We start from the raw sequence: 144179 nt of genomic DNA, 5'->3' as shown, positions 1-144179 counted from the left end.
TGGCCTGACAAGCTGACAACAATGATAATGATTTTATCGTAAACATCAAAGCCATAATAGGTATACTAGGGATAACAGATGCATCATTGACGACTACCTAGAAAGTTCCGTAAACATTTCTATGACGTCACAAAATCATGTTCGTGCAATTGCCGGCTACCAACCAAAACAGCCACCGCCAGAAAACAGGACTGCGTGGTTGTAACGGTACACCTACTTTCTTTGATGGTATTAACAGACTCACTAACGACAAGTTAGCGCACTGATAACTATGATTTACTGACATCCCGTAATAAGGCACTCATGCCCCAACATCACAAGCGCCACAGTTAAAAGTTCTAATAGTTTTTACGTTTTTGCGTTTATAAAGCATCTTTCGTGTACAGAATGACGCTGAGGGAGTTTCAAGAGCCAGTTCATTAAAAGTGAACAAAGTTGCATTTGGTCTGAAATGGCCTTTTACAGCCTGGAAACTTTCTTTTCATTACGCTCCCCAGCCAAGAAACGTCAATATATATAAATCATACAACAAAAGCAGGAAAAGGTATCCGCTATGATTGTAGTCACGGAGGTAACCTATCTATATTATTTAGGAGTGGTTGGTAGATCCACCTCTAACACTTAACATGTGTCCGTCAGAGTGCAGTTAGGAAGGTCTGGTCGAAAGTAAGTTCGGGATAATTAACGCATGGTTAAGGAGAGGGTTTGTACGTTGTTCCGGCTGGAACCAACCCCAATCTAACACGAAATAGTACGAAGAAGCAAATGCTATCTATAGCGTACTATTGCGAAGCTGCACACTAAGACAGAGGTCTTATACAATACCGTGAGACCAGGTATCTATTGCCAGCCCTAACCCCCGTACTCTGAACACTAATTCCTTCGCTCCACCAGCCACGGAGATCCTTTAAACAAATTCGCATGCAAAGGAAGCGCGGTGTCCTTCACTCAGCCAACTTCAGAAAACACATTGGGTGTACGACAGAGAGAGAATACGGGCAATAATTTGAGCACATGCAGGACAAAAAAATAGGCACACTGTATAGGGGAAGTATGTCAGTCGTGGTTTTCATTTATTTTGGGACAAGAAATCCCGAACTATTCGTAGCAATAACGCTGAAGTGATCGACAAGAAGGGAGAATTATGCAGAAACAGCTCAACGGGAAACACTGCGATATACACAGCTATGTCGACACAGAAATTAGATTGCGGAGCATACGTGATCCTGCGTAGGCACTTTACAAGACCTAAAGATGTGAGTTCATGCCGGGGGTGGTGCTCTCGACCTGAGGACCGCTCCGGCACACAGAGTTTAATCAGTCAGAAGAGAATATCCGGAAAAACTTACAGCAGAAACGAAGCTTAAAGGGGTGATGAATGCAAAACACAACCTTGTTCAGTTTTGAAGGAACAGCCTTTAGTAACTAATTCAGCTTTATTCCAGCCACAAAAGACGCTTTTTTACCCTAAAAACTTAGAAAAAAATCAAAAACGTCGCCAATTTCTGCTGCACCATTTGCGATGCTGCGATATATGAAGCAGTTACGCAAGAGCGGCTATTGTAAAATCACGGTTAACCGTGTGTTAACTGCACATTACCACTAAACTGATATTGTCGCACGTAACTGCAGGCGTCACAGCAAATGCACTGTCCTTTTTCTTGGTGGTGGCCTTCGGCGGTGGCCGCCAGCCGCACGAATAAGATTCTGTTCAGCACAGAGGCTTTCTCCGCAAAGTCGAAAGGAAGGCGTGACTGATTAGTCTGTTTTTCCTAATATCTAGATTGTTTGTTTAAAGTTCGCGAAAAATTAGTATCATCACTATAGGGAGGTTCAGTCCTTTTAACGAGCTTAATTTGTATGTTGTCTGATTGCCTCTTGAAAAATTGTTATAGCGGAAGCTGTACTACGCTTCATATTTCAACTTCATTCATTGCGTCGCAAGTGGCCTTGAGCAGCAGGCGAGCGAGCTGTCTTTTCTGTTATCACCCCTCTCGCCCGGAGACTCGACACTGCGATAGGCGAGATTTTAACAGCTGCTTCAGCTGCGGTTGGTCCCTGAGTGTCGCCATCGATGGCGCGCCGGGTGGGTCGTCTCAATCATCCAGTTCATATAGCTAGACGGCAGGCTGCAAAATATCACGCAAAGGTGAAGCATTACATACATATTGTAATGAAGATATCACGGGCAGAAATTGCACTTCCTTAAATGGGTATCTACCGTACGCGTCTCAAGACAGACGACGTATGTGCGTGGTTTTGGGACAATCCACCACAAGTGAGTATGTGCTTAGATCTGTGCTAGGCAGCCCCATTGAGAGGGCTGCGTGCGGGAATGGTTCCCATACCAGAGAGCTCGCTTGGACGCGTTAGGACTGTGCGATAGCGAGGCCTTGCTAAAACGTCCTGCCAATAAACCACACTATAATATATTCTCTTTTTGTCCTCATAACGAGGTGTGGGAGTGTTAAACCTAACCCCTTTTTTCTTTTTAGATGCCGCAGAACATCCCTCTTCGCCGCAGCCAGCCGCAGCAGCACCAAGGAGAAGGCTGGCTGACTGGCTCCTACGTTTCTTTGACCGGCTCTCTCCCACCGGCCTGCTGCTCGCCGTGCTGAGCAGTGCACTTGTTCTCCTCCTGCTTATCGCGCACAAGTGGAAGCGTCAGAGTTTGGCCCGCCACCGCGCTTCTCGTCACGATAACTAAACGAGCTTATCGACCACGTACGGGGAATCATAAAGCATAGCAGACATTTTGGCACGTCTGTCACCTGCTGCTACAAACACTCGAAGTGGGAGTTCACCTGGTAAAGTTTAAGATGGAGACTGTAAGAAACATGTCAAAAACGAATAAACCAGAGCGCATATAAAAATTGTTTTAAACAACGTGACTTGGTATGTCTTATTTGCGTTTTAACCGCAGTTGTTGTTGCCCGGCCCTTTAGAGAATGCGGATTTAAGTAACCATTTGCTCAAAGAATTAGAGCCCGAAGTTAATTAGGCGCTGCCACACGCATATGTTTGTACGAATCTTCCCGGTGTTAGGCAGAAAGTATCCGTGAAATGTTCAACTGTGACTGGACGCGAAAAGCAGGAATGAATGAATGAATCAAATCTTTATTAGCAACAACAGGTGCAGTTGTTAGCGCACCCGCCCTGTGGAGGGGATCCCTAGTCCGGGATCCCCTGTCTGCGGCTGGGTGCGCGGGCCCTTTGCACCAGGTGAAGCTGGAATGTAGGGTCCTTGCTGGTCGACCGCGCCATCCACTGTTGTATGGAAGTGTTGGGATTGGTTGCAGGTCCGGTGTGTTTTGGCACTCCCACACCTGATAGTATAGGGTACCTGGCGCTGACATTAGACGTTGACATTAGGTCCTCTGTAAGAGTAAAATGGCGTTGCAATGTCCGAAATTTTATTTCCCTGTCCCTGAAATGTCCCTGCCATTTCAGTGAACGCAGTGTCTAGAGTGCCGTCCGACGGCACTCTAGCTCACCGCTGTTGGAGTGGCTTGGGTGCCTTACGGCGACATTCGAATATTGACGACAATGCTAGCACCGCCTAAACCATCTGTAGGAGTGGTGTAACTGGTCCGTCTTACCTTCATGTTACCAAGGACGGGGGTTCGAGACCGGCCCTTGGTGCTGTTTTTTCACCTTTAAAGTGAACTATAATTTTTAGGGCTTAGGTTAGTTTTTGATGTTTTAAATGATTCATTTGTGTTCGTTAGATAATTTTTTGTTAGTCTACATTAGGTTTCCTTGCCTTACGTCAGTTAGAATGGTGCAGTGCCAGACACGGCATTCTTTTTTACCAAACAATGGTGGACGTTGATATAGTGGACAGCTTATAGCACCGTCAGACGACACTCTAGACACATCCTTCGGTGAAATGGCAGTGAAATGTCTTTGAGGCGTTTCATACTAGAAGCTGTTCCATGCCATCCACCTAAGCTCGAAGTAGTGAAAGCTGACCGACCGCGCATGTCCAGCGCATAGGCTGTAAAGATGCGGGTCAGCGTCCAAGTGAGCGAACTCACTGGCAGATAAGTCTGCAATCGTCCTCATAGCGCCCAGTACAAGGCGGAAAGAAGGGCGAGCGTGATGTTGACATTCCGAAGCTATTCGAAACCTCAAAGCGCTAGCAGATCGCGAAGATAATTTTTTGAAGCGGCAATAGAATGAAGCCGTTCGGGCGGAGGCAGTGTCTGAGGGGTTCAACTGAACATCATTGATTTTTGATTCATGGTCCTAAAGAAGGGGGAAAACACAGCGCAAAGACGGGGACTAACGGACGAAAAGACAGTACAAGCGCTGTGGCCAGCATGTATGCTGGGAGTATGCCCCCAGAAGCCAGAAAGGTTTTCTGCCGTTCTCGTCCGTCCACACGAAGCTCGTTAAGCGAGGCATCGTGCGGGCAGCCCTGAAAAATTCTGTGCTTCGATCTTGTCACCACAGAATGTTCCAGAGTCTGCAGGCGCAGGCCGAAAGGCTTCTCGTCGCAGGCTACCCGCGGACTTTGCTGCTCACTGTCGCGGAGAGCGTGTTGAAGTCGATGACATCTAAGGAAGCACCTCAAACGCAGGCAACGAGGTGTGGGCGCATCAACGTCATCCCATATGTGCACAAAGTGTCGCACGGGCTCAAGAAGATAACACAAAAGGCTGGAATACGAACAGTGTTTTCCGCACCAAACAAGCTAGGGAGAATGTGCAAAGCCGTGAATGACACGACGCCACCTAAGGCGGACTGCAGCACTAATCATGCTACGCGCTTCGTCCCCTGCCGCACCAACGTGGTCTACGAGATTCCTCTAGAGTGCGACGCTGTGTACGTTGGACAGACGGGAAGATGCTTCAATGAACGCCTGCGCGAGCATGCGTATGCTCTACGTGTCGGCAGCGGGAGCCACCTTGTCTCGCATTGCAAGGCATGTGGGTGCATCCCATTTTTAGATAGAACCAGGGTTCTAAAGCGCTACACGGAATCACGCACACGCGAGATTTTCGAAGCCTACTCAATAGCGAAAAAAGGAAGAAAGAAATGTGTCAGTCAGGCTTCAGTCGCACTTCTTCAAAAAGAAATAGCGTATATCGACAGATAGCGCTTGTCAGGTTTTGAAAAACTCATTGTTCGCTCACAGTGCAAATCATTTCAGCGTGTTTTGTTTCTTTTCCTAGGGTTGTGACGTCACTTTTTCTTCGTGTATAAATTGCAGAACGCAATAAAGCACCCCCAGTTGTTAGTCAGCGCTTGTACTGTCTTTTCGTCCGTTAGTCCCCGTCTTTGCGCTGTTTTTTCCCCCTGAGATGTTAAACCAACTAGCCCAATCCCAAGCTTTAGTCCTAAAGAAGTCCATAGGTGTCCACGTTCTTTGTATCCCCCTCACGGCGGGCTCTATCAAGACGCCGCAAGCTGATCATCGCCAGCGCGAGTTTAGCGACGCAAGAAGGTTAGGACCCGAACCTGTGGCGAGGCTTGCTCCTCCGCAGATATTTTCTAGTTCCGAAATAATACGTTGTCGCAGGCGCACTCGGCCCAACAGCCAGCGATAACGTACAGTTTTTTTTTCTGTACGGTAGATGTGAAACAAAAAGTAAACAGAGCACGGGTTGGAGATTTTAAAGTATTTCTCCGCCATGTGCCTAGTCAGCAACCTCGAAGTGGCGTTTCGATTATAGTATTTTAATGCACCGACGCAACGCAGGCGATGAGGGGCGCGTAGTGGAGGGCTCTGGATTAATTTTGACCACCTGGGGATCTTTAACCTGCTCCGAAATCTAGTAAACACGGGCGTTTCTGCTTTTCGCCTCCATCAGAATAGGGGCCGCCGCGGCCGGGAATCGAACCCGCGACCTCGTACTCAGCAGCGCAACGCCTTAGCCCGAAGTGGGTTTTTAAGAAAGTCATTCTAAAATGGAATCTGGCCGCACATACTCTGTTTATGCTAGCAGCTGCATAAAATATTAATTATTCTAATTTCACGAAGAGTGCTCCGTTTACTTTTCGTTGTATCTGTGCGGTTTTACAGAAATGCCGCTGTCATGTCCGATAGAGATTTTTATTTTAAAGACGATAGTCTTTCTTGGGCTACTTAAACCCAGATATTTTGGTCTGTCTGTATATCTGTATGTCGGTCTGTCTGTCTGTCCGTCTGTCTGTCTGTGACTCGATTCAGCCACCCGCCAAAAGTAAAACAATGCCTGCGCAATAGTCTTATATAGTCACAGCTAAATGTGCCCGTCTAAGTCCGGTGTAATGTTCATACTTGTCAATATTGTTGAAGAACAACAAGACATTACGGATGTATAAGACAACAAATTAATACAGAAGTGATATTTGCAGCGTTGCTTTATAAAAATCGTACATGTTTGATTTTGGCGAGATTAAATACCTCATCAACTGAACACAAAAATATCACTCCGCCGTCGCCTGCTGTCGCCCGCGCCATATAGCTTCTGGAGGCATTTTAAGAAATCAAGTGGCAAGAGTTACGAAAGGTTCCACTAGATAGGTTCCACGTTCTGCTTGACACGAACGTGGAGTAAGGAAATGTGGTTCTATAAACGTTGAAGTAGGGCACCTCGACTAACGCGCGTATTCGCCGTACGGCAGCGTTCGCATCGAGACACCCGGTCTGGAGCAGTGGAACGCGGGAAATTTAAAATGATTAAAGCAAACATTTGGCGTCTTTACCTTGGGAGGAGCGCGACGCAAGAGGAACAACATGAGAGGTGAGCGGTAAAGCGAAGGGAGGCATTTACTTCGCAAAAGCCGATAAAGACTATCGTCTTTTGACGGCATTTGCAACAAAAGGAGCAGATAAGCGGCCAATTTTTTTTTCACAAGCAATTCACATAAGCTTCCTCTTCATTTGATAAGCCGAATCGGGTTTTATGTTAGGATGACGAAGTTGAAATTTGTCCTAGTCGTTGTTTTTTCTACGATCAACAAAATGGCCGGTGTTGTAAAAAGTAAGTAGCAAACACGCGTGGTCCGATGGGATTTACACCCGAGTCTCCACAGCAGCAGCGCTACCATTGCGCTATCTCTGTACGTTCCAGCGGAAGAAGAAAGGTTTCCGTTGAGTTATTGCTTCCTTCGTGGCCCGCACCCACACGGTACATTGTCCAGTAGCTTTGAAGGGCTACTGCGCCCGCCTCAAACAATTCGCAAAGCTGTGAATAGGATGCGGAAACTCCCTAGAAAAGCGCGTGCCGCTTAACACCTGAACGTGATGTCACATGATTACGACAGGGGCTTACCTGCCGAGCCTGATTCTAGGGAAGCTGTGGCGCGAAATAAACGCGAGAAAAGAGACGGAACCACGGGTAGGGGGAAACAAGATGGTCGAAATGATTTTTGTCAAAAGACAAAGAAACGAAACCGAAGAGGTTGATAAGTACCGCCAAGTTTTTGAGACCAAAGCACATTGGCAGACTGACGTGCTCGAGGAATTTTTCGTTTCACCAACGTTTTGTTTTACCAAAAAATGCCAAAGAAGGTGCAGGTCACGGGCGAATTTGGTGTGTCAGACAAAATCTGCAACTTCTCTGCTATTATCTGTACAGGCTATTTCGTCTTTCGGAGCATTTTGTAGTACGCAGTACTTTCACGTCCGGTACAGAAGTTGGGCGGTAACGGTGGTGGGGAAGGCAGTGATGTATACGTAACCGATCGAGCGAACGAGGCACCCCAGCCAGAAAGAAAATGGAGAAGCGCCTGGCCAAAGTGAGCGGCAGAGTGCGGCACGCCCTGCCGCAGCGACACCTCCCAGCTTGTCACCACGGCTAACTGTGTCTCACTGCCTCCCCCTTACACTTTCACCAGCAACAACAGGCTCGCAGGCGGCTAAAGACCGTAGAGCGCAGTAGGCAAGACAAAAGACGAAGGGGACACGGACGGGCGCTACAGAGGACAGCACGAACGGACGGTGTTTAGATGGAGTACTAACTAGCTCGTACCCATACGTCGCAGGCGGCAATGCGCTCCGAGCTAACGGCAGAGTTGCGCACACTGCGGTGCGTTCGCTGACCACGCGATCACGACCTAAGACGCAGCAGAAGTTCGCCGTAACCGAGAAGACTGGAGTTCGCGCTCCGTACAAATTTCCCATAAGGGTGCCCATACAAAAATGCCTTATGGACGTCTATAGAAAAATGTATGGTGAGCTATGGCCGCCAATGGGTCCCTATGGTCACCCATAAAAGTGCATAAATAAGGCTATAGCCAGCTATTGAAGTTTTTATGCATCCTGCACTAAAGAATTAAAATCATACAATTCTCTTTAGACGACTATAGAACATCCTAGTATGTTTAGTCTATAGAGTCACAGCCATTCAGGCTACTGTAGCCAGCTAAAGAAAAATCTATGGCTTTAGTTCTATAGACCAGCCGCGACAAACCTCTTTTGGCTGGCTATAGACCATTGTTTAGCTTTAATTCTACAGACTTGAAACCATTCATTTGTCTTTTGCCAGCTATTGAAAAGAGTTCGTCATAAAGCTAAAGAGAGAAAGCCATAAAAGCTCATTTGGCTGGCTATAGGCCGTTGTTTAGCTCTAATTCTACAGACTTAAAACCATTTAGCTGTCTTTTGCCAGCTATTGAAAAGAATTCGTCCTAAAGCTGAAGAGAGAAAGCCATAAAAGCTAATTTGGCTGGATATAGGCTGTGGTCTAGCTCTAAGTCTACATACTTGGAACCATTCAGCTGTCTTCTGCCAGCTATTGGAGAGAATTGGCCCTAAAGCTAAGGAGAGGCACCCATAAAAGCTTCTGCGGCTGGCTACAGCGCAACATATAACTGTAAACCTTTAGACGTGTGACAATTAGGCAACATTTAGCCGGAATTAGGAAAGCGTTTGGCGCAGAATTTACAGGCCTGCATCCATAAAAGCTTCCTCAGCTAAGTACATAGTGACAAGGCTCCAAGTCTCCAGCCGCTAATAAAAAAGTGTTAGCCTATAAAGGTATAATTCGAGCACCCACTAAATCCTATTCTGCTGGTTTCAGTATGACTTGTGGCGCGTAATTCATGATTTACCTAGCTACATCTACAACACAGACTGAATAACGATGATGAGGTTCATCGGCCGGTTATATGAAAGTGTTTGTTTAATAACGTTAGGTACTTATTATACCAACAATACCGGAAAAGTACAATTAAAGGCAGCTACAGACAGATTAACTCTCAAATTCAGGTTGCAACTTTGGATACTGTGCGTCGGCAAAGCTTGCAAATGAACGTCGGCCGAAAGAGGTATAAGTTCGGAGAATTCTTCCTCTGCGGCTCTTCGCTGCCGCGGTGAAGTAAAAAAGCGGGCTTCTCTTAAAACGGCCCTCTCAGCGTCGAAGCAAATTGGAAAGAACTTTCGCGGCCCACGGTACGTGCGGGCGCAGTCAGAAATATGGTGGCATCTGCGAACAACCGCATTCCTTCCCCGGCGGAGCCCACTTTGAAATTAGTCATTGAGAAAGGGGGAGAGCGACCAAAGCCGGACCGGACTGAAGGAGGCACGGAAAGGAAATTCTGGGAAGCGTTGAAAAGGTAGAGGGGACAACGACCGGCCGCGGAGGGGCGGCGTGAGTGCCGCGCGCGTCGACGCTGTAGCCGGGTCGTGCGAAGGGAAGTTTTCGTTCAAAAGAGGGTCAGAAGTTCCGTGCTGTGTTAGTATTCGTGCGTGCAGCAATGATAGTGACAGACAATTTTCCCTGGGTACTGATCACATATATAGTTTTTTCGGAGGAAGAAAACAAAACGTTAAGCGATGTTGTATTTGCCAAATGAAATAATTACCAGAAAAAAGTTAGAAAAAGGTCGAAAGATGGGCACGTATCTCCGCACTATTTGCTAGCGCGATGGACCTGCTTATACCAGGATGTACTCAGTCAGCCACATCTCGTCTCCTTGCTCATGTGCGCGGGCATGGCACGTGTTGCGTAATGCTGGGAATTTACGACTCGACTGCAATGTGTTCGTGTTGATGGTGTGACGCCAAGCAAATCTGCCGCTTTTCTGTCGGAAATTTCGGTGTTTACGGTGACAGTGTTACAATTAATTCAACATCAACTCGAAGTTATTCGAAAATGGATACCTGCGATAGCGCGACAGGAATTTCATCGTACGCAAAACACCAGGGTGAGTGATCTTACGAACTGAAGAGGCTGTATTGTGCGAGAAATGCAGGACTTTTTTTTGGTGTTCAAGAATACGTTTCCAAGCCACCCTGCACCACATGGGCATTGCAATGTACACAGAAGTGAAGATTTCGCCACGGTGATAAGACAAAGATAATTATTTTTTCGCAAACTGAGAAAACTTACAAGGAACTAATTGAACGGACTTGGAAAACGTTTTTTATTTTTGTAGTATGTGCGACCGTCTCCATTGTTTAATTATCTGTGCATTTCCATTTTAGCCACCATACTTGCAACTTTGTGCATTGAGTACTGAGTGAAATGAACGACTTCTGAGTGTTCTATTTTCTGTGCACTACCCAGCACCTGTAGGTATGTGTCTCGGTGGGCATTCGTGGAAAATGTGCCGCGTAGTGTGGTTGTAGAGCGAATGACGTAAGCGTGAGCCAGAGTGTTGGAATGCATGTGCTGTGTGTTTTGATCGGCGTATGTAAACAACAGTTTACTGGCGGCGAAGTAGCGTAGATAGTAGCCCTTTATATAATGAATGGGATGAATAAACCCCTTGGGTTTTGCTTTCCTTGTTTGCCTGTGTTTAAGCCTTTTGTGAATGAAAACTGGCGACGTGTTTGCAATCGGAACCTTGCACTCCCCTTATATCGCTGAAGTGTTCATGGAGCATATAAACACACAACCTAAGTTCCACAGAAGTTCTAGAGATCCGCAAGGCTATATGCTGGCATAGCCGCGTGTTAATAATTTCTCAGAGGCTGCTGCTGTCGCTGTGTTTTAAGTAGTGGGGATTCTCTTCTGGCTGCAGCCCATGCAAAAATATCATATGGTCGGCTATTGAAAATCCTTCTTATGCTTGTCTTTAGCTATTTGGTTAAATTATCTTTAGACGTTTCTATGGCTGTCTTTAGCTATTCCTATGGATATTCCTATGGGTGTCTTTAGCTTCTTCAATAGCCATAGCGATATCGAAAGAAGGCCTAAAGAAAGCCATAGAACCGGCTATAGAAGAAGCTAAAGACACCCATAGAAATGTCGATACGAATAGCTAAGAACAACCATAGAACCGGCTATAAAAGACGCTAAAGAAACCCATAGGAATAGCGATACAAATCGCTAAAGACAACCATAAAACCGGCTATAGAAGAAGCTAAAGATACCCATAGGAATGTCGATACGAATATATAAAGACAACCACAGAACTCGCTATAGAGAAGCCAAAGACACCCTTAGGAATGGCGATACGATTCGCTAAAGACACCCATAGAAACGTCTAAAGAATATTGGGCCAAATAGCTAAAGCCGACATTAAAAAGGATTTTCTATAGCCGACCATAGAACATTTTTGTATGGGTGTATGGTAATCGTCGGCGCATTTTAACGCGATAGCATTATTAGGCTCATTTCCCCGTGCTTCAAAGCACTTCGCTATCGGCAGGGCTCATCAGGCGTCTGCGGAAATACGTCATCGCTACCATCCGAAAAATATGACTGATACAGGTACATGCAAAGGCTGGCCTGAATCATGAATACGCACTGCACAAACTGAAAGGCCAAAAGAAAGGAAATGATAGTGCAGCCATGATGAAAGAAAAGTTATGCCAACTCATCAGGTGCTGCGCCTGCGCAGTCAAGTTCATTCTACGCTCGGTCGGTGGTAAAATATTCGGCCGACTGTCGCTACCCTTGCCCCCAGCCGTAGCCATCACACCAAATCCATCTCCCATGGTAACAAACGCTGCCACCGACATTGCGCCAAAGGACGAAGATAGGAGCGCAAGATTAGCGGCAGGGTCTCAATACCCAGGGAAGGCGTAGATTGTCTGCAGAAACGAGCTAAAATGGCCCCTATTAATAAATATAACCGAGTGTGTAGTGCCTAATTACAGTAATTTTAATTTGCTTTTGGAATTTCCCACCGGTCTCTTACCGATGCAAGGTGTGTAGTGCAAAGAAGTGATGGCACGATGCGAAGAAGATAAAAGAAAACAACCAAAGAAATTTCAGAATGTCGTCCCACTGAACAAAAAACTCGATAATCTTCGACATAGTTCTACTGCGAAGCACCAGGGCCATTCTCACAGTGGCAAAAATACAGAACACCTTAACGAATTATGCCACATTGAAAAACGCATAACCAGGGGAACAGCAGGAGTGACGTAAGAAACGGTAAAACATATGCAGGCATTTATTATGAGCCGGATGTCGTACAATTTGCCGTACCACAAAGTTACTCTTCCCGAAGAATGCCAAATAAACGCCTTCATCAGTACAGCATATAAGGCGGTCCTCACATTCCCAATTTTCACTGTCGCCCAAAAGATCCCGAAACCGGGTCTTTATAACGCCGTTGAAGACACTTAAGAAGCCACTCTTGCAGGCGCAAAGGAAGCGTCTATGAAAAAAAAAATCGAAACGCAATTTTCTCCCTGGACGCCATGATCGACATGTCAGCGATCAAGCGACTCCCTATAAAAACTCTTCCGGACCAATATCATTGGATCCAAACCTACACGAGGACTGGCCAGAAGCCAGGGCCTCATCCCTAGGATTTAAGTCCCGAAACCATGAAAACACAGTGTACGCCACCGCCGGATCCTATGCAATTACTACGACATAATAACCGCAGTTAACTACCCTGGAAATGTTTTGTGACTGCAGCATGATCCTTCCGCCCACACGGGAACGATAGAACCGAGGATTCTAGCCATCCTGTCTGCATTCCAACTAGGGAAATTACGAAATAGAAGCACAAATGTGATTAGTGACTGCCATGCCAGCATTACAAACAGAGAACCTAACACTTCGGAAATATTATCTGATCTGCAATGAAGGAAGTTAAAAAACGTGGACACCCGGACGCGAGGCTCGGGAAGGAATCGAGGTTGCTGGCATGGTAGCACGCGAACTCACGTACCATTCTCCTTGCGACAACGACTGCCACACTCCCCTACCCGAGATATATAGAGAACGTCTCTTCTTTTTTTATGCCTAGGAACACGACCGTTCGCGTGCCACAACAGACTCCAAGACTGCAGAATCACAAACTCTGCTCAGGATACAAAAAATTTATATATACACACATTCATATTGAGGAAGATCCTTGGTCGAAGACACCCGACTGAATTGAAAACTCTGCTAAATTCGGAAAACATGCACCACCTTCCACCCAAAATCAGCCATTTTCATGGGTGCGCTCAGAGGAAACAAACACAAGCATCAAACATTTCATTTAGGTCTATAAATAAGTAGAAGCTTCGACCAACCTGAGCAAAAGGAGCGTGAACTCAAGATCAGCCTGAACATAGTGAGAGGTCCAGGGCTGTGGAGTTCGGGTCGTCCATGCCACGCACTCCCTCTAATCCTACTGACTAAGGGTATACCTCCCTAAGAAAAATCCAAATGTTTATACCGGCCCCGACATGAAGGAATAAGCAGTGTGAACAACTGAAAGTGTTGCTTTTTGAAATTGACTGACACCAAGTAGCCGCAATCTTTCACTCATTTATCTTAAGCCACACAAGCTAAGGTGACGTATGTCTCTCATGTGCCCCGGCGTTTTAAAACCTACTTTCATGGTTAACGTACCGTTTAAAGTCCTGCTTTCATGGCTTACGTACCGTTCTTAAGAAGCAGAAACGGTAAACGCCGCCACTCTGTTCCACAACGATCCTTCAAAGTCGATGTAACGCTATCGCGCCGTACATCTTAAAGGGGCACTGAAGTGATTTGTAAAAATTGGGGGATTACTAGCGCAAATTGTAGTTCGGAGTCCGTAGGCATTGTTTCGGCCACTCTGGCCGCGTTTACGCGAATTTATTTAGTAGAAAAATCAATTCGAAAATGCTGTCCTCCTCTCTTTACGCTCGCCCATTTTCTGTAGCGTTTTCGTGTGACGTCAGCAGGAGATGAGCTGGAAAATGGCTGCGCTACTGCACGGTTCGCCGACCAGCCGACCTACCGATCGAGTCAGTCGGCCCAGCGTTTCGTCCGGCGGCCGCCGACGGGTCGTCGCTATTCGCTCGCTCAATTGAAACTGAGCCACAACACCTTTGTGAATGAAAGAATGAGCCTTTCTTTACTTTGTTAGTTTGTACACTATGTCAAACTCAGAGTCCGGGTCGCTCCACACAAGCGCTGCACAAGTGCACATGCGACGCTTCGCTGACTTTACGCTAGTAGGAAACTCTAAGGCCAATTGAAGGCGGGAGAAGAGTCAGCGAAGTCAATATAGGTACTAATAAAATAAAATCACCTGAAACGTTTACCGTACAGCGCAAAACTAGGGAGCAGGAAGTACTTTTTGCGCTGGGTAAACAAGCACAGCGGTCAGCAGCACGACCGCACATCTGCGAACGCTTTTCCGTCAAAGAAATGCAATTGCTAGACGTGAGATATTGTGGAAGTTTGGGGGACACTTACTGAAGGAGTGATATACAACAAATAGTCACATAACGTAGTTAAAATGCTTAAAATAAATAAAAGTGTAAACTGGTCATACATTATAAACCTTATATATCCAAACCGGCCAGCGCCGGCTCGTGGCCGAGCGGTCTGAGGCGCTGGGATTTGTTTTGAAAGTCGCAAGTTCGTATCCCGGAGGGTAGCTGTATTCTTTTTTCTAAGTTGGTTTTTTCGTATGCGGCTGATGTTTTCTGAACTGAGTTCACCATTTTTGGGCCGTAACGTTCACTGCTCCACCAGCGAGATCGCAGAACGCGCGCATACTGACAATGACGCGCTAGCGAGTTCTCGTTGGCGTGCTGTTGCCACAAGCACCGACTGCTTGCGGGCAGTGGGCCCAGGCCTGAATCAGCACACCCTTGGCCTGGTGCGAACTAGCTTTTTACGAACAGACATGAGTGAGGCAAGCTCCGAATATGCGGGAAAAGCGCATGGCATTTGAGAGTCTGCGGTGACGCGGAGGGCGTTCATCCACTGCGTAGGCCTCGTCTAGTGATTTCTACGATTCCAAGCCGCCCTGGGAGGTTTATCTTAGATATATGACAGCCGACAACATGGCAGAAGCGCGGTACGGCGAATTGAGAAATCGAGAATGCCCATCCAACAACGCCATCAGATGTCAAGCATGTTGTTTTACAGAACCGAAACCGAAACCGAAACTTTTGATTGCTAACCTTGGGCATCGTCCAATTACGGTGCCCCCCCTCCTGACGTCACAGCCTTTAGTTGGTGCGGCCGCCGCAAACCGCGCATAGTAGTTTTTCTTCTTTCGCGCTTTGTAAAATAATTACCGATTTGTCAACCGAATAAACGATGAATAGTGTGTTAATTTGAGCCAGTCTACACAGTGCAAGCAAAAACGGGAGCTTGACAAATTCACTTCAGTGTCCCTTTAAGACCTTAGCTTAGATGGCACTGCAACTCTTTTCTTGCAATACCGCCAAAATGCTAGGTGTTGCGGTGATCGTGACGAAATGGAGTCGAGTACAAATGAACAGTGTAGTATAATTCGAAATTGGCGCTGAGCGGGGGTGGGTGACGCACAAGTTCGTGAATCCAACGTTCCAGTTCGCCGCCGTGGCGTTCAACTAAGTGAATGGGGCATATCCTCAGTTGTCGCTTGTCGCTTGTAAGCTGACGGTTATCCGGAGGACATTGCTTTTATCCCGAAAACCACGGACGTGCAGATGGTGTTTCGAATGAGGTGAAAGCGACGAGAGCTTGATCCGGCATGACAGCAGAAGTCACATTTTTGGCTGGCTAATTCACTCGACCAAAAAATCTCAAGGACAATCGTGATAGTAATTGTAGCGTAACACAAGCGCCGCAATATAGCCTGTCGCTGTGAAATGAAATTGATGGAAAACCTTCGTACTGCACAATTTCGGATGTTTTAAGAGCACACGGATTTGCTTTTTACTGCAAAGCAGTGTATGTCTCACCCCTCCCTCCCCCCACACCATTTTCATTCCGGCAAAGCCGATTTACTCGGCGCTGCTCCGGGGCTCCTCCTGGCCACCGCTAACCCCTCTTTCCCGACGGTTATCATAACGGTTATTGGCGGTGAGATTGGCGGTGAGAGTGCCGCCCTCTGGCTCTGACGTCGGCTTAGGGTCTCGCACAGCTGTCGTCTGCTACACTCCGCTTGTGAGGGGCAGCAGGGCCTGTGTTAGAAATTGCCCGCTGTGATGCTTTCGTGCATTACAAAGTATTTCTAGTAATGCAGTTATTTATGCCAGCTTCTGACACATCTAAATAATTCCAGGCTCTATCCCCCAAACGTTAGCAACACATGAGGAGAGAGAGAACAACTTTCTTCAGGGCACCAGTGAGAAGATCATGTGTAACTCGCGAAGGTGAAGACTTCAACCCGATTACTATGTACGGAGAGGTATTGAAGTGCTTCCGGGACTCCCGAAGACGATACCCTGGGCCTAACCCGAACCTCTCTAGGCACGAGGCAGTACTGTTCAGACAATTGCTAGTGCGTGCTAAGTGGGCCCCTGTATGGGCGAAACACGTCCACCCCGAACTACAGCCGAGTGATGTGTGTGTGCTGTGAAGTGCTAGTCGCGCTACTATGGCGCACATGCTATGGACATGTGCTGTGACTCCGGAGCCAACAGACCTGCTTCCACCCCATCTTGCTCGTGCGGTGGGCAAGGAGGACTTAGTCTCTCAACGGGGAGCCGTCCAGTTCGCGATGGAAGCCCTCCAACGCCAGCAGTCATAGATGCTGCCTCCCCTACAGGAGGCTGATATCTGCGACTAATTTAGCCGGCCAATAAAGATGTTGTTCTCTCTCTCTCCTTTCTAGCTTATCCACGAGGCGCACCGCTCAGAGCTATTCGATAAGAATTTATAATGCGGTAGGCTCCCCTAAAGCACTTTTGAGATGCTCTTATGAAGAATCAACAGCCTAATGCTACGTACCAGGCAGCGGGCCCCTACACGCCCACCGCACAGCGGAAAATAAGGCGGCTGTGTACTATTTCTTTCGTTGTTATAGACTGGTATCAGATAGAATGTTTTCTTTTGTGCCCTGCGTATAATTATTTCTGCACCGTCACAAACGTCATATTAGTAGGTTTGGGGATGTTTAGGAGGCTCACAAAGATCGTGTGGTATTTTCTTCAGGTGTATGGCATATGTTCCCGTCTTCACAAATTTTCTTTCATTATGGCTGCGTGCAAGAAGGTCATATCTACAGCGTGCGTTCTTTATTTACATGCAAATACAATGAGAAGGTTCGTGCTACTCTACCGCGATCGCGCCACAGACAACGTTGTCCAGAGTACTTGAAGGCGGCTTTTGTGCTCCGAATGTCTATCGTAGCCATCCTTATCAGAACGAGCTGACTCTCAACCCGAATAATTATGACATGATTATGGTGTTGAAGGCTTGATATACTCGCCAACGAACGCAGTAAACAGTATACGCACATATATTACAAGAATCGAAACCGACGAACATTTCCAAGCAGCTGTTTGTTTTCCAATCCTTCCAGGCGTGAAGAACAAATCCTGGTCTACTCGGGATGGCGTTCTAAGAATTGAAGAAAATTATTCAGTCTCTTGTCCTGGAATGAAAACCTGCCCCACAAAGCAGCTCGATTTTAATGTTGAATAATCTTTTCTCCTCATTCTCTTACCCCTCCTCCTGAGTGGTGTTCTACTCTAACGCAGATTTGAATATCGGGAAGATATGGCTATGGGAAATGTACCGACATATCCCTCCAGTCTGAACAAATATCGACGAAAAGCAAACACGCCAGTGTGTACGAGATTTCAGCGCACGTTAAAGATCACCAGGTTGTCAAAATTAATCCGGAGCCCTCCACTGCGGCGCCCTCATATCTGCGTTGCGTCGGTGTGTTAAACCCCACAATCAATCAATCAATCAATCAATCAATCAATCAATCAATCAATCAATCAATAAGTCTGAACAAATATAGGGGTAGTGTGTCTTTACCACAGACGTGATTCGTTTTGCTCAATGAATCTCTATACTGGTTAGAAGCGTGGTATAAAACCAGCACGCGCGTATACACACAAGGGGTTATTTGGAACTCAACCTACAGTGTTTGCAGCCCATAGTGCATGTAGGCATACTTTTATGCCATGAAAACGTAAAGTGATGTGATACAATACTTTCGAGCGTTCGGCAAAGTTGCAAAACTGTTTTACTGAAAATACGGTTACCGGGAATCGAAATGCCTTCTGCCGAAGTCGACAGCCCCAAAGACCTGGAATTTTTCTTGGTGTTGTGTTTTCACTATTTTCGGGTACTAGCTGCTGGCTGTTCCCTTTGTTCGAAAGATTGCGCAAAACAGAAGCTGACGCCTAGCTCCGACTCTTCGCGCTCCGTACAAGACCGTTTTCGCAAGGAATGGGCCAACGCCGGCAATGTTTCTTAAGTAGCGGTATCCAAAACTATATTTTGACTCACCCCTTGAGCTAGTGTATGCGATTTTAAGTCTATTATTATGATGATAAGCTACGCACACGCCGCAAAATCTCGTGCGGACAAACATCATACGCCAACCGAGCGCAAAGACGTATACACAGCAGGGAGAGCGAGCCCAAGTGAAGCAGACGACCAATGCGAGAATCCCTAACCTGACGTCACACAGGCGCGCTTCGCAGCGCCGCCCGTGGTCGCGCTCACCGCCAATGCCTTTCGCAAGCACGAATGCCTCTATCACAAGTTCCGCAGTCGGCTGACAGCTGACATAGCTCCGTTATCTGATGATTGCGGAGAATCAACAGCAGCGCGAATAGGTATAAAAAATTTAGTGCTCTTCCACTCTGTGAAGAACGATGACCGGCAAAGCTACACATTCTCCACAGAGTGCACGAAACAAAACATGTTTGTTTGTAGATTGCGACTGAGCATTATTCCTAGCCAATTATCTGACTGAAATTTGGAAAGACCCGACCTTTGTCCTAGCGGACAAACGTAGAGCTGTCTCTTTTCCTCCTGCGTCGTAGGCTTCCTAAAGGTTGTGTAGCAAGCCTACCCAATCCACTCTACAACTGAGGACAACGGACTGTCGGCTGTTTGACATCCACATTTAAACCACACGCGCCAACACAGCGAACTTGTGATCAGTAAGGGCATGAAACCTAGAGCTTCGCGTGCCTGCGCCCCCCCCCCCCCCCCCACCTTCTCCACTCCGAAACTGTGCACGCTTAAACCGGCAACGGTTGAAAGCAACTCTCCCCATTGGAACGCTGGCGTGAGCACATAATTCTTCTCTAGATTGAAAGCCATTCAGAGAGACATTGTCGCGTCGGCGGCCCTCGTTGACCATTTGGTCATAGTTATTTTGGCGGAAGAATAATAATCAGTCTTGCCGAATATACACTCTTTCTTTCTTCTTTCGCCGGTGTAGTTAACGCCTAATTGTGCGCCATTGCCGGTTGCCTGTTCATGCTTGCACAGGTTGGGGCGGAGGGAGGCGGCATGCACGCACATCAGGACTTAAAGTTCCTGCAGACGACATACCCGTTGCCGTGGTGGGAGATTTAAAGGAGGGAGTCTTACGGCTCAATGAGCCCTGTGAGCTGTCCGCCACAATCGAGCGGTTTCAGTCTGGGTTGGTGTGTCGCACAGACAATAAGTTGCTTACGACTCGGCCGCGAAAGGCACACCCATGTGTGTGTCCGCTTCAATGAAGGTTGAGGCCTTCGAGGTGTTAACTCGCTATGGGACGGACGCACGTCATTCGCTTGGAGGAAGAACACAGAAACTCAAGAAGCGTCAGCCCGAGCAAAAGCTTGAATGGGCACGAGAACAACGAAATGCCGCTGTCGCGGCCGTTTCCGCCTCAAGTTCCAGCTCATCGAGTAGCCGTGAAACCTTCCCGGATTAACAGTAGCTTGCCCGCTTGGAACGCCAAAGTGGGCCAATTTTATCACTTGTTTACCGTAAAGCGCTCTCAGGTCGGGATGTTCGACCGTGTCTTTAACATCTAAGCACCCGTGCATGACGGGTTGCCGGTTTATGCATGCACGGGTTGGGAGTGAAAGGAGGGGGGGGGGGGGCGAGAACGCGCAGCTCTAGGTTTCATGCCCTTACTCACGGTAAGTTCGTTTTGTTGGCGTGGGATTTAAAAGCGGGCATCAAGCAGCCCAATGCGAACGGTCCGGTGTCCTCAGTGGTAGAGTGGATTTGGTTGGCTTGTTACACAAACAGTAAGAAGCCTACGACGCAGGAGGGAAAGAGACAGGCCTACGCTTGTCCGCTAGGACAAAGCTCTGGTCTTTTCCAATTTCAATCAACTAATTGGCTATAAATTACGCTCAGTCGTAAATTGCAAACAAACGTGTTTTGTTTTGTTCACTCCGTGGAGGGCGTGCAGGCTTGCAGGTCAGCCTTCTTCACAGAGTGGGAGGGCGCTAAGTTTTTATTGTTTACATTTTTTTGTTTCATCTACGGCAAAACAAACTACATTTGCGGCCGCATTTGATCAATTTGCCTCCTCATGGTGCCCTTGTTTTTTTGCTGGCCATCCACTGAGTAAGTGTACAGTGCACCTGAACAGCGGCGGCTTGTGGAAGCCGAAGAAGAACTTACCTACGGAGATGGATTCAACATGTCCAGCACCGTCACATCTGGCGGTGGCCTCTTGGTGCCCTCCTGGGCCCCGCAGCGTCGCTTCTGGGCGTCGGAGATCGAGCTCACCCTCTCATGTGCCAGCATCGGCGTTGGTCTAGTCAGTGCGTGGAGACTGCCCCGTCTACTCTATAACCATGGCGGAGGCAAGTTCCTGCGTGTCCAGGCTTAGAGTTGCTTGCAAATGAAGACATTATGTATAAATACAAACCGCGTGCTGCATAACATGACATTGCGAGAGGAATATCATTGTTTCGACTTCTGATCGTCTGAAAAAAAAAACGAAACTTGGTTTCCGCGAGAGAAATATGGCGCAAGTATTTTTCGGGTGATCATGACGTGTGGATCTTCTTTGCAGTAGAATCAAGTAATTGGTGGGTCCAGACCAAGCTTTTCATTAGAAGGAGGAACATGCAGTTTAAACGAAGGGTCCTTCCCGCATTTGGAGTCGAGGGATAATATCACAACAATAATTCTGAACGAGAGTGCAGAGTCATAATCCTCCCAAAGCAGTAGTGAATGCGTCACGGTAATATCTAGTGAACACTTTTCAGTGATTGGCGGGTTAGTTCTAAATACCTGTTCCTATAGTGAAGAAAATACATTTATAAGTGCCTCGTTCTAGCGAACAAGTTAAAGCCGTTCCACTCAATGTGACAGCTGTCGGAAGTGCAGAGCGGTGATTCCTCATATTGAGTGGTGGCGCCGTTTTCCGCTCACTGCAATCACCCATCACGCTCTTCGCCGCCCTGTCTCTACTTCTCTCTTGGTGAATAGGCAGTTCAAATTTCCCCCCTTCACTGCGCTCACGCGCCGCATGCCTAAAGATGCGTCACCGAGAGTTGGGTTCGTATGCTGGAACTGTTTTGTGGCATTTCGAACGCGTAATTTTTTTCATATGCGGCTGCAGCCTTTCCGCTAACTGTCAGAAACACCAACCTAAGGAGCAGTTCTAAATATATTAGCGCAGAACTGCCAGTTAAATACACAGATTTTTCCTGAAAAATACCTGCAGTTTTTTTTTTGCGCTAAACAACTTGGAGATGTATGACAACCGCCAGCGGTTCACTTGGTTCGAATGGTTAGGACTATTTAAACCTCGTGGTTTTCGAAGCCTCTGCGTGACTCCCTGACGATGGTACACCAGACTCTACTTGAGTTCGTTATCTCGGTGCGCCGCCTGATTCCGGCAGTCGCTTGACATCGATCGTTAGCGAACTACGACGACAAGGCGAGCCCATAAAGTGCTCTGCACTTTAAAAATTAAAGTCGTTCCCCTCAATGTGAAAGCCGTCGGAAGTGCAGAGCAGCGATTCGCCATTATGAGCGGTACCGCCGTTATCCGCTAACTGCTACCACCCCATGCAATTGAAATTTATGAAGGTGAAGATGTATGACAAGCGCCAGCGTTTTACTACTTTCGAACGCTTATGACTATATACACCGCTTGTTTTTCGAAGCCTCAGGGGTACGCCGCGAACAACAGCGGTACTTGTATTGGGTTTGATTGGATCGGCTACACCGGCCGAGGTAGACCTGTGTCGCGTAGCTCCTGGAGAGCCGTGCTGCGCAAGCGCGAGGATTGGATTGGATTGCATTGGATTGGATGGACCTGGATAGGTTTTCGATTGCATTAGATTGAATCGGGTTTGGATTACATGATAAGCAGCAGTGAGCATGATAATCGGCTAATCGTAAAAACCACGAAAACTAAGAATAACCAGCTGAACCTTAGGTCACCCTACGTATATCCTGGCATAGCCGCTTGGCTTTCGAAGCCTCTGGGTTCCGCGGCGGCGAACAGACCGGGACAGGCTAGACGATGACAGGCTACACCGTAACGCCGTGGCGATATGCTTGGTTCCAAGGAGCGAGCTAAGACAAGGCGAGCGCCTACAGTGCTCTGCACTTGAAAGCGGGGGTAAGTGGAGGGTGGTGATTAAACCGCCAACGGGCTGTGGTGCTGCTACCCGCGCATTGTTACCCGCGCGTTGTTACCGCCCCTCCAACTCTTTCCCTCTCAGTTACTTCCCTCTTGACGAATTGAAAAGAGGTTTTGTCCAATTCAATTCAACTTTACCTCCTTCGCCTCCTTCGCAGTGCTAGCGCGCTCCCTTCCTAGAACAGCACTTCAGGGTCGCGCCTTGTCGTCGTAGCGCGTTCGCAGTCACGATGTCTAGCCACCGCCGCAATCAGGTGAATTAGTAACATTACGGACCCAAAAATAGCCCCAATCCGTAACTGCGTTGCATAGAAGCTTCGAAAAACAAGCGGTTTATATAGTCATAACCGTTCGGAACTCCTGAACCTACCAGCCGAGGCTGGAGTCAACACCAGCGCTAGAACTGCTACGCGGTTAATAAAATCATCAGCTAGCTTGAGTGTAGAACACAATTTCGCTTTGCGGTCCACCTTTGTGTAAGCAGTTGAAGTGGCGTGTGGACAAAATAGGAGTTTGGTTCATTGAGAAGACTTATTTGACCCGATAACAACGATACTGACTATATCAAAAGTTGAAACACACGATCGAGATAATAACTAAGACATATGAACCAGTGGTGACTCCCCAGCTACTTTTTGGTGACTTCTTTATGACGTCACACAATCTCGTTTGTGCGATTCTCGGCCCCAGACCTCAGCCACCCACAAGAAGCATATCTGTGCGGCCATGTCACCTAAATGCTAACGTTGTATTAACACACTGACACCTGTGTTTCTAGTGCTGGCTCATATTACGTCACTCCTTCCCATATTACGCCACACTGGCGCGAAATTTCAATATCTTTCAATATTTTAGGGTTTTTTTTTGTTTCAAAAGAATCATTCGTGGCTGCAATGAAGCCTAGAGAGTTATCACAGGCTAGTTCTTTCAAATTGAAATTTGTTTTACTTTGTCTTCGTGGCTCCTTCAATACCATAAGTGTAGCAACGTTATCCTGTTCCTTGTTTCTTCGTCAGCAATATCCGATTCCGAACGTGCCTTGACATTCACCGCCCTCACCTGCAGGCTCCTTTCTGCTGGCCTACACCATACTGCTGCCGCTGCTGGGCTGCCCGCTGCTTTACTTGGAACTCATGCTGGGACACCACGCGCGCCTCGGACAAGCCGCACTCACAAAATGCCTGCCATGGGCCAGAGGTTTGCTATTCCACAGACGTCAAGTTCCTGTTTCCCAGATTACGCACTGTCGCCTACGCGAGCACTTTGCTAGTACACTGAAGTACAGTTGCTTCTATTGGTGCCTTGCTTTGGGAAAAGAATGGCTCAGGTCTGACCCTCATAAACCTAGTTATAACGAGCGCAAGCACGGGCGCAGTGTTTTTCGCATAGTGTTTTTCTATTCAGTGTTACTTTGCCCACATTGTTTTCGAAAGTTGGCCTTTGCTTGAGATTTCGCCGCATGCCGTCTGGCTTTCTCTTCTGGAGATTGGATTGGTCCTTTCTCTTGCGCTGAAGGGAACGCGCAGACAGCCCATCCACCGTGCTATGTGTGGCGAGACTGAGGAAACAAGTTCCGGCAAAGCAGTGCTTTTGTTGTCCTACCTCGTGTTTTTCTTGTAGTTTGCGTAAACTTAATCCGTGCAATGTTTTCGTTCAGAAGTAATTGCACCCTAGCCCAGTCACGTGGTTCGCTTCCACTGAACCGCACTTCAGACTGCAGCCGTTCACCGTCTCCTAGAGAGAACCGATAAGAAAAAAATTAAAGCCGTTCCACTCCATGTGAAACCTGTCGGAAGTACAGAGCAGTGATTCGCCATAATGCGCTGCAGCGCCGTTATCCGCTCAGTGCTGCCACCCGATGCATTTCCCGCGTCCGTAGTGCTCGTCTGCCCCCTTCCTGCAACTTTTTGTGCTTGCTTTAATTTTGTGTGCTGGAGCGGTTTGCGTCATTTCGAACGCGCCATTTTTTTCTTGCGTGGCTGGAGCCTTTCTGCGGCAGTTCAAGCGCCCCATTCTTTTCGTTCGCGGCTGGAACCTTCCTGCGTAGTTTCGAACTCACCATTTGTTCTTGCACGGCCGCTTTGTTCGCTTACTATCATAAAAACCAACCCAACGAGTGTTCCAAACTAAATAAACGCGGGGGCTGTCGGTTATAAAACACAGATTTTGTCTGAAATGTCCCTGCAGTTTTCTTTACGCTAAACAACGGGGAGATATATGACAAGCGCCAGCGCTTCACGATGTTCAAACGTCAGCGAATATTTAAACGATGTGGTGTTAAGAAGCCTCAGCGTGACTCCCTGACTCCGGTACAAAAGGCCCTACTTGGGTCCGTTATCTCGTTGCGCCGCCGGAATCCGGCAGTCGCATCTACCCTTAACGAGCTAAGGCAGCAGCTCTGCTCGCGCACCCGCGGCTGAAAGTTACTGCAGTGGGATGAATGACCTTCAAACATGTAGCGTAGTAGAGGTTTCGCCCTAAAAGTTCTCATTTGATAGTTGCGCTCCTGTCAGCGTGCTCTCCTTGCCGTGATCATAACATGTTGCTCGCTAACTTGGGTATAACCCGCTTTGCATCCATCTAGTGCTGTAAAGCAGGAAGCAACGAAAGGATGCCGCTCTTCGTGGGATACATTCCCGGACAAGCCGACAGTGGACTAGAATGACACGTTATTCATCTTTCAAGATGTTTGTTGCGGTCACTCTTATCCAGAGGGTACGGTGAATGGAGCTTATAGTGAGGAGTTAAACCATGGTCCGAGTTCTCCATAGGGACGTTGAGGCGTAACCTAGTCCTCGGTTCAGTGATTAACGCCTTCAAGAGAAGGGACACACCCAACACCCGTCACCGAAAAACTCTTTGTTGTGTGAGATATTGAACGTAGTTGAATAAGAATGTTTCACAGCAGTTTTTCATGGTAATGGACGTCATCGATAGTTCCCAGTCTATATCTCTCAGGTGGTGACATGAGGAGCATATATTTCCAAAAACTGGTAATTTTTTCCGCTTGTATACCATTCTACGGTCATCGAATATTACAACTGGAATGTTCAGCAACACGCGCAGAAGCAATAACTGTAATCCCTAAAAAGAATAGGGATAACATTTTTTTTCAATTTCCTGTAAACCATAAGGTGCAATAAAATATTCGGCTGAGATGAATTTGAAGTTTAGGTCGACCTCTTTGCAGTGCCTAACACTGGTCGCCGAGTATATATACAAGTGGAGTCGCCGAATAAAGGGCACGCAATGTTAACACGCATTCATGGGATAAATTAGTCGCAGTTAGCACAGGACCAGGGCAATTGGAGATCTATGGGAGAGGCCTTCGCCCTGCAGTGGGCGTTGACAGGCTATTGATGAACATAATACGAGATCAATCCTAATTGTAAGATACCCTTCGTCTGAAGAGACACCATAAATGCGAAGAAATGCAGGCACAACCAGAGAAGGGCAAACTACAACAAACACCCATAAACAAAAAAATGAAGGACCAAAAATAAAGGCGGGTGGCGGAATACGGCACCATGTCCTCGTCAGTGGCAGATGCCTTCGATTTGCAGTAAGAAATCACATATACGCAACAATTAAGATGAGAAAATTAGGTTTTTACATGAAGAATTGAAAGGATATAGGATATGTAAAGTCTTATGACGGCACCGATTGTCTTCTATCACTAACGAGCAGTACGTGGAATTTGTTCTATCCGAGATGCGCCCTTCAGCGCCAACACCAAAAAGTACGTAAGAAAAACAGTCCCAGGCTTATAACTACGCTATCGCAAGAACATATCGAACCGATAGTTACACCGTCGTCACCATTACTGCTCCAGCCTGATTTCGGGCCACTGTACACGCAATGAGATCGTTGCGAAAATCTGACGAGAAATCTTCAAAACTACACAAGAACAACCGATATAGCCGAGTCTCTCCTGGTTCAAGCGAGAATCCTATAGCTGAAGCTTCCACACCAAAGACCTCGATCCCTCTTGGGGATGCTACTGCGCGGGCATTATTTGTTATGTCACTTTTTCGTGAACCTCCTAGCAAGAGACGAGGAGGTTCAACGCAAGACTATGTATATGTGTGCGGTCCGTGACTCCACGCCAAATCAAACACACTGGGGTTGTTTTCATTAATACGAGGGCAAACATTTCTTAACAGCTTTGCTAAACCTCCATCCAGAGACATCGGTGCTGCTTCTAAACGTCGAATTACTTTCCGTGTAACGGAATCATCTAAGGAAAGATGTCTGCTATTGTTTCGATTGGGCATATACTTAAAACAATACCCTGTGCCCCAACGATAATTTTTCCACAGCGCTGTTTCCGTTGTAGCAATCTCTGCTCGTTTGTGCGGGTGCTGGCCGCGTTTACTAGGTTGGATGGTTTTTACCTCGGCGGTGAAAGTGCCTCGGCGTAAATGCTTTGCGTGTTTCTTGTCTCTCGAGTGCATGAAATCATCCCGCCCTGTATTTTTGCAGGCATCGAAGTGTGCATGGCGCTCCTGGTTGCTTACGTGGCTGCTTCGCTGGGCGCCGTCATGGCTCAGTCGGTCCAGCACCTCCTGATGGCATTCGTCCAGCTACCGCCACGCTCGGCCGGATGCTACGGCTTCTGGGAAGGCCAGGTGAAGGAGTCCTGCTTCGGACCTGACTCCAGGGTAAGCCACCATTCACGCAGAACGTTCACCAGCTACCCAATCAATCAATCAATCAATCAATCAATCAATCAATCAATCAATCAATCAATCAATCAATCAATCAATCAATCAATCAATCAATCAATCAATCAATCATTCAATCAATCGATCAATCAATCAGTCAATCAATCAATCAATCTATCTCTCAATCAATCAATCAATCTATCAATCAATCAATCAATCAATCACTTAATGAGTCATTGCCAGCGGCAGCCACGGCTGGAGCTTGGATTGTACACTGGAAAGTGCGTCGTAAACGCTGCACGATGCTCTCCTTAGGTTCTGTCTCAGCTACGCAACCGGATGTAAAAATCTGCCTAAACTCTGCATCTCTCTTGAAAATATGGGCTGGCTAAGCTGCAAGCTTGATACGAGCGTTGCGCAAACTATAAGTAATGTCTTTGTGGCTTCGTTGGTGCTTGACGTCCGTTGGTGCTTGAAATCTTTATTACAGCGGGATCTTTATTGATGTTTAGTTAGTTTTCGGGCAATTATTAGGAAAATGACGTAAAACCTCAATGTTGCAGCTCCGAGCATCGACGCAGAGCGCCGGCCTGGCGTTCTACCAAAGTAGGCCCTACAAAACCCGTTCGTTTTAAGCGAAGTATTTGCTCTGTATGAGCGCCATAAAATGCTGTTGCCTGAGTTACCGTCTGCGGAGATGCTGAATGGACATTGACGATGAATGCTGTACGAGGAACAATCACAGCTCTCTAAAAAGAGCTTCTGTCGAGCATCAACACAAAGCAGGCGCTGGTTACATACTGTAAACACCTAATAGTAGAATATAGTAACCTACGGCACCATACCAAATATTTAACAAAATGAGTGAAAACTTGTGATAGAACGTACTAGATCTTTTTTGAAGGCAGTGATTGACGTGGTACCCAGCATTGCGCAAGAACGCAAAAAAAATTATGTACTTTTGACAGTTACGACAGCACTTGTCGTGCTTTGATCTCGCTATCAAATTATATAGCCCTCCACCAACGGCCGACGTCTAGGGACGAAGGCAAGCCCTTTTACGCATGCTGCGCAAATAAATGTTCTTTCTCTCTCTCTCTTTCGTTCCATTTTTTTACAGATGGTGTGCTTCCCAGGAAACCCTACTCGTGGCTGTGTCAATGTATCAGAGAGCACGAACGAGCACTTCTAGTGAGTAACCAACGATCATTTGTCATGTCTACCGTCTGCCAAACCCTCCAAATGCGAGTAGCCTTTTTTGTTTCCCATCACAGGTACGCTGAAAAGGCGCAGTGTAGGTTCAACATTCAGCGATAAAGAAAAGAAAATGGCCAAACCAATAGCACTCGAGTGACCGGTTATATATTGAAAACCTGCATAAAAATGCAGTGACGATTACCATACTGCCTCATGCGAAATTTGTGTGCAGCGTGAGGTCACGGTGCAAATATCTGCTGCGTCTTAGGAAGCGATCACGTCATCAGCGAGCGCACGGCGGCGCGCGCTACTCTGCTGTTATCCCTAGGGTGCCTCGATGCACGCGTCCGCCGTACAGATTTTGGGTCACTTGCTCGCTGCCGAAAAAGTCATTGTATCAAAACAGCGCTAAAAGAATCGTAGCCACGAGGTTTGCTGTTTAATTTTCAATCATCTTATTTGTTTCGCGTTGCTGGTTCTTGTAAGAAACGAAAAGTACAACGCGTTGAGCAATTTGATCCCATAGCGGCCGCATGGGACCGTTCAAAGGGTGTCTTCACCCTGTATGGCCGCACTGGCGTCGAGACAGACAGACGGGCAAACGGACGGACGGATGGATGGACGAACGGACGGACAGACCGAAGGACAGACGGACGGACGGACAGACAGACAGACAGACAGACAGACAGACAGACAGACAGACAGACAGACAGACAGACAGACAGACAGACAGACAGACAGACAGAACGCCGCCTGCCAGCGTGCTGATGCAAATCATATTTGAACCTGCCGCGCAAATGTGTCATGGTTCGAAATAGCCATTCAAGGGGAGCAGGGAGCATGTTATTGCAAATAGTGTTTTAACCTCCCGCTCGAATGTCACGTGGTTTGCATTAGGGGAAAACGAAACAGTGTTTAACAAAAGTTGTTAGGGGGCTACTTGGCTCATGATTCTTAAAAAATTTTAGCGCAAAAACCAAAGACGGAACACAACAAAAAAGACAGGACAAGCGCTTGTCCTGTCTACTTTTTTGTGTGTTCCGTCTTTGGTTTTTGCGGTAAACATTTTTAAGAAACTGTGTTTGAGGAGGGGGACGGCTGAGAAGGCACTCCTGCGGCGATGCGTGAAACCAGAGTGAGGGGGAGCCAGCGAGAGAGCAATAGTAGCGCCTGCCGTCTTCCTCCTCACCCTACGCTAGACGCGCCTGGCTGTTTACTTTTTGCCGTCGTTGCTGCGTTCGGTGTCTCGATTTGAGGACGCCTGCCAAACGACTCAGTCCTAAAAACAAACAGTGAATATAATAATTTCAACCAGCCTTTTTGTTACATGTACCGGTTGACTGAATACGATTTTACCTTCCTTCATCGTAAATATTACACGAAAAGCTACTCAACCATTATACGATGAAGACGCCTCACAAGAAGGAAACCAGTTTTCACGATATGGGTTTATATGCAAAGCCATTTCACACTTCGGCTACCAAAAGAAATGTAAAGAAGTGCCTTCATCACGCGTAAAACCGTGCAGGACAGCATACGTAGCTAATAGAATACATTTTTTAACAGTATACAGATGTTTCCGAACATAAAATAGGCCCTCAAGGACAGTAAACACCAGACATGACGTTTTCGCAAACCATTCTGGTTTTAAAAGTTTGTTTCTGTTCTTCGCTAATGCTTCGACTGGCAGAACCATGCCCGCAAGGTGTAATGCTCTGTAAGGCTACGTTCAGACTATCGACGCAAAAGCAATATCGTGATCTATAGACGTAAAAAACGTCATGTCAAGCAGTTCGGTTGGCTGAGATGTGAAATGACGTCATTCTGCAAGTTATTAGGACAGTTGCAGCAACAGTCTGAACCCGGCCTAACGTGTGTAGATATTCAACTTTGGTCTTAAGGAATGAAAGTATAAAATTTGTAACACACAGGACAGCTTAACGTAGCTGCAGGCCGCCTGTAGTTATGTGGCAATAATACTCCACTGAAACCAACTGTTGGGCAAGTTGGTCCGTGCTCGTGTTAAAATAGAGCGCAATAAACAGGACAGAGAAGAACCACGACAGAACAAGCGCTCACTCTCAACTAAATATACTGAAAGCATCGTCACATTTAACTACAATCGCTTTTCGCGGGAGGCATGCACAGTTGGAAGTTCAGCAGGGTTCGGAAACAAAACAATATACTTGTTGCGCTGTTCCTTTTGTATGAGGGATTCTTCAAGCGATACGACACAGCCGCATTACAACTCGTAACATAGTATATACACTACACTACAGCTTAGCTTGATCGCGCCTAGCACGAGTGCCAGAGGCGTTCCCGCCTTACTAGAATAAACCAGCTCATACAATCGAGACCCCCCCCCCGTCCCAGCAAGGTAAAATAGTTAAAAAAAACAAGAAAACATTTATTCTAAATGTTTCGATTTCAAAAGTGCAAAATACGCAAAACACAGAGCGTAATTACACGCGATAATTCCACAAGGTAACAGCTGAATATAAACACACTAAATGATTACAAAAGGACATTACCTCAAAACGTGTATTGCGTTATTTCAGGCTTCTATTGCGTGTCTCCATGTTTGTTTAATTCTACATTGAATATCTGGGGAGTTGTTATCGTTGAATATTACCGATAATGATGATTGCGGTTGGAGTTGAATGCTGGCAGGTTACAAATTAATTTGTTGTTCTTTGTAATGTCAAACCTTCGAAAGTGAAATTTAAATCTACCGTACCAAGTTATACATTGCGAGGAGTGGACCAGATTTTTGTGTACATTTTTTTATCCACTGGAAACTGTAGCTTTTAGTTCCTCCTCCTTGTTGTCTTACAATATTCAAGTTTTTCATGCGTTAATTGCAACCTCTTTTTTAGCTAACATTCACAAACTCCGATTACACCAAAGTGAAAAGCAACCACCTATAAGTTCCAGCACTCAGTATTTATCGTTGTCCATCGCAGCCACACGACAATGGGCATATCGACAGGAGACATCACAGAACAAGTTGGCGTGCTCCCCGAGGTCGCCACGTGTCTGGCCATCGGGTGGGCCCTCGTCTGGTTCGCGTTACGCTGGCGCTCGCGAACGGTGGCTCAACTACTACCCGTTGCGTTGATAGCGTTCCTCGCCATGGGCACGGCGTGACTCATTGGCGCAGCCACAGGCCTCAAGTTTATGTTCGCGCCACGACTAGACACGCTGTTGAACCCGGCGCTGTGGGCCCGTGCCACTGAGCAAGTCCTCCTCGTCTTGGGGTTGGCACACGGGCCTGGGTTGGTGCACGGAAGCTACTGCCGTGAGCTCTCGGATGTGCACAAGTGAGAATTCATGACACTTCGCTGTTTGTCGTGGGTGCCGGTTCTCGTAATCAGCCTCGTAAATCATTCATAGAAGCTGCGTCATCGGGGTGGTCTCGTTCCAAAAACGTAGCCCGGGTACCGGGTTCCTTAGCTGAAAATGTCGCCTGGAGCGTAACACTTGTAGCCCAACACTCTTCCTCTAGCCCTCGTATCGCTCACGACCTTCTCTTGCCCCCCCCCCCCCCCGCTCCTTCCAATGATGAATGCCATAGAGGCTTGTACAATTCACTTTAATGATCCCGCGTTTGCACATCGCACGGGCCTTGTGTTCGGACCTCTCGTTGTTGTTTTTGGACCACCTCGGTTCGGCAGGTTTTGCTTTAGTGTTTACTTTACCTCCCCTTATTACGACACAGCTTTTATGCATTGTTTTCTTAATTTGCTATTGTAAAGACTAATCCGAAGTGTATTCTTAGTAAATATAACACGGGTACTTCCGATTATGCCATGATATTTGGCCTCAGTTGTGCTCAAGGATTCATTTGCGCGGGGTAATCTGGACGTGTCTACAACATGCCAGCACTTCTGGTGATTTCGATGAGCCTTGCGTATATATTCCGTTTTCAAACTTCCTTTAAACTATTTTTTGGTCGGGAAATTCAATACAGTCACGGATGGAGAGGAGGATGTACAAATAGACAGACATGCGGACTGCCAGACCAGCCGACGGACAGACAGACAGACAGACAGACAGACAGACAGACAGACAGACAGACAGACAGACAGACAGACGAACGGACGGACGGACGGACAGACGGACGGACGGACGAACGGACGGACGGACGGACGGACAGACAGACAGACAGACAGGCAGACAGACAGACAGACAGACAGACAGACAGACAGGCAGACAGATTAAAATCTTCGTGTATACGTAGCCCAAGAAGGAGTACCGGCTTTAAAACCACGGCTCGTTATTCTCCTGACATGCTCTCTTCCAGAACACTCATGATGCCATGATTGTGACAAAAACGCGCGAAAAAGATACAGAGCCCGTTAAAGTCGAGAACTCCAATTCAGCACTGCTAATACGAAAAAAAACTAACGATCCCTTGTCCATGACCGCGTGCCTGATGTGTTGGGTGCGCAGAGTCGTGGCGATGGTATTGGCGCTCAGCCTAGGAACTGGTGTCATCTACGCACTCATCGTGTTCTCCTCACTGGGGTCACTCTCGTGGGAGCTGGGGACTCCTGTCGATCGGGTCCTGCACGCAGGTAGGCTGACTGTTGTAGCTGTATTTTAAATGCGCGATAAGTCACTGCGGAATAGTTACTGAATTCCGAGACATTTCTTGCTAAAGTTCGGGGAACATTCACTGAGTGTCATAAAAGAGCTTTACTGACATTGTTCCACCGAGACCGAATATTAGTACACCTTCATATTGGCGTCCATTTTTGGACACCAGTCCAAGAACACTCATCATCTCCCCCAAGTACTTTGCCATAAAACTCTTTTTGAGAAAAAGAGCGAAAATGCATCATGGATAGTGTGCATTGGTCAATAATGATTGCGGTCGCTTGGATAAATAACTTGCGACCTTGTGAAAACGTGGGAGCAGTAAAACCTTTAAGTTAAAGCTTTGCATTGCGATTCAGGATCTGAGCTAGCCATTGGGAGGCGATGTTGCGGCAGTGTATTTGGAATAATTACCGTTGGGCTGGAACCAGCGGTTGGTAACCAGAGTTCAAAAACGTGTAACGCAGGAACACTATTTTTGAATTACCTTTGTCTGCAACATGTACTAAAATGCCAAGCCCATAGAAAGAAAGAGCCATTACATTCAACGCTTCAGGTGACAACCGATAACATCCCCCAGATCCCGCAGCGCCGTACCCTAGTGGGTGATACTTAAAGATCTTCCCACCTACAATCAAAATCCTACAAGCAGGCAAAACACACAGATCAGCAAAAGTGTGATATAGGAAAAAATACCTACCGTCACCGCCACAGCGCGAGAAAAATCAGGGGAGCAGCGGTGGCACAAACTGATTCCCGGTTGACGTACAGCTCACAGGAACACCAGACGCCGCAACCCGCCAGCGATCACAGGCGTCAGGTACTCTTAACAACGCAATCAAGCTTCCGTCCCACAACAGTCCAAACGAATAACGTCTGCCATGTGTTCAAATCATTCGTAAAAGTAAATAAACGATAGTCTCGATCACGGTGTAAGACTATTCTTACACCGTGGTCTCGATGCGCGCTGGCATAGGGAGTAAACATGGCGCATACAGATAACGCCGATACCAGCTGCATATGCAAATTGCCTGCAACCAGGGTGAACGGGCACAAGCGACAACAGTGAGTGCTGCTTTCTGGGAGGAGCGGCATAACACTCAGCAACGTTCCTTCCCATCGTTGTAAAAAACGTTTTCGCATGAAGCTTTCTGTAGTACAAAAAGTCTACGGTTCACTAGACACCCGCGGAAGCTGCGTTTCTGTTCCTGCAGTTTGAAGCCTCCACTGAGCCAAGAACTGCGATATATAGTCGAAGAATGGCACTCCACTTTTAAAGTTTCAAGTGAGAGGAGTGAAAATTCTGCGCAGGCACTAACTCTATGCGGCACGATTTTAGTCTCGCCCATCTAAATGATAGACACTTCCGATGGGTCATAATAGCAGTCTAGTCTCCGAAATGGGCTTTTGCACATGTGACGTCGCAATTTTTTAGCCTTCTCCTGATGCAGAGCAGTTGACTGGAAGCGTCTGCCGAAGTTGGGGCTTTCTTTAGATATTTTACCTTTCACAAGTTAGGCGCTATGGATGAGTGACTTTCGCAGTGTAGCTACAGGAAGCAAAGCGTTTTAATTCTCCTTGATCATGTTGCATCTATAGCTCTCTCGCCACTTCCCAAATGTATATTTAGCTGTACAGGTTAAAGTAATACGTGTTTCAAGCATCGCCCACATGGCCAGTAATCTATCGCCGCAGTATCAATGCTCAGTGCTTCGTATAGGCTTAAAAAGCCATCACTCGTATCTCCTTCAAGAGGTCCCTGAATAAAGTCCTATTTTCGTTGTCTTACGTTGGCCACCAGGCGACGAAGCTGCACCGGTGCGAGCTAGCTTTCAAGCTTGAAATTTGGCCTCTCTTACAAGGCAGAACTTTTTCTGGCCGCCTCCGTCCGCTTCAGTGCCGTTCGTTGCACTTTGGCGTCTTCCGATTCATCCTAACTCGATATAAATCCAAGGTCTGTCACAAGGGAGGGTGACAGCCTGGCTGCTGTGGGCATTTCCAGAAACTTCTGCAACAAGCTGTCGTCTTGCTCTTGTTCCTTTGAGTAGCTCTCGCCTAGGAAACGTGCCAGCTTGAGAACCATCCCTCGGGTATCTGCAATCAGTTCCCTGTACGTGACGAAAACCACGTTCGGCTCGTAACTCAGGGCGAAGCCCAAGGCTACGTGTTTGAAGTAATCCCCGTGCTCGCCGCAAGCTCCTTGTATAAACGACCTAAAGAAATCGTGAAAAGTTCCGTCTCTGAAGCAGGAATTCTTGAGCCTTGTCTGCATGTCGAAGAAAAAGACGCACAGGCCCCACGGCTTTCTAGCCAAGCATATCCACTTTCCTTCGGCGGTAATCGCAATTTTTGGCGGAGGCTGGTGCGCTGACGGTATTCGCCCTGGCAGACTCGGCAACTACTCTTTATATCTATGATCGCGAGGTAGCGCCTTTCGGCCGCGAACTCCTCATTGTTGCCAACAGGTTCCCCTCTCTTTAAAATGACGTACAAAAAGTGCAGAACCCAGTGCATAGCAGTGTTAGGGTATGAGAGCTGAAAGATGTCTCCATTCTTGACACGGAACTATAAGTATTACCTAAAAAGATCCTAGACTGAATGCGGGTCCGTCGTTAAGCCATCGATGACCGGACCAAGCGGCTCCCTCTTCGCCATAATAGAGTCGAGCGCCGCCCGGTGGCGCCGAGCACGGATGCGTGTTGTCTGTGCTCGAAGAGTTTTTACTGCAAGCAAAAGTTCCTTCGATGTGCCGACTGTCAAAATCGAGTGCATGTGAAGTGCGTCACCTGGCCAGATCAAGAGCTGACCATGCTGGTGTGTGGGGAGCGGCGGTTTTCCTTCAACAAGTGTCACTGTGCCGCCGCTTCTCTTGAGCCTACCCACGACATCGGCTAGAGCAACGGGCTGTCGGCGCATTACACAACCCTACAAGGCGCGACGACAGCGGCGCCTACTCCGACCCCTACGAAGGGAAAAGCGAAGCAACCGGTCGAGCAGGCTCCATCACGCGGCCTTCCCGGCGTTGCGCCCGAAGAGACCTCTACTGACACCAGCTCTTCGTTCATTTCTAGATCACCCCATCACCCTCAAAGCCCATTGACCGAACTCGATCTTAAATTACCAGGTTGAATGGCCGGCAAGTGACTCTTCTGCACATGACAATGACGATGACGACCGCTTTGGCCTGTGGGCTATACCAGTCCCGAAGTATCGCCTACCATACGCAAAGACGACACAGCCGGGAGCAACATCTGAAGAAATTCACCGGCGAAAGATTCCCAGCTACCTGATTACCCTGCGACCAATGACGCGTGTGGCTCTGGCGAGCGTATCCAACTGCTGTTTCACACGACGGTGATGGCAGCTGCCCTGTTGTCAGAATTTCAGCATCCCGTAGAAATTCGAGTGAACAGGGCATTGAATAGTGCGAAGATCGAAACCTATGACGCTCAACACGCCCAAGGCCTCTTGCGACTTACATCCATTCGAGTATCATCGACCGAAGTGATCCCGGTCACCGCGTACCAACCCCTGCGAAAGGCGTGTGCCGTGGTGTATCCTATGGAGTAGACCCGTCGCAGACAGCGGAATCCGTGCGGACAGCTCTTTTCTCAGAGAACCACCGCTTCACTGCTGTGCGTCTCATGGGAAAGCGAGGAGCCTGCCTTGGGGTGTTCGACGGAGCCAGACCACCACGGACGATCAGGTACTGGAGTGTACTCACGAGGGCTACAACATACAAAAACACGTAGTATGGTTTGCCACAGCAGTAAAGGTCTCGGACACAAGATATTTGTCCCCACCCAAGCACCTGTGCCAAATCCGAAATAGAGCGCGCTGCCGGTGTCGATTGTACGGACCAGATTCCCTACTGCCGAGACTGCAGGAAGGACGGACACATAGGTTCATACGCCGAGTGCCCCACGTGTCGCCGATATCAGGAACGGAGCAAGACGCGGGCAGAAAATCGCCGTTCACGTAGTCGCCATCACCGTAGAAGCCGGTGTCGCTCTTAAAGCCAGAACCACGGCAATCAGAAAATGCAGCCTTCCGAGAGAGCCTCGGGCGCAGCAGCAACCGCAGTATTTTGTCTTCGCTCTTTAGGACCCCCTCTTCGCTAATTACTACATCCTCAATCGGCCGCTGCAACAATGACGTAGAAAACTCGGACGAAATACTATATTCTCTAGCAAACACAGAAGCAAAATAGGAATTGAAATCATCAACACGTTGTTGATTAATTTCAGGTGGCTTCGGGGACCTCAACAGCGAGCACCAATTTTGTAAGGTCTTGAGGTCATTTTTGAGAAGGAACTAATCTTGTTTACTAGAAGTTTTTCTGTAGACAAAACAGTCATCTGCGAATAGGTATGGACCAAGAACTACTGCACGGTAAATAATAATTACAGAGGTAAATACTGCATGGTAAGTCATTATTACAGACGCAAAAATAAGACTGCCTTGGGGCACCCCGGAGGTTATTATAGTAGTGCGTGAATGAATTTCAGCAATGGTGGTGAACTGAGAGTAACCTGTTAAAACGCCTGCAATCCAGGATAATAACAGCGGACGCGGGCAGAGGCACGAAAGTTTATGAACTCGCGCAGGACATGGCTTTCGAGTACAACGTAGTGGAATGGTTTGGACATGTGTATAAACGTGGCATCTAATTGGAAAATAGATAAACATTAAGAACATAGTCCGTCGTTAGGATTCAGATAATTATAGGTTTAATATTAAGCTTAACATCTTATTTACGATTAGGATTACCATCTCTATTCAGCTGGAAAACTTGGCTCTCGATTAAAAGACGGCAGCGGAATATCTGCGGGTTTTGAAATAAGAAAATTTTATCCAAGTGAGCAGCGGGGTGGGAATTAATTATATGCCATAGTAGCTTCCACGCGATCCAGCTTATTAGGTCAGATCTGTTGATTTTGAATACTGGTACCTATTTCGCTCAGCTTCCAATCCTCCCGAATACTACCTTCGGGAATTGACTGATGAAAATTACTTGGAGAAGGCTGCCGAAAACCGTGTTTGTAGCCTTCAACATCTTGGATGGGATATTGCCCGGACCAGGACCACTAGATACCTGTAAATTAGTGTATGTGTATTTCATGTGTATGATCTTCCGTTAACTGAGCAACATGCATACGACCATTCAATTTCAGTTACTAACAATCGCCAGTCTTTATTTCAGTGACTTGTTACATTGTTACATTAGTGGGTTATTGTTAAGTTTCTTTCCACCGCTATATTACTCTATTGATGTAATACGTGGTACCCTACAAAAAATTTACAAAAACATACCAAACGTTGTAATACTGCTTGACTGAATTTACCATCTTTTGCATGCAGACAAAGAACATCATCTGAGAAAATCTCCTCATACCCCGCAAATGGTTATGCGCAGTGACGCTGGTTTTAAAAACAGCTAAAGTGGGTGCTTGTCATTATTTGTCGCACAAAACAATTCTGTGTGCCTAAAAATAGGGCTTAATCCAATTTTATACGTGAATATTTCGTTTTTTCTGTCATCAAAGAGTTAATTTTCCTAAACTTGATACTGTGAGGCTTTACCATACTTTTGTAATGAATGGCTAAAAACATGCGCCGTTCCTTCTCCCCATCGGAGAACGAAGACGCCGAGCGTCGTGAAAAGCCCTGCCACGAATGGGACTACGCAGACCGTGGCTCCTCGTGTGTAACCACGAATGGCTGTACAAGCTTTGTTTGTTGCTGTACATTATGGGCCTAGTGATATCCCTGCCATTCGTCGGTGTGCTTTCGGACAGTTTTGGCCGAAGGCCTGTCATCACCTTATCAATGGTCTCGACCTCTGCCTTCGGCAGCATGGTATCAGCCAAAGCGAAAACATTTCCCATGTTCCTTGCGGCGAGGGTCTTGGTCTCGACGTCTTCCCTTACGGCGACAAGTATCCTATTCATCCTTTTGTACAAGGTGACCTACAATGAGCATTGTGCCATCTATGGCTCCATCAGCGTAGGTGTCCCACTCACGCTAGGGCCCACCGCCGTTAATGTTATTTCGTGGCTGGAACCTCCTTGGTACCTCGCTCAGGGATTCCTTGTCGTGCCCACCATTCTGCTCGCCCTGTGGTGCTCACTGCTGCAAGAGTCTCCTGCCTGGCGGATTGCCACGTAAAATACGCTACAGGCTAAGCATGTAATGCTAACAGTAGCCAAGGCTAATGGAGTCGACCCTCTAAAAGCCAGGGTAACTTTCAGAGCACTGGAAGAACAGATGAAGTTACACGAAACGGCGATGCCATTGCCGCTACTAATGGGCATACCATCTCCACGGTCCCCCTTTCTCGGTGGAAGCGCCCTGTTTGTGGCCCGGGCATCGTTCCCATTGACAATAACAGTATGTGCGTAATTTGTACCATCTGGGCCAGTGGACTGAAATAGGGACCCATGTTGTGCTCCAGACATTGATCTACGCCGCAATGTCCGCATACACGCTGAGGAAAGGTTACTGTGATGCCCCTGGTTAAACCTCCTCCTGCTGCCCGCATTTTTGGCTCTCTTTAGCATGTGCTACTTCGACTATTACACCACGTTTATGGTCGCTTTCGAACATCTCGCTTAACTGGCTGCTCACTCTTCCATGACGATTAACCTTTGCTACACGGTCGAGGCCTTCTCAGCTGTGCTCCACTGCGCTCCACTGCAAGGAATTCTGTTTTTCACTCTTTGTGGGGAGGTTCGGAGCACTGTTTGCCATTCTGACGTCCGCTCGCCGCCAAAACGGCGGCCACCATCGTCAACTAACTCTGCTCCAAAATAAATGTGTTTCTTCTTCTTCCCTGAGCCATGGGAGAACGACCCTTATGGCTATCCATATGTTGTTAGCGGTCCTGGCCATTGCAACTGCGGTTTGCGTCCAGTGGCTGCCTGAAGGCGTACTGTTCAAGCAAAAGAAGAAAGAGATGTTGCTGCCAGTCCCTGAATAATTGAGCGAGAAAGAGAGGAAGGAAGCGATAAAGATTTCTCTATCGGCGCGAACAAGGTCCAGTAAAACGTAAACCAAGTCCGCTAGGTCTCAGCGCCCCAAATCCAGAGCAAGGTCATCCCAAGCCTACTCGTCCTTAGTTACCCAGAAAGAATTCCCAAATGATGCAGTGAGTTTACGGGTGTAACACGACACTCTACAGAATGATGTTTGTAAAGACGATAGTCTTTCTTGGGCTACTTTAACCCAGAAATTTTGGTCTGTCTGTCTGTCTGTGATTCGATCCATCCACCCGGCCAGAGTAAAATAGATATTGCGCAATAGTCTTATATACTCACAGCCAAATGTACACGTATATGTTTATATGTTTAAACGTTTATATGTTCATACTTGTCAACTTTGTTTAACAGGAACAAGACATTACCAAACATAAGGCAGAAAATTAGTACACAAATGATATATACAGTGTTTCCTTATTTTAAAAAATTCATGGATGCTCGGTTTTTTGATAGCGAATAATATTCTACATTTACTGCAGAAAACCGCCGCCTGCTGTGCCCCGCACCACCACCTGGTGGCATATAAAAAATCACGCGGCAACAGCCACGAAAGATTCCACTAGCTAGGTTCCGCGTTCTGCTTGGAGCTCACGTGGAGCACGGCCACGCGGTTCTATAAACCTTGAAGTCGGCCACCTCGATTCACACGCGTCTGCGCCGTACTGCAGCGCTGGCATCGAGGAACCCGGCCTGTAGCAGTGGAACGCGGTAAATTCAAATCGCCTTGAGAAAACCACTAGTGTGTTTTCCTTGGGATGAGCGCGACGGTACAGGAAAAGCACGACACGTGAGCGGGAAAGCAAAGCGTAGCATTTCCTTGGAAAATATCTACAAAGACTATCGTGTTTTGACGACATTTGCAACGAAAGGAGCAGATACGCGGCCAATTTCTTTTTTCATTGCACGCAACCACTCATTAATAATTAAAGTAACAAAATCGCTCCGTATTTAGGCATCGGGCGGTGTTATCGCACTTCGAATTGCGCAAGGGACTGGTATTGCTTGAAGTGTTAGTTCTGTTCCATATCCTTGTTTCATTGTACATATGCCCAGTAATATTCGAATGCAAACACGCGAACGCAGCGTTTGTTACCTATACGGTCTAAGCACTGTCGCTAGCAGAGCTGACCTCTCCAGCCCACAATTAAGAGTTCTCTCTCTCTCTCTCTATACGGTTTGTGTCTCATTTCTATGCTTTATGTGTCACCCATGTAGAAATGTTTATGGCTCGCAAAATGTAATGAAGGTTCTGAAGACTAAATGAGGGAAAATTAGGTCTTTTCAATTGCAACGGGGCATTCTTTGAGAATTTTTGCTCCTTATTCCGTAAATAAAATGCGAAAATACGTAGAGAACACGATCAGCAACGCATGCCGGAGTTGGTAATCTGATGGAAACAAAAAATCCAAATTCCTGGTTTCTTGGGGAAAAACTAGAAAATTTCGTTATGCAGAACGGAGGACCTGAAGATCTTAAGCCACCGAAGCAGCGACGTATGTCAGGGCGCCGAGAGATATCGCGGCTCTGAGCCCTTCTTCGAGAATATTAAGCGCAGTAATGTGTAGGTGCTGTGGTAGAAGAAAGCACGCGTGCAGACGCACGCCAATACACAAGATAGGTACGATATGAAATAAAATAAATCGTTGTGAACAAAACTTTCTAACGTAGGATCTACTCAGCGAGAATAGTAAGAAAAGCTTATAAATGGGTCACCCACGATGCTCAATTACATGAGTTCCAACTAGAGAGTATAATGTTGAATGAAATTCACAGCGCACTTAAAGTGGAATGTGAAGGCCAGAGCATTTGTCGCCAGTAGAAACTGCTCAAGACCGTTACTTTACCAATTACAACCGGGAATTATGACAAAGCAGTGTAAGGTCTTGGCCACAGGGGAAAAAATTGGCTCATTCCACGCTGTGAAGGTGGGGTGGAAAGCAAAGCTTTAACGAAACCCACAACTGCCGAAGCGAGGTCACTTGAATTCACACGCTTGGCTCTACACAGATTGAAACCCGACATTTTAAACCGCAGCAAAAGCTGGTTAAAATCTGATTCGAATCTGGTTCGAACCTGGTTCGAATCCGCGTACCGCCGGGCACCCACCGGTTTATTTAATGGCTACAGGCGTCCATAGTGGAGTTCCGACCCTTGAAAGGGTATTTTACGTCTTGAAAGCTGCCTATACCTTTGCGAGGGGCCCCTGACCCTTGTACATCTGGCGGGGCCCCCGGCCATCATGCCCCGTTGCGCCATAGCCCAGGGTGAAAGAGTCTGGCAGCATGACCTTCCACATGCGATTGCGAGTTGAACGTCCACGGTGGCTGTGGAAGGCACCATGTGCATTCGTCTGCCTTGGTGGTGCCGTGGACCTACCGGTAAAATTGGTGCAAGTGAATCCCCTGCCAGGCGCTCCGCCTTTTTGTGGAACTACAACGCTTGGATAGTTAACCCTGCTTGCACAGGAAGCGCAGCTATGGCTCAGACGTACAGCGCTCTCATCGTATGCGGAAGGTACCGGGTTCGAATCCGCACACAGCCCGGCACCAACCGGCTTCTTTAGTGGGTGCAGTGTGCCTGGTCGAATGGGGACCCTTAAAAGGGGAATTCATGGCCCCTACCCTTGTCTATCTGGCAGGACCCCCAGCCATCATGCTGCGTTCCAGCCATCATGCTGGGGGTCCCACACGCCGCGAAAAAACCGTTGGCTAGTAGAGGTAGAAAGCTTTGTTGTAAAACGTCGTGCCGTCAGAATATTAGCGCTGATGCCCATCGCACTGACCACCAGTGCTAGCCTGCGTATTTGGATGGATGCTTTTTATCTTCCTGATGAGATTTTTCCTTAGCAAGGTTCCCGCTCCTCGCCCATTACCCTAAACACAAAATGCATGCTACCTTCGGGATCAGCGGCGCAGTAATTTCGCAAGCCAATTTAGGCACAATATAAAAAGCCTGGACACATGTCTGGAGAAACGATGGCTTCACCGCCTTGATCCGGATGGTCATCCACTCCTTGAACCAATGTTTGAAGACCAGCCCTTCACAAAGCTGAACCGTTCGCTAACTATCCATAAGAATCAGTTTGCAACTTCCGGCATTAAACCGCTAGAAGGAGGGCGTGCAATGATCCGAAAAAATCCGCGCCAAACACTTTACAAGCACTGTATTTTTCGGGCGGGAGGCGGGATCATGCGCAAGCTTGGTTTCGGTTCTGACAGCGAGCGTCCAAACACCTCAAAGACGGTTTATGCCTTAGCTGTTCGCGGATTACTCAATCTTCATCTGTGTGATTGTTTACCAGAAGCTTTAAACAACCCAGGACATCGTCAAGCACATGATTGCGTAGGCCAGCGCCCTAACGATGGGCTGAAGAAATTTCAAAAGGTAACGAACATAATTCCAGCATGGATATCAAAAGCGGAGCAGTGTAGAACAAGATGGTCCGTGTTTGCTTCACACACAGCGTGACAAAAGGTACACGTTCAGGGGGCAGCGGTGCCAATGCCCTTCTTCCGGTTAGCAAGTGTCTGCCATTTATGAATTGTACGAGGTGTGGTGGCCATGTTGGCAAGTACTTTCTTGATAAATATTTCTTGCGATTAGCTGAGGGCTAAATCCTTAAAGATTTGCCAGCAACCATAAGTGCAATGACTAAAAACTGTTTTTGCAGCGGTCTTCCGAAGCCTCATCATTACAAGTGCTGAGAAGGTGATGATCATGATAGCCATGACGATAATGGCACGTACGGTAGGGGGTTATTTACCAGGGCAATATGACTTGGCGCTGCTCTGTTTGCAGCAGCCGTACTCCCCACATATCTTGCTCAATCAACTATGAGAATATCAGTGAAAAAATGCTTACACTTTCTGTTCCAGAAAAATCTCTGAGCACCACGAGACTACGCATTCTTCGACGTAGTCACTTAAATACCCTCCTTACTACTGCTCATTACTTTCTCTACCACATCGGACACAACCCAGCACGTCCGAATTGTCCAGAACCATATGCTAATATAGAATTTTGTATTTTCTCATGCCCCCTTGCAATTCAATCCCCACTTTTTCCACAGCGTCATCCTTCAACATGACGAATTTCCCTAGCGTCGAACTAGCTGGCGAAGCAGTTGGCGTGGGCGAAATTGCCCGGGACATTCTTGACGCTGAATGGTGCGTCTGATTAAAGTGTTTTCCTCCTACCATCGGATGGTGCCATACGTACAGAGAATGCTTAGCTCAAGAGGCGGTGGTCCAGTTTGCACGCGGTCATGTACAAGGTGATATTCCATTCTAATGTGTGTTCAAGCCTGCACTTCTGGCAGAAAGGCAATCGTACGCAAACATTACAATACAAAAAGTAACATGGGAAACCAGCAGTGAAAATCCCAGTGGAATCAACCGTCTTACGCCTGGGCTCACGCCTCCCATCGCCGAGTTCAGCACCCCGAAAAGGGTTATCCCCCCAGTAATGCCCGTAAATGTGGAAATTGTTAATTACCAGAAAGCACCCCGAATCGAACACCTACCCATCACCCAAATTGCAAAGATAGGATCAAACAGCACTCACCAACTTTTTTGAGACGAGCACCTTTCGCCCCTTTCCCCAATAGACAAACTTCAGCCAACACAATACTTAAAGCCATTTTTCAAGCCCCCTTCCCGCCCCCCTCCACGATACCGAAAGCAGGGTGCGACCAAATAAGCAAACTCCTCCAGCAGAGAAGCAGTCGAGCGATTTGCTGTCCACTGTCAAATTCTACGTAAATACCTCGCAATCGCCGCAGGCTCCAGTGTATGCTTTCCAGTTCCAGTGTAGGCCTTTAAGAACTACTTCAGCGTGACCTCAACCCACTTTCTCATCATCAATATCATCATCATCACCATGAACAACAACAGCCTATTTAGGTCCACTGCAGAACGAAGGCCTCCCCTCTTTGACCTCCACCAGTTTCTGTGCTGTGCTGCCAGAGTCAATTGCTTGCCTGCGAATTTTCTTAGGTCATCTCTCCATCGAGGTAATGGCCTTCCTATTGTAGTCCCGCCTCTGGGTGTCCATTCTGTTGTCCTTATGAGCCACCTGTTGTCCGTTCGTCGTACCACATGACCAGCCCAAGTCCATTTCTTTTTCTTAATCTGAACTATTATATCTATCGGAATTCGTTCCCCAGTTCAGGTGGCGCGTTTTCTCTTCGTAAGCGTTACTCCTAACATTATTCGCTCCATGTCACGTTGATCGGACCTAAGCTTGCTCTCTAACTGTTAAGTAAATCACCAAGTTTTCGCTCCGTATGTCATCACCGGCAGGACGCATTGGTTGGATACCTTTTGTTTAGGGATAGAGGTATCTTACTTTTCATTATTTGCGAGTGCTTGTTGACTGCACCTCATCCCAGTTCTATTCTGTGCCTCATTTCTTTCTCGTGGTTTGGGCCCGCACTAATTATCTGGCACAGGTAGTTAAATTCTTGTGGTTCTTGCAGTGTTTCGTCTCCTAGTCTGAAAAAGGTGCGTTCAGTATGTATATTTATCATCACTTTAGATTTAGTCATATTTATCTTTAGTCCCAGAGCGACGCTCTCGGATTGTAGTGTCTCAATCATGTTTAGAGTTGCTCTGCAAATTCACTGAGCAAGACTATGTCTTCTGCAAGCCTGAAGTGGCTCAAGTATTCGCCGTTTATCCGTAAGCCTAAGTTTTCCCAGTCAAGCCTCCTCAATACACCGTCCAGACATGTTGCGGACAATTTTGGTGATATGGTATCTCCTTTTCGCACTCCCCTTCAGATCGGGAATTTATCACTTTGCTCGTGAAGTGTAATTCTGCTGGTGAATTTCTAACATATGTCGTCCAGGAGTCACAGGTAGGTCTTCTCTATTCCTTGGTACTTTAAGGCGTCCGTTACTGCTGCGGTGCTTACTGAGTCAAACGCTTTTTCATAGTGTATAAATATCATATAAAGTTGTTTATTATACTCCACGAATTTTCTATTACTTGGTTGATGACATGGACGTGATCCACGTTCGTCCATGTTCATGGATGTGACGCAACTACCCAGCCTGTTCCTTGGGTTGTTGGAAGTCTAGGCTGGCGGTTATGCGGCTAACTACTATCTTGGTGAATATCTTTTATATAACCGACAGAAAGCTGATAGGTCTGTAGTTCTTAAGAACTTTCATATCTGCCTTCTGGTGAATTAAAACTGTGTTGCGGTTTTTACAGGCTTTTGGTACTTATAAAATCCTTAAATATACTGAGACCGGAACCCTGGTCACGCGGATGACATTGGACGTAGCGATGTCTCGTGTCGTCCGCGAGACGTAGCGACACGACACGTAGATCAAGTGATCAGGAAGCACCTTCACGAGCTGCGAGCCGAATTTGGCGCTTACCGCTGGAACCACGACCGGCGTTGCTCGAACGCGCAGCTGTGAACACTCACAAGCACGGAGAGGCCTAGGAGTGCGTGGTGTTTGCCAGGTCTGCTTTGCCGATTGCGCTTGTACTTCTCCTGGGAGTTATCGCGCCAACTTTCCTTTACATCATACCGCCGTAACGAGTGTCCTATCAGCTGAGAGGTGATGCGAAAAGCTTTGGTTTCGCTCGCGTGCACATTTGCATACGTTCGTCTTATTAATGCTCCCGCATAGTGGCACGTTGTACGTCCACAATTGTCGTGGTGACGTCTGTGTTACGTTGCTGGCCCTTTAAGTGCATTAGAAAACAAAAGGTGCAGAACCACTGATGTTGGGTGAGGGCGCAGAAAGAACGGATCATTTTCCCCCTCGCGTCGCAGGCAGTACGCGGTCTGGTTGATCAAGGACTGCTCAATCCGTGCGATAGGTATATATGAGTAACGAACGCTAAATTACGCCTGGGAGGTGAAAAGCTAAAATGACCAGAACCAAGAAAGCGCTGTGTGTTTTGTGAAATAAAATATAGGGCATGGATGTCGTACTCTGTCATCTCCACTTTTGCTCGGCGGCGGCACACAATTCTTCGAACGCAGTGTTAACTTCGACGGATCCCAAAGCTCAATAAATAAAGATGTTTTCTGTCTCTCCCGTCCGACCGCTTTCCCTGCACAATCAGCCCGCGGCGCGTTTCGGGTTGCAGGCAGCGCTGCGCGCAACGCCCGGACTGGGACTCGTCGCCGAAACCCGAATACCCGGACGGCCCGGAAACCGAACGGAACGACGCACGCATCGCGCGTGGGCGGGAGGGCGGCCGCATGAGGCGTAAAGAACTACCGCTTGCCTGTCACGTGAGGGGGCATCTCCCATCAGTTCTTCCTTTTTATTTTCTATGACTAGGGTTCACGATAGTCACGTGACGCTCCCCCCTAAACGTTTCTTTCCTCCATGTTCAACAAGAATGACTTTTTTTTCTTCGCAAATCATTCATTCTTGATAATCAAACATGTATCAACGACTTTACAGTCAAATGGTTATACTTGCGTCCTTTTATGTGAGTAATATTGGGTTAAAACAGCTGCAATATTAGGAACTATTCTTTTGTAACCGCGAAGCGTCAGGAAGCGGCGACACAACGCTTACGTTCGCAGTTTCTCCCGAGTTCTTAGCCAATCAACAACTAAAAGCCACGTCTTTTCCATTTCAAAATCACACTAACGGATTTAGAGCAACGTGCCGTTCCTTACATCTAAAGCAACCTACCACGTTTACGGCAATGTGCCGTTCTTTACATCTGTGTTGCGGATCGTCGAGCAGGCACTGTTCACCAAAGAGGTTGACCATTTAAGTGCAAATACCTTGGCTTACAATTTATAGCTCTAAAATATTTCACCTGTAATGTACTGCATACAAGCTGATCTGAAGGAATGTTGCTAACAAAACACCCTATTCAGTTGTTTAGATGAGTGCCAATATTTATTTTTTCCAAATGTTGGGCGAACAGACTGGTGCGGGGTTTCTTTTTTTGTGGCGGTTTTCTTGAGACGCGTGCCAATTAAGAGCTACCCTAACTGAAACGCAACAAGGTGATTACACATTTCTAAGAGAGAAGATCTATGTTGAACTGACACAGATTGATTATTCATATAAATTATTTGCATAAAGTAGGAGGCCCAGGTTTTAAGGCTTTGTCAAGCCCGAGCCTTCAAGCTCCAGTTTTCTCCATATGTGTACAAGCATCCAACAAGTATATAAACATGCTATCTAAAAACATTATCCTGTAAGGAAATCACCTGCAGCATCGAAAGCAGCATAGGGTAATTTTAACCGTATTATGCGTTAGCGATAAGGGCTTTATTCTTTAAAAAAGCGCCGTTGTTTGTTTGTTATTTTGTGTGGTTGTTAGCGTTGTTCTCCTGTCAAGAAAATGGTCGCCGCTGTAAGGAGTAAACGAATAAAAATTGCTCGCGGCACTTCAGTCTGCTTACCTCGATTGGAAGCGAAAGACTCGCGACATTTATTAACAACTTGTTTACTGCCAGATTTAATTTTGTTTCTTAGTTCTCTGGCACGAATTACTTCGACTCCTTTCTTTGCTGCTACATCGCTGTCGCGTCTGTTTATTCGCTTTCATTGCGTTGTCATACTGAGCAAATTACGTTAGACAGCAGACCGGCACAGTCCACAGCCTTCCTATAATGTTCTGCATGGCTGGTCTGCACCTGTTCTACTGACGCGCCATCACGTTCAGGTGTCACGCGGCGTGCACTAGTCACCAACGTCTGCGTTTAAAAATCACAGTTTTTTTAAAATTTCGTGAACGGGGAAAGCTCCTGATTCGGGGCCGGTCTCTCAAGTGGGCATGTCCTACGAATAAAAGAATAACAACAAGGACAACCTTTGTTCGACTGCTCGCAACGTAGTAAATAAAACAGATGGCGATATACCGGCACCGACCCCCCGTAAGGCCAGTTTTGCAAAGAGTGTCATGCGTATCTCTTATCCGACAAACAGGGAATACGTTTTTTTTAGGCTCCATTCATCAACACTGCCAGTGAAAATAACGTTCCGCGAAAAAGGGATGCCTATTCCTTGTTCGGACAATTGCCGATGAGATATACCTACTAAATCCATTGATCATTCTTTTCTTTTGTGCGGGGATGCTGTGTTTTTCCTGGACAATTTGGTACGAGCTGTTGGAAACATCATGGAAACATTCATTTCTCTCCTGTTGAAGATAATAATAGGCCGCTCGATATAGGTTGCGGAAGTTCCGCATGAATTACCGGCATGCATATTCTCGTCGCGCATTTTTGGGGAGCTGTCTTCGTTGGTGCTGACCCGTTATAAGGCGCACAGTAACCCACTACAGTGGCTGCATCTGTTGGATGCGTGTCTGCATGCCGGAGTTTTGGCGGCAGTGATGTGATAGAGGAGTCGGTAGGGCTCTCACGGGCTCTCCTAAGACTGAAGCTCTCTTAAGACTGAAATCCCAGCGAATCCCGCAGGTCTTTTTTATTTGTTTACCCTTTACAGCGGCGGCCATTCCACCCCCGCCCCCTCCCCACAACAACAACACTAAGTCACAACATGGGGCACTTAACGCTTTCACCTTAAAACACATGTGTGGTCCGGTGGTATTTGTGACCGGGTCTTTAGACTAGCATACCAGCAGTCTACCACTTGTGCTACCTGCGCTCGTAGTAAGCGTATAGCAACAGTTCTTCTTCTTCCTTTCTCGGTGGCACATGCACCCTTCGGTGATTGGCCAGAAGACGGGGGGTTTGAGGGGAACTGCCCCGGGTTCCCAAAATTCTGAAAAACAATGCAGTGGAAACGTGAAAGTTGTAAAATTCTGCGAATCGCGTTACACCTGAAGGTGTTGGTGCGTGAGTAGGACAGGTGCCCAACAGCCATGCAAAACCCAGAATTCAGATAGGCTGTGAAGTCTGCCAGTGTGCTTGTTGCCGTAATGCACGCCGTTAGACGAGGAAATGAAGCAAGAAAAAAGGCGCAAAGCCCGAAAACGAACACGGTGGTCATTGACAGACCATCCACAACCACAAGCCCAATGGATAACCGTGCGATACTTGGCCTCGACCTGAAGACTGCGTTTGACAACATCCACCACTCGGCAATCTTACAACAAGTATCGCGCCTCAACATGGGAGAACGCACGTTCCATTATATCAAAGACTTCCTAACCGACCGCACCACCACCATCGTGGCAGGGGATCTGGAACTGCCAACCAAGAAACTGGGGAGTACGGGCACACCGCAGGGGGCCGTGATCTCGCCGACACTGTTCAACCTGGTCATGATTGGAATGGCCGAACGCCTACGTGCCCTCCCGAAGGTCAAACACACCATATACGCAGACGATATCACTCTCTGGATGGCCGGGGGCACTGACGGCGAGATTGAGGCGTCCCTGCAACAAGCCATCGACGTGGTTGAAGAGCGCCTAGAAGACACGGGTCTCCAATGCTCTCCGGACAAGTCAGAGCTACTTCTGCTACTGCCGCGTCGCAAGTTCAGAGCCTCTCACATACCTGACATACAGCTCCGCACAAAGGACGGCACTACCATACCACGCGTCCACACGCTACGTGTTCTGGGTCTCCACATAGAGGAACTTCGTTACAACGGTCACACAGTAAAGCTGTTGGACTCCAAAGTCTCAAGAGCCATCAGTCTCATCAAGAAGATTTCAACTAAGTATGCCGGGATGAGAGAGCACAACCTGCTCAAGCTTGTCCAATCCTTTGCCATCAGCCATCTGGCCTATGTCGCGGCTTTCCATGATTGGACCGACCTAGAACGCAGAAAATTAGAGGCACTCATTCGCAAAGCGCACAAAGCTGCACTTGGTCTCTATAATCACACCAACACCGAGCGGCTACTAGGGTTAGGCGTGCACAATACACAAGGTGAGATCGTCGAAGCTCAACAGACAGCACAGCTCACGCGTCTCGCTCAAACTAGAACAGGCCGGGCAATACTGAAGAGGCTAGGGTATCAATGGAGGCTGCAGGAGGGTAGGGACTGGCTGCCGCTTCCGCGGGAGCTACTCCGACAGTTGCACGTCGCCCCCCTCCCCCCCCCCACATGAACCCAGAAGAGAATTACGAACGAAGGCTCGCCAGAGCCCGAGCGCTTACGGCCACTCATTCCATCGACACCGGGGCCTTCTACGTCGACGTGGCTAGGTACCCGGACCACAAGAACACCTACGCGACCGCCGTCATCGCCGCCACCACTGGCGAGCTCTATACGGCCGGCAGCATCGTGGCATCTACCACCGAGCAAGCAGAGGAGTTAGCCATAGCGCTGGCCCTCTCCAACCCAAACTGCACTACCATCCTCAGTGACTCGCGGACTGCAGTCCTGCGCTTCGCCGAGAACAAAGTACATCCGAGTGTAGTGAGGGTGTGCGGGGCCCTAAGACCATCATCGACGGGCGTGTGCATCAAATGGTTCCCAGCCCACATGGGTATGGTAGGACCCGAAGCGAACCGCAATGAGGACGCGGACCGGATGGCGCGTGCGCTCACTAGACGCAACGCCTGTCCTGCTCCCCTGCGGAAAACTACGACAGCGACGGTGAAGACTTCACCCCGATTAACACATACGGAGAGGTGCTGAGATAATTCAGAGAAACCAGAAGACAGTACCCAGGTCCCCACTCCAACCTCTCTAGGCAAGAGGCAGTGATCCTCAGACAGCTACAAGTGCGCGCGACGTGGACCCCGGTGGGGGCCAAACACGTGCATCCCGAACTACAACCCAGTGACGTGTGTGTGCTATGTGGTGTTACTCGCGCTACTATGGCGCACATGCTATGGACATGCTCAGTGACCCCGGAACCCACGGATGTGCTTCCTCCTCAGCTTGCTCGTGCGGTGTGCAAGGACGACTTTGACTCCAAACGAAGGGCCGTCCAGTTTGCTCTGGAGGCCCTCCAATGCCAGCAATCGAGGGCGCTGCCTCCCCTTCAGGAGGCTGGTACCCCTGATTAACTTCTAGCCGGCCAATAAAGATGTTGTTCTCTCTCTCTGGTAGCGGTACGCTTTCGGCTTATGCCCGACTTCAGAGTTCAAAGGTTAATTTCGTGGTTTTCTCACTGCGACGCGCGCCCTTTCTTTCTATACGTGATGTACAAATTCGGGAGCGAAAATTGAACTTTGTTCGTTGAAGTTTACTTGTAGCTGCATTAAGGTGCAGCACAATGTTTCAATGGCGAGCGTTTTAAAGTGGCGCACTTGGCGAAGGCGTTTATGACTTCAGGGAGGAAGAGAATTACGTTCCTTCACAAAATAGTGATGACTGTAATTCGCAGAAGCAAGTGACGAAGACCACAAAGGCGGTGGAGACAGCAGCTCTGCTGACACACGAGGAAACTGTGGGCGACTACGTGCTGCGGGCTGGAAGGTGTAGGCAGATATTTGGCCTTATTTCACTTGTTTCGAGGTTTCTATTGCCAATAGCCTTATTTTGAGGCCACACAACGGCAGTATCAAGGCGAGAAAGACAAGCGACAGTTGCAGTACCGCCGCAACCTCATCCAACAGCTGGTGGGTGACGTGGGGATCGAGCCAAAAATGGGGCCCCTCAGAATGTATGGAAGGAAAGGAAGGGTAGATAGGAAGAGTCAATTTATCTACGTGCTCCCAGACCAAAGCAGCGAGGCCTCTGCTGCTTCTGGCTGCAGAAAAACAATAAGAGGCAGGAGGAAAACACTGTTTTTCTGGGAACGCTGCTGTAACAACCCTGGCCTGCACCCAGGATAATGCTTCGAGCAGTTTCACAGGCTTCTCACGTTTGGTAAAGGAGTTACAAGCAGAATGCAAGAGACAAATAAACATCCTGTGAGTCTTTCTTGCATGGTGTGCGTTTTCTTGGCGGCGCCAGAAACTGGCAAAATAGTTCCTGACCAGGACGGTCGGAAAGGTGATAAAAGCTTCATACTGCAATGGTGTGGCATGTATCTCCAGGCGTTCGCCTTGAAAGCATATAGGGAGGCGTAGGTAAGTAGTCCGAGGAATGTTTTCGTGGAGCAGTCGAAATATTTCTTTAATCTAAAAGCTTATTTATTTTCTTTTTGTTTATTATAAAAATACCTTTATGTTACTAGCTTTTGAAATTCCAACTTCGGCAATCTTTACCATGGTTCAAGCCAAAACCATTTTTTTATTGAGGGAAAGAAAGCTTGCGACGTACGTATTTATGTGTACTTTAGGTTAGGAACCATGCTCGGTTGATTTTTTTATAACATGCCGGATCCATTGCTACACAGTGTTGAGTAGGTCGCCAACAGTACATGGTGGAGAAAGGAAGCACTTAAATAAACAGAAATTACATTACCATAATACGCAATCTCTCGTAAATAACTGTATACTGGAATTTATTAAAGACCATACCCTTAGATACTATCGCTCTCTTTGCTTCCCCTGCAAACGCATTGTCTGATAGCATCCCTTATGAATTATCTCCTCGGTCTTGCATCTCCTGCAGCAAAAGAACATCGCTCCGGCTGTGACAGAAATACCGGCAAGTAAAATTAGCAACGTCCGCAGAGAATAATGCACACCTGCCTACCGAGACTACTAGTGCACTCCAAGTTCTAGTGTTGCGTAACAGTGACTAAAATTTGCAAATATTGCCGTTCATTAGCTAGGTCGTCCACTTTATGAACAACCAGCGCGAGCGTGCGTGGTCCGAGCGGCATACAGTATAACTCCTAAGGTGGCAAACACGTTGTGGAAGTAAAACCAAGTGCGAAAAACAGGCACGAGAATATTTCACACAAAACCGTTTTCTTGTTTATGCATCTTCCGTACAGCCACAAAGAAGATTTCAAAAATTTTAGGGATATTTTACTTGTGCCACATATATTTCGGTATGCTTAGAGCTAGGTAGTAAATCCTGCCATACATATGTTTTGATCTCCGCTCAAGAAAACCTTAGGTAATATGCAGCACAGGCGAAGATAAAGACAAAATTATTTCGTATGTAATACCGACGCAGTTTGCTTACGCTTTTCGTGAATAGAGAAGGGCGGAAACAAATGCTCTGTGTGTCTTTATTTTGTACAGCTGTCAGAGGCACTGCGTTTCATTGTTACTAAACCTGTCAGACTAGCTGAGAGCATAATCCGAGCAACTGGGAAGATACAGAGGAACAGGAAGCAAAAACGAATTTGGGAAAGACAAACTACAAGTACACCTGGCACACAAAGCGCAGCGAGCATCAGGGGAAGAACATGCCCCACCCCGGAGAACAAAGGGCCGTAAATGTCAGCGCGTAGTAACCAAAAATAGGAAACTGCTTTCGGCAGCACAATTCCGCTTAGAGGAACCAACTGCAACAAAGACCCCTACGAATATCGAACGAGGAGAACAATAGGTTTTTCAAGTGTACACGAAGTACAACGACAATTTGGACAGGTCTCACGCAAACACAGGGCTACAATAACTTTGGCAATACCAGAAAATATTCTTAATGCTATGAAAAAATGAGCAATACAGCATTTTATTACTTTAGCCTAAAACTGATGCCCTTCACAAATTCTCCGCACGGAAATAAATACAACAGTGAAGGGTCCATAATTCTCAAATAAGCCCTTACGTTTAGGTTCCTCCGTTAAGTGTACTGGAATGTCACAGAAAAGACGTCGACAAGACGCTGCCAATAGTGCTCTTTTATATCTGTTCTAAACAGCGCTGGTATTTTGTTCATCCTTATTTGAGCATTGTAAAGAGCACGTTTTTATAAGAAACAAAATTTTGTTCCATGAGACCGTTTTTTTCCAGTACTGCCGATATGAAGATACAGCAAATTTATTCTATTCACGTGCCAGCCAGGTCGGTGAAAAAAAAACGTGCCCCCAGCATAGCTTTACATCATCTGCCTCCAATCGGGGATTGTTATATTAAATGGCGGCTACTGCCACTCGCTAAATTACACTTCCATAAAAAAGCATTGCTTGCGCATAAATGCTTTATGTTGAAGTACTTCAAAATTAGCTTACATTTTCCTGCGTCACTGTGTATTTTCTAAAAAAATGGGTAATTATGGAACCGCAAATATTTATATGCATAAAAAGTCAAGAGTGTTCAGTCGCTCAGCCCAAATTCATGTTCACACCTTTTCGCTTCATAGATTCCATCACATATCGCACCAAAGGGGCTGCGACAGATATCTGCAATCTAGCACAGCAAAAAAAAAGTTGGTCGCCATCCCGTTCTGCGAAAGTGGATGTCCAGCAAAGCTGTGGTAAACCGCGGCAAATAGGTGATGGGGGAGAATATGAAATATTTGTCGTCGTCTAGGCAGTCTTGTCGGTTAGTGTCGGTCTTGTTAGTGGCGGGCTTGTCGGTCTAGTGTCACTAGAGAAGAGTAGAGGATCGGCACTCTTTCCTACTATTGTTCTGTGCCGCCGCCATGATCATTAATCGTTTCCCTTTATGTGACATTTGTTTACACTGCGTCTGTCTGGGCAGCGCAGGTCTTAGGCTTCGCGTGACGACTGTACGACTGAATGTCTGATTTCCTCTTTAATAGAAGCCTCTACATGACACGAGCGGACGTTGAGACATCCCTCCATAACCTACCTCAAGGTGTCCCTCTGGGTGAGGTGGTAGCCCGGCTGTGTTTAATATTTCGATGATTGGCCTTGACAGATGTCTGCCGAAATCGGTTAAATTTTCCATGTACGATGATGATATTTGTATCTGGTGCTCGGACCGCAACAGGCGTGTGCTCCAGTCGAGGCTCCAGCGTGCAGTCAGCGCGACTAAAAAATTTCGCGCTACACGTGGCCTGGATATATCACTGGCCAAGTGCACCGCAATCGCCTTCACAAAGCGAGACGTCTGAAACTACCAGTTAACCGCCGCAGGCATACGGATTACTTATGTCAGCGATCACATTTTTTTGGGCGTTACCTTCGACCGCCATCTGACATCGACGCCGCACATCCTAAGCCTAATAGAAACGTTAACGTCATTCACGCACATTTCCGGCATGTTTTTCAACAGCACTGATGGATGTAGCGTCATCTCTCTTTTAAGGCCATGCGACGCCCTCTTCAAAGGCATACTTCGTCATAGCCTCCCAGCCCTGACTTCTCTACTCAAAGGGAATTACTAGAGGGGTTGCAGGCCCGAATACTGAGGATATGTATATGTGTTCCGAAGACTTCCACCACAGCGGGAACCATGATAGAGAGCAGGCGGCTTCCTCCCACTGCTTTGCAGGCAATGGAACAACTTCGGACGGCCACGCACGGGGCACCTTGAGTATTCATGGTGACGGTGAGCAGCGATACCGCGGGCCTCGAGCTGCCATACCTAAGTTGTATCCAACCATGGCGAGGTGTGGAAAGGTGAAGGGTAGAAGCCGAAAACGGTGGCCGTCGGAAGCCTGGTCAAGGTCCGGCTGATGGGCTCCCTGTCTGTCTACCAGGCAGGGAACTCCGGGACCTCATATACTACCAGGTTAAGGTCTGTAGTCAATGAACCCAGGATTGGCGTGAAAGTCACGAGTCAGTGGCCAGTGCGTGCGCGAGTAAACGTTGCTTTATGCATGACGCAAGAAGAAGCAGAACATAGCGCACTGAAGCAAGGACGCGAGACTAAATATATAAGCGTTAAAAAAGGCAAGAGGCTAACAGGAAAATGTCCGCAATAAAGAAAAGGAAACGTCCTACGGGGTATTGTCGCAGCCCCTCGGGGTGTTGAAGTCCCGACGCGTGCGGGGTCGATGGGGACGTCACGACGCGACTGGCCCGATGACTGGCTCTAGGCCACGTCGCATCCAGGCACGGGACGTCGGGAAGGCATCGTCGAACTTGCCGATGAGTCACGGCTCGATGGCGTAGCAGCGGGTGTGAGCGGAGGGTTCCATCCCCAGGTGAATCCGGACCCGCGCTCTCTCACCCAGCGCGTCACCAGCTCCAGCCACGGCCAGTCCACGGGTTGTCGTGATCAGCGGCGGACGGCTCACGGAGACAGCAGCGATTGCGACCCAGGATCTCGCACAAACACGATCGCAGGGCCACGCTCTCCAGCCCAGCGCGTCACAGGCGTCCACTGATCCCCGGCCCGATTCGATCTTCTGCACGCACTCGTTGCAGCTGCGCGCTCGGTCTCCTCTTTCTTGTCGTCCACCGGCACTTCATCACAAGGTCAGTGTAGAAAGAACCCCCGTCCCCTGCTTTATACTATGGCGCATGGTATTCCCAAAACCCCTTCATTCAAATGATCGGGCCCCAAAAAGGGCCCGCACTGAAGCAATTTTCAAGCCTATTTCAAACCTACTTTTCACTAATCTCGACAACTCCCATGCTTTCTAATAATGCAGGCAGCTGATAAGTCAGCGCCCATTACCAGCAGGTCTGTGTTCTTAGTAGCATAGTTTACTGAAACTCTCGTAGGCAAAAACTACTAAGCGAAAAAGGTAACCTCTGGAGACCTGCTTATCGACGTGAACAACAAGGACCAGTCAAGCACCCTTGTGAAGCAAACGAAGCAAAGTTAACCGACTTTGATATCACTGTAACTCCACACCGCACCCTCAACAGCTGCCAAGGTGTCATTTTCGAAGCAGAACTGATAAATGAAACTGACTCGTACCTCCTTAAAGGTTTACGCGAGCAGCGGGTAACTGCTGTTGTACGCATCACAATGAGACGTGACGGAAAGGAAATAAAGACAAACCACATCATATTAACCTTTGATCGTTGCACCCTGCCAGAGTCTGTCGACTCTGGCTTTATCCACCGCAAGACAAGAGTGTATATACCCAACCCTCGCCGTTGCTTTAAGTGCCAACGGTATGGGCACGGAACCAATATGGCCGAGTGAAACAAACGTTTGCTAAGTGCGCCGGACACGACCATCTGACTAACGAGTGCCAAACAACAAATTTCAAGTGCAGCAACTGTGATGGACCCCACGCAGCATATCCTCACTCTGACCAGAAATTCAAACAAGAAAAAGAGATAATCAACCCCAAAGTGACCCAAAAATTGTCATTCCCAGAAGTGCGTAAACGGTATGCAATGCTCCCTTCAGGGAGCTACGCCGACGCAGCCCGCCGGCGGGTAGGGCAGCGTCTGGTTTCCGCTGTTGCTCTGGTCACCGAAGCCGACTTGGTCCCGCCTGCGCCCCCCGAGGCGCTGCCTGTGGCAGCCCAAAACATTGTTGCAACTCCTGCTGCAGCTTCAGGTGTTGCACAAGAACAAAAAACGTTGGAACTACGCTTTTCGGTCGTCACCCCACACACTCCGGCAGCCGAAACACCGGCGGCGATGGATGTGGAAGCGCGAGCCCTTTCTTACACAGCCATGTCCAACATATCAAAAAAGTTGGTGGTCGGATCTCCTGCCGTTCCATCAAACACGTTGCGAGGTGGGCGTCGTAAAATCTCCATCTCGTCAACGCCTCAAAACTCCGATGACGACATGGATATTACGCCATCTCGGCCTGCATCCCAGTCGTCAAAAGAGCATCGCGGCAGTTTTGGCCGCGGGAAAACCCCCAAGCTCACCGAGTTACAGGCGCAGTGACGTAGGTAGCATCACCCAGAAAACCCCATACACAGCACCGTAATCCTCCTAGGCTTTTATGATAGCCCAAAGTATAATGCAATGAAACTGTAGAGGCCGAATGAAAAACCTTTGTGACATCTATGAAATCCCCCACAAACATCAGCCGAATGTCATGTCCCCACAAAAAAACATGAAACACAAACAAGCCAGCTTCCTCATTTATTACACAGTATAGTATTAAGGAAAGACAGACACAGCTGCACTCATTCCTCTGGGGGTGTAGCGATTGTCATGCAAAATCTGTCCCCTGTCAATTCATTCAGTTACTTACTCCTCTCGAAACAGTGGCTGTCCGAGCAATAATTTTAATAGTTTATTAACAGTCTGCTGCTTATACATTCCTCATGACTACTACCTATCAAGTGCAGATTTCGAGTCTCTAATAGAGGAGCTTCGAGCACCTTTATTGTTAGTAGCCGATATAAGGCTCATTGTGAACACTGGGTGTCAGAACGTACAGACACCCGGGGCCGCTTGCTGGAAAAGTTTCTTTTATCATCTGGAGCTTGCCTATTCAACAAAAAACAGCCAACATACTACACCCAAACACACCCCACATATTCGCACACTGATCTGGCTATTAGGTCTTCCATTCTTTTTTCGTCCATTGAATGGGAGGTCGACACTAACCCCTATGGAAGTGACCACTTCCCAGTTACCCTCATATGTCTAGAAAGAGGCCCCTGCAGTTCCATCTCACATGAAAAGTTCAGAGAATCCGGTGTGACTGGGAAAAGTTTAAGTAAAAATCAAAACTCTCTTACTAAACCATCAGCCACCTGGGCAACGATGAATCTTGTAGTTTTCTTACGTGTCATATCCTTGAGTCTGCACGAAGTGCCATTCCCCAAGCATCTTGTGGTACTTCCAATCTGAGGAGGCCTTGGTGGAATGAGGAATGCAGGCTTGGACGACAAACACAAAATAAGACCTAGGGTGTTCTTCGTAGATACCCCACTGCCCAGAATATCATAGCTTTTAAGCGCGCCAAAGCCATGGGAAAGCGCATCCGCAAAGAAGCCAAAACCAACAGTTGGAGGTTTTTTATATCATCTATTAATTCTTACATTGACACCGCCTAGGCATGGAATCAAATAAGGAAACTCAAAGGATACAAGACAAACAATTCACCCCTTGTCAGCACCACAGGTAACACGCTTGAGAACCAGGCGAACACGCTTGCAAAACACTTTAAACACGTATCAAGTTCGTCACATTACACGAGCACATTTATACAGTATAAAAAGTCCGCTGAGCACAAAACCATACTGGACAACAAGCCATCGAAGAGCTCTTACAACTACCTATTCTTGCTCCAGGAGCTTCAGGCTGCCCTGGCCACATGTAAAAATTCAGCACCTGGCCCAGACCAAATCTCATACGAAATGATACGAAACCTCCACGCAGACAGAATTGACGCTCTTCTTTCCCTGTATAATAAAATTTGGTTTCTTGGAAGCTTTCCACGGGTGTGGACGAAGTCAATAGGCGTACCAATTCTGAAGTAAGGCAAGGATCCTTCCTCTCCATCTAGTTATCGTCCCATCGCCCTTACCAGCTGACTAAGCAAATTGCTTGAAAAGATGATTGATAGACGACTTATGTACTTCTTATACTGGTACTCACCTACGGGACAGAAATCTGGAGGCTCACTAAGAGGGTCCAGCTTAAATTGAGAACGACTCAGCGGGCAATGGAGCGGAAGATTATAGGTGGAATATTCAGGGACAAGAAGAGATCGGAGTTGGTCAGGCAACAAATGCGTGTTGAGGACATACTAGTAGAAATGAAGAGGAAGAAATGGACGTGGGCAGGGCAGGTAAGGGGAAGGCAAAATAACCGTTGGTCATTAAGGGTAACAGAGTGGAACCCTGGAGAAGGCAAGCGTTGCAGGGGGCTGCCTGAAGTTAGATGGATAGATGAGATCAAGAAGTTTGCGGGGATAAATTGGTCGCAGTTACCACAGGACCGGGGTAATTGGAGATTAATGGGAGAGGCCTTTGCCCTGCAGTGGGCGTAGATCGGCTCGTGATGATGATGATAATGATGATGATTATAATATTATTATATTAATGATGGGGATGATAATGAATATGATCATGATAATGATTATTATTATTATTATGAAGATGATGATGTACTTCTTAGAATATCACGGAATCTTCGATAGCTGCCAGGCAGGATTTCGGTCCGGCCGATGCACGACTGACCAGTTGGTGGCCTTCGAGTCGAACGACAAGAATGCATTCGTTCACAGGCAGTACTGCATGTCTATTTCCTTCGATTTGGAAAAAGCGTATGACACTGCATGGCAGTACGGTATCCTGCGCGACGTGAACTTATACGGTGTTTCAGGAAGCATGCTGAACACACTAGAAAGCTACCTGTCTGAGCCTATCTTCCGAGTAAGAGTTGGTGCAGCACTTTTGGAAATACACACACAAGAAAACGGAGTTCCACAGGGCGAGGTACTGGAGGTACACAGCTGCACACTATTTATAATTCAGATGAGCACTCTTCGAAAGGCACTGCCGAGCACTATTTTTACTCCGTATATGTGGATGATATACATATCAATTTTAAATCCTGTAAACCTATCCATATCTAGCGGCAGCTCCAAAAGGTTGTGAACAGGTTGCCAAGTGGCCTGAAGAGAATGGCTTGAAGGTGAACCTCAAAAAAGTACCTGTGTTTTGTTCTCGAGGCAGCGTGGTATAAGGCCTGACGCTTATATTCTGAATGGTGCGGCCATTCTGGTAAAAAAGAAATATACATTCCTTGTTCTTGTGCTAGATGACAAGCTTATGTTTATTTCGCACAATAAACAACTAAAGAATAAATGCACCAGGGCATTGAACATACTGAAAATCTTGTCCCACCAGTCCTACGGGGCAGATAAAACGTGCCTTCTGCGTCTCTTAAACAGCTTGGTGAGGTCGCGCCTTGACTATGGCAGCGTCGTATATGCGTCCACCACTAAAACAGCCTTAAAAATGTTGGCTCCAGTCCTCCACCAAGGGTTTCGGCTTGCGTCCGGTGCCATTTGCACAAGTCCCATCCAAAGCCTATATGTTGAGTATAACCAATGATGCTTAGAGCACAAGCAGACGCATACAGCAGAAACGTATGCTCTCAAGATAGCATCGTTGACTTATCATCCCTGTAATTCTATCTTAACTGACACGTCGGCTAGCATTCCCTTTTCTAACCATCTATCTATAACCATGATATTCCCCTTCCGAACGGGAATGCAGCCACAGGAACTCCGGGTCTCATTTAATGACTTTTGCAAGACTGCTCCCGCCGACCTCGTTGCTCCTTGGGACGTGCGTCAAGTGTCTTGTGATGTATCTTTTAGACAAATCAGCAAAAGAAATGCAGCAGAAGAACTCATTTTAAAGCATTTTTACACTTGCAACAAACGTAGGTGTAAGGTCCACTTATGAGATTAGCGGCCAGGCGCCCGAGCTGCGCGTGATAACCCGCCGCTCTGTCTAGCGACGTAGCACTGCCAACACTGCGCTGCTGCCGTCGCTAATTCGTCATGGCGCGCACGGCAGACGGATCGTCTGGCCCACCGCATACCTCAAGGATAATCCCCGATTGAGAAAGCAAACAGCGCCACCGGATTCCAGGAACGTCTGCTCGACGCGCGAAGGTGGTGGGATTACCGGCGTGTCTCCATTGTTGTCGCGCCCTGGTCAGCATGACGCACTGTCACCGTCTTTCGCTTTCACCCCGCGGGGTCGCACGACCTGCTCGTTTACGAGCGTGCCGTTGACCCGAAGGTGGCGGCGCCTCAATGAATATTCCGTGGCGTGCTGAGTGACAGCTGTCTACGTGAATTCGGGCACTCCCATACGCGTGAACGAACACTACAGGGGCGTTCCCCAGAGAGGGTCATCTCGAGGTTTTATAAGGCTGAACTTGGCCGTTGGAAATGGTTCTTGTCCGAGCGCTGAGCTGGCAGTTCCCGGCGGGACAAGGAGTATCGACCGTTAACGCTAGGTTGGGAGTTGTGAGCCCCCTAGTCGAGGTTAAGATCGCGTCGGAGGTTCAGGGTGCAGCGCCGTACCGGGCAACTAGACGGACCTTGCGGCGAGACAGGGTCTCGGCCGTTGTTTCTCGAACGGTTTGTTTACGCTCTGAGAATAGGAGAGTTAGACGAAGTTGAGAAGCTCAAGTGATTTGTGCGCACTTGGAGCTAGCGTCTAGCTGCAGTTTGAAGTTTTTCTCTTTATTACTCATGTACCCAGTTATCCTACTGTAAAAAGCTGTATATAAACCTTCGTTTCATTTAATCAACCTCAACGCCTCGAGTTCGTCAATTCGACCGCCATCTCCAAGAACTTCAACACCATCGCCCTGCCAGCCTCCTGCCAAATCAACCGGAGCCCGGGCGATTGGGTTCCTGATCGACACCGGACTTCGGGGAAACGATCTTTACTGGCGCAGCCGACAGGATTTGGCAGAAGAAATCACCAGGCCGCAACCAGGGGCAGCAAGCAGACGCAAGCCCGCCTTCATAAGCGGCTGGCCGAGCTCCGCCCGGAGTGGAGCGCAGAGCCAAGCCAGCGCACGGGGCCAACGACGCAGCAGCCGACCACCGGAGGTGCGGGTGAGTGGGATTTCTTGCGCTTCGTTGTGGTGGTGTAGGCTGAGTCTGGGGTTGCATGGTAGTCACGCTGAGCATGCAGACGAGCATGGCGGAAGGAGACGAAAATTGTCAGACACATGAGGCGCCACTTCAAGAAGGAACGGCGGCAGGAGAGGTGGTCCAAGCGGAGTCTGAGGCAATAATTCTTAAACGAATGGAGTTGGAGTTTCAGGAGCGAGAGAGAAAAGAAGCGCGAGAGGCGGCGGAGCGAGAGAGAAAAGAAACGCGCGAAGCGGAGGAAAGAGCGCGAGAGGCGGCGGAGCGAGAGAGAAGAGAGGCGCAAGAATCGGAAGAACGCATACAAAAACTGAAGCTCGAATCCGATGAGCGGCTGCGAAGGTTGGAGCTGGAGACGAGGGCTGGCACGCAAACTCCTACGGGCTCGGACTCAGACGAGGGTAGACGGCCGGGCTTAGACCCGGTCACTCAGTGCGCAAAGGTCCTGAAAGGGCTTAAGCTGCCGTGTGATGCGGACATTGCGTTGTGGTTCGACGAAGTTGAAAGGCTGTTAGTGATGCACGGTGTGCCGGAGTCGAGTCGGGTCCATTTAGTTGTACCGGCGTTGTCGGAACGGGTGAGGTACATGTTACGTGGACTCGGGGACAGTGAGTGCAATGACTACGAAGTGGTAAAAAGGCTCTGTTGAAGGAGCTTAGGTTAAGCCCCGCAGAATTCCTCGACCGATTTGCAAAGGCACCGAAACGTAACGACGAAACCTGGTCGCAATTTGCCTCCCGCGTTGGCACCCAGTTTGACTACTACTTGGAATCGAGGAAGGTCGAAACAAAGGAGGAGGTAGTGGCCCTTATGGTGGCCAATAGAATTAAGAACCGCTTAGGCGCTGAGGGACTGGAGTACGTTCGCCTGCGCGAAGCAGAGACGTGGCTGAAGCCGCCAGAGATAGCTAACGTGCTGCAAACCTTCGAACAGGTCAAGGGAAGAGGTTGCGCTGTGGGGCGTAGAGATCAAGTATCCCCGCGCCATACCAACAGTGGCAAGCGTATGTGGATGTGTAGCGTCTGTAAGGGAGAGGGTCAACATTTCCGGCTGTGCCCGAAAATTGCTGAGAAGTCAGGAAACCCAGGGCGCAGCGCGCACGTGCAGAGAGTGATAGTAGAGGACGCAAGGTCAGTGCAGGCTCAGGATGCCGGCCTGACGAGCGGGGGGCAGCGAATTCTCCTGGCCGAGGTAAATGCGCTCGGAAGTATTGATGAGCTGAGAAAGTCTAGACTGCAGCACATGGAACTCGACTGTGCAGGCAAGACAGTTACCGCGACGGTCGACACGGGAAGCGAAGTTACGGTGGTGCGAGAAAGTCTAGTCCCACAGGACGCTATGCAGCCATCGGGCACCATCAGGCCAGTTCCAGCATTTGGCGAGTCGGTTAACGCGAGAGTGGTCAGCCTGCCTGTGAGTTTGAGGCAGGCCGTGTCGGTGCTCGGGGGCACCAAGGTGCAGCTAATCTGTGCTGTCACCAACAATCTCGCCGAGGGACTAGACTGTTTGCTTTCGAGAGAGGATTGGGAGCTGCTGACGAAATGTCACCCCAACCGGTAGTCGAACAGCACGGCTGAAACTTTCGCCTCCTCAAGTGGAGACCGCGAGGTCGGCACCGGGGCGATCTCGGAACCGGCGGCTGCCGTGTGTGAGATTACGGGAGAGACGGCACCCGAAGCTCCGGCCGAGGAGATTGATGAGGCAGTCGAAGTGGAAGGCCAAGGGCAAGGCTGCTGGCGTCTCAGCTGGCTGACGACAGCCTAAAGAAAGCTTGGGCCGACGCGAAAAGAGGGAAAGCCGGCATGTTTGTCTCTGACGGGTTGCTGTTTCATAGGGACACTATAGCCGGCGCTAAGGTAACGCAACTTGTGTTGCCCTGAGAGAGACGCGAGGAGGTACTCTTGCTGGCCCACGAGTCACTACGGGGAGGCCATTTAGGCCCCAAAAAGACGAAGGCTAGGATAAAATATAGCTTTTTCTGGCCCGGCCTAGAGGGAGACGTATCCAATCACTGCCAAACATGTCATGGCTGCCAAATCCGGGCAGATAGACGGCTCGGCGACCGGGTCCCTATTGTTCCCCTAACAAGGCCCGACCACCCATTCCAGGTAGTAAACGTGGACATCATCGGTCCCCTGGACGTACCGTCGGGTCGGGGCCACAAGTATGCGCTTTGTCTGGTGGACCTCTGCACACGCTGGCCCGAAGTCGTGTGCTTGCGGTCACTTACGGCGAAAGCAACTTGCGAGGCTCTCCTGACAATATTCAGCAGGACTGGCATCCCTGAGTTAATATGGTCTGATCAGAGTACTAACTTCACGTCCCAACTGACACAAAGCTTTTTGGAAAGGTTGGGCTTCCCGCCACGCTTCTCGACACCGGAACACCCGGAGAGCAATGGCACGATGGAGCGTTGGAATAGGGTACTTAAGAACATGCTGTTTCACGTCATCGAGAAGGATCCATGGAACTGGGATAGACTAGTACCGTTCCTGTTGTGGGCCTACCGAGAGGTACCGCACGACACAACCGGAGTCGCCCCGTTTGGCATGCTATATCGCAGGAACCCCACAGGACCGCTGGCGATCCTCCAGCAGAGTTGGACAGGGGAACTTCCCGTAACGAGCACATTAAAAGAGGAGCCAGCGAAATACCTAAGGCAGCTGCGGGAGCAGCTAGAGGTAGCGGCGGAAGTGGCGGGGCTTACGGCGAGCGCGCGCCAGGGCAGCTACGCGCAGGCGTACCATAGAACCGCGCGTAACAAAACGTTCAGCGTTGGCGAACAGGTCCTTTTGTTCGACACGGAGGGTAAACGTAAGACGGATCCCGAGATGGTTGGGCCCATTCACGGTTGTTGCACAGGAGAGGCAGCATTCATACCGTCTCGACATGGGGGAAAAGAGAACTTCGGTGGTGCAGGCGAACCGCCTGCGGCCTTACTACTGTCGCGTCAGTCACGTGGGGGTAGTGTTCGATGAAGATAGCGAGTTTGGGGACGTAGAGTGCGCCCCGCGCTTTATGCCGCCGTGTCTAAGTACCCTCCCCTTACCGATCGAGAAGTTGTCACACTTAAGTGAGCGAGAGGGCTCTGAGATTAAAAGCGTATTTGCAAAACACGTCGACCTGTTCGATGGAACGCCAGGACTCGCCGCGGTGGGGCAACACCGAATCGAGCTGCAGGGAAGTTATGAGCCAAAGAGGCTTTTTTCTTACCACGTTCCAGACCTGCTCAGGAAAGAAGGCACCCACCAGATAGACGAACTGTTAGAATTGGGCCTTATTTACCCAATGGAACGTGAGCATGCTCACCCGGTCGTTTGCGTCGGAAAGAAAGATGGGTCGTGGAGAATGTGTATTGACTACCGCAGACTAAATGCCGTGACTTGTGCTATATTCCTATGACACCACCGCAGGAGTTGATCTTGAAAGTAGGAAAGGCGAGTTTCATCATAGTTATAGACTTGCGGAGAGGCTACTGGCAGGTACCCGTAGCCTCTGAGAGCCAGCCCCTAACCGCCTTCGTCACGCACGACGGGCAGTACGCGTGGCGCGTCATGCCTTTTGGTTTGAAAAATGCGGCGGCGACATTTCAGAGGATGATGAATACGCTGCTCGCAAAGCACCGGGCTTACGCCATGACATCTGGATGACATCGCCATCTTTTCCTCTTCATGGGAAGAGCACCTTGGGCACGTGGACACCATCCTTGGCCTGTTACGCGGCGCGAAGCTGAATGCGAGCGTAGAGAAGTGCCAGGTGGCGCAAGGTCACATTAAGTACCTAGGCGATATAGTGGCTAGTGGAACGCACGGGCCTGACCCAGAGAAGCTGGCCGCGGCCTAGAACAACCCACGACTAAAAGAGAGCTTCGAAGTCTCCTCGGCCTTTGCGGTTCTTAACTATAGAGAATACGTCAGGGACTACGTCGAAATAGCCGAACCGCTCACGTCCATGACGAAGCGAAGTGTAACGAACCCGATCCCTTGGGGCAGCGATGCCGAGCGAGCATTCCAGCAGCTCAAGGAGTCACTTTGTTCAGCCACGGCGCCGCACACCCCTGACCCGCAGCAACCCTATTGGCTGTTTACCGACGCGTCTGAGATCGGAGCCGGAGCGTATCTGGCGCAAATCGAGAAAGAGGGCCGCGAAAAGCCCATTACGTTTGCCAGCCATCGTTTCACTCCAACCCTAACCCGCTGGTCAACCATCGAGTGTGAGGCGTTTGCCATCATTTGGGCGTTGAAAAAGTTTCATTATTGGGTTTTGGGGCAGAAGTCAATGTCTTGTCTGCGCATAACCCTCTGTCTTACCTGACGACCTGTACGCCTCATGGGGCTAAATTGTCAAGGTGGGCATTAGCCTTGCAACGCTACAACGTTGTGGTTTCTCACAGGAAGGAATCAAAGAACGCAAACGCTGACGCACTGTCGCGCCTTCACAATGTCGCTTGGGGGGGCCACCATTGAATCGCCTCCCAGCCTTAACACCGCCACGACGGACGTGAACATTCCCGTTCACCCGTCCTTTTTAATGCAGAGCATTTCTTAGCCTCGCCTGTTCCTGCGTCGGACGCTGTCAACAGTTCCGCGTCCGCAGCAGGTGAGCCTCTCCTTCCATCCTCTCTCTCAACAGCAGCTGGCGCGCGCATGCGTCGTAGTCAGCCCGTTCGCTCCGTCGCGGTCTCGGCGTAACAGGTGCGTGATAGCAGCGCGGTAGGGCGTGGAAGGGCGCGCGCTGCTCGCGCATGCACGCTCTCCCCGCCCGTACTGCTCTCCCTCTACTGCGCGCACTGCAAATATAGCGGCTAGCGGTCGCTCGTGTTTCAGTCACTGCGTTGCTCCTTCCGTCCTTGGTTGACGCTCGTGCCCACGTGTACTCGTGTCTGCTACTCCAGCATCACGGAAGAAACGATGGAAGCAACACTGCCGTCAATCAGTACTGAGGCCCCAATGCTCTGCATTTACTCGTGTTCCCCTCGCGGGAAGGCGCGGGAATTTTTTCGTTGGTGATGTGTGTGTGTGTGTGTGTGTGTGTGTGTGTGTGTGTGTGCGTGTGCGTGCGTGTGCGTGTGCGTGTGCGTGCGTGCGTGCGTGCGTGCGTGTGTGCGTGTGTGCGCGACGAGAGGCCTTGAGGGCTCGATCCGTGCACAGAATTGTCGATCCGCGCACTGAACTGAACTTTCTGTGCACCGCAAGTGAGCGACAGCACAGCCGAACATTCTTGAATGAACGTTATGAGGCTACGCCGTCAAGGAGGACATTTGCGCGCGTGCGCATAGTGGCAATGCAAACTTTCTTAACGTTTATTTTGTTCACTGCAAAATTGCCCGTGTTCTTTGCCAGTCCTTATTCCTTTTGTTCTTGTTGTCGACTGCCGGAATGATTATGCGTGTTTGCGGTTATAGCGGGCATCAGTGTTTTGGGTTGAGTTGTCTCGTTGTTCGTGGCGTTTACGCGCTCCGGAGACACTACCCAATTTCTTTTTACCCGCACTTAGTGTTTTTAGCATTTTTTCGTGTGTTTCCTGTTTGCTAGAGTATTCAGTCCCTGTTGACGGCTAGTGAATAGGTTGTGTTTGTAGTTTAGGCGAGAGAGAGTTCGGATCAGCTGCAGAAATAGAAGGGGGGTCATTTGTGGGTATACCTAGCTCCTTCCACGCGTTTATTTTGTTTGTTTGTTCCGCTGTTATTGCGGAAGGAGAGATGAAACAAGTGGCCCTTTTAAATTCTTTTCGGATTGACTGCACCAAGAGGTGCAGTAACCCACTTAAAGGGGGGAGTTGTAAGGTCCACTTATGAGATTAGCGGCCAGGCGCCCGAGCTGCGCGTGATAACCCGCCGCTCTGTCTAGCGACGTAGCACTGCCAACACTGCGCTGCTGCCGTCGCTCATTCGTCACGGCGCGCACGGGAGACGGATCGTTTGGCCCACCGCATACCTCAAGAATAATCCCCGATTGAGAAAGCCAACAGCGCCGCCGGATTCCGGGAACGTCTGCTCGACGCGCGGAGGTGGTGGGATTACCGGCGTGTCTCCATTGTTGTCGCGCCCTGGTCAGCATGATGCACTGTCGCCGTCTTTCGCTTTCACCCCGCGGGGTTGCGCGACCTGCTCGTTTGCGAGCGTGCCTTTGACCCTAAGATGGCGGCGCCTCATTGAATATTCCGTGGCATGCTGAGTGACAGCTGTCTACGTGAATTCGGGCACTCCCATACGCGTGTATGAACGCTGCATGGGCGTTCCCGAGAGAGGGTGATCTCGAGGTTTTATAAGGCCGAACTTGGCCGTTGGAAATGGTTCTTATCCGAGCGCTGAGCTGGCAGTTCCCGGCAGGACAAGGAGTCGCGACCGTTAACGCTAGGTTGGGAGTTGTGAGCCCCCTAGTCGAGGTTAAGATCGCGTCGGAGGTTCAGGGTGCAGCGCCGTACCGGGCAACTAGACGGATCTTGCGGCGAGACAGGGTCTCGGCCGTTGTTTCTCGAGCGGTTTGTGTACGCTCTGAGAATAGGAGAGTTAGACGAAGTTGAGAAGCTCAAGTGATTTGTGCACACTTGGAGCTAGCGTCTAGCTGCAGCTTGAAGTTTTTCTCTTTATTACTCATGTACCCAGTTATCCTACTGTAAATAGCTGCATATAAACCTTCGTTTCATTTAATCAACCTTTTTGCCTCGAGTTCGTCAGTTCGACCGCCATCTCCAAGAACTTCAACACCATCGCCCTGCCAGCCACCTGCCAAATCAACCTGAGCCCGGGCGATTCGGTTCCTGATCGACACCGGACTTCGGGGAAACGATCTTTACTGTAGTCCTACACTACTTTTTACACAGATGCTTCGAAATCCACTTCTGGTGTCTCAGGCGCTGCACATGGCCGTAACTTCACTAGTACAAAGACACTGAACGCAAACTGCAGCATTTTTACAGCAGAAGCATACGGAAGGTTATTTACGGTAGAGTACAACACAGAAACAAATATACAGCAGTCTGTTATCTCTACAAATTCTCTCAGTGTCGTGATGGCATTACATTTGGAAAAACCAAGTAAAAACCCTGTATTAAACAAGCTGATTATGAAGATAATGTTAGCTTATGCTTTAGATATGACGATAGTAGTGTGCTGGGTGCCGGGGCAGAGCAGGTTATGGGGGAACGAAATCGCCGACCTGTATGCTCCGGCAGCTGTCCTTCGCACTCGCATGGATGAACCTCTGGTTCCAGATCTGGACATGAAACGAGCTATGCGACGGAGACTTGGTGAAATGTGGCAGCAGGAATGCAACCAAAAATCCAACAACAAATTACACACAGTTAAACCTTACATAGGCAAGTATCTCACCGAGAAATAAGATAGATTCACAGAGGTATTCATTTGTAGACTGCGGATAGGCACACACATGCCACACGCGCATATCTTTTGAATGGTGCACTCCCACCAGTTTGTGGCAAGTGTGGGAAACGGCTCTTCCTTTCTCCACGTGTTAACTGAGTGTACGTCTATGAATGATGCCAAAAAACGACACTTCCCTAAACTCTACACACGCAATATTCCACTACACCCTGCACTAGTCTTAGGAGATGAACCAATGTTCTCTTACAAATGTCTGAACTTATCTTGCAGATGTCAATTTGTTAAAACTCGTTTCTACAGGGCGTGACTTCAGACCTCAGACTCTCTCCCATTTCAGGGAGGTTCTGAAGACTGTTTTGTGCGCACAGGGAGCCTGGCTGCGCAGCATGCTCTGAGGCTCTAGGCGCCCTAATGTGTCAACCATAGTTCCTCTCATCCGCATCATCATCATTTTTATGTTTTCGTCTACGAGCCCTCTACACCGATATATAATTTTTTAGGCAGTGGCATGCCCATGCTCATTTCATACACATTCTAAGTACAAACCTGACATAGAAGGACCACCTAACAGAGTCTTGGCGCTCTTTGGTCACAGATACCCTTGCGCCATAAACACAAACAAAAAATTACGCCCATCTTCTCGCGAGGGAACCCTGGTGTGATGCGACGCATCGGGGGGTTCAGTTGGTGTTTTTGTTGGGTTGATGCTCTAAATCGGGTGAAACGTGCTGTGACGCGATGTTGAACGAGAGCGAGCGCTGACTGAACCGCCGCAGCGCGCTACCCGCTTTATATTCACAGCGCCTGAAGGAGAGTAGACAGCGGAGGAGAGTCGGGCATGCGCGCACTTGCGCGACGGGAGCGGAGCGAAGCGAGCGAAGCGCGCGCACGCAGCTGTTGTTTATGATAATGAGACGGAGCGAGAATGTTGCGCACAGCTGTCGGAGAGAATAGCGGAGGAGAGTCGCGCATGCGCAGGTGGCGTGCGGACGCCGCCGACGCCGACGCAGGAGGGACATGCCTCAGAGAAAAAAACTTACTCCCACCTTCCCTCGCGGGAACCCCTGTGCAGATGCGACTCATAGGGGGTTCCGTTGTTTCCGTAAGGTTGATTCTCCAATCGCGTGAAACGTGCCGGGAACCCCCTGCCCCGGCTATCACGCAACGTGGCGCGGCTATGACGCAACACAATCCAACACAATCCACTTTATCCCAATCCAATCCAAATCGAATCCAAGCCAAACCAAGCCAATCCAATCGAATCCAATCCAATGCCCCTCGCGAGAGGGTGTTCGCTATCAGAGAGGAGAGGGGTGAGCGGCGGAGAGCGCAGCTCGCACAGCGAGGAGAATGCCGAAGGGGTGTGGACGGACAACGACGCCGTATGGAGGGACAAAACGAGTGAATGAGATGCAGTCGCACCTAAAACTTCGGACGCGCCTGCGCGTTGTGGCAAAACAACATGGACATCCCCTTGCTTCCGCCTCGGTCTCTGAAGTCCAGCACGATCTGTCTTCCCAGTATCAGCCATCAGCCTCTTCTCCTCACCCTCCGTGGCTCTTTCCTCTAAAGAAAATTGTCACCGCGGTGCCTAGATTTAAGCGGAAGGCGGATATACCAACCCCGGCTACGAAGTTCTTTGCCTTCAGATATACATTGATATAGGGCACGCACCGTGTATGCTCAGGTTAAAACTGAAACCAACCATGGAAATTCATCCGTGTCTTTCAGACACTGGCCACGATATAAACGGGAAACGCAGTGTTCTGTGCGACCGTGTCGAGAGTAGAGACGTCTTGCAAACATCTATCCAAGAGACACACGCTAACCGTGAAGATCGCGATGCCGCATGTAGTCGCCTGCCTCGCAAAATCAGTTGTAGCAGCGAAGAAGCAAGCTTTACTTTATTTCTATTAAACGACACGGCACCACATAGCCTAAGCGGAGAGCTTCGCGACATTAACCGTTATAGCACCATTCATCGCTGCTTCACGAGACACGCGAGTGGCAGGACGTACTGCGTTAGTTGATTCAATTGGCACCACGGTGTCAGGCTTTCAATCGCGGCGACACTATCTGAGGTGGTACCGACGATGTGATAAAACAACTGCCGCCATTTCCTTGCTGCCAAATAACCGTCTCGAAGGTTTTAATGAAATGAAGAGACACAGTTATAAATTCGACTGGTAATAAAAATGAAAAGAACCACCTAAAGCAATATCAGGCGCCTTAAAACATCAGGGTTGTCAGCTTTTATGAAAAATAATAATTGTGACCTGCTTATACATTCTTCAAAATGCTACTTTCAAAGTTATGCTACATTAAACTTTCACAGTCTTTACCATGAAAGGTAGCAGGCTGCCCTGAAGATATATTCCTCATGAGGCTCTTCAAACACTGTGGATGGACAAACTGTTCGATTCACAAGCGTTTGGTATCTTTGAAGCCATATGTCAAGCTTTCCTAGAAGCATTTTCATTTCTGATAATCCCCTGAAGCCAACAATATTCCACAAGGTACATTGCGCAGTGATGCGGAAGTCCGAGTGTCTCATATCCAACTGCAGTGAACGGCTGCATAGGCGCCTTCAATCGTTGCTGCACCTTTTCAGACCACTCTGCAGGCACAATATTACACGAAGACGAGCTCTATTCAACTCATTTAAAAACGCGCTACATGTCATGCAAGAATTTGATTCTTTAGTCCAGTCCTTCAACCTATCAGAGCACAGAACAGGGAAACGGCGATGAAAGGCTTAACTCTTGCCGCCTCTTGTTAAGGCGCCGTAAGCTGCTGCACAACAGTTTTCTATTCTCACTACACCTTTTCAGCCAGCAGTAGCGAAGTCGAACTCTGAAGGCCCGACTTTGAATCCATATGGATTTGCTGCACCAGCTAGTGTTTTTGTTTCCTAATGCTGCCTTAAAGCCAGAATCAGCTGAGTATACGTGAGAAGCAGTGAAATCACAACCTGAAGGCCTGGCATGCACCGTTCCAAAATATAAAATAATCGTCCTCACTTCTCACTATAGCTTTCAAGCCAGAAGCAACAGCCCAACCTTGCGAAGGAGTGATGTAGCACCTTGAAGCAGGGGCGTCAAAGCATTACAACCTGCTGAGCAAATGTTGCCATTTCTTTCTGCAGCTGGCCAGAAGCAAGAGTGTAATCGAAAACCTAAACCTTATGCACTGAATAATCGCAGTTAAGCCATTATGATATGCCCCAGCATTGTTTTCTATTACTGCATCTGGACGTCCAGAAGGAATAGTAGATGCTCGAGAAGCAGGGACATGGATATAGAAGGGCTGCTGTAACACATGTCTACCTGCAACCCAAGTTACAATAGTTACAGAAGCTCTTCAACCCAAACAGCCTTCAGATACTGTTTGATGCTTCAACAACAAATGCATCCAAGTGCGAAAAAGAGGTGTTGAATCTAAGTTAAAACTTCATGGGCAGTCGCTCAAACATGTGCCTCGCTCTGTAAAATAACAACAGTCTATCATGAGAGAGACGCTGGAATTCTGAATGTCTGGCAGTGACTGTTACAAACCCCTTTGTTGACACTTCAACGCAAACTGTTAAACTTTGTAAATTCTTCAGTGCACAAGCACTAAAATGCCATAATTATACTACAGCCATAAGTATGAAACACAACCGCAATAAAGAAATTTTTATTACTCATGAAGGCCACCGCAAACACTGCATAAAGATTAAGGGACCAGAAACAGGGCTTTCATTCCTTAGAAGTAGATTGAGCTATCCCAAAACAGTTTTAATAGCTGACGACACTTATAAAAAATTCCAACACTACAGACAAAACACAAGGCCGTTTTAGCTCAACCTACGCATAATAAGCTTCTCTAATACCACTTTGATTAGCAATGGGAGCATACGAACGAGTAGCGTAGCAGGCATAATCAAACACAGGAGTCATGTGAATTTTAAGCAATGCAGTAAAACTGCTGAAATGATGCCGCGGTGCTGCACACTTCAAACTTTTTACAATGACGGTGTTCGAAAATCCAAAATACTGCACTCCAAGTGCTTAGTTATCCCTTTTATATGTTTGAAAAAGGACTAAATGATTACGGCCAACCACAGTTCGCCGCAGTCGATAGAAAAAGCCACCGTATCTGATTACCTGAACGATATTCGCGCTCGTTCATACTGCCTTTTTAAGCTCCCCAGCCTCAGACGGTTGTGTACGAACGTTTCGTTCTTTGATTGTCTATCCAATATGGCTGTAATTATACCTGTTTACGCCAGCGGAAAAACGAAAGCAAGCCACATCATGAATCCACTAGTTTATGACCAGCCAGAGCAACCTGCGAAGCCGATGCGAATCAGTAAGGAAAGCTTCTTGCGTTATTGCAAGGTTTTCCAACACGCTTCATAACGCGTAAAGCCGTACTAGAGGCCGTAAGTGACTAAAAACCCGCAACACACCTTAGCACAATTCAGAACGCCGTCCGGCGAGACGGACACCAAATACGTAGGCCTAGCGCTTAATATCGGGCGCAGCCTTACGTTCTGACCAAGAAACGGGAACAATTCTTACTAGTTCTCACCGCTGCTCTCGTAAAAGAACGCCGCTCATATTATTCACTAGCAGAGGTCGCATCACTTGCCAAATTGTGCCGTGATAATGATTTCGTAAAGGTCATCTCGGTTCCACGATTATTTTCATAACGCTCAGCTAAACAAGATGCATTCTGTGCAAGTGGACTGGTTTCCGGGCAGCACAGTTGTGAGAAACCATTTGACAAATGTGTCGGTGAGCGACGAAGGAGGAGAAAGAGACAAATACAGGACTAAACGTTTATTGCTTCTGCTACTTCGTGTTGCTTTTTTTGTTGTTTTTCTTGTTTAACCTCTTCTACCCGTCGCACCCCGCTTGCTTTTCAAGACGTGTTATTGACTGGAGAGGTGGCTCAATTACCGCCAAGAAAAAATGGAGTGCAATGGTCTGAGCGTTAAACCACATTAACATCAGCACCTTCGATCAGACGCTTCGGCGGGGGCAACGTATATATACACATTACGTTAGCCACCGCTGGCCTAACTGCCACCGAGCTCCTGAAATGGCGAGCATACGTTGTCCGTCGATACCTATTAGTGGTATGAGCCCCAGAAACGGGCGACATACCGCCTTGAGCTGCTTTAACTTCACTTGCGGAACATACCCATGCGGGCTAATGGTGTCCCCGACATGAATCATATTCCGCCGATCGCCTAACCCTCCAGTCCTGGGTTTCGCCTTCCCAAGACAAGCCATTCACTCAACGGGGACGGTGATTTACCTGTAGGCGCTTTTTGTACGGACAGTATGAAGGTGAGGAGGCCGATCTGCCACGCCCTTTCATTAAATACTTTCCCTAGCCCCAACTGCGCCGTACGCCATCGAAATAAAAAGATTTACTAATGAATGTCAAATAGAAAAACATTTTGACCTTTTTTCTAGTAGCCAAACCTGCACGTACCTTAATTAAGAAAGAAGTACTCTAAGTAAAACATTCGAACCGAACATTGGCGTCAAGGATCCGCCCCCAACAAGGCCTATGGCATGTGCCATCAGGTAAACAGATGCGCGCCGTTGCCAGTTTGCGACAAAAAACAGCGGACAAGATACGCAGATTGCAGGAAAAATGTGGTCTACAAAATTCCCCCAAGGTGCGCGCGACCCCGCGGGGTGAGAGCGAAAGGCGGCGACGGCGCACTGTGCCGGCCGGGACGCGTTAACAATGGTGTTTCGCGCGGCGCGCGCCTCGACGCCAGTAATCCCACCACCTCCGCTCGTCACGTCGATGGTTCCCGGAATCCGGCGGCGCCGTCTGCTTTCTCAATGGGGGATTATCCCTGTGGTATGCGGTGGGCCAGACAATCCGTCTCCCGTGCGCGCCGTGACGATCTGGCGACGGCTGCAGCGTAGAGTCTACAGTGCTGAGCCACAAGACAGAGTGGCGGGTTCTCACGCGCCGCCCGGGCGCTTGACCCTGACCTCATCAGTGGACCTTACAGTGACCTTTTACAGGGTTCATACATATGGCCTGGACGCGTATATATCATATGAGGAAACAAACGTTAACCTATAATTGAAGCAGAAAAAACCGCAGAGGTAATTGCTAAAGTAAGTGAAGCTACAGCGCAGTATAAAACACACACAAGGACCAAGAAAGGGGCATACGCAGCGCTTTCTTAGTCAATTTCTTTGTCCTTGTGTGTGTTTTACACTGCGCTGTAATCTACGTTACGTGGAACCAGCTAGGAAAGACTTAAACTGAAATTGCTAAAGCTAGCGAGAATAAACTAAAGGGAACCATTTGACGGAAGGTTGATGGCCAGCGAAGACGTATACTAGTCAAGTCCCAGAGATGTTTACTGAGTGTAAGTGTATTTTCAGTAAGTTAATATTGTTGGGACTACGGCTTTTTTAATACAGTAATCCCTCGTTATAACAAAGTCAACGGGATGGCGAAAAATTTTGTTATAAGCGGTATTTAGATATAAGCGAGCAATCGAGAAACTATATAAATTGATCTTTAATTGCGGCACAAGTGCGAGGAATCAAAACACAATGTATTTAGTGAAGCAAACTTTTTGTTGAGGTGAAAAATGATGGTGAGTTTTGAATTTTCTTGCCGGGCGCAAACAACTCCTGCTCCAATTTGATCAAGCACTGCATAAGGCATTCAACTTTATTTCTCAGCATGCGTAATAATTCCCGCGTCTGTACCATAGTTACCACTTCCTGTGGCTCTTCGTCCTCGTCGGGGCCAACAAGTGTAACATATCTGCGCATCCGTTGCTGGTGCGACCACAAGAGCTGCAGCGTCCGCCAACGCAAACGTCTCTAAGTCACCTTGTACCTCTTCGCCAGCAATTTTATGAACAGCCTCGTGTAGATCGCTGCCAGTCCGGTCATCGTCAGGCTGGTCATCGTCTGGGTCGCTGGCAAAGGTGTGGAAAATCCGGCGTGCACAAAGCAGTTGGCGACCTTTGAAGGTGCGAGTTTCTTCTATGCGAAGTTGACAAAATGGATCGCACTGAGCAAATCAGCCTTCCGGGTGGTTTCAATGATGCCCTGATCCATCGGTTAAAGTAAATCGACCTCCTTGGGGTTGTCGCTCTTCCCGTGGCTAGGACAATTGTTAATTCGGAAAAGCACTTGCCGATTCTTCGCGTCACTGGGAATTTTTTCCCGATGTGTGAAGCCTTGAAGCTTGCAAAACAAGAGTTTTTTGGAGCCGCGTTGTCAACGGCACTGGTACTTGTATGGTTCGAGTGTCAGTGCTCACACAACGTCGCGTCCACGCCATTGCCCAGTGTCTAGGAACAAAATTCAATTACCAAACCACAAATTTGGGTCGTTTGTTTATAGTCAGATAGCGCTAATCGAGCATGAGTGGCTCGAAAAAACCACCGGGAAACGCCAGCTTGCGTATACCCGCCATGATGGCAGCCTGACTCACCGCTGTGTCGCCGCCGCTCGGCGACGCCTCCGCTCTCCACTTCGCTCTAAGCAGGCCAACCTCTTCACGCGTTTCGAGTAATGCGGCCAAAAATGCATGCGCTTGGGCTGGGACCAGAAGAAATTTCAAATAAAGTGATATTTCGAGTAAAGCGGTTTTGTTATAACCAGACGTTACTAATTACAAACCTCGGAAGGCCTACACTTTTAAACTAGCCGAGAAATATGGGGCTGTTCATCTACCTCCTGCACAAGTCCGTATATGGACAACCGCCGGTTATTCTACAACGCTTGCCCCTCAAAGCCTACTGTCGACTGCCTACCTGTAAAATGTACGCGAAATTCGCCATAGTAGTACAGCCCTTTTATTGTTCAATTGTAGCATACTCTGTAAAAGTGTCGATGGAAGAGAGACAGTTGTTTTCTACTGAGCATTCGCGGTAAAGATTGCTTGAGCTTAAGGCATGTTTTACACTCTTAACAAACGCTCTGATCTGTACCCTACGTCTGCCGAAGCCTCCTGACCAAATCACGGTGTTAGTTAAAGAGTGACATCCCCCAGAAATACATCCTTACGGATACAAAAAAATATATACGCAGTTACTCGGAAAGTTTTCAGTTAAAGAAAACTACTTCCTGGTCCGGGATTTGAAGTTGGAACCACCGCCTACCTAGAGCAGTCGTTCTAGCGACCGAGCGAACTAGGAGGGCCCCTGGCATCAGCGTCAAATTTTCATGCTTCAGATTTTTGTCCTTATAAGATAACTCTGCCTTGATTACTTTTATGACTGGTAGAATATTAGCACCAATTGCACAAATGCTCTGTCGGGGAGTTCGGGGCGCGCAGAGCACTCTGGCCCAAGCCCCGATAAAGGGAGAGATTGAGAACCACTTTCGGTGTTCAAGAAACGAACATACGGGTTACTTTTGCATCTGTACGGTCACCATCGAAAACATAGATAATTTATAATTTGATGCGGACTCTGCGCGCTATGCACATTTCCAACGGACCGCAAAACTGAGGCTGTATAATTGCACACTCTTCCTCAAAAGTTTTCTGGTGTGTTTGGTGGAGAGCCCAGACAAATACACAGAACCCTAACCATATATCGCTTAGCTTCAAAAAGGACTAAGAAGCAGCCTATGTCTGTCCCGCCCTCAAAACACGTTTTCATGTTAGTTAAGTAAACATATTGTAATAAACGCATTACGGGAGCGCTAAATACATGTGCGCCATATTTGGGCCCGTTTCCGAGCGCCTTACGCTAGAAAACGAACATCACAGTGTGTATATTACTGCACGCTGACGATCAGTTATATGCTTGCCTTGTAGGCTCCCTAACGTGTTTGGCTAGACAACGCCACAACTTTCCGATTAACGTCGTTCAATCGCAGTATATTTCAATAAAACAAATCAGGAGGTGCTTTAACGACCTAAGAACATGAAGGCGAAAACGTAGTTGTACCTTCTGTTGATCTCCTCTTTAACTATCTGTTTGAATTTCTGACTGCACCCGTCACCACTTGTCAAGCCCTCTGGAAAACACCTCCCACGCCCTCTCCGATCATTTGCAATCACCAGGAGCCTCATTTTATTCCGCTGCTGAACTCTCTTGAACTTCGTGTCCGCCTCCGTCACAGTTTTACCAGCTTATTGGACAACCCCCTGTAGGTTCCTTTCCCCTCGCTATTCTATGCCATTTTCTGGCGTGCCCGACGTTGCCCCTACAGGGCCCTCGTCCGATCCTAGCTCGTCCTAACCGAAATCCTATTTCCTTTTACAGGCGCTTGATCCCGAGCAGACACTCGCCGGTTCGCGCCTCCTTTTCCTTCCTGCCTTGCGATGCCCGGCTTGCACAACTTCAACTTTTACTATAAATCATAGTTTCGAAACCTAACAACGTCCGTGCGGTAAGCAGAGAGTTGGGGCTTTCAAAGAGGGAAAGTAAACTGCCATACACCCCTCCCCCACCCCACAACCTGGAAGACCGCATTTGCAGTCGTTACCCCGCATCGCGAACCCTGCCGTCTGGTGTTACCGATTTCGGTTTGCCTTTCTGCAGTTATGGTAACTACGGTGATTTCCTAACTTGAACTGTGTTTTTGAACATGTCTCTGTAGGTACTTGACTCAAATATCTCCCCTCCCGATGCAAAATCAATTCATTGCAGAACTCTACTTAACCTATTCATGTTACGCACTTTTAAGTGCGAATGCACTTTATAAGCGACCCCAAACCTTCCACCGCCGGCGGCGGCGGCGTCGGCGGCGGCGGCGGCGTCCGCAGTCCTCCTCTCTATATAAAAAAAAAACAGCATCCGGAGCCAGGTTTCGATCCGAGGACTTTGCGGCCGCAGCGCGACGCTCTACCGACTAAGCCACGGACGCTTTTTTTTTCTTTATTTCCAGACAAGCACCGCTGTTACAAACATAATACACAACAACAAAACAAACCCATTACACTAAGACATAAAATCACTGTTCCTCTCTAGGGTACAGTGCTGACTACTAAAATATTTTCATTTTTGTTAACTCCTCCATTTGTGACAACCAGTCGGGAACACATTGGCGTGCCTTTTGAACTTCAAGAAAGGAGAATATGGCCTCTCGGAAATACTCATTTACTGTCCGCGCATCAATGTCCGAGTGGCGGACTGCCATTCGGCATCTCCATATACTGTGCAGACCTAGTAACATTACTAGATCTAGAGGGACGCCATCATCACCAGGTTCAACGGACAAATACCGAATACCATGGGCATCGATTGGCAGATCTTTTTTCAGCGTACGTTGCAGCACATCCCAGAAGAAGACCCCGTCCCAACAGTCAATGAAAACATGTTCAATGGTTTCCGGTTTTTTGCATAACCAACACTGTTCACCCCACGGCATAAAAAGGCCTTTTTCTTGCATCCATGTTTTCACAAGGAGTGTCCCGGTGTGTAGTTGAAAGAAAAATGTTTTACATCCCGGTGCAACTGGCATTCTTTTAACCCGTTTTAACACATCTCGACCCGTGCCAGCCGAGTGAGCAATTCTGTACATAGGAACGGGAAAAACAGTGTCGCAGAGATCGTTATACAGTCTCTTCCTAGTCACTGCGCTCAAATACTCTAACGAAAACCGTGCGCATAGAAAACGTAACGAGTCCACAACTTCTTTTAGATAGCCACGGATACCACCTGGCATACACAATGTCGTAACGGACAACTCAGACAAAACCCTGCCTAATCTCACTTGGCAAACGGTGCACAAAAAGGGATCCTTTACATCCCTCCAAAACAGAAAGCGGTTTGCCAACTGACGTAAAAAGAGATGCGTTAAACCTAAGCCCCCTTCCCGTACACGTCGAAAGAGATTTGTACGACTCGTCCTCTCCCAGGTTGATCCCCAAACAAAAACTGCGAAAACACGATGTAACTTTTGGACGTTTGCCCGTGAACAGTGGAGTACCTGTAACACATACCAAAGTTTGCTCGCCATAAAAAGGTTGCAAATCGTTGTGCGAGCGAAAATGGATAAATTCGCGCCCTTCCACTTCTCTGCCTTTTCCTTAAGCTCTACGGCTTGTCTCCTCCAGTAAGGGTCACTGTCAGAATAATACTCTAGGGGAACACCAAGGTACTTCACTGGTGTGGTCACCCACTTTACATTTTGAAATACCACCGGTGTTGAACTCCACTCTCCGTGCCAGATGCCCAGACACTTGTCCCAGTTTACAGCACATCCACTAACATAACAAAACCATTTAACTGTATTAATGACCCTATCAATGCTTTGATGATCTACGCAAAATACAGCGATATCGTCCGCGTATGCTAAAACTTTAATTTCAGCTGCATGAAGTTGAAATCCCTTGACAGTGTCGTTTTTTATTATGCTTAAACATAATGATTCAATATATATGCAAAAGAGGAGGGGGGAAAGAGGACACCCCTGCCTCACAGACCTCTGCACTTCTATACGCCTTCCAACCGCTTTGTTAATGATAAGTCTAGTTGTACAGTTGTTATAAGCCATGCGCACACCCTCTAGAATAACTGATCCGATGTTACTATGTTCCAAAACCGCCATAAGTCCATCGTGGGGCACACGATCAAACGCCTTTTCTAGGTCTACCTGTAGCATTGCGACGCCTGTATGCGTCACGTCGCAAATCTCAAGCACACTCCGTGCCTTGTGTATATTCGTAAAAATTGACCTGCCTTTAATACCACATGTTTGATGCGGCCCCACTAAGATGCTAATTACGGTCTGCAACCTTCTAGCCAATATTTTCATTAGTATTTTATAATCAACGTTTGTTAAGCTTATGGGCCGGTACGATGTGACTTGGCGGAGTTTGACCATATCCTCTGTTTTGGGAATTAAGATCGTGTGGGAAGCCGAAAACGATGGTGGAAGCGTTTCTAACATATACGCTTCTTCAAACACAGCAGTTAACACAGGGGATATGTTATGTTTAAAGGCCTTATAAAAAGCAGCACTCAGGCCATCTGGGCCTGGTGACTTTCCCAGGTTTAAGTTGTCAATAGCTTCCTTAACCTCCTCGACGGTGATAGGGGATTCCATAAGTGACCTTGCTTCATCATCAATTTTTGGCAGCAGTGACACAAATTCACTTTCAAACTTTGCCAGTTCAATAGGGCTTCGAGAAAACAAGGTCCTATAGTGTTAAAAAAAAGCACGTTCAATATCTACTTTTTCACTGCTAATTGTGCCATTATATTCAATCTCCGTTATTTCGTTACGGCGAGCGTATCTTTTTTCCGTCCCCAGCGCTCTCTTGGTGGGCATTTCGCCCGCTATAAATTTTTCCGCTCTCGCTCTGACAAGCGCTGCGTGATACCGCTCCGCATCTATCTGCTCAAGTTTAGCTTTTGTGGCCCGTATCTCTTCTTTAAACGCCCCCGGTGCTCGCCTTTCTTCAGCAACCATCGTCTGCAACATAGTGCGCAACAGGCTTTCTTGCTTTTGTTTCTCCTTTTTAATGGCACTTGCCCTTTCGATTGCTGCCATTTTTATTTCTTGTTTGAAGTGTTCCCATTGAACGCCGTATTTTTCACTGCTGCACTTTTCTATTTTTTCCAAAGAGTTTCTTACTCGTTCCATAAAAATATCATCTTCTAAGACAGGTGTCGTAGCAGAGGTCGACCTCGTTTCAGCAGCTTCGACGTCCGTGTGAGGAAGCGCACTAAGCCACGGACGCGACGCTGATGTCAGTGTTAGTAACGCGCCTTATATCTTTAACGCATTCAAACTACGTCGTCAGCGGCGTACGTTGGCGACTCAGCGGCGTTATAGCGGCTTGATAACTGCGTGGTGTACACGTGATACTACAAACCCGATGGAAGAGATGGAAGAGAAGGCGGCGAGGAAGTGGGCTGCGGGGGCCGAGCGCAAGCGCCGCAAGCGGGCCGACAACCGTGCATTCGCACTTTCACATTCTCCCCCTCGGGGAAATGCGGGGGAATTTTTTTGCTAAGCAGCACTAAATAACGCCACAAGAAGGGCCACGGCGGAATTTATAGCTTGTATGTTTGCGCTCGCAGCATACTTTTCCGCACCGCTTTCTAGGGAATAACCTCAGAAGAGCAGGCCAATGTAAATTTTGACACAAATGAATAGTGCAATGCTGTGTTGCGCACTTTCGCTTCGATGGCTGGGCAATACTCGCTTGTGCTAACCGAGGTGCCATTTTCTCATGCTTGCAAAGACAACTTTTATACAATTATAATTTATTCCCACTATATGGGAAGAGAAAGATGACGAAAGTAGGTATTTTGCTGTGGTTCAGCAAGAAATCGCTTGTTACAAAATGATGGCCCAACCATCGAAAGCAACCAGGTTTAAAAAAACAAAGGTTAGAATATATAGCCGCATCAAGTCACTAATATACGGTAGAGGCCAGCTGACACAGTGTTGTAATGCTCATTAGAGTAGTTGTAGTTATTTGTGTGGGAGAAGAAGTGTCTAGCTAAGCCATAATTTTGGAAAATGAAAAAGGGCAGCTGGCGGTAAGGCGCGGTTTTAGTAGTGCGTGAAAGGTGATCTTAACGCTCCGTTAAAAACATTCTTTAGGGGCCATAGTTTTTTCTGCATTTGTTTTTACAGTACGGCTATTTTACAGTACGGTTAAGACGAATGTGTTTTCTCAAAGACTTGTTAGAATAGCTAAAAAAGGGCGTGCTTTAACAAAACGAGTGGCAGCTTCACCCCTTGGTTGTATTTGATAAAAAAGGTGTTTATGAATGTGCTCTAAATCAGTGTTTCAGCAACCGACACAACGCCCTGGTGACGCGCTTATCTGAAGCCCCATGCCACTTGATCTGTCTCGAAATAATTAAATATATTTTAAAATTCTGAATGTTTCGCTGCTTTCACATATTTTCAGATTTTAAAATGCATAAATAAATAGGCGGTCGGTTCGTCTACTCGCTCATTGCGCCTTATTTTTACGGCTATCGCTTGTAGGGTTTAATATTTATGAGCCAATAGGCTGTTGTTCATCGCGCCCTAATTATTTTCAATTTTGCACATAATTTTATAGTATTGCTTGGTTACTCCAGCCTGATTTTTAAATAAATACGCAAATGGTGTTTTCCTGGCTGTCCTGATTATTGCTGATGCTCCAAAAGAGGTGTGCTGTAGGGAGCTTCAGTTAAGACGAATTCCAAAAGAATTCAAGAATTATTTCAGCATAGACACATACCCAGAGTTCGATTTTACCCTTTAAAATAATTCATTTGTAAACAACATCTCGTGATCATTTGTAATTACCTTGCGGCTCTCGAGACACCCTACGTAGTTGTGAAGCATCTTGTGTGCAATCGCTTGGTTTAAAAATACGAAAAACGTGTACACGTCTTACAAGCACAGATTGCAAAAATTTTAAGTAAACAAAAATGACGCACAGTCGCCAGCTCTCAGAGCAAATAAAATGGAACTAGAGCTGTGGCTGTCCCTCCCATTCGGCATTGTGTGCCGCCAGAACTGAGCTAGGCTTCTATTCTTATTACGAACTGCCCTGCCCCGCACTGTTCTCTATTCAAACAAACGACCAGGTAAAGAAAGGCTGCCAGTGTGCAGGCCATTTTTCAACTCCACATTAGGCAGCCAAGGAAATCGCGCGCAACAGTTTGTGCTACCATTCATCCAAACACTTTTCACTGTTTTTTTTTACTTTCTGACATAATATATACATAAATACGCGTAGCAAGCCGGCTAGTACTTCGACGCAGCCCGTACGTGTTGTGAGTCTTTACTACTATCTTCAGCAGCGATGAAAACTGTGCAGTGGTGTTTCTTTTGCGCTATGTTGACTGCTGCCATGTAAGTATGTTTAGGATGAACTAAAATTTTATGCCTCTATTTTGTGTAAATATTAAAAAAACGTTCAAATCAAAGGAAAAATAGTAAAAGACCTTCATTCTGACGTAACGGACATGCGTCACGGCTACTGCGTATTTAAAGGGCGCTAGGCCGTCGACCAATGGCAGAAGGTTACGTTTTCAGCCAATTTATTTGAGGTCAACTGGTAATATAAGACTACGAGTTGAGCGTGTTTTTAGTTTGTTTCTTTTCAGGGAACGTTGGAATGCGCAAACCGCAAGTTCACTGGTTCGGGAAGCTAATGGGGATGCGTGGGCGAAGAAAAATACAATGCAGACAAGGAAACAGAATGCGTACAGGTTGCGCCGTGAGGTTCGGTGTTTAAGCTTTTTGCTAAACACCTTTGTGTAAACAATCCTTTTCTTAGTAAGAACGAAAAAAAAACGATTATTCAGTAGTAGTTTACGGAATTAACAAATTTCCGCGAAGGAACTCAGAATAACACTCGAAATAAAACGACCGAGAAAGTTCTCTGCAAGCAAGAAATTTTAGATAATGCCCCATCCCTGACAATGTTAGGTGCTTCGCACAGAGCTAACAGGGAGCACACTGGCGAAGGCTTTCAATGATTTTACAGTGAACCTGTTAACCTCTTTTTAGTCAGAAGATTTTGTGTTGTGAACAAAATACCCTTGCAGGACCCAGCATTTCTCGCTCAGGACGCCGAGGGGGTGCGTCAGGCTAATCAGGCATACATCATAGATCTCAGAATGCATGTAAAGAAGTGCAGGAACGTTAATCCAAACAACACAATGGATAATAAGGTGCAAGTGAACAGTGCAACCCCCCCCCCCCCTTTCATGTGTTCTGGTTGGCAGGGATTAGGTTTGCCGCTGCTTTCCCAAGGGGGGTTGGGGGTTTAACTTCATTCAAGGGCTAGCACATGCATCAGGCTAGGCAGGACCCAGAAGTTCCCGTCCAAAACGCCGAGGGCATGTGTCAGGACCGAGAATCTGCCAAGAGGGAAGCCGAGTGCATGCGACAAGTCCGCCGATATAAGAAGGAACACCTTATACCCTCCTTCCCCATCAGCATACGCAGTGGTTTACAACAGCTACGCTGGACATCCACTTTCGCAGGGAGGGATACCGTCAATTTTTTTTCTGGGCGTTGCGCGCAACGGGGACAATAAAGTTCTATTGCACTATATGCACTCCCTCAATGACGGAACAATCTTTTTGGAACTAGTGGAAATCTTTCTTGTACCAGTCAACTGAAATGTTAAATAAATTGGGAGAAAACGTAAACTTCGAGGCCAGTGAATCCACGTTTAAAAAACAGGTCAAAGAAACGTTAATTAAGCAAGGCGCTTGCAATACTGATATATAATTAGGTGTTTGAAGTATATGTCTATATTTCCCCTAAAGATAGAAATTAATACCAATTACAAACCAAACAGCACTAATACGTAATTGTGACGTAGTAGTGGCCTAATTGATGAACGTTAATGCGTACGAATTACTGCGTTTATGCGTGCACTGTGATCCTTCTGTGAATCTAAGACCTGTGTTTTGTATAATACATACGAAATGTAGTAATGACTTTGCTTCGTGCTATTTCCTATTACGAATATGCTATCATACTTAAATTTGTGAACAGCCTTGTTATAACGTACATTGTAAAGGGGTGGCTGAGGCCTCTGTCATGCCACCTCCTCCTTTCAGTAGCAGCCTCCCCTTGGTTTTTTCAAGAAATAAAAGTCAAATACTCAAATGAAGTTATCGCAGAATGTTTCTGAAGCGTTTATGCATACGGAATTTAAATAGTAGCTGTCAAGTATGTGACCGATCATATCATCCGATATGTCACACATGTACTTAATTTGAGCTTGTCATCAGAAATTTTCGCTTATAGCAGGCAGATTTCAAAGGAAAGAACAAAATTTAAAATGGTTAATAAAGCAGCAGTACTAACTATCGCCCCTATTAGTTTCGTCTTTTTTCTCTAAAGGCCTAGAAAAAATATACTAAATCTTTTATCATCATTTATCGACCATTATAGAATCATAAGTCCTGCTCAGTATGGGTCTTGCAAGCAGAAGTTACAGAAATTGGCTGTTTATGCTGAAAACAACAAGATATACGTCGGTGAGAAGGAATAACCAGAGTAAGCGTTTGCAGCTGAAAACATCGGGTTTAATTTTGTGAAATTCTGAGAAGGTAGATCAAACTAATTTTTAATGAATAAGTGGCATCAATCCGAAAACGCAGATATAAACAACATCGGTACCCGGTTTACAACATATCTTGGAAAACAATGAAAGCTGCGAAAGTAGTAAGCAGCAAAAAATAAACGAACTAGGTCACTCTCTCGCGTCAAGGTTAAGTGGTACGAGGAGGCGCGCTGGGGAATCGAACATGTTCGAAGGACCAAGATTCAAACTGCAGCCTGGGATTTCTTTTCAAATCTATAATAAAAGGTAAGAAATTAAATAAGGGAAGGCAAAACGACGCTTTCTGCATGGTGGAAGGCAAGAGAAGGAGGAAATTGGCGAAAGAAGAGGCGACGCCTGCTCAGAGTTTAGGCGTGTCCGTCTTCACACAACTTGGACACGAGGAGCATCTCTGAGTTCTCGGTCTAACATGGGCTGTAAGCAAAATACTAGTGAACATTGCAGCAATGAGCGTACGTAAACTTACTCAGTTACGATAACAATAACAAAATCCTGAGTATAACAACTGAGTGCTCAGTATTTGCAATTTAATTGATTTGAGTAGGCTTGCGGGCTACGTTTCTCTTTGGCAGAGTTGCAGGCTATGTATGCAACGGATCATAGGAGTGCCTTATCCTTACACTTAATTGATTACTAGGCCAGCCGAACGGTAAACACTATGGAGATGCTTAGAACATCCAATTAATGCGAAGACGAAAGCCTAGTCCGACCTTTCTATGATCCGCTATTGCATTTTCTGTTAAACTTAACGTCCGCGCCCGTCACCACTTCACCAGCTCCCTGGAAAGCTTTTCTAAAGATCTTTCCCTTCACTCGCTGTGGTTAAGAACCTCGTGTTGAAACCCAACGACAGTTTCACCTTTCATGGCGGCTCTTGCTGCACGTCCGGAAGTGGCCTACCGGCCTTCAGTCGTGCTGTTTTTTTAATAATAATAATAATAATAATAATAATAATAATAATAATAATAATAATAATCTTTATTGCCAACACAGAGAAGCATACAAAATAAGCGGGCCTGTCAAAGCCTATTAGGCGGCTTGTGAGACTAGGCCCGGCAGGATCGGCTGAGGCGACAGACATTTTTACAGGATAGTGTTTACACAATACTAACAACATAAGTATAAATGCAGCAACAAATCAATATCTGGTGGGCACATGAGACTCTTTTTTTTTTAATAAAATACAGCGGAATTTTGTCGCGACAAATGAAGACAGTAACTTCGAACTTATACACAGCACACAGGCACAGGCAGCGGTACAGAATACATAATCTGAAAAACAATAAACCCTCAAGGTTTAATTAATATGAGTCAGACATCCCGAAGCAGAATCTTCAATTTCGATCTTGCAGTAGCTGTTAAAATTTCATCGGACAATTCATTGAATATTTTTGGAACATAAACACTGCGTGTGGAAGCACCGTAGCGTGTTGTATAACGGGGGACTATATAGCGAGTTTCCTTTCGTAGTACCCTCGGAGCAATGTACTCTTTTTTTGAAGTTAGAATTCCACATATGTTTTAGGACAACTGTTTGTTTAAATAAGGGGTCAAAAGAGGGAAAACCAAGCCCCCGAAAAATGCTTTCATGCAAAATAAGATCAGAACGGTAAGCCACACTTTTCAGAATATCTTTTAACAAAGTGTCTACTCTAGTCTTCCAATGTACAGGGCAAAAAGAGAATATTGTAATTCCATATCTAAGGGTACTGTATACTAGAGCATAAACTATATATCTTTTTATATGATATGGAACCATAGATCTATAATTAAACAAAAGCCATGCGACGCTCCTCAGTTTTCCACAAATATAGGACATGTGAGTCTGCCACTACATATTAGAATCAAAATAAATACAAAGATATTTATGAGAGCTGACATATTCCAAAGGGGTACACCGACAATCCTTACAGTCATCTCGATGCGAAAATAGAGGAGCGTTAGTAGGCGAACACTTTAAAGGATTTCTGAAACATACCAGTTTTGTTTTTGTAGAGTTCACTCGCATTTTGTTTTGGGAAAACCAATTCATAGCCGCATAAATGTTTTTTTGTAAAGTACTTCTGGCGGATTCATATGATCTGTGTCTAGTGAGCAAAACTAAGTCATCCGCGTACTGGAAAACAATGCATTTATCAGTAATAGAACCAAAGTCATTCATGAAAAGGTTGAATAGCAACGGAGATAATATCGATCCTTAAGGGACCCCGGCCTGTAATAAGATTCTTGTGCTCTGAGTACCATTTTGTCCTACACTGACTATTTGCGAACGGTTAAGGAAGTAATTTTTTAAAACGGCATGATATGGTCCCCTAAAGCCCAGGCAATGTAATTTTTTAAGCACAAGGGTGTGATTGACTGTGTCAAATGCTTTGGATGTGTCTATGGATAAAGCGCAGCTAAATAAATTATGTTCAAACGCCGAATATATCTCATCTGAGAACTCTTCTAAGAGTTGTATAGTGCCACGTCCTGCTATAAAACCAAACTGACGGTCACATAAGATGCCAAACGTTTCTATGAAGGAGGTCATAGACTTCAGCAAGAATTTTTCTATTATCTGGGATAAGATCGGTAATAATGAAATTGACCTGTAGTTTTCAAAGCAATCTCTTTTACCTCCTTTAAATCGCGGCTTAACTAAAGCAGTCTTTAAAGTATCTGGGAAGACAGCAGAGTCTAAAAATCCATTCAACATAAAAAGTAACAGCTCTGCCAATACCTCAAAGTGTTTTCTGATCGTAAGAAGTGTTATTCGGTCGACACCTGGCGGCTTATTCTGATGGAAGGAAAATATATTGTTTTAAGTTCATCTGTGGATAGCCTTGGTAGGTAAGCAGAGGCAGCTATCGACCCCTTTAGGGAGTTCTCCTCTTTAATAATCAATCAATCAATCAATCAATCATGTTTATTTACGTTCCCAGGAACAGCCAGAGGCCTGAGTGCTGGCGCACGGATAGTTACATGAAAACAAAATACAAGAAACAAACAAGCGACAAGACACACACAAATTGAAGTAGTGAAAATTACAGAAATAAAGCACAGGAGGAGCCTGGGTACAGGTAAAAAAGAAAAAAAGAAGATGCCTTTGTGGCTCAGCTTATTGTAATGAATACACAACAAGCAGAGAACAAAGTTTGACAGTAAGACGACAAAAACAATGACAAGAGTATAGAGACAAATGATAAGACAAGCATGATAAGTAAACAGTTTCAAAAACAGGCAACTATATTGGTTAAACAGAACCGCAGAGAAACCAAATTTCAGCAATAAAAAAAAGAAAAACGAACGACAGAGATATCATAGATGTTTAACATGCTGTGTTCAAGAGCGCAGTACGGTAAATTGTAAAGGAGCTTTGAAAGATGTCAAGGCGTTCAGAGAAGCGGTTGTAGCAATTCTGTATTCTGCGCTCAGGAGAATGATTGGAGTTGCGCGCAGCGGTCAAGGAAGGGCGATGCGACCTGGTGGGCCTTTGTGGAACACTAAACTCTAAACAGTTAAGCAGGTCCGCGCAAGAAAGGTCACCATGAACAATTTTCTGAAGAAATGTAAGGTCTGCACGCATACGTCTGCAGGTCAACGACGGGATGGAAGTAACTATGGATAAGTCAGAATCAGGATGAAAACCGTGATTGTGATGACGGTGCTTAAATATGGATAAAAACTTCTTCTGCACACGTTCTATTAATTCACTACTTGATTTGGAGATGCCGTTCCAGGCAACAGAAGCATATTCTAACTGGGGGATACATATTGCATTGTATAGCTTTAGAAATGGATCTGGAGAAGAGAATTCCTTTGTAATCCGACACGCATTTCCAAGACTTCGGAGCGCTCGCCGGGTGATGAGCCTAATATGAGAAGAAAAAGAGAGGGTACTATCGAAAAGAACCCCGACGTCCCTAATCTCCTCAACCCTTTGCAAAAGAGCTCCCTCTATACTGTAGGAAAACAGTAGACGATGGGTTTTCCGGCTGTACGTGACAACCTTTGTTTTAGCTGGATTTAAAATTAGACAGTTTTTGCTGCACCAGACCGATAATTCCGACACATCCCTCTGCAAGGCACAGCAGTCCTGAAAACTGCTAATGTGCCTAAATAGTTTGACATCATCAGCATAAAAAGAAAAGAAGAGTGTTAACACTGTTGACACATCATTGATAAAGATAGAAAACAATAGTGGACCCAGCACAGAACCCTGAGGTACACCACTCGTTGCAGTGTAAACACTAGACCTTTTCAAGTTTACATCTACGTAAAAGGACCGGTAAGGAGATAGTTGGACAACAAGGCAACAAGGCTTGCATCAACACCGGACATAGCAAGCTTGTTAATTAATAATTTATGGTTCACTACATCAAACGTCTTACTGAGGTCAAAATAAATAGCATCCAACTGGCCGTTTTCACAAACTGCAGCCGAAGCCTGTGTCATGAAGCTTGCAAGATTTGTAACCGTCGATCGACCCGAGAAAAAGCCGTGCTGATTTGGTATCGGAACATTCTTGACGCAGGCAGCAAGAACGTTGTGCAGAGCTGACTCAAAGAGTTTTGAGGCGACACAAAGGAGTGAGATCGGGCGATAGTTGGTAATAGCTGACTTATCACCAGACTTAAATATTGGAAAAATTAGAGCAATCTTCCATGCACGAGGAAATTTGCCGAAAAGTAAACAGTTATTATAAATGGAAGTTAAGACAGGCACAAAAATGTTGCCGTAAGCCTTCATGAGGGCTGCTGGAATTCCGTCTGCACCACAGGAAAATGACGGTTTCATCCGTTTAAGGCTATCATTGACAAGTTTTTCATCGAACATAAGTGTACTAAAATTAGACATATTATTAAACGATAGGCGTTCGTCGTGACCATCTGGCAGTTGAAAGGCAGAATGAAAGTACTGAGCAAAGCTCGTGGCGACATCCTCAACCCGTTCCCCATCGGAATTAACCAGGCTAATGTGTTCTTTAGACGCCTTAGAACGGCCGCGTACATACCTCCAGAAGTCAGCCGGTTTCTGAGACGCAGAAGCCGCTAACGACTCCATATAGAGCTGGTGGTCACGCCGGTAGACGCTTTTACAAAGTGAGCGATACCGACTAAACTCCGCTTTCCACTTGTCAAGCCCAGAACGCTTGGCCTTTTTGTGGGCGCTGTCCTTAAGTTTAAGCGAACTTCGAAGTTCTTTAGAGAACCAGTGGGGAAATTTGGAATGAACAGGCTTATAACAAGGGATGTACTTTTCCATGCCACTCCTGACAATTTCTGTAAAACGTCGAACCTGTTCGTCAACATCATTGACATCAAAAACACTAGACCATTCAGCGGATGAATAAAAGTGATAGAGCCCAACATAATCTCCACGCTTGAAAGCATATCGCGGGATTGCACAATCGTCAACACCACCATAGCAATGCTGGGCAGCGACAGAGACAGAGACAATAAGAGGGGGGTGAAACTTGTCGGGGTGTACAAGAGATATTTCGGAGGCACACACTTGTACATTTTTCAAGTTCGAGAAGCACACATCTAGGACATTACCACAGAAGTTTTCTATGTGGCAGAACTGCTGCAAGGAGGTGAGTGATTGAAAAATCTAATAACATGGTGCATTTCTGCGCTGCATAATGGTTTTTATGCTGAAATGAAAGACTGTTCCAGTGAATACCTGGGGTGTTGAAGTCCCCAAGTATAATTAGCTTATGGTTGGAGTGTGAATTGGAAACATTTTCAATAGATGTGAGCTTTACATTATATTCAGCAGGTAAAATATCCGGGGTTATATAGAATGCACCGATGAGCAGCTTCTCGCCCCTCTTGAGGCCTACCTCAAGCCAGACTGATTCCTCAGTCTCGAGGTCTGCACGCCGCACGCATTGCACTGAGCGATCGATGGCAATGAGAACACCGCCACCCTTTTGCTTAGGCCCAGTTAACTTTCTGTCACTTCTAAAAATTTCATAGGTCGGAGGAAAATAGTCGGAAGATGAGATATCATCGCAAAGCCAAGTTTCAGTAATAACAATAGTAGAAAATTTGGAGCACTCAACATTTCTAAGAAATTCGGAGGACTTAGTACGTAGACCCCGAGCATTTTGATAATAGATGTCGAGAGTGTCGTTCTTACTGGTCATTCTCGGAAGTTTCACAGCTGTGCACCATGCCAGGGTGGAGCTTGCCTTGGAACGGCTTGAAGAGGCAGTCCTTTGGCCACATAGACGGGTCGCACAGGCGCCTGAAACACTCTGCGTTAACAGTTACACAAAAAGAAGAATAGGAGTCATGCTTGGTTTTAAGGCGTTTGCACGGCAATGGCGTGACTTGCACATTCGACAAGTGGGCCAACAGTTGCCCAGATGTCGTGTTAGCCGACAACTTCGAAACAAAGATGGCCCTGGAGCTCGGCGGTCGGCGCACCACAACCAACTCAGAAGCTTCCGATGCACCAACGCGAGGAGGGCTTCTTTTCTTCACTAAGTTCACCGGCGGGCCATTACTCGCAGTGTCGGACCGTAGAGGCGGAGGCAAGGGGCAGTTCGATGGGGAACTCAAATCACTCAACACCGCACCTGGTTGACCGCTGGAGCGTTCTAAGAATGCCGAAGCATTCGTCGAGGAAAGGAGGGGGCCGCCTTCACCCGCTGGATTGCAGCGGTTGCAGCAGGCGGGGAAGGCGGCGGACGGGCGAGCTCCCCTCGCAGGCAGCGAACCTCCTCACGCAGGGACGCGACGATTACAGCCTGATGGGCAAGCCCAGCCACATTGTCCTGTCGCAGAAGCCGGTTCTCCTCGCGCAGCTCGGTGACAACATCCCCGAGAAAAGAGAGGCTGGCGCAGGCTTCGGACAGGAGATTCTTCAAAGCAGCTACCTCTGCGCGTAGGTCCGCCGAAGGGTTGAAGCTTGCTCCGACAGGGGACGCCACTCGTTTGGCCGGGATGTTCGCTGGCTCACCGTCTTCGCTGGTTTGGTCACCGGGGTCGCTAGGCCTAGCGGTTGACGCCGCAGCCACACACAGATTGCAGACGAACGGCTGCTCACCGGAGATCAAACGCTGCAGTTCCTCGTCCGGAAGAACAATGCACTTTCCGTGCGCACGGCGTTTACACGCAGAAGATCGAAAAAACTCCTGCCTGCCGAAGAAAGCGAGGCAGCAGAGGAGGCACTTGTCCTTACTGGGCGCCATCACGCGGCGAAAAAAAAACAATAATAATAATATAATAATAATAATGTTTATTCAAGCTCTTTTACACTGTAATATCCAGCCCGCATAAGCGAGAGGGGCTTGTGTGGGGTGTGGGAAATCTCGGCAATCCCTGGCGCTCTTCCTCAAGGCTCTGTACCAAGCCTCATCCAGCGCTGATGTTTTCTGCCTGGCGCGCTCTCCCAGTTTCTGTGCGATTATGGGGTCCTGAGTGCGTTTTTTGTGCCCCACATGTTGTTTAAAACAGATGTTTGGCTTTAGTGATAAAAATGCATTTCTGAGGCCTGCGAGTGACTAGAAATAAGGTATCCCCCAATCGGCACACTATATGCTTGGAGCGGGTTTTGTGGCCTGCCGTATAGAACCACACGCCTGGGAGAATACTGGGAGCTTCCTCAATACCTCACTAAAGTTGTCCAACAAACAGTTCGATGGAAATTTAGGCTCACTGAACAACATCTAAGACGTTATGAAATGTGCTTCTGTGTTTGTGCCAAATATTCGCAAGGCAATACGTCTACAGGGAGGTTCCCTGCGTCACGTGGCGCTACTGCGACTGGATCCTTTAAGAGGCCTCTGTCCTCTTGCGGCGCCCTCATGAACAAATTTGACGCGTATCTGCTACTTGCGTTGCAAATATCGACGCAAGATGATAGTCGACTTTCGCTCCTGGCGAGTAAATGCATCCCGTCTCTTTCCCGTTCACCTGCCATGCTGTTCCTCGCTCTCCCGTCTCGTTCCTTCCAAGATAACAAGCGAGAGGTTTCCTCAAGTCTATTTAAATTTACCGCGTTCCACTGCTCCAAGAAGAGCGGCTCGATGCCAATGCTGCCGTACGGCGGAGACGCGCGTTAATCAAGGCACCCGATTACAACGTTTATAGAACTACGTTGCACTACTCCACGAGCGTTCCAAGCGGAACGCGCAACCTATCCCGTGAAACATTTCGTTGCTGTTGCCGTTCGAGTTTTTTTAATTCCGCCAGGTAGCGGGGGCAACAGCAGGCGGCGGTTTCTGCAGTTGATGTAGTATTTTATTTGCTTTTGCAAGAAGCCAGCATGCGTAATTTTATTTAAAAGTTAACACTGCAAATATTATTGATGTATTGATTTTGCGCCTGATGTTTTCGTAATCCCTTGTTCGCGTTGAATAATGTTGACAAGTACGAGCACTAAAACCGGACTTATACGTTTAGATTCGGCTGTGAGTATATAAGACTTGCGGAGCATCTGGTTTACTCTGGCCGTCTGGCTGAATCGAGTGACAGGTGCAGACACAGACAGACAGGCAGGCAGGCAGACAGACAGACAGACAGACAGACAGACAGACAGACAGACAGACAGGCAGGCAGGCAGAACAAAATTTTCCCGTTCAAGTAGCCCAAGAACGACCTCTTTAAAGGGCTTCGCTGGTGTCTCTGAAACTACATTTCCCTTGTCATGATACATCTTCCAAGCGTTTGCCAGTCACGCCATGTCACTTCAATCCACCAGCGGATAGGACACATAGAAAACATTTATTTACCACAGATGATATTTTACATAATGGCGCAGGCTGCAGGTTCTGCTAGATTTGCATTTGGTTGTTTTCGCACCCCTTCACCCTTCTATGCGCGCCGACGATCATTGTATTCCCGCTCTTCTTCCTCCGTGAGAACGACACGCGTCCGTTAAATAGCGAGGTTAAAGAAGAACTGTAGGGTGTGGGGATGTTCCTCGCGCGAATCCTGTGGAGGCTGGAAATATCCATTGCAGAGGCCTGCGGTGCCCTTATCCAATTTTCAGAGCCGCTGGCCGCCATTGGCTTCGGTACAGCGGCCGCACGGGTTGAGTTTGCATCGATGTCTGGCAGGGGATACGCACCCTAGAAGATACGAAAATGAGACGATAGTGGATTGTAATAGTGATGTGTGATACGGGACAATCTAGGAAGGCATAGCAATTATTACTATCACCCGGGAATGTACGTTTCAGAAAATTTTGTGGCGTTTTCTATGAGATTCCAAATTTTTGTGTTATTTTCTTTCTTTTTTCAACCCTGTTGTGTCCCGTATGAGTGTGTTAACACGCAATTGAACCAACTCCTATTTCTCGTATAGGTCTAGCACTTTACTCTTAAAGCGAAGCTTTAGCGTTGTCACTGATGGCGTCATTACGCGAAAATGGGTTGCAGGTAAGCCAACTTTTTCTAAAAATAATCAATGATCGTGAATGAAGTGAAAGAAAAAATGCTTCCCGTGTCGGGAAGCGAACCTGGGTCCCCCGGGATACGAAGCCGACGTCTATCCGATTGCTCCATTTCCACATCGTCGAAGGGGTTTGGAAAACCCAGACAACCAGAAAATCCGTCACGATAGAGCTTCCGTTCAACTATCATCATCATTAGATAGAGGAGTGCATGATTTTGGTTTTTTATTATGCGTCACTTACGTCATCCATGATGTTTTATGTCTTTATTCTTCCAGACTGTATTGCCAGCGTAGAGCGGTTGATGCGCTTGGAAAACATGAACTAATGCGCATGCATTCTCTGGCTAATTGTCCATTTTACTGAAGTCTCACGTTTCCTCTGTGGAGTCTTGTAGAATGATTTCTTTGTTTTTTAGTTAATCGGTTTAGGGCAATCGTGTAAACACTTTTTTATGTTCCCTTGGATCATTTTGATTTTCTTTCGTTAGCCTACATCGTTATGAGTACGCCAATTGTGTGATTTCTTGCCGCCTCTACTGTGGCTTAGGCTAGACTTGGCGACTTTTGATTTCCTTTTGTAATTTGTGTTTCTTGTTCCGCTCTTTTCAATGGTCTGCAGTTCCACTCAGGGGCGTACGCTGACAGGGGCCGTAGCCGCCTGTTCATATGTAGGCTCGGGGTGGTGATATTATTATGAGCATAAACAACCCATTTTGGATGCGATATCTGTGTATCTAATTTATATTAGATGTCCCAAGAACTTGCCTTATGGCAAGTTCTTGGGAAACTGCAGCTACTCGGGGATTAAGATTATCCGGACCTGCTCATCGCATCCAACGTGAAAAACTGATTTGTGGATTAAAAACAGAACACAAGGCCGGAGCGGGTTGGGCGAAAGTGTCATTAGACGAGTAGTGATATAATATTAACATGGCCCGTCATATAGACTTAAAAGTATCCGTACAAAATTTGGAGCATGAATAGTCTTCTCTGCCAGAAATGAACTTGGGAAAATAAGCACTGTTATTGAAAGGATGGCTTCCCAAGACCCTGATGCACGAAAGGGCACCGGCCGTACAAAACACAATAAACCAGTCGTGCCTTGCCCCATTGGTGTGGTGTAGTGTGTCCCATTACCTTAATTGAGACCATGTGGATGTCTGTGCATTATATTACAGGATCATGATATTTTGTGAAAAGGTAACCTGCCACGTACCTAAATAGTCATTGAAAAAGTTGTAGTTCTGTAGAGCGGTCTGAGCGCACGAGTGTGATGTTCAGGCAGAATAAACAGCGTGCGTGCGAGATAGCTGAGTCGTTTTTACAGTGAAGTTGTATATGTCTACCTTCCCTCCTCGCTCCCCCCACCTCTGTTTTCATTCTAAAAAAATGCAGTTTACTCGACACCACTTCCGTGGTCCTCCTTGCCACCGCCGACGTCCATTTCACAATTTTTTTTACCCCTCGCCACGACCGATGCCTCTTTCACAAATAGCGCAACCGGCTGATAACGGCGCTAACGCCATTACCAGCAGGGACGTACGCGCCTGCCAATCGCCCAGAGAAACGGCGCGCAGAGGAATATATATTTATTTACATGACTTCGTCACCCGCCGGGAATCGTAGGGGAGACCGATTAACGGTATTCAGTGCAAGCTTGCATACGTTCAAAGGTGAATTCAAAATTTACAAAAAAAAATGCCTGGCGTCTAAACACTACAGTCAGGGACTACTGCACTCAACATCATACGGTATATTTTACGAAAGCGTATAGGATAACACAGCGCTCAAGTACAAAATTTCACCAGTGCAAGATATATGCAGCTCAAGGCAAAAGACACTAGCAATGCAAAACTTAAAGTCGCCCCACTCAACGTGAAAGCTGTCGTAAGTGCAGAGCACTCCTTTGCCATAATGGGCTATGGCACCGTTATTCGCTCACTGCTACCACCCATCACGCTATTCACCTCCATGTGTCACTCCTCTTTTCATGATTTGAATGGAGGTTTCTCCAATGTAATTCACATTTCGCACCTTCACGAGGGGGCCGAGCCGTTCGAACGTGTCTCCAATGGGCTCTGTGAATTTTCTATGATCGTGGCGAAAAAAGCACAGACCCGTCCTAAACGACTATTGCAACCAGCGTCGGAGGGTCACCGCCCTCCGTGGAGACCAAAAGTTCGGCAAGTAGGCCATTACTTGGTCTTTTACGACGGATTCTTACCCGTAGTGCCGGCGAACCGGCTAACCCTAACTTTGCCTACGACGACATATACTCTGCTGCGCTCGGGCAGAGAGCGGTGCCACGTGCGGCGCGAGCCCCCGCTCAGCCGCTGAAAGCCCGCTTTGAAATATGAGCCGCAGTATGGACGTCGTGGAAGTCAAGGGGGAGACGATCTCCCCGGAAGAATACCATGGCCGGGCTGGATGGCAGCCCACGAACGTCGAAGCAGGGCGATGCAGTGCCCTAGCCACTGCGAACGAGCCCAGTACACAGGAGACGGGCGGAACCCGAAGACGCAAAGAGACGCAAGCATACGCGGTATGCGATGGCCACCGAGACCGCGGCAGCTGCGGCTACCTGAGGAAGACTACAAGGTCGTTCTCCGCTCGCGAGGTGGGCTCGACATGGCGCAGTTGCCCGTCGCGTATATCAAGGACGGCGTTCTACGAGCCGCAACAGTAGCAAAGGAAGAAGCAGAAGAAGATATCCTTCGACTAAACCAAAGACAGAATACCATGGTCGTGAGCACCTCCAAGAAGGAGAATGCCTTGCGCTACAGTCAGATACAGGCGATTCAGCTAGGATCCCAAACCTACAGCACAGCCGCCTACATAACGGCGCCGCAAGACACCTCCAAAGGGGTCATTCACGGAATACCGGACTATGACACACCCCAAGACATGAGAAAATAGCCTGGTGAATAGGCAAACCCCAATGATCCTTCACGCAAGACGTTTGGACCGGACTGACTAGGTGGTCATTGTGTTTGAGGGAAAGAAAGTGCCCCCACTATGTCTACTATCGGGGCGCCCAATATCGCTGCCTCCTTCATCGCAAGAAATACGAGACGTGCAACACCTGCGGACGCCTGGGACATCGCAGCGACGTCTGCCCGACACCGAACGACAGGAAGTGCCGCGGGTGCGGAATTCAAAACCCACCCGAAGATCATCCGTGCGAACCCAAGTGTTCCTTGTGCGGTAAGGGGCACCTCACGGGGGGCAAAAAGTGTCGCGAACGCTTCAAGACCCCGTACATCCTAAAACAACGTCAGTGGGAACGCCAACAGCAGGAAGAACGAAGAAGCCAGCGACAAGAAGATGGGCAGCAATCTACCAGATTCAATTCAGAGAATCGGCAGGGAAGACTAAAAGAAAGACGAGGGCCATAAAAACCTAATGACGAAGACATCCGGAGCCGTTCCAACTCCTTTCCAAGACTCCCTTCAAGCGGAGAAGAACCAAGACACAGATCGAGATCCAAATCCAAGTCTCGACTGGACTCCAAGTCAAGATCTCAGACAAGATCAAAGTCTCGATCCCAGTCCAGATCTCGTTCGGGCTCAAGGAGAAGGAACATAACCACCCACAGCCAGCAGAAGGGCCTCGTTAGAGACGAAGACAACCGAACAAAGGTGAGCTGGGCAGACGCGGTCTCCAGCACTGCTACATCGAGCATACACGGGTCCGCCCTAGAACAGCAGTTATCCAAGATTAAGCAACTTTTGGAGAAAGCTATTCGTGAAAGTACTAAGCAAAAAGAGGAAAATAAGAAACTCAAAGAAGAAATCGTAAAACTTAAACAGGCTGGGTCGCAGTTGCCTCAGCAAGGTCTCTCTACAATTCCTCCTAACTGTACGCAGGAAAACGCGGCGCCAGCTTAAAAAAGAAAAGCCGGAGAAACACTTGACATAGCAAGCGTAATCTCGCAGCAAATAGAAAAAAAAGTCGAAGGAATGTTCGCAGCACTGACTCAAACAATGCAACAACAATTCGCTAGCATACAGGCACAGCCAGCGGATATGAACACTAGAGTAACAATACTAGAGAATTCTCAAAGGGAAACGAGAGGTGCTGGAATCGGTCCAATCAGAACGACAGCTAAACCGTACGACAAACCCGTAATGACGGAAATTAACAAAGTGCAGGAGAGCCAAATCACCAAACATGGCTCCGCGTAACGAGTACAAAATTTGGCAATAGAATTGTCGAGGGTACCGCCGGAAACGGGGAAACCTACAGCAATTCGTAGACACAAAGGAGGCTACAGACGTCATTGCCCTGCAAGAAACGGGGGGACCTGCTAAATTTTCGGGGTACAAATCTTGCTGTAATGCCTCTGACGATAAAACGCCCGTCGTAACGCTTGTCAAAAGAAATCTAGCCGTCATCGAGCACAACACTGGCGTAAAAAACGTCGATAACGTCCTAATCGAAATAGTTCCAACTAGGAAAAACGAAGGCAGCATATGTATGCTTAACGTATATAGTAGCCCCAAACAAAAATCTGGTTTCGGACCGCTCTTCCGCAAAACCTTAAGCATAGCCAACAAACAGGCGCTTATCGTGGTCGGGGACTTGAATGCTCCGCATCCCGCTTGGGGTTACAACAAGGAAACCATCAAAGGACGCAATCTATGGTTAAACGCCCAACAGGAAGGGCCAACCCCTGTAACGGACCCCGCGTCTCCCACCAGATTGGGCAACAGTGTGTGTAACGACACCACACCCGACCTCACTTTAATTAAAAACATTCCCGATCATACATGGTCCAATACTCTAGAAAATTTGGGCAGCGATCATTATATTGTCACGAAGACAAGGACGATGCAGTTGTGTTGAATGAGAAACACGTTTATTGGAGCGAACTTGTGCTCCCCTAACAACTCAAAAGAATACAGAGGCGGCGAAGCAGCGGTCAACAAAGTGACTTGCGTCAGCGAGCGTCGCAGAATCGAATGCCCCGGCGTCCGCACTGCAGGCTTTTTATCTTTTGGCGCGCGTGGTTCTCGAAACGTCGATTCGCATCGAGAACATAGTAGACCCAAGAAGATTATTCTGGGCTGTTCACGTTAGATCGGAATGCTCTCCCTATCACAACGGATAACACATGCGGCACAGAAAGAAAGAATGGAACACGCGCTTTCCTTGGCGCAGAGATAACACAGACCGGCACAGCCGGGCGGTAAAAGCAAAACACAAATAAACGAACCCAATGTATGGTTCGCGGCATTACCCCCCCTCTAAGAGTGCATCGACCCGATGCTAACATAAGCGACAGTTCGAACAAATGAAAATAAAAGTTCGTCATCGTTCGTAGAAAGGTTTTAAGCGAACCACGTGGACGATATCAGGCCGCGTGCGTCGTCGTGATGTGCCGGAGTCACCATCGGGGATCACTTCGTAGGTAAGTTGGCCAACACGTCGTAGAATCTGGTAGGGTCCGAAATACCGTCGCAGGAGCTTCTCACTGAGTCCGCGTCGTCGGATGGGAGTCCAAACCCACACACGATCCCCTGGTTGGTACTCGGCGTCTCGGCGTCGGAGGTTGTAGCGGCCCGCAACCACCAGCTGCTGGTCCGTTATACGAACTCGAGCGAGGTGGCGGGCCTCCTCCGCACGTTGAAGATATCCGTGGACGTCGGCGTTGAGGTCGTCGTCTTCTACGTGCGGAAGCATGGCGTCGAGCATCGTAGTCGGCCTTCTACCGTAGACAAGCTCGAACGGCGTCAGCTGTGTCGTCTCCTGGATAGCCGTGTTGTACGCAAACGTGAAATACGGGAGCACTTCGTCCCAAGTCTTATGTTCAACGTCAACGTACATTGACAGCATATCTGCGATTGTCTTGTTCAGACGTTCTGTTAGTCCGTTCGTTTGGGGGTGGTACGCCGTCGTTCTTCGTTGATCCGTGTTGCTGTAGCGTAATACTCCTTGCATCAGCTCCGCAGTAAATGCCGTTCCGCGGTGTGTGATTAGGACTTCCGGGGCTCCATGTCGCAGCACAACTTGGCTTATAAAGAACTTCGCACTTCTTCTGCAGTCCCCCTCAGAAGAGCGGCGGTCTCTGCGTAGCGCGTCATGTAGTCTGTCGCTACGACAATCCACTTGTTCTGTGATCGTGACGTAGGGAACGGGCCTAAAAGGTCCATTCCAATCTGTTGAAATGGTCTCGATGGGACGGCGATCGGTTGCAGAAGTCCGGCGGGTCTTGTGGGCGGCGTTTTTCGTCGCTGGCAGTCACGGCAGCTCCGGACGTAGTGGGTGACGTCAGAGGTAAGGCCGGGCCAGTAGTACCTCGCCTTGATTTTTCCAATAGTGCGGGCTGTGCCCAGATGTCCGGAAGACGGGTCGTCGTGGCACGCTTCCAAAATTTCGTCACGAAGGTCCGCGGGGATGACGAGAAGGTAATTCGCTCTTGTTCCGGGGCTGAAATTCTTCTTCACAAGGACGGAGTTTCTCAGGCTGAATGCTGGTAAGCTGCGTTTGAAGGTCCTAGGAACGGCAACGTTGCGTCCCTCGAGGTACTCGATTATGACGCGTAAGTCGGGGTCGGCACGCTGCTGGGCGGCTAGGTCGCTCTCCGTCACGATCCCGAAGAACGCGCTGTCTTCATCAGAGTCTTGTGGTGGTGGGTCGACGGGGGCGCGGGACAGGCAGTCGGCGTCGGAGTGTTTCCTGCCGGATTTATAAACGACTGTAACGTCGAACTCCTGCAGGCGCAAGCTCCACCGCCCAAGACGGCCAGAGGGGTCCTTCAAATTGGCGAGCCAACACAGCGCATGGTGGTCTGTTACAACCTTGAATGGCCTTCCATACACGTATGGGCGAAATTTTGAAATCGCCCATATAATAGCCAGGCACTCTTTCTCAGAGGCAGAATAGTTTTTCTCCTCCTTCGACAGACCACGGCTAGCGTAGGCGATTACCCTTTCGCAGCCGCTTTGCTTTTGGACAAGGACGGCACCCAAGCCTATATCACTGGCGTCCGTATGCATTTCCGTTTCGGCATTTCCGTCAAAATGAGCGAGCACGGGCGGGCTTTGCAGGCGTTTTTGCAGCTCGCCGAATGCTTTTTCTTGGTCGTTTTCCCAGCTGAAAGGGGTGTTATCTTTCGTCAAGCGCGTGAGTGGCTCTGCAATGCGTGCGAAGTTTGCGACGAAGCGCCGGTAGTATGCGCACAGCCCGAGAAATCTCCGCGCGCCCTTCTTGTCTTTCGGCCTTGGGAAGTTCGCAATGGCTGAAGTTTTTGCCGGGTCAGGTAGGACTCCCGCGGCGTTGACGACGTGGCCCAAGAACTTGAGTTCCCCGTATGCGAAACGGCACTTTTCAGGCTTCAGCGTCAACCCCGACGTACGAATGGCCTCGAGTACAGACTCCAACCTTGCAAGGTGTTCGTCGAAAGTCCGGGCGAATACCACTACGTCGTCGAGGTATACGAGGCAGGTGTGCCACATAAGGCCAGCTAGCACAGTGTCCATGACTCTTTGAAACGTCGCTGGTGCAGTGCACAGCCCAAACGGCATCACCTTGAACTTGTATAGGCCGTCTGGGGTTATAAATGCAGTCTTCTCTCGGTCTCTCTCGTCCACTTCAATTTGCCAGTAGCCGGTCTTCAGGTCCATCGATGAGAAGTACTTCGCGTGGCAGAGGTGGTCGAGGGCGTCGTCGATTCGGGGGAGGGGGTACACGTCCTTTTTCGTGACTTTGTTCAGTCGCCGGTAGTCAACGCAAAACCTTAATGTGCCGTCTTTTTTCTTTACGAGTACGACGGGCGCAGCCCAGGGGCTTTTCGATGGCTGTATAATGTCATCGCTCAGCATGTCGTCGACTTGAGTCCGGATGGTTTCCCGTTCGTGTGAAGAGACGCGGTACGGTGACTGTCGGGTAGGTCGGGCTCCATCTTCGGTTATTATTCGGTGCTTCGCTAGAGGGGTCTGACGTAGTTTTGCGCTCGACGAAAAACATTCGCTATAGCGACGCAGCAAAGCCAATAATTTTTTCCGTTGTTCTTGCGGTAGCGCCGGATTCACGTCGAATGGCTGCGGGAGCTTGAATGTTTCTACGGGTGTGCGTTCAAAGTCGGCGACTGCGATCACATCACTTGCTTCATGCGTTTCTTCGAGGAACGCAATTGCAGCTCCCTTGTTTAAATGCTGATACTCTTCGGTGAAATTAGTGACCAAAACGTGAGATTGGCGTTGCTTAAAGTGCGCAATGCCTCTTGCGACGGAGACACCGCGGTGAGAAGCAACCTTCGATCACTCTCTACGGTAGCGTCGATGTCAGAAGCAGCATCCTCAAAGTAGACGGCGATCATCAAGCTTGCGCGGGGTGGCAGGGTGATGTGATCGTCGGCGATCCTGACAGCAGCACGGTGATCGGGGTTCGGCTGCGGCGTCGTGGAGTTATTGGAGGAAAATGTTATCGACTTGGTCTGCAGATCAATTATTGCGCCGTTGTCCGTCAAAAAGTCCATTCCGAGAATCACGTCGCGGGAGCAGTTAGGCAGAACGACGAACGCCGCAGGGTACGTTGTGCCGTCTATGGTGGCGCGCGATGTGCACGTTCCACTTGGCGTCACGAGGTGGCCTCCTGCTGTGCGTATGTGCGGACCGTCCCACCTGGTCATAACTTTCTTCAGTTTAGACGCAAATGGTCCGCTCATTACCGAATAGTCAGCTCCCGTGTCTACGAGGGCGACTACGTCAAAGCCGTCGATGGACACCTTGACGTCAAATGCAGTCGTCCTCGAGTTCCGGGTTCGTCGGGGCGTCGTATCTCTGCTTGTACGTGTTGATGGTCGGGCACTGTGCATCGTCGTTGTCGTCGTCTTCTCAACGGACGTCTCGGTCAGGTCGGGTACGCGTCGCGCCGTGTAGCTGTCGTCGTGTTCGGAAGTCTCGTCAGGGTTAGGTCGGGTCGTCGGGATGAGGGCATGTCGTGAATCACTGTCTTCAGCGCGTCCTTGCGTCGTTGGAGGGTTTCTAGTTTTTCGCCGTAGAGCAACTTCACCTCCAGAAGTTGCCGCCTTTAGTTTCCCCCGCGTGGGCTGGGGGACCTTCCACGGGCGAAGTCAGCGTTGCTACGGCGGTTCGGCAATTGATAGGGGTAGGGCGACGGCGAACGGTTGAAACGCGCTGGGCCACGGCTGGTTTCAGATAGATACTCGTCGATCTCACGTGGTCGTTGGCCAGGGAGAGGGCGAGGTGCGTCGACGGAGAAACCACGCAGTCCGAGTCTCTTGTATGGGCAGCGACGGTAAATGTGGTCGGCCTCTCCGCAGTGGTAGCACAGAGGACGGTTATCGGGAGTTCGCCATACGTCCGTTTTCCTCGGCGTCTGGTTTCGGGCTACCGGGGGTCGGGCGGGTGACAGTGGGCGGCGGTACGGCGGGGCCTCTTGACGGCGTGTTGGAGCAGGGTGGCGTCGACGAACAGCCGCGGAGTATGTCATAGCTTGTGGCTCTCGGGGTACCTCGGATGGCGTAGAAGTTCCCAACGCTTGTTGCACTTCTTCTCTAATCACGTCGGTGAGGGAAGCGACTTGGGGCTGCGGCGGCGTTGGGAGAAGTTTCCGCAGCTCCTCTCTCACTATTGCGCGGATAGTCTCGCGTACGCTGTCGGCCGGGATCCGCGTGCTGCCAAAGTCGTTCGCATTGGCCGCGCCAACAAAGTTGCGGTCATACTGCTTAGCACGCATTTCGAGGGCTTTCTCAATGGTGCTGGCTTCGGTCACGAATTCGGCGACGGTTTTGGGCGGATTTCGGACAAGTCCAGCAAACAGTTCCTCCTTCACTCCGCGCATTAAGAAGCGCAACTTCTTTTCTTCCGTCGTTTCGGGGTCCGCGCGGCGAAATAGCTGCTTCATCTCCTCAACGAAGATCACGATACCTTCGTTGGGGTGTTGCGTGCGCGTTTCCAACAAAAGGGCGGCTCTTTCTTTCCGCACGACGGTAGTGAAGGTCTTAGTAAACTCGCTTTTGAACTGAGCCCAGTTTGTCAAGGAGCTCTCGTGGTTCTCGAACCAAGGGCGAGCCGAATCTTCCAAGTAAAAGAAAACGTGCCGGAACGTTTCTGCGTCGTCCCACCTGTTGAATTTCCGGACGCGCTCCAGTTTCTCCAACCATTCTTCTGGGTCTCCTGCGGGGGCTCCTCGCAACGATGGCGGTTCCCGGGGCTGCTGCAGGACGATTGGCGACGTTATTTCTTGCACCATGGTGTTGGTTGCAGCGTTCCTTTTCTTGGGCCCTTCTGGCATCAAACCGAACTCGGGCGGTAAATCTTGCAGGCGGGGGCTCGCTCTTGTTGGACTGGCTTGGCGGCTTTTCGAGGTTGTAGTGGGCATGAAGGGTGCGTACCCAGCACCTCTACCAGATGTCACGAAGACAAGGACGATGCAGTTGTGTTGAATGAGAAACACGTTTATTGGAGCGAACTTGTGCTCCCCTACCAACTCAAAATAATACAGAGGCGGCGAAGCAGCGGTCAACAAAGTGACTTGCACAGGCGAGTGTCGTCGAATCGAATGCCCCGGCGTCCGCACTTCAGGCTTTTTATGTTTTGGCGCGCGTGGTTCTCAAAACGTCGATTCGCATCGAGAACATAGTAGACCCAAGAAGATTATTCTGGGCTGTTCACGTTAGATCGGAATGCTCTCCCTATCACAACAGATAACACATGCGGCACAGAAGGAAAGAATGGAACACGCGCTTCCCTTGGCGCAGAGATAACACAGACCGGCGCAGCCGGGCGGTAAAAGCAAAACACAAATAAACAAACCCAATGTATGGTTCGCGGCAATATCGTAGCTACGACTATCCGGGCGGGTCCTTCCAAAAAGCCGCCCGCATCTTCCCACGGGGGGAACTCGAGTAAATGCGTCGCATCTACTCGAGTCAAGCAAAGCGTCACGTCAAGCGTAAGCCATGCAAAGACGCCCTTGACTGAATTCCGAACGCGCGCTCCGCCGCTTATATACGTTGAGGGGACTGCGTAAGCCGGTCCCAGTCGACGACGTTGGCGTACTTGTAAAGCGGCGTGGACTGTAGGTGTTTGAGCCAACCGCGGATGTTGCTTGGCCGGAGAACGGCACACCGGTTATATGCGCAGCGCGCCCGAAGGAGAGGAAACCGCGGAAGAGAGAGTACTGCACATGCGCCGGCCCAAGCGCGTCTGCCGCGGCTATAACGCAACGTGCCGCGGCTATGATTCAACACAATCCAACACAATCCACTTTAATCCAATCCAATCCAAATCCAATCCAAGCCAAGCCAAGCCAGCCAAGCCAATCCAATCCAATCCAAGCCAATCTAATCCAATCCAATCTAATGCCCCTCGCGAGAGCGTGTTCGAATCCAATCCAATGCCCCTCGCGAGAGATGTGTTCGCTTTCGCCTCGACTCGACGCGCATGCGCAGTGAGCGTGCGGACTACGGACGCCAACGCGGGTGACATCGTGAGTTACTGAAATGCTCTGCATTTAAAAGAAGGGCAGAGAAATTAAGATAGTAGACTGGGACTCCTTTCGCAAAATCAGAGAGCAAGACACACGAAGAGATAGACGACATAGAATCGTGGACCACAAAACTTCACCAAAGCGTAGAAAAGGCCACAAAAACCATCCCTGAGGAAGCGGAACTCAAAACAGCGGACAGCAGGCTCCTACACATGTTGGAAGCAAAATCCAGTATACAGAAACGCCTTCGTGGGCAAAAACACAACCGAAATTTGCGGAGAAGACTAGCCTTGCTGAAAAGGGAAATAGAAGATTACGCAAATAAGCTAACCAGACAAAACTGGGAAAATACGTGCAACTGCATGGAGTTACAGATATGGTCAGCTAAAACATGGAACCTCTTAAGATACCTACTCGATCTAGAAAGCAGTAAAACCATCCAAAGGCATAACCTAAGCAAAATCATTCATTCCTATCCGGGTACGGAAAAAGACCTTCTACAAGATATACAACAGATATATGTACGCGACACCACTCCCAACTTCCAACTACATCCATATGCTGGGGAGGATAACCAATACTTAGATAGGCCCATAACCGTAGCGGAAGTACGAGCGGTGCTAGACAAGCTCCGCACTAAATCCGTACCCGGTTCAGACGGCATCACTAATAAAATCTTAAGAAATCTAGATGACAAATCCATAGAGGCCCTCACCAAATACTTAAACGTATGTTGGGAGAGGGGCAGCATCCCACAACAGTGGAAGACTGCACAAGTCGTTATGATACCGAAACCAGGTAAAAAGCTGCAATTGGAAAATCTAAGACCAATCTCACTAACGTCGTGCGTGGGTAAGCTCATGGAGCATGTAGTCCTAACCCGACTAAGCAACTTCATGGACGATAAAGGGTTATTCCCTCACACAATGATAGGGTTTAGACCTAAATTATACACCTAGGACGTAATGTTACAATTAAAGCATCACATATTTGACCAAGAATCCCAATCGGCAGATATAAAAGCCAGACTTGGCCTAGATCTCACAAAAGCTTTCGATAGCCTCACGCACAAAGCCATATTAGACAATTTACAAAACGTAGGAGTCGGAAAACGAACGTATACATACATCAAAGACTTCCTCTCTGGCCATTCATCGCAAATAACTGTAGGCGGGGTCAAATCAGAGAGTATCAACCTCGGGAGCAGATGCACGCCGCAAGGCTCAGTCCTCTCTTTATTTCTTTTGAATGTTGCAATGTTAGGATTACCCGCATAACTCAACAAGATAGATGGGCTGTATCATAGTTTATACGCAGACGACGTCACTCTGTGGGTTACGGGAGGCAGCGATGGCCTAACTGAAGAAACGCTACAGACGGCCATTAATACAGTCGTACACTACGTGTCCGCCAGAGGTCTCAAATGTTCGCCACAAAAATCGGAACTGCTGCTCTATCAACCAACACGTAGAGGACGGAAAAGCCCCACCGAAACCCCAAACATTAGATTAGTTGCGGACGGTAATCCGATTCCCATCGTTAAAAGCATCAGAATCCTTGGGCTCCGACTGCAGTCGAACGGGCACAATGGGGGAGCCATGAAGTTGCTAGAGCAGAGCGCTCATCAAACAATGAGACTCATCTCGAGGATCGCCAACAGGAATTACGGATTAAAGGAAGCAAACCTGATAAGATTAGTGCAGGCATTCGTCGTCAGTCGTATTATATACGTTACTCCGTACCTCAACTTGCAAGTCGCTGAAAAGGCTAAAATCGAGCGTATCATCAGAGAGGCATACAAGCAAGCCCTCGGGTTACCTACCTGTACGGCTAACGAACGATTACTAGCTCTAGGAATACACAATACGCTAGAAGAGCTTATAGAAGCCCACACAGTGGCACAATACGAAAGACTTACACACAGCCCAACGGGAAGACACATACTCGACTGCTACGCGGTACAAGGCACCAAGGTGGACATTCCTCAGGAAATACGCGAGTGTGCCAAAATACTTCCGTTGCCAAGGAATATGCACCCGGAACCCAACGAGGGAAGGCGGCAAGAGCGAGCCAAAGCCATTAAGAAAAGGTTTCAAAATTCTAGGGACGTGATCTACGTCGATGCGGCAGAATATGCCACGTGTGATGCCATGTCAGTGACAGCAGTAGACTGTGAAGGTAAATTAACCTGCTGCGGAACGGTCGTAACCGCAAAATCCGAGACAGCCGAGGAGTGCGCCATCGCACTTGCGATAGCCTCCACGACAGCTAAATACATAATCAGTGACTCCAAAATGGCAGTTCGAAATTTTATTAAAGGGCGCATATCGCCGGAGGCGCGACGCATTCTGCAAAATTTCCGAGACCAGAGGAAAGTCTAAATTTTATGGGCACCTGCACAGTCTTCCCTCCCGGGCAACGAGGCAGCTCACAACACGGCTCGAGGACTCGCATGCCGAGCCACCGAGCAGCCTCCGCTGAGGTCGGGAAGAGACCGCATGGTCTCATACAGGGAAATTACTAATCATTACACATTTGAACGGGCCCGTTATCCTCCCGCTCATCCATCCCAAAATAAAAGGCAGTCGATAGTCTGGCGTCTCGTCCAAACGAATACCTATCCAAACCCCGTGGCATAGTCACTACTACCCTGGCCAATATTCAGGCATGTGCCCACTATGTAAGGACCGGGCGGACCTGTCACATATACTACGGGCTTGTCCTCATGCGACCCAAGAAGGCCGTAAGATCGCGAATGACGAGCAGTGGGAGAGCGTGCTGCTCAACTCTGACCCAAAAGACCAACTCTGGGCCGTCCAGTTGGCTGAAAACGCCGCCAGGGCCCAAGGGCTGCTGGCCGCCGTTTAGGTAGGAGGCCTCCTTACAAACAACTGGACAAAAATAAAGTTGCCTCGCTCTCTCTCTCGCACCTTCACAGTGCTCACGCGCTTCCTGCCTGGAACAGCGCGAGCGGGGGTTCTGTTCTTTTGTAGCGTTGGCTACGCTGGCCGAGATTGAGCAGTTTCGCGTGGCTCCTGAAGAGCCGTGCTGCGCATGCGCGAGGAGCAGTGACGTCTCACAGCGCACACCTGGCGCGCCGGAGCCACCGCCGCTACCGCCGCCGCCACCGAGATTGCATTAGATTGGATGGGAAATCGTTTTCGCAGCACTAAGCATGATAATCAGCTAATTCTAGACAACCAGAAAACCTAAGAATAATCAGCTGAACTTTAGTTCACGCTACGTATATCCTAGCATAGCCGAGCTAAGCCGCTGCTTATTTTATGTGCTTGTTTAACGTCGCACGTGCCGGCGCCTTGCTGCGCAGTTTTGAACGAGCCCTTTCTGGTGGCCACTTTTTTCGCTTATTATTGTAAAAACCAAACAAGCGGGCGCTGCCGAATAAATGGCCGCGGGGGCTGCCGGTTATATAGACAATATTTTGGCCTTAATGTTCCTGCTGATTTTTTTTTGTGCTAAACAAGGGGGAAATGTATGACAACCAACAGCGGCTCAGGAGTTTCGAAGGGTTTATGACTATATAAACCGATTTTGGAAGCCTCTATTTGCGTCATTTCGCTGTAACGCCGTAGGTTACACGCTGTAACGCTTGGGTTCGTTATTTCGCTGTGCCTCCTGATTCCGGCAGTGGCTTGCCATCGTAACTGCGAACGAGATACTACGACACGGCAGGCCCATGAAGTGCTCTGCACTTAAAACAACAATAGACGGTTTAAATGATAATTGCAATCCTAAGTACCAAAATATTCACGCAGTACGGTGGCGAACTTCACATCAGAAGCAACCTGAATTACTTCGAGGCAGCAGGTTCAATTGGCGTATTGTGCGTAGTAGCGAGAAATTTCGGTAGATGGTTGTGGGAGCGCAGACTGCTTTCATATTGAGTGGATGATTTTGACGGCTGGATATATACGTTAATGGTTGCGGATGTGTTTGTTTGTTTAGTGGTGTGTGGTGAGAAACCCTGTCTCGCAAGAGAGTTAGGCGCGAAACTAGGCGAAGTGAAGGATCTTGGAGACATAGTTGGCGCTTTCATTTTGTGACACTGCTTAGGAGAAAGTCAATGCTGATTATGAGTCGCGCAGCACGGTTCTCTATCATCTCTAAACTGTAGATAAGAAGTGGCGTGTGGGGATTCCATAATTCAAACGTGTGTTCAAGGTTTGGGCGAACGTTTCTTACGAAAAGGTCGCTTCACGCCGAGTTGTGATTTCTCAAGTTTCACTTAATGAAGCAATGTTACACTGAAGGTATCTGGATACCGTGTGGGACTACTTGTGCAAACTGCAGTCTGAAACGCCTGCCCCATGTTTCCAACCCCCTCTGAGCGTCTCCGCGAAATTATTTAATAGAGAAATGAATTTCAAAGAGCAGTCTTTCTCCCTGCATCACGTTTGCCGATTTTGTATGACGCTTCGTATGGCGCTCGCATGAGATGGCTTGGCTTAACAGCGCTACTGCACGTCTCGCCGACCTTCACGCATTCAGTCGGCCAGCCGCCGGCGGTTTACCGCAATTCGTTTACTCAGCTGAAACTAACCCAATACATGATTTGCGCCTGGAAGACTGTGCCTTTATTTGGTTAAGCTGTAGACTGTATCAAGCTTACTAAAGTCTATGAAGTCAAAGTAGCGCGACACAAGCGCACATGCGGTACTTCGTTAGTAGAAACTCTAAAGCAGAATAAAGGCGGGCGGAGAGACAGAAAGGTTATTATAGGTACTAAGGAATTTAAAATAAACAAAAACATTTATTGTAAAGCGTAAAACTAAGGAGTGGCAAGCACTTTTCGCACTGGGGAAACTATCACAGAGGTCACCAGCACGACCACAATTTTGGATCGCTTTTATGACTAAGAAATGCAGTCGCCAGGGTTAAGACATTCGTACAAATTTAAGGGACGCTTGCTGCTGTAACTTTCGTCAAAAAATAGCCATCTAAGCTGCTTGGAATGAAAAACGTTTAAAGAATAAAAAGAAAAAGGATATACAATGTATAGTTTCTATTTACATCCCCGACAGCGTTTGGGCTGGGGAGGAAGGGTGTGCAGCTCTCCGTGCAGTGTGTCATAATTAGCAAGGTAAAGGCCCCGGTAAGACCTCTTTTGTTCATGTTTTGTACTTAGGAAATATGTTCTTCCATAAATTCCCCATTTTAAGCTGTAACCTCCAATGCTCCACGAGCCAATTTGCAGAAAGCTTGCAGAGTAACACTGACGCGCTGGCGAGTTCTCGTTGGCGTGGTTTCGATATAAGCACCGGCTCGACAATGCCCAGACAATGATAACGTCGGATGCCAAGCCCAAGAACACTTCTCGAAACGGAAACCGAAACTCGTTTAAGTTCCAATCTTGGGCTCCAATCACACCGCACCTCGAATACGTGTCGCTGCTGTTAGGTGCTCCGCTACAGCAAATGTCGGATGGTACATTTTCTTCTTTCAGGCTTGACAAATTAAGGGGGGACGCGGGTCTTAGAATGGTCAAAAACGGCCAAAAAATCGATTTTGAGAAAATCCAATTTTTGGAATTATTGTACATTCAAGCACCTCCCTTCAAAAAATCAACGCGAAATTCCATCGGGAAATGCTCTAAAATCATGTTTCCAAACGCCTCGGGGGCCACGAAATGCGCCGAATCGGGCAAAAGTTGCTTCGTATTCCGGCGCGCCCCGCGGGCGAAGCAGCCGACCGATCGCCGCCATCTTGGTCTTGTTTTGAAGCTTGTTTCTTTGTGCGCATTTTGCAATATCTCAAAATGGCGTCGCCCGAGTAGGACGACCGCCCTTGCCAGTTTTCTAAAGGCACCTTCTCGGCCGCCGATTGGCTAGAGCGGGCGCGCGCGGTTTGAGTTTGCCATACGACCCCTCCCATTGGTCGGCGCGACTGCTGTCATGGCGGTCGCTATCATGGCGTCTGCTACGCGCGTCTGACGGAGTCCGCTCTTCCGACGCAGCGCTCGCTTTTAGCAGTTTTGCTAGATCTTTTTACAGTCTCTTCTGATTTTTCCATCGCGTGACTGATGCCAGGAGACGTACGTTTGAAGAAGACGACCCGTCATGCGTACGGGAAGCGAAAGCGTCGTCCGCCTATCCCAAGGTCGCGTGGTGCGACTTCGGGCCGCTCGACTCCGCCGGATGAGAATCGTTCGCCGCCTCGTATTGCGTCGCCTGCCCCATCGCCTGACCAACCATCTCCGGAATCCAGACCTGGTCCAAGCACGTCTTGCCGGCTCGACACGAGGTATTACACGGCGGAGGAGATCGCCGCGCGTACGGAACACGCGGACGAAGTCAAGCGCGGCATGGAGACCAAGTCAGCAACGCAGCGGAAATTCGACCTCCTTGAAGTGGATTTGGCGCACTCAGAGGAAGATTCCGGCACAGATTTTGTCCTGGTGGATTTTGCAATGCTGAAGGACCTTTTTGCGCACGTCAAGTGCGGCAAGTGTGGGCTGGCGGCGCCGGATTTGAGGAAGGCAGATCGGCAGTACGGACTCGCCGTGAAGCTCGAGGTGACGTGCTCGGTTTGTGAACACCGTGTGGAACGTTTTTCCTCACCAAGGACAGAAGGATCTGGCAATATCACTCCTTTTGAAGTGAATATGAGAGCTTTGAAAAGTATTCAAAGCATCGGGAAGGGGGTGACTGCTTTGTCGGATTTTTGTGCTGGTATGAACTTGTCGCACAGAGGCCTGCACCACAAGACATTCCAAGCGCACTTGAGGAAAGTGGTTCAGGTTTGTGAGAACACTGCAGCAGTCTCTGAAGCTGATAGTGTGCATGCCATCAAGGACTTGTACTCTGACCTTGGTCAGCCGCCAAACAACATAGATGTGATGTTTGATGGCACGTGGATGACAAGGGGACGGTCATCACACATTGGAGTGGGCTGCATCATTGAAGTGTACACCGGCTTGGTGATTGATCACGTAGTCCTCTCCAACTTTTGCCTAGGTTGTGCCATTGGACCCAAAGCTTCAGATGAGGGCTACGAAGATTGGCTGGCCGAGCACGAGTGCCAGCGAAACATTGACTGTGGTGCAGGACGCATGGAAGTAGAGGCAGCCTTGATAATGTTCAAGCGCTCGCTCTCCAAGAATGGGCTGCGGTACACAACCGTGATGTCCGATGGAGATAGCCGCACCATGCACAGCATGAAGGAAGAAGGAGTCTATGGGTTTGTCCCCATAGAAAAAAAGGACTGCATCAACCATGTGTGCAAACGTATGCACACTGCCCTGCGAAATGTACGCGAACAGAAGAAGGCCCAGGGCGTAACGCTTGGGGGCCGAGGAAAGCTCACGGACCAAAAAATCAGAAGAATCTCCAGCTACTACGGGTATGCCCTCCGCAGCCATGCTCATGACGTGCCGGCAATGCAGAAGGCAGTGCAAGCTACACTTCGCCACATGGCCTCCACAGATGGTGCTCCCGACCACAGCTTGTGCCCTGATGGTGCCAGCTCGTGGTGCAAGTTCAACCGCGCTGTTGCCAACGGGGAGGCGCCCCCTCCACACAAAGACCCTTTGCCGGACTCAGTTCGCGCCGCACTGGAGCCCATCTTTGATCGCCTGAGTGATGAGGCCTTGCTGGAGCGGTGTGCAGATGGCAAGACTCAGAATGCAAGTGAGTGCCTGCACTCTGTGATTTGGACTCAGGCGTCCAAAAATCAGCATGCATCACTGCTAAGCATCACCCGAGCAGTTGCCGAAGCCGTTTCGGTCTTCAATCGGGGCAGAAGAGAGACCAACGAGAGCATGGCGGCGGGCCTTGGCTACACTGCAGGCAGCTGCCTCGTTCGTCGGAGCCTTGAGAAAGACAGGAAAAGGCTCAAGAAGTCGACCGCAGCCTTTTTGAGCAACGACGCCAGCAAGAGGACGCTTGCCAAGCGGCACAAGGTGGACAGGTCCACGGACTACAGCCCTGGACAGCTGTAAATCAGCATCAACTGGTAGAGCCTACCTTCTGCAACTTGTGAAAGCTCCCCCCTCCCCCCTCCCCCATTCAGAACTTCAGTGTCACGAACTCAAAGCTTAGTGCTTTGTCACAGGATCGCCCAACCTTTTTCCAGCCATAGGCCAAGAAAGTTTGCCTTTCGGCTACATTTATTTTCCACAAAAGGCTCTTCTAAGGGCCAACAAAATGATGCATTTGCGAAGAACGCACTGCACAGTGTCCCACCCCTGTATCCTCTCAAACTTCCAGCACAAAAAACATGAATAAAAAATAGCCTCACCAAAGAACAAAAAAGGGGGGCATCTAAAGCAAGTTTCACCCTCACACTTCTGCCGTACCCAATATTCTGGGTACCGCAGTGCACTGTAATGGACAATGGCAGTTTACGAAGGACTGTTGCAGTTTTCACAACGCCAGAAAGACACCACCAGATTTCACAACGCTAGCAAGACGCCAACCAATTCGAAGTCGATAAATTTTTCTGAATTCCTGATGGGGTCCGTTACTTGGCCTTTGGTATCTCCAGTTCTAGTTGACATTTGTGGAATCCAAAGACAGATTTCAGAATGGGAAGAACATGTCTTTGTGACTGGGAAATATTGAAGCTACACTACTGATGGTTCATCTCATAACATATGGCCAAACTTCAAATGCCGTTTTCTCATTTTCATATTTTTGGTCTCTTCCCTCGGCCTTACGCAGCTTTTTGGAAACTTCTTTTTGCTTCATAAGGTCAATCTTGGTATCATTTTTTTCAGTACAGCCTGAGGTAGCCGATGACATTCTTAGTTTTTCTGTTTAGGCTACGCATAAATAATGACTTGCAGTTATTTTGATGAGCCAAAATATCGAATACTGCCATCTTTTATACTTGACATATATTTGTTGGATGCCATGACTTTAAAGAAAAACGAAGAATGTCATCGGGTATGGGAACTCTCTGGCTATCAATTCATGTAATTAAAAGCTACAAAATGCAATGAGAAAGTTCATTAAAGCTGCGTAAGAAAGTACCTAATTGCGGTTCAGACTTTGTATGATAACTTTTGAACTATCAGCAGCAGCTCAAATATAATTGCATATTTGAAATCTACAGAGAAAAACACATTTGTGTGCAAATTTTCATAAGTTTTTACCCATAAATAAAAAAGTTAGTTTTAAGACCCTCGCCCCCCCTTAAGTACTGATTTATCAACCGGACAAACGATGAAAATTTTGTGTAGTTCAGCCAGTCTATGCAATAATGACAAATTCGCTTCAATGTCCGCTTAGGTATGGTTGGTACGTAATGATTCCATGGCGGTAATCTGAAGTTTTGCCCGTTTTGTGTCCATCCCAAAAGCGTCCGTTTTTGGCAAGCCCTGATTGGCTAAAAGCGGACACACGGATGTGACGCCAAGCAAGCACGGCGGAGCTACTGCGTTGAGCCGCATCTTCTCGGAGCAGACCATTTGAAGAAGACGATTTTGGTAGTTCTAATATAAATTTACCAATCATCGCCCTGTTGTTCTCTCGCCGGCAGAACAGCACGGCAAGAAATAATGTTGACCCGTTCCAAATGCCTGCAGCAGCCGTCCGCCACTCTAAGATGACTCTGGGGTGCCTGTGCGACGAACTTCGAGACGAACTTGGCCAGATGCAGCGCGGGCCCAGTATCGAGGACAACGTTATATGCGCCCGTCGATTCTTCGGTACCGGTGGCTTTCAGTTCCCCAGGTGGTCAATATTAATCCGGAGCCCTCCACTACGGCGTGCCTCATCGTCTGCGTTGCGTCTTCGCGTTAAATCCTCTACAATTAATGGATCAGTTACGGTTGGTAACAAAGAAACGATATCGCCGTCGCAGCTGTCTGTGAGCCGGCGCTTGTATGCCGTCGCCATCACACAGTGAAATACGTGATCGTCTGTGAGCTTGATAGCTGCCGAGCAGACCACCAAAATTACTCAAGCACTTGGAATGAACTTTATAAACTTTTATTGTTTTTTTTTTGCGAATGCACATACCAGCTTAACGTTGGTAGAGTTGACAAGAAGCAGAGATAAGCTAAGAAACAAAAATCCCTACCACTAATGCAGGTTTCCACTTGGAAAGAAACAAGAAATGCTAACAAAACGCTCGCGTCAGCATTCCGCAAGTACGTCTATTCCAAAATACCTAACAAGGGGTTATTATCGTGACACACGATATTGTCATGGACATAAAAACTGTGGTTCAAGCGCGAAAAACTGAGCAGCCGTATGATTCTTCTACCACATAAAACAGCTGGCTGTAGCTGCCATCTTTCAACATTCGTCATTAGAGTTAGTACTACACACTCATTGGTCCCCTTGTGGTTAAAAATTTCCACTTCGGCTGAAAAATAATCTTATCATGTTTAGGATTCAAGAATACGTCCCAATAAGCACATAAAAGATAGTTGGAAATAGTTTTAGTTGTTTAAAATGTGTTTGAAAAAACTGTTGAGCAAAAGTCACCTCAAATTCAGGCCACAACGGGATGAACGTCACGAGATGTACGGCGCATCTGGACTTTTGAAGTCACGTGACATCGTAAAGTAATCAGTTGAGACCTTAAGGAATATTTCAGACAGGCTCTTAAATATGTGGCTGCTGTTGTCATTAGGTGGACGATAAAAGTTTCCCACTGTAAGAAGCTTGTTATAGTCGAGAACAACTTTATACCAAACTGACTCACAGCTCGTACCACCGACGTCAACGCCGAAGCTTGAAATTATGTGCTTCACACACACAAAAAAAAAACGCCTCAATCGTGCGTGTCGCGATCTTTGCGGTAAACAGCGTATTCCTCGGAAACATTTCAGTGCTGGATATTGATTGATTGATTCTGGGGTTTAACGCGCCGACGCAACGCAGGCGATGAGGCGCGCCGTAGTGGAGGGCTCCGGATTAATTTTGACCATTTGGGGATCTTTATCGTGCGCCGAAATCTCGTACACACGGGCGTTTTTGCTTTTCGCCTCCATCAGAAAAGCGGCCGCCGCGGCCGGGAATCGAACCCGCGACCTCGTGCTCAGCAGCGCAACGCCTTAGCCACTGAGCCACCGCGGCGGGTCAGTGCTGGATACCAATTGATCCGGCCAAGATTCACACCTGGTAATAATATCTAGGCCAAATGATAATACGGCTCTTGTTGCCTTGTCGATCGTGTTCTTGATGCCTCGGCAACGTATAAGCATAACATTTACAGATGAAGGGCGGCACTGCAGACACTGCCCTCGGCGGCATCAAGGAACACTGTTGGAACCATAATCTCTAGTAACAAGAAAATCTCGGTGCTGTTTCAAGCCTACTTTTCCACGCACGATATTATCGCGCACAATATATTCAGGCAGTTAGAAGAGGAGCGAGATAATTGGAGATCTATGAAAGAGGCCTTAGCGTTGCAGTGGGCGTAGATAGGCTGATGATGATGATGATGATTATCAAAATGAAGTCTCGTTAGTCCATACAAAGCTTATCTATCATGTCCTATTCTTTACGAGGAGGATCGCGGCTTTGCAAATCTAGTTTCGTGCGAGCTAGGCGCAATGAACGAGAAAATGTTTCGTAATAGAAATATCATTTGACTTCAACTACGGCCCTGCCCCCAACAGAGTATCTACCTTAGAATTTATCAAGGGTAACTATTATGTGGCGATATTTGTCTTCAAATAAAGCACTTAGTGTGGGCGCGGGATCAATATTAAGTGGATCGAGTGATGTACCTTGCGTGGCAGAGCAGAACACAGTAATAGTTTCTTTGGCTTGCTCGCGGTGTCAGACTCATTACCTTAAAAATCAATAAAAAGAAGGTTGTTTCTTCGCAGCCTGTTTTTAACATCTACCGTGGACGCTTTCAAAGCCGCTATTTCTATATACGGAGCTTCAGAGACGAATGAGGAGCTACAGACGGTTGACAAGTTCAGTAAAGTTATCTTTCTCGTCTGTGGCATGTTGTCTAGTCCGTATGTCCTTGAGTAAAATAATTTCTTTCTCTAAACCTCACTGGAACCTGGTAAGCACCTGTAATAAAGCATAGACATATCCGGCGTCGGTCTGTGTACTGGATTCAGGGCCTGGGTTTGAGTTCCTATCATCTGATAAACCTAACAGCAACGGGAACAACGTAATGTGGAGCACCGTGTACGTACAATGGTTGACAAACCAGCCCATGGTGTGACGGCGGGAAAGAGTGCGAAAAAAATGGAAAGCGCCTGCTGCAGAATGTGGAGCCGCCGCCGTTGCCGTCTCTAGTTCTACCTCATCGGGTAGCTGTGAATCAATAGCGGATGAAGAGGAACTAGCCGGCGTGGAAAGATGACGTGAGGCAATAATTCCTGTTCAGCTATAACAGCTTTCCGACACATACTTTTTATTGGTGTCTTTCAGGTCCCACCACATGCAGGTTCACGGCTGGAAGTTTATGCGTCCGAGGAGGGCTGGAACGGTGGAACGGGGGGGGGGGGGGTTGATGGGGGAGTGCACGAGCACCTAGGCTACACGGGCACACAAATGTCAAATTCGTTGTTTGTCAACTCATTGAAGCGCCCAAGCAAACTTGCATGGACGCCTCACAACCGCATGCCACCTGTCCGCTATCTCCCGTAGTCGAGCGGCTTGCGTAGGTGTTTTACGATGAGGGTAAGGTGCCAACGACGCGGAAAGGACACGGGCAGCCTCGTATTTGTCAGTGAGATAAACCTCGATTCCATCTAAAAATTACTCATTATAGAGCGGACGGGTATCGTTTGGGCGGAGGAAGAAGAACAGAAATTTAAGGAGCATCGGCGTGCGCAAAAGCACCAAGGGGTGCGAAAACCACGGAACGCCGCTCCCGGAGAGCCTGCAGCCGCCACCGTTGCCACATCAAGAACCCTCTCGTCCGGCAGCTCCCAATCTTTCCCAGATGAAGAGCAACCTTCGCGCTTGGAACGCCGACATCAGCCTGTAAACCTAGAGTCTTCTTCAAATGCAATTCGTGAGACATTTCAGCCACTCTTTAATTCTAAGCAAGAGCAACTGTTGCCAGGTTGTGCGCGCACTCGTGCTGGACGTGGGGGAAAAGACAGCCCCCGTTTATCGGCTACAATATAGCTCGAGCCCTCCCACGTTACTTCAGCTCATTCGCTAGGAAGTATCCCACATCACAAATTACGAGAAACACACATTTATTTCTTATGTAATGCATCATACTCTGTCGCCAGCTGGAGCTTACCGCCTTTATAGCACACTTCCCAGCCAGCGAAGGTGGGCTTGGACTCGGCCAAGCTTTCATCGGTCATTCTTCTTCACAAACGGGAATGGCACATACTTTTTTATCAGGCTATCACGCACACTTCTTGTGAGCCATGCGTCGGCTGTCCTTATAGATTGTGAACTTTTGCATCTTGAAAGTAAGGTTTTTCTAGCGTGAATAAATATTGGGTGTCTGGCTCAATTGTTCTCATATTATTCTGTGTAGATAACTAAAACAAATTAAATTAGTCGACCCATATTCTGAAACTAATAACCGATACCTGGAGGTAACTTAATTACATACGAAGATCCCTATCCTTGTCCCCTATATCGATTCGTGACTGGTGTATAAAATTTTCATTCATAGCAAACTTGAATACGTCTCTGTAATCTTGAACCGGCACCAAAAGTACCTCATTGACTGTCTAGAAGCTGTTAATTTGTTGAAAACCGTGCTTGCCGTTTCATTTTATCCAAATATGGCAACAGTGTCAGCGTTACATACTTGAAATCGTTTACTGGCCCACCCTTTCTTCAAGGCTTCAAGACGGAAAATTTCGGCCCTTTTGCCTATTCCACACACTGTACCATTATTTTCCTGACATTCGCTCTTCGCTCTAATTTCCCCCCGTGCGCTTAACACATTGCCTTTGAACTCTTCCAGCATCTAACGTCTCCATGGCACTACAAGCGCTTTTATTAAAACTTGCTTCCCTGTTGCAATAGAACTATGGTACTTCCTCCCAGTATCCGCTGTTGCAGAAATAGAACTGTAGAACTTCCTATCAGAACCCCTTGTGGCAGAGCGTAACCCTTCAAAATTTCGAAATTTCCTAACCGACCATATCTTCAGATATTTTTAACACCGTGTTTCTTGTTTATTTTTCCTGTGTCTACGGTATTTTGAGCGAGTTTTTCTGGTTGTAGTGTCTTTTTGTTACTTTTTGTTGGTTTTTAGACGACAATTTTTCAATGCCTGTAGTAATGCTATTTTTTAAAACCGTGTTTCTTGTTTCTTTTTCCATTGTCTACGCGTATTTTGAGTGAGGTTTCCTGGTTGTTGTTTCTTTTTGTTACTTTTTGTTGGTTTTTAGACAACAATTTTTCAATGCTTGTATTACTGCTTTGCATTTTAGTGACATTTTCGGATTTTGCTATTCGTAACTTACTTTTCGTTTATTTTTACACGACCATCTTTCCGATGCTTGTTTTTTGTTGCAGTTGTAGCGCAGTAGCGAGATATCGCTTAATGGCGCGTGTCTTGTTTTAATTACATTTTTCTCTTTTTTTTGGTCTATGCCCCTTTTTAGGGAGTTTTCAATGGCTGCTTTTCTCACGTGACTGGTATTTTTTGGCGTATATTATAATTTTCAGCTTCCCCCCCCCCAACGTAAAACCCCGCAACGGGTTTTTACGGGAGTAATAACTGATGATGATGATGATGATGATGGTGATGATAAAAATGCTAGTATTTTCGGTTTGATTAATTTAATTTTAAGTGAGCGCCTTTTGCTATGCCTCCTTTTTTTCTTTGTTACTTCGGGTCACACTGTTTCTATCAAGATGCTTCGCATGTCTCCTTAAGCTCTTCTCGCGCCTATGACCTGCGACAACGTTTCCCCAATAATGCCAAAATGCTGCCCAGGCGGATAGCAACTGATTTACTGAAAGACCATGTGGGCAACTTCGCTCTCATGTAGTAGTGGCAAAAGATGCGTCGCAACGCGCGGAGAGGGTGGCCATGGGTATTTTTAGCCCACAACTTCGCTGTTGGCTTTCTCTTTGTTTACCTGACTTTACTCCTGCATTTAACGCTCAGTTTTTCGCAACAGCTCTGCCCTAAAAATGTTACCTTTCCGCTGTTTAAATGTTTCTCTTACTTCAGAGGTCCTACTCACTCGTTTGTTTGGTTCCAGCATCCCCAAAGAATATATTATTCGAACCCTTGGTCCTCTTGTGCCTCCCCATGTACGGGAGAGCAGACTTAATTGTGTTTCGGGTCAAAAGCGTCTGTGGATAAATGAAACGGCTGATTCTTTCATGATGTACTTTGGGATTTTATTTTGCCCAGTTTGAGCGGGGAGGACAGAGGGAAAAGCCTGCGTTTTTTGCTTTGCCGGTGAACATTGCCGGTGAACTATTGGCATGTTCTCTGTCTACTGGCGCAAGCGAGGTTTCGTAAATACCAATGTGTAGGGATAACGCGGGAAGGTGCTATCCCCTGCTTGTACGAGTACGCGAACTAAGCTCGTACCTTGGATTTGTGGTTTTGCGAGCCCCGAGGTTACATTAATCACAATTATATGTAAAATACATCAGCTTAACGTTTGTTTATACCACCCCAGCGTCACCACCTCCCATTTTTGTTGTGCTGGCAGTTGTAAATAAACGATTGATCATTTTTTCTTACATTGCCCTGGTCTTTTTTTGAATAGATAACCTCGCCTAGCCATGCCAACACAACACTTGGGTCATACTCAGTCGATGTCTGTCCTGGTTTTCTTCGGAGCCACATCCCTGGAATTCTGTCACAGGGGAGTGATTGCGGCAATTCATGCGAGGATGCAAGGAAGGCAGGAAGGAACAGTACAGGAAAGGCAGGGAGGTTAACCAGGATACTGTCCGGTTGGCTACCCTACTCAAGGAGGAGGGGATACGGGAGATGAAAGGGTACACTCCCGAAACTAGACACGAAACCTGTTAACGCGCAAAAAATTGTTGTGTCCAATATTCCCTTAGCGATGAGATCAATGTACATTTCTCCTCCAATTCTACTATTTAACTGAGTGGCTGTCTAATGACTCATTTTATAATAATTTGAAGTGGGTGCACGATTACTACAAACTACGCCATTTCTTCGCAAATGCCCCGGTGGGTATGCTCCCTTACTGAAAGACAAATAGAAAAAACAATTTTTCATTCCTTTTGGATACCTCGATGATGGTCGTATTAGAGTGTCCTCGCCACAACTTCAACTGCGCATATCATGCTAATTGAACGTTCTGAGTGCAGTGAAAAGACTTTATATGAACCATCCTCTCCTACCCTTTTTTCCCATGTCCCACAACAGGGCCTATTGGCCTCCTCCTATACTAAAGTGATCCATTTCATTCATTTTGCCAGCCCTGAACAGTAGGCGGGTGACGGCTTTCGACTGCGCACTCTGGAGCCTCTAGTAGCGCGCACTTGTGTGGCACAAGATCCTCGTATACTTTGTTTTCCGTGTTGTAATTCTCTTCTTGGTACCTATTCATCCCAAAGCCGCCATAATGCCCCCCCAGAAAACTCTTGCGGCCATCTGCTGCACAAAACGTTCAGCTTTTCTCTGAAGGGGACACAAAACTTCGCACTAAAACAAGGAAAATCGTCAAAACAACAAAAATAGCACACGTGGTTAACCAAATCATGAACTCAGGAGCTGCGGTGTCTGAAAAAGGGATGGATTATGTTGAGGGGATTGGATTCAGGCGCCGTAAATTCAATCGCATCTTTTTTCAATGTGTACATCCTTGTGGGAGTTACATCTTCTGGGCACTTTCTTTGTTTTGCGTAGTGATTTCCCACCGGCATGTTTATATTTCAGTGGGGTAATGCTTGCTCACGTTGCCTGCTCTCTGGTTCTCTGTTATTTTGGCTTTGCAGGTGGCTATAGGCAAGCTGTTGAAAGAACCTAAAACCTACTTTGCTGAGACACAATAACCCGTGTTCAAATATTTTCAGGCTTAGGTACAGTGACGTTTCCAGCTTTTTTCTTTCTTTCTTTTTAGGCCTCTGCCTTTCGCCTCTCACCTCTGAAGACGTTCAGCCTCTCCTAATAAGTTACAGTTTAGCCTCGTTATAACGAACACTACAATAGCTAATTCTCCGCTATAGCCAACTAAGTACAAACGTGGGTTGGTCACGCTTTATTTCAACGACACTTATTTTTATAACAAAACTGAAACCGTAAACCCCCGCGCGATATCCAATATAACAAAGTGATATTTCACCAGGAGCCCGAAAAACTGCAGAAGTATAACGGCACTTTTGTTCGTGGACACTGTGGGAAACTTCCTCCTGCTCAGTGCTGTGAGTAACAACCAGATGAAGATCACATCCTTCATCAAGTGAAGAAGTACGACGGCCTGTTTTGTCAAGTTGACTTTGTTGTCCTGTAATTTCACGTACTAATCTTGCGGTTCATTGAGTTCATTGAGGTTAAAGTATAACAAGGAGAAAGGTAAGGGTTACTTTGTTTGTAGTTGACTCGAAGCCTCAAAAAATGCCTTTTGGTTTTCCGTATTTTTGCGCGACCACGATTTTTTATTTGTTAGAGCCGATTTTTACCTCTACTTTTACGATGGATGTCGGATATAGCGGAACAATGTGCTGTCCCGATACTCCTTCGTTATGACAGAGGTTCGACTGTAGCATGAAGCCCTTTGCCTGCAGCTGTTGTGGTCTCCATTACTACTAATGGAAAATATAGCAACGGGTAACAAATAAAAGTGAGTTCACTGCGGCAGAGCTGATGGGGAAAGAACACTATGGCTCTGTCTTTCCGCGTAACCCGATTCACGCGCGTTCGCTAAAATATTAGAATTAGCAGAGGAAATTAGCACCTTGTTTGTAAAACCTAGGTGGCACCAAGTTCGACCCCTCTTTTGAGGCATAATTGGCAAATGTAAAAAAAGCTTGCAGTTTTTTTTGGGGGGTTACCACAGTGTGGATTTTGAGCTGCATTTATAAAAGAAATTTCCCTTAGCTTCCAAAGCTCAATGGCAACTAAAAGACATCTTTTGATAAGTACACTGTTCACTTTATCATCCAAAATATTTTGTGAAAAGACAGACAATTCTGTCGTGAGGTTTAGGTTGTCTCAGCTCATATTTCTCCTAGTATTATAGGCTTATAATTTTTCAGCAGGAAATCAAATGTGCCGGTAAAATTTATGCAACTTTAAAGGAATGTAGCATGCCAAAGTATTCACTGTCAACGGGTAAATCACAAACAACATTCTCAGTCAATGAATGAACGCGTGTCTTTAAAAAACAAGATCGCTGAAAGCACTCCAAGCACCACCAATAATTGAACATACTGATGAATAAAACAAACAAAAGTGCGCATGGTTTGATATTTTTTCAAAACTATTATAATTTTTTTCAGACTTTCGGACGCCGTTTGGGGGAAGGCTGTTTGTGAAGTTTTTTCCACAAAAGAGTTACTAAGATTACAACCCTAAATATACCAAACTTATTCGTAAGACCTTCCGAATTATGCTTAAAAACCCTCGAACTGTTGATAGTCTTTTTTCGGAAACACCCTTTAACTGTTTATAACTTCACTTCCTGCACAAAAGTGCCGTATTTATTTTCGAAATGGAGAATATCCGTTTCTATACAAAATCAACGGCACCTTTGAAAATTGAAACTTTGCACAGAAGAAAATATTTATTGTTACAGCGCTCTGTCTTTGCACCGCAAGAATCACACCATTGGCGGTCTCAATAAATGCGGCGGACCGGTAAGTTTATAGAGCGCGTTTTAATTCTATGGACTTCTAATTTTTTCTTGACTTATTTATAAGGTTTTCCGCAGATGCATGCTTGATTTATCAGCAGCGCCAACTGAAAAATTGCCGTAGGAATTCAAGTGCTGGGTGTGCAGAGTTTTTTGTAGTGCATTTCATCTACCACAAGGTGAGTATGTATAGATTCTGGGATGACTTGAGGCGATCAGTGCTGTCAGACTTCAGCTGAATTAGGATATCCTGCCTGGGCAGATAGGAACTAAATACGAATTGGCCATTTGTAACAGATCATTACCTTTATCCATGCTACAAAGTGTTTATGTGCTACATTGTTTAGATGCCAAGCATCTTTTGAGCTCGCCTTGACCCTCCGTTGTCCGGCGTCCACCTCTCCTTCTCGTCCCCCTCTCCACGCCAGCTGTAATAGTGCCGCTCTCCTCCTCGCCGCTCGGCTCAGGAAGACACCGGCAACACTGTCGCTCCAGGAGCTCTTAAAGGGGAAGCGTGCTCGTCTCGTGCCGGCCCACGAAGACACCGGCGACACTGTCGCTGCAGGAGCCATCTCATGGTCGGGGCTATATGTCGCTCCCTTGTTGTTGCGCCGTCCACACCCCCACTGCGCATGCGCGTCTCTCCTCCATTCTCCTCTCCTGCAGCTGTATAAAAGAAGGTACGCGCGCTGCGCGGCGTTCAGTCTGCTCCAAGACACCGCCTCGCCGGTTCTGCTCCGGTGTGGAACCTACACGGAACGCCAATGCTTTGCATCACCACATAGTTCCCTTCGGGTAGATGGTGTAGTTTTTGTACAGTTAACCATTTACACGGTGTGAACAAGATGGGGCAAAGGTTTCGTGGGGTCAGTCAGTGTTTTGTGGTTTCTTCGTCTTCGGGTTAATAGTAATATCCGCTTGCCGCCAGGTTTCCATTGGAGTAGCCGCATTTCAATGTTTGTTGATCTACTCCTATAAAACTTAAGAGGTGGGTGTAGTGAGACTGTTCAGATATTTTCCCTTTATGCAGTCTTTAATCGGTGTGGAGCTGCGGGGAAGATTCCTCAGGGCTGCCTCAAGTTACGGAAGTGTGAAAGTAGTATCGAGGTCACCGTTGGGGGAGCAGCCTGCATAAGGAGCAAGGGAGGGGGCCAGTCCCCGTCTAGTGGGGCCCATGGTTTGTTTATCTCCTCGATAACTTCTTGCTCTATAGCAGGGTAGTTTTGTAGGGGAGGTCCTAGCGCAGTTGGTGTGCCACTCCTGTTTCTCTCCAATCTACCACAGCTCATCGGTTCCCTGTAGCACCCGGGAAGAAGCGTTGATACAAAACTGTCCGCGTATCTGCTCCGATTGTTGCAAATTTCGACGAAAGATGATAGGCGTGTGGCGCCCCTGACAAGTAAATGTCTCCATTCTCTTTTCCGCTCCTCTCTTATGCGGTTCCTCCCGTGTCTCACTCCTCCCAAGATAAATACGCTAGAGGTTTGCTCCAAACAGTTTAAATTAAACACCGACTGCCTCCTTAATTTAAACTAATTTATTAAACTAACTAATTTATTAAACTTTAAATTAAACTAACTAGTTATTTAATTAACGAATTTAAACGCCGACTGCCTCCATTCCAGCGCTGCCGTACGGCAGAGACGCGCATGAATCGAAGCACCCTATTACAATGTTTTTACAACCCCGTTGCCCTACTCCACGCGCATTCCAGGCTGAACGTAGGACGAATCTAGCGGAACTTTTTGTTACTCTTACCATTTGATTTCTTAAGATGCCGCCAGCAGCTATAGTGGAGCGGGCGACAGCAGGCGATAGAAGGAATTTTTTTAGAAGTGGATGTAGTTCATTTCCTTTTGCAAAAATTAAGCTTAAAAGTTTTAATAAAAAAACGCTGCAAATATTAGTTAGGTATTGATCTTTCACCTGTTCTTCAACAATGTGTATGAACATGCAACCGGACTTAGACGTTTAGATTTGGCTGCGGGTATGCAAACCTAGGGTACAGATTCCGTTTCACTTGGGCGGGGTGGCTGAATAAATTTATCCTTTGAAGACAGACAGACAGACAGACAGACAGACAGACAGACAGACAGACAGACAGACAGACAGACAGACAGACAGACAGACAGACAGACAGACAGACAGACAGACAACCAAAATTACTACGTTTAAGTAGGCTAAAACACTATCGTGTTGCAACGTGCACCCACTGCTTGACGTTTATCTGGTGCCCGCACTAATTCGAGACTAACTAACTCGTAACCCTGCCCTCTCGATGACCGCGCTTCATGAGCTCGACCGACTTCATCGCCCTGTATAACCATAAGTGAAGCTGATCGAATCAGCAGACCGCGCTCGTTGATGGTACTCAGAGCGCTCGCTGAATTTAGCATCAATGACATTCCCAAACCTTTCCTAGGTCACCTCAACGACTGTCTTGCGACTGTCTCTGAAAAAGGATGCCAGTTTCAAAGTAGCCAAAGAAAACATAACCAAGCAATCAGGGGCAATAGCAAGGAATGAGTGTGAAAAATCGGGTGGTGAAGAACCGGACGAAGAGGAGGAAGAAGACCAGGCTGACCAGGCTACGCCCCAAAACCGGCATCTCGCTTTCCCAGGCAAGGGAGAGAGTGTCAGAACGCCTCTGACAACGACACATATTCCAGATTACGATATTGGAAGGAGACCCCTGGGCAATGCCCTGTCGGCGGCTCCAGTTTAAAGGGACGCTGAAGTGAATTTGAACTGCATAGGAACTGTGTAGAGTGGCTCAAATAAACACACCGGCAAATAACCACATCTCCAGCGGATAAGTAGGTATGTATATTATGAAGCCCGAAAGAAGAAAAAACTACCATGCGCTGTTTGCGGCCACCACACCAACAGCCGTGACGTCAGTACAAGCCGCTACGTGATTGGAAGATGTGGTTAGACTTTAAAGCAGTTTTGGTTTCCGTTCTATGAAAAACATGATTGGCTTCCGAGGCATACCGCTATTCTGCCAATTTGTCGGCTGTAAAATGAGTCAGATGAGCGTACCAGCACGGCTTGGAATCATAACAATCACTAGCCGAGGTGTACGCAGTGGTAGAACACCGTCCGCGTCACCGCAGACGCTCGAATGCGATGCGGTATTCCCCAGTCTTTACCTATTGCCTCGATCATGCCTGTATCGTCAGAGGCGTGTTCGCGCCTGGCCAAGGCTCGGGTGATTCTGGACTGTGCCCGCAAGTAGTCGGTGCTTATGGCAACACCACGCCAACTCGCGAGACGAGAGCGTCAGTCAGTCTGCACGCGTTCTGCTAACTTTCATCACCCATGAATCGATGAACGTCGAAGCGAAAAATTGGTGAAATCTGTATAGGAGACATTGCCCAAAAACAAATATATCAACTTCAAAAAAACGTGCACTATTGGGGATTCAAACTACCGACTTGCAACTCAATATACCAAGTGATACAAACCACTCGGCCATAACACAGCAATGCCATTGGCGGAAATATAAAGTTAATTGTGTGTAGCAGTTTATATTTTCATTTTTTTAGCATTTTAGGCAGCTTATATGAGTATTTGTTGTATAGCGCTCGTGCAGTAAGCGTCCCCCATATACACACAATATATCATTTCTGGCGAGTCCATTACTTAGACGGTAAAGAATTTGCCGACGTGTGGTAGTGCTGCTGACTGCTGTGCTACTTCACCCAGCGCAAAACGTGCAACCTAGTTTTATGCCGTACGATAAAAGGTTTGGCTGATTTTAATGTCTTAGTACCTGTATTAGCTTCGCTGACTCTTTTGCCCCCTTAGATTGGCCTTAGATGTTTCTACTAGCCTACCAGTCATCGAAGCGTCGCATGTGAGCTTGTGTGGAGTGCCCAATCCAATCCAGTCCAATCCGGTCCAGTCCAGTCTAGTCACTGCTCCTCGCGCATGCACAGCACGGCTCTCCAGGAGCCACGCGAAACGGCTATCAAGCGTATCCGGCGCAGCGTCAGACTTGGCTACTGCACTGCGCAACCAGAAGGATTCTGGCGCAACGGAGGCTCACAGCTGGGCACGCGCCAGCGCCAATGCGTCTGCCGCGGCTCTGACGTCACTCCCGTGGAATGCGCAGACCGGCGATTGTGCGGACCGAATTCTGCACATTGGATTATATTTACAATCCAATACAATCAAATTTAATCCAATCCAATTCAAATTCAATCCAATCCAAGGCAATGCTCCTCGCGCTTGCGCAGCACGGCTCTTCAGGGTCCACACGAAAGTGCTCAACCTCGGCCAGTGTAGCTTACGCCACAAAAAATGTTCGAATGGCTCCAATGCAAACAAGCCAAGATGAGTCTGTACCACCACCTCGGCCACTCCAAGAGGGAAGTCTTAACGGTAAACACCTCCACAAGAATGTTAGATTACTCTATGGGCATATTTTCATTTTCCCCTTAATAACAACGTCGTATAATCTCGTATATTTCCCATAAGACCTGAAACCTAGTCCGATATTGGCCTTCAACTGTATGCCGGAAGTGTGCAATGACATCCCGAAACAACAGAAGGTATTGGCCGCGAGGGCCGCCACTGGAGAGGCCGGCGCTGCAATCGTTTTGACGTCACTTGTAGGATTCCCGTTCCTACTTTGATGCGTAGTTGGCTCGCAGCGCGTGACGTTTCGTTTATGACGCGCCGTCTAAGAGTATTTTCGTGTAACTTTTGGGCATTTGAAGTTAATTACCAGTGCGTGAAGCGTAGTGTGACCTCATTGTAGTGTGTCAACCATGGTTGGCTGCCCGCAAACGACTTGAGCGTGGTGGTGTAGGGGCATATGCGACCGAACCCGGTGTAAGCGTAGGCTGCGGCTCCTTTCCCCGATCAATATTGTAGGCTACGACGATCTAGGAACTAAATTTCTAGATGTCGCTTTTCGTTCGCAAGAAAGGGTAGAAGCAGGAAATCATCAAGCGTTTACTGTTCGCACAAACGATCCGCAAACACCTGTGCCGTGCATGCCCGCCGGCGGCTCGAACCGACGCAGGTCGTGGCAGCAACACCTTGTTGCCGCTTTTTAAAATCACGCTAATCGCGGAAAAGGAGTTCCACATTTGCGGAAGTGGATGTTAGTATGGTGAAAAATTGTGCTAGGTAGTGTCATCAGCTGTGGTTTTCAAAGCGATGCTCAAATATCTGCCGCCATCTAAGCCGCACTGTTGCGGACGTCGATCCCGTACCACCGGCCGGCCGGCCCGTTCACACGCGGTGCGGTGAGCGGCCGAAGGGGGGTGATACCCGCGCGCAAAAATCGGCCTAGGCCGTGGCAGGTATCTTGATCATCGATAGCTTAAGTGGTAGTCAGCTCGGATCCAAACTTTCACATACGAGAAAGGGGCTGACAGTGTGGTTAAAAGTTGTGTTAGGGACTGTCCTTTGCGACTGTAACAATAGCGGCGATGAAATATCTGCCTTGACGCTAAGTCTAAAGTTCCCAACATTGGACTCCGTGCATCCGAAACCGGCGGCGAGCTAGCTGTTGGAAAAACCCTGTTCTAAAACTCGGCGCGCGCTGGCATGTTGCTTTGGGTTCCCCTAACTTCTTGGGGTCCCCTAACGTTTGGTTCCCCTATTCTAAAACTCCCCATTACCCCACGACGTGTTTCGCCTCTTACACAGCCGCGCCTTTTGTGAGCAGTCGTGAGTTCTTGAACTTGGTGCTAGAGAAAGGCGCAGGCTCATTGTAAACAGACAAAAGCCCGTGTTGCAATTATAAATTTCCACGGCGAGCCCCTAATTAAAAATAACCATAGGCGAGTCTAAACCCGCTCGAACGCTTTGAAAACTCGCGTTAATACAATTGATACCTTGCGGACAAGTTGTTGCGAAAAGTAAACATATCATCAGGGTATAGTACTACTGATCGTTAATCAAATCGGGGCATCGATATAAAAAAACCATTGGAGGGGACATAGGCACTGCTTAAGTGAAACTGCAGGTCGTACCAGCACTTTTAAGCCTGTGCGGTCGTACTATTGTAAAATAACTATGTTTGATTTCCCCTTGAGTAAGAAGGAATATTTTGCTGAAGTGAATTTCTTTTACCACGACGGATTATGTGTTAAAGATAAATGCTTCCTTATATATCGTTCAATCTTATAGCTTATTCAGATTTCGTGAAAACAGAAATTATACTTCCCTCATTGTCAGACATCTCTCGGATCAAGTCATGTCCAACTTTTTCGCTCAAATTTCCCTCCTCTCAGGGATCTAGAAAAAACCCTTCAGGGAAGTTATATTCTGCATAGAGCAAGAAGTGGGCTTGGACATCAAAACTCTAAAAAGAGTTTCCAGGATGCTGAAAACTTTGTGTGTAATTCATTGTCAAAACTTACTTCCTGTGTATTTCTAAGAAATAGTTTCCGTGGCTCTGGAGTTCGGTCGCATCGCGTGCCAAACTGGAAACTGCTCACAAAGGAAGCTTTCGTCCCCAATATTAGCTGAGCGAAAATATATTGCATTTCGAAGAGAAACTACAGAGTATTCACTAATGAAAACACTGGGATGAACCGGAAAGCTCTGCTGATCTTGAATGAACCCGGCAGAATCAGACATATTGTTACAGTATAACAAAACAAAACTGTAAATCCGCAATGCCCAATTACGGCGTGTGCACCGGAATCTTAGAGGAACGCGACCATCATCCTAACCCATAAGAAAGGTGACATGAAGGATTGATCAGCTTACTGTCAGACGTATACAAGGTAGTTACCTGGTAATCGCTAACAGAATTTCTGCAACCTTAGATTTCAGTCAATCTAATGAACAATCAGGGTTTCGTAGAGGCTATTTAGCAATAACCCATATTCACACGATCAGTCAAGTGGCAGAGAAATGGCAGTCAGTGGCAGAGTATACTCAACCTCTATATGTAGCCTTCATAGATTATTAGAAAGCATTGGAACGGAGGATAATAGGTATAACATTAAGGGAAAAGAAGAGAGCGGAGTGGGTTTGGTAACAAACATGGGATAAGGACATATTAGTATAAATTAAGAAGAAATGGGTGTGGGCAGGGTATGTTATGTGAAGACAAGATAACCGTTGGTCATTAATGGTAACAAAGTGGATCCCTAGAGAATGCAAGCGTGGCAGGGGGTGCCAGAAGGTTAGATGGGTAATTGTGATCAATAAGTTTGAGGGGATACATTGGTAGCAGTTAGCACAGGACCGGGATAATTGGAGATCTATGGGAGAGGCCTTTGCCGTGCAGTAGGCGTAGATAGGATGATGACGATGATGATGATGACGATGATTATGACGATGTTGATGATGAGCTCTTTTTTCTAGAGTGGAAAGAGCGTTCAACATCTGTTTTCTTGCACAACCCATAGGCCGGATGACAATATAGAAGTAGACAATGCAAGGAGGAAAACCGTAATTGCTTTTTACGTGCTCGGATGAAAGGTGCCCGTGACCAGTCATAACGCCGATTAGCCGGGCCAATTTAACGCGAACATTGTTACTGTTTTTAACTCTCAGGCTTTTAAAGGGAAATTTTTAGGTAGTAAATTTTGCAAATGGGCAATTATCTTTGAATAATTGCGGCTGCAAAACCTGCATGTGAGAGTTATTTCTACACCACCGTTTATTATCGCCTCCTTACCAGTTTTATTGCTTTTTTTGCAGTGCACCTTTAATCTTTTCAGAGAAACGTGCCCTTACTATTGCCCTTGCACGACCTTCCCCCGCTTGGGGTCTTTTTGCGCCATTCGCTCAAGAAAATAGTCTTCTACACAAAGAACGCTGCGGTACTTTTGACGAAATATGCTTGTTCCTATGAACTACATGCATTAATATAGCGAAACTGTATTGTTCAAATAAAGCCATCTTTGGTCAACTCATTTATTTTAGTCTGTTTTATCTTTTTTTTTTAATTCAATAATAGCAAACAACATTACGGCTGCTCAGAACTCGCGGGTTAATTCAACAGTACAATACAGTATGCAGAAAGTCAGAACCCATTGGAAAACGCAGTGCTAGTGAGCTCAAACCTCAGTTTTCTTATTATCAATGTGTCCGTGAAAATGATCGGCTTTGATCGATATCGACTTTTCATCGAAAGGTGTGTTTTTCGCCAATTTATCTAACTTTACCTAGTCCGGCGCCACAAAGACTCGCTAAGGTTAAGCGAACCCAGGGCTCGCTTGGGCTAGCCCGCACTCTTTGCCAACGACATGGAGACTTCCGCTCAATTAGCGAGGCCTTCGGACCCCAAAATGTGCGTGCAAGTGCAGGGCGAGAACATTTCGCCCGAAGAATAGGTAACCTGTAAAAAGCGCAAAGCCTCATGGGTACATTGTCTGCTCCCGCGGAGGCCCGCCACTTCCGGTTCGAGAGCTCTCCTGGCCTCCCATACGCCGCTGGTTTTCACTCGCGTGTCTGCGTGTTGTCGGTGTTATTTATCTGTTTCTACCGAAAAAAGAAAACGCTCGTGCATCGCGCATTCAATGAATAACAGCTATTAATCCTGCTAGGGCCTTCTGTGAAAGGTAGGCACTCTGTGACAAATAAACAACACGCACAAGCGCGCGTGAACGCCGGCGGCGTACGGGAGACCAGGCGAGATCTCAAACCGGACGTGGCGGTAGCAGACGACGTACCCATGAGCCTTTGCACTTTTTACCGGTCACCTATACCACGGCGAAGCTGGTTGTACCTAGCCCTACGATCGCATGTCAAGAATTCGACAACGCGATCGAACTGTAAGCCAAACCGTCGAGACGGCAATACGAGCTCGAAATCTAAGTTCTTCAAGGGCTCCCGTGTATTGGCGATCCGTGCGGCACGCATGCCCGCCATGCCAACGGAGAAAACCAAGATGGGGGTGAGCGCAAGGGGCGGCCGCGACATTCTCAAGACCGGAATCACCAACGTGGCCGCGGCGATTTTGGCGGCGACAGCCATCGACAGCGCGGCGGGGACCAGGCACACTATACGACCCAACGTACAGCAAAGCATCATGGTAGTGAGTACTCCCAGCAAGGAAAACGCTGCAAAGTATGCCTGAATTCAAGCGATACAAGTACAAGGCAAGCTCCGCAAATTTGGCGCTTATCGCAGGGCGCCCCACGACACCGTCAAGGGCGTCATACGCAGCATCCCGACGAACGGCGGTGCCGACGAAATAGACAGGAATATCGTGAACGACCGCAACCCCCTCATTGTTGGAGCCAAGCGCATTGGAAACACGACAACGGTTATCGTCGCGTTTCAAGACCACACGGTACCGAACTTCCTTATGGCGTAACCCTAATCCCGTGAAGCCTTTATCGCAAACAAATAGACGTGTGTCAGCAGTGCGGCAAAGTCGGCCACCGGCGCTACGTATACCCCACACCCACACGTATACCCCACACCGTCTGCGCGTGTCTTGCGTGAGGGGCCACCAACCGCAAGGAGGACCACACATGTACCCCCATATCTAAACTGTGCGGAGGCGCCCTCCTAACGGGAACAGATTTTTCAAGGGCAAATTCAAGACAGTGTACGTCGTCCGACGCCACCAGTGCAGTCTTAGCCAAAACGGGCGAACGGAGCATCGGCATTATTCCTTTTGGGGACTAAATGTGTTGCCCCTACCAGTAGTCCTTTTTGGGAATAACGGCAAGGGAACCAACTGTTAGTCCCTCTACACTTGGTTTATGGTGAAGAAACCCTCTTCACCATAAAAACTAACTCTTTGTCTTTTGCAGATCAACGGCTAGTCTCCGTGTTAGTCCACTGGACAGCAACCTGTGTTCCTCTGAGTATCAATCGTTGGTCTTTCCCATTACTCCCTTTATACCAATTGATGCTTTCAAAACTAAATGTTCATCCCTGCAAACGCTCCCCTCCGGATAAACCGTGCATACTAAAAGACGATGTGTTGGCTCGTGCAAATACTCCATGGGGAGTGACTCCTGTTCCATTAGACAGACAATTTAGTAAGCAGAAGAAAACTTAAGATACCAGAAACAGTATTTCTTGGCCAACTAAAATATTCACGACAAAGAAAATGTCACTTTCAAGCCTTTATTGCAACACTGTGTAATCAACATACACAAGTAAACCGTACTCCACTCAGAATGTAGGAAAGTCTCAATTTCCAAGGAATGTTGGGCACACTTTGTCAAGGTGATTGGCCCAGTATTGGGCTATTCCGGGTAGCCAGGGCGGCCATACTGCTGGTATTCTTGGAGCAAACGTGCTCCACCTGCACGAGGTAATTGCCCCTTGAGAGAAGACAACTATCCTCCATGTCGCTGTCGGCAAGGGGCGCATGTCGCGACGCTCCTGCAAGGAAGAAATAGGGCAACAACACAAGTGTTATTGTAGTAGATAACATTCCTGGTGCTACACAAAACTGAGAGAGAGAGAGAGAGAGAGAGAGAGAGAAATAATGATTTATTGGAGAGTTTAGCTCCAACCCAAACAGGAGCTGGCTACTCCAGGCATTGGAGTATACAAAAGGTACAATACTTGCCCTAAGGAACCACAAGGGGTTAGATTAAGTATATTGAGACAGCAGCGGTCCTTACAGCAGTGGAATATAGTTAAAAAACCAAAAGAACTATACACATCTATATACAGACGACATCCACGACGCGACACAGATAGTTTCGCCAATATACATAACACCCTTGTGTGTTTCCACACCCATTTCAGAGCGTTTCAGAGGAAAGTGCACTCATTTAATAGTGTTCACACATCTTCGTCATTTGAAAAAATTCCCTTAAGGCAAGGAAGGCTTTCGTTTGGTTGCGTACATTGTCCCACGGACCCAACAGTTTCGGCAAGGATAGGGGTGTCCGAGATAGCAGGTTAAGGTTATCACTTAGTTTTTTCCGATCGGTCGCATATATAGGGCACTCAAGCAGGACATGATGCACATCTTCAGTTTGGTGTCCACAAGCACAGCAGGTGTCATCAGCGAATCGAATACGGTAAAGAAATTTCTTGGTGTAGGCCACGTCAAGGCGAAGGCGATGTATTAACGTGTCGACCGAACGACCCAGATGAGACGCACACGGGTATGTAAGGTACGGGTCCACTTGGTATAACAGCGATGAACGATATTTATCGGTCAACCTGGTTTCCATAGTAATGTGTGTCCTTAGTTTTTTCAAAAAATTTTTAACATCACCTCTGGTAAAAGGCACGGTGCTACACGTAGAATTTGAATGAGCGGTTGCTGCTAGTCGGTCAGCTCGTGGATTTCCTCTTATTCCAATGTGCCCGGGAATCCACTGAAATGTTATTTTCTGAGTTTTTTCTATTTCAGTTGCCATCACATCATAGATGTGTCTTGCCAAGATATTGTGATGATTGTCAGCCGCAATTGGATTTAGGGCTTGAAGAGCCGCTTTTGAATCTGTGATAAGTGCCCATTTAGTCGGTGAAGTCACTGTAGCGATAAATGTGACTGCAAGATATACTGCGTAAAGCTCTGCAGCCGTCGACGATGTAGGGTGCGAGAGCTTGACCCCCTGATCGATGTGAAGACTCGGTATTGTGATAGCTGACGACGACGAGGTGGTTGTCGACGATCCATCGGTATATATATGCACATAATCAGCATAACGTTCATGCATGTAATTAAAAACGCAGTTTCCAACAGCCCTAGCAAGCATCTGTAAAAAACACCCAAAACACAAAAAGATATAAGCAAAATCAACGTTTTATGCAGTGCAGACAAATATGGCCTGTGAAGTGCATTGAGTACAGGACTACGGAATAATAAAGACCCTAGCCACGGTCGTTAACACGCAAGACTCGGGCATTGTTGTTTTTCCGACTCCAGCGGAAAAGACGCCACTCAAACCATAAAAAAACCGGGGAGGTCGTGCTACCCAACTAAACGCATTGAACCACTGTATGAGGGAAACAGAAAACACTGGCGCTACAAAGATTGCGCATTGTTCGCATGCAGGTTCGCTATCATGCTCAGAAAACGAAACAAAGGCGTCTTTCCTCTCTTTCACGAGACATGTAAGCAAATAGACGCTTCCTGTCAGCTCCAGCTCCGAATCGAAATTGTATGACTGCAATCAAAAAATAAAAGAACACGAAGAAATATTTAGTTATAGAAACAAAAGCTGGTTTCCTGCGCTTAGGGTGCGGGTATGTAGAGAAAGTTCATTATTGATTTCTGGATGTACTGTCGCAGAATGAGTTTTTGTTTGCAAAATGTAATAAGTTCCAGATTTTCTCAATGTTAACAAATTACAGATATGTGCATTTTTTATAGGGTGCATGTTCTTCGCCATGAGGATGAGGCAAGTTTTTCAATATTAAGGCTGGAAGTAGATTTAGCGCAGAGCGATGATACAGCGTCTAACATAATTTTCCCGTAATTTTCTACCTATATACGGTATCATACTTTGTATTGAAATTTGGTATCACGGCATGCTGCTCTTGAAGCTTATCACCCGGGCGCTGTTATATTAGGCCATTTGCATTTTCCGCGTCAGCTATTGGCGGTCAAATGTTCGTGTGGCGCACCTGGCTCTGACGTGGGCTTAGTGACTCGCGCCGCTGTCGTCTGCTACACTCCGCTTGTGATAGGCAGCAGTTCCTGCGCGAAAAATCCCCCGCTTTGATGCTTTAGAGCATTAAAAAGCGTATTTACAGTACTTGACTTAGTTTACTGGCTTCTGACACATCTGAATAATTTCAAGCTGTATACCCCAGAAGTTTGCAACACACGAAGAAAGAGACAACAACTTTCTTCAAAGCATCGGTCAGAAGATCGTGTGTAACTCTTCCTTTCTATATAGCTTATTCGCGAAATTAAGCGCTCAGAGCTCCTCGATAAGAATTCAAAATCCGTAGGCTTCCTACAGTATTGTTGAGATGCTCTTATGAAGACTCAACAGTCCACTGGTACACGGGCCAAGCAGCGCGCACTTTACACGCGCATCTCACAGCAGGAAATAAGGCGGCTGGCTTTTATTTCTGTCGTTGTTGTTGACTTCTGTAGGATGAATGCGTTTTTTTTTTTGTGGCCAACGCATTAATTTTTCTGCACCGTCACAAACGTCTTGTTAGTAGGTTTGCGGATGTTTTCGAAGCTCACAAAGGTCTTGTGGATATTCAGCCTGTATGGCATACATTCCCTTTTTCACAAATTGGCTTTCGTTATGGCTGCGTGCAAGAAGGTGTATATCTGCAGCGTGCATTGTTTATTCGCACTGAAATAACGCCGCCACGATCGCGCCTCAGACAACCCTGTCAGAGTACTCGAAGGCGACTTTTGTGCTCCGAATTTCTATCGTAACCATCGCTATCACAACGAACTCACTCTCAACCTGAGAAGTTATGACCTGATTACGGTGTTAAAGGCTTGATATTGTCGCTAACGAACGCAATAAATAAAACACATGCATATATAACAAGAAACGAAACCGATGAATATTTCCAAGCAGCTCTTTATTGTTTTCCAACTTTTATTTCCAGGCGTAAAGAACAAAATTACTCTTACTCTCTTGTCCTGGACTGAGGACCCGGCCCACTAATCATCTGAATTTTACGGTTAAATAAAGTTTTCTCCTCAATGTCCTCCTCCTTCTGCTTTTGAGTGCAGCTTTACTGTAACGCATTTCTGAATACTGGGAAGACATGGCTGTGGGAAATGTAACAAAATATCCCTCCAGCTCTGAACAAACATAGGGTAACCGACATTTTACCGTAGACGTGTCTCGTTTTCCTCAATAAACCTCCATACTGGTTAGAAGCGTGTGTAAAACCAGTACGCGCCTATAGACAGTGGGTTATTTGAAACTCAGCCTACAGTTTTTGTGGACCATATTGCATGTCGGCACACTTTCATGCCACAACAACGTAAAGTGATGTGATGCAATACTTTCGAGCGTTCGTCAAGGTTACAAATACTGATTTGCCTTACATACGATTACCGGGAATCGTAATGCCTTGTGCCAAAGCCGACAGCCGCGAAGGCTTTTGTTTTTTGTTATTGAAATTTGTTTTTGTCTTATATTTTCGCTGTTGTCGGCTACTACCAGCTGGCTGTTCCATTTGTTCGATATATTGCTTACAACAGAAGCCGACGCCTAGCTCCGACTCTTGGCGCTGCGCACAAGACGGGCTTCGCAAGTACGGGGCGACGCCGGCAATGTTTCTTCCGTAGCGGTATCGAAAACTACACGTTAAATCACGCCTTGAGCTAGTGTAGGCGATTTTAGTCTATTCTTTGATAAAAAGTTCCGCACATGCAAAATGTGGCGCGGTCAAGCATCAGACGTCCACTGAGCGCAAAGAAACAGCAGGGAGAGTGAGCCCGAGTGAGCAGACCGGAAATGCGAGAATCCCTAAGTCGACGTCAGGGAGGCGCGCTTTGCAACGCCGCCCGTGGTTGCGCTTACCGCCAATAGCGCTGCAATGTCTTAACTGAGAGTTGAAGACGCGTTTCCGCATTTTCGGCTTGAATTTGAATAACACTGTGTTCTAAAAAAAAATATGCGTGAGGTGCACAAAGATACTACGGTTTTTCTTGAGGTGTTTTTTGCGGCGGTCAGACCACGCTTTCGAGAACTCCTTCATTTTGCCATTATGTTGTGGTACGCGGGTTGCAAGTTCGTTTTCCGAACGAAAAAAATGCCGTATCCAGCCAGTTTACTTGGATTTTTGTCGTTATTATCTAATTTTATTCTGGACGTGGTTGCGGTTACGAGGATACAACTATTTTTTTTTTACTCAGCCTCACAGTGTAAGCGTCCCCTGCAGATCCCGTGTTTTGCCAGTTTGTTCTAAGTTTTGAGCTTAGAATATACGTTTTCGATCCGGCTTTATTACGTCTGTGAGTAATTCTTGTATCTTAACAACACGATGTTGTTGTTTTAGTGTTACTAGGTTCGGCTTAAAAGTTAGAGCCCTTCAAGAGTCTCACCACGTGTTAACCACGTTTTATAAGGTTTCTGTGTATAAATGTATTAAAACTCTAATCTGAAATAAAAAAAGTTAGCGATTAGGTTCCCCTTTGTAAGCTGGACCTGGTCGCGTGGTTATTTATGCGCTTGTGTAAATCGTTCGAAGAAAAATTGTTTTTACTTTTTTGGGGCTATGTAGACAATTAAGTAAATATTGATGGAAACAAATAAAAATTCGCTCGTCGATAGCAGTGACGTACAGCGAATCGACTGGCGTTGGTTTTAACAAAATCTGGCACTCTGGCGCTAAGGTACAAGCATAAGAACTTTGAAAAAAAAACGAGGGAGAATGGGAAAAAGACGCCGCCGCAGCTCGCCTATGAAGGAGAATTGGGAAAAGACGCCGCCGCAGCTCACCTTTCACACCTCCGTCCCAGCTAGCTGCCGAACAAGCACGGCGGGACTCGACTCTCCTCCTCCCGCGGGAGGAGCAGAGTCAAGTCCAGACCTTGGAACAAGTAAACAATTCGGTGGGCCGCAGCCAGTAGGAGCAACAGCATCGTGGCGGGAGCAAAGGCTGTTGCTAGCCTTTCCGTTGGTCCCATTCGCGTCGAGGGTCGAACGTTTGGTCCCTTCTTTTTGCACACGACTCTCATCAACGCGCTTTAGGTCTTTAGGGGAGTAAATGTTCTTCGCGAGGCGTAAATGCTGCAGTTAGTCTTATTTTCTCCCATTTTGGCTAAGAGTGTGCGAGCGTTGCGCCGCCGAGCAGCAGCAGCAACAGTAGCAGCTCTCGGCAAGCTCGTTGCCGCGCATGGAAGGGTATCGTTCCCCAAGCAAGTCAAGGACTCCTTGCAGGAGTCGTGCATCATCGCGACAAAAGCAACCGGAGCCTCAGCCGCAAAAGGTCACCGCCACGCGATCGCGTGGCGGTGACCTTTAACAGTGACAGTGACCTTTAACAGTGGCAACTAACAGTGGCAGCGGCCGAAGCACGCCGACAACGCCGCTACCGAGGCGAAATGAGGAAGCAATGGACCGTCTCAAGGCAGTAAATGACTCGCTACGAAAACGAAACATCCAACAAGAAGCCTCGGTCAACAACCTGACCAAGGAAATCACCGAGATACGGAAGTTATTACATATAACGAAACCCACCGCTACGACCCCACCCCCGAACCGACGCCATCCCCGACTCAGGCGCCAACCGCACCGCCGGTCACAGAGACAAGACCGCAAATTATGCCCGAGGAGGAAGAGATAACGACCGAACCCCAAAACAAAATGGAGAACGAGCCCGCACCCAAAAAACGCATACTCGAGTGGTTGAAATCCCGCAAAAAAAAACCCGCCCGCATCTTCCCACGGGGGGAACTCGAGTAAATGCGTCGCAGAGTGGTGGGGGTATCGCTTGAATGTTGCGTATTGGGTATGGTTTGGGAATGCTTAATTGTTATTTCATCTTTATTATTCTTATTTATTGAATGAAGGAGAAGCGAAGGCAAGGAGTGTAAAGTTAAAGCCTGTCTTTATTGCTTGGTGCCGTCAAGCAAACCGTCAAGTCAAGCGAAAGCCAAGCAAAGACGCCCTTGACTGAATTCCGAACGCGCGCTCCGCCACTTATATACACACCACCCGCGTTCGAGGGAGAGGAGTACGGGGGAGAGACGCGCATGCGCACACTTCCGTACACAAGCGCGCGAACTTTCCACGCACCCACCACGCCGTTATCACGTGCACACGCCCTGCCGCCGGTACTGTTGAGCGCGACGCAGCGCACGGGTAGCTACGACGCATGCGCGCACAGACGCGCTCCCCCCGCACCGCCACAGCTGTTGTTGACAGCGACGGAGCGCACGGGGTACACGCGCTCCTCCCGCACCGCCGCACCTGTTGTTAAGAGCGAGGAGGGTACGGGGGAGAGACGCACCTGCGCCTCGACGCGACGCGCATGCGCAGTGAGCATGTGGACGGCGCCGACAACATCGAC

The 144179-nt window shown here is 47.7% G+C and overlaps 1 protein-coding gene, 1 long non-coding RNA gene and 1 pseudogene across 2 annotated transcripts; all 3 read left to right on the top strand.

Moving 5' to 3' along the window:
- The first annotated feature begins 20709 nt into the window (after window positions 1-20709).
- On the top strand, window positions 20710-28586 carry LOC144146700 (sodium-dependent noradrenaline transporter-like). Its single transcript, XM_077678631.1, has 4 exons — window positions 20710-20833; window positions 23737-23868; window positions 27154-27332; window positions 28456-28586. Exons 1-4 carry the CDS (start codon window positions 20710-20712, stop codon window positions 28525-28527), a joined length of 507 nt encoding a protein of 168 aa, XP_077534757.1. The 3' UTR covers window positions 28528-28586.
- A 21559-nt stretch (window positions 28587-50145) lies between these two features.
- LOC144146699 (uncharacterized) lies at window positions 50146-67806 on the top strand (annotated as a pseudogene).
- A 17563-nt stretch (window positions 67807-85369) lies between these two features.
- LOC144147299 (uncharacterized) lies at window positions 85370-135157 on the top strand. Its single transcript, XR_013317883.1, has 3 exons — window positions 85370-85489; window positions 127221-127281; window positions 134952-135157. It is a non-coding gene; the product is annotated as an uncharacterized LOC144147299 (long non-coding RNA).
- The last annotated feature ends 9022 nt before the right edge of the window (window positions 135158-144179 follow it).

Source organism: Haemaphysalis longicornis, unplaced genomic scaffold (genome assembly GCF_048455015.1).
Source record: "Haemaphysalis longicornis isolate Haplotype H1 unplaced genomic scaffold, Haemaphysalis longicornis Haplotype H1 scaffold_7, whole genome shotgun sequence".
Taxonomy (NCBI): domain Eukaryota; kingdom Metazoa; phylum Arthropoda; class Arachnida; order Ixodida; family Ixodidae; genus Haemaphysalis; species Haemaphysalis longicornis.
This window is presented reverse-complemented; position numbering and strand designations above follow the sequence as displayed.

Excerpts from the sequence above, each read along its gene's own strand:
- LOC144146700 (XM_077678631.1), top strand. The coding sequence starts at position 20,710 with ATGTCCAGCACCGTCACATCTGGCGGTGGCCTCTTGGTGCCCTCCTGG. Across the intron at positions 20,834-23,736 it reads CATCGGCGTTGGTCTAGTCA|GCTCCTTTCTGCTGGCCTAC; the intron begins GTGCGTGGAGAC and ends CCTCACCTGCAG. Across the intron at positions 27,333-28,455 it reads GCTTCGGACCTGACTCCAGG|ATGGTGTGCTTCCCAGGAAA; the intron begins GTAAGCCACCAT and ends ATTTTTTTACAG.